This window comes from Phocoena sinus, chromosome 8, assembly GCF_008692025.1.
Source record: "Phocoena sinus isolate mPhoSin1 chromosome 8, mPhoSin1.pri, whole genome shotgun sequence".
Taxonomy (NCBI): domain Eukaryota; kingdom Metazoa; phylum Chordata; class Mammalia; order Artiodactyla; family Phocoenidae; genus Phocoena; species Phocoena sinus.
The window spans coordinates 56,986,915-57,127,312 of NC_045770.1; the positions used below are offsets into that span (position 1 = coordinate 56,986,915).

Here is a 140,398-nt window from a genome sequence, read left to right on the forward strand (position 1 = left end):
GTAGACACAGGAGAAAGGGAACGAGCATTTATTGATGCCCGCTTTGTACAGGGAGCGCTTTCATTCTCTGTTAACTCCCATATCCCTGCTGTGAGGCAGGCATTTTCATTCCCAATTTGCAGATCAAGAAACTGAGCCCTCAGAAAGCCCAGGAATGATAGAGCCTAGATTTGAAGCCAGGTTTCCCTGCTTGGGGTCCGGGGTTCTGTCCGCTGCAGCCAACTGGGGAGTCTCACACTAGCATCGCTGATGCCCAGGACTCAGAGTTGTCCAAATCTTGGGCACTGCCTACAAGTCTCTTCTTCATTAACCCTGCCCAGGCCCCAGTGTCAGGGCCACAAAGAAGGGGGATCTGGACAAGTGGTGGCCAGGTCTGACAGAGTCCCAGGATCTAAAGGGGGCGATCTCAAGGGACCCAGCCCTGGAAGACTGGCAGGAGTGGGGCTGAGTGTCAGAAAGGGTCTCAGCTGCAGATCTAGACAAGCCTGGTCCCAGGACCAAGACAGGAAGCCCAGTCATGGGAGCAAGACTGTGAGTCCCTGAGGCTAGGAGCCACCCAGCAGCTCAGTGCGGCTTGTACAGTGAGCGATGGGCCAGTGACAGGCCACAGGCGGGGGTAGCACAGCACAGAGAGGAGGCTGCCTTGATACCAAAGTCCTGACAGGGAGCCCTCTCCGCCTTCATCCACACCCACAGCACTGGCCCGTCCCCGTGTCCTGCTGGAGGTCTGTCCTGCCCCCTGGAGTGGGACTGGGTCTCCCACAGTGTCCTGGGGGAGGGGTGTGGGGGACAAGAAGGCTCTGCCACCACTGGGCATTTCCAGGGGGTTTTACCAAGGTCCTTCTCGAGACAGAAGGACTTGACAAAGGCATCATGCTGACATAGAATTCCAGACGCTGGCAGGCCACTCATTTTCACTCGAAACCAACTTTTCCTGAGCAACTGTTTTGAGCCAGGCCCTGTCCTGGGAACACAGAAACAAACCAGATCCGCCCCCTGTCCTTAAGCAACGGAGCTCACACAGGCTGCTCAAGGCTGTGACAGAGGGGAGAAGGCAGAGGGCTGCCAGAGCCCATGCAGGGATGGGAGCAGGGAAGACTTCCTGGAGGAGGCTGCCTGGGGTGGAGAAGGAGCTCACCTCAAGCAGAGAAGGCTTGGGGAGCGTCAGAAAAGGGAGGTGGCCTCCTCGGGTGCACAATCAATGGGAACACCAAAACGCACAGTAATGAAGATAAATAATATTTTCATGCAATATTTAAAAAAATGAAAATCCATGCTAAAAAAATAGATGATGAACAAAATATCAACGTTTTAAATAAAGACAGGATCAGGGCCAACTTCCTGGGCATGCAACCTGTGTAGTCCGACACGGTGCCACACTTGGTTGCATATTCTGTTGCCATCTTGAAATTTGGAATCATTTTTGAAGGAGGGGCCTCACACATCACATAGCCAGTCCTGGACAAGGACAATAAAATAGTACTGTGTCGAGCCATGTTGGAGCTGAGCCAAATGGGGAAAAAAAGGGTTTATTTAAAATTTTGATATTTTGTTCATCGTGGGGTTTTTTGGCATTAACTTTGATTTTTAAAAAATATTGCATGGAAAGCTTATTTCTTTTGATTCCTGAGGTTCGGGGTGCCCCTTGTAATTTGCACCCAGGGTGAATGTCCCACTCTCCTCACCCTAGCCCCAGCCCAGAGAGAAGGCGAGGTGTGGAAGGGCATCCCAGGCAGATGGACAGAAGGACTGTCCAGCAGCTGGAAGCCTGCAGGGCCTGGGGAAGGCTCGGGGGACAGGGCAGCCTCAGGCACTTCCCAGATCCCATGAGCCCTTGCCAGAGATGCACCTGGATATCTTCCCACTCTCAAGTCACTGAGTGCCTCAGTGCCCCATCTGCAAAGTGAGAACAATGGTTCCTTTCAACAGCCTGTCTTCCAGGTTGAGAGACAAAAGAAAAATAAAAGGTGCTGAGTTTGAAACCAGAGAAGCCTGTACGCTAGGAAGTCTGTGCACCAGTTCTGTGTTAGGTGGCACTGTAACTCCCACAGGCACGCAGAGATCGGCTCCTCCACCCTCCATGCCTCTCTCCTTCCGACCTCCAAGCTCCGAAGACCCCTTCTGCCTTCTCATAGCCTGGGAGGCTCCCCCAGCCAGCCACAGCTTCTCCCTTCCCTTGCCTTCAGTGCGCACAGGGGAGAGAGATCATACTACGCCCTTTTTTTTTTTTTTTTTTTTTTTTGCGGTACACGGGCCTCTCACTGTTGTGGCCCCCTCCCGTTGCGGAGCACAGGCTCCGGACGCGCAGGCTCGGCGGCCATGGCTCACGGGCCCAGCTGCTCTGAGGCATGTGGGATCTTCCCGGACCGGGGCACGAACCTGTGTCCCCTGCGTCGGCAAGCGGACTCTCAACCACTGCGCCACCAGGGAAGCCCTAAGCCCTTTATTTATTTTATTTATTCCTTCTTTCATGTAACCAACATTCATCAAGGACTCACTACGCACCAGGCGCTATTCTGGGTGCAAAGAGCACAGGAGGGAACAAACAGGTCCTTCGCTCTCAAGGAGCCTCACATGCGTCTGGAGGAGACAGGCTATACGCTAAGAAACAGATCTGATAATTCCAGGTAATGGTAAGCGCTACGAAGAAACAAAAGCCGGTGGCTGGAGGTGCGGGGATGAGTACTTTACAGGGGGTATAACCTGAGAACTGAATGATGAGAGGCTGTATTGTTTTCCTATTGCTGCTACAACAACTTACCATAAACTTAGTGGCTTAAAACAATAAAATTTATTCCTCTTATAGTTCTGGATGTCAGAAGACTAGAATGGGTCAGCAGGGCTGCGTTCCTTCTGGAAGCTCTGGGGCAAGTCTCTTTCCTCACCCTTTCCAGGTTCTAGGGGGCTGCCTGCACTCCTTGACTCATGACCCCTTCCTCCATCCTCAGTGCCAGTAGTGTAGCATCTTCATAGCTGCCCCTCTCTCTGACCTCTGCTTCTGTCATCACCTTTCTCTGACCCCCCTCCCCTCCTCCCTCATATAAGGAACCTTGTGGTTACATAGGGCCACCAGGTAATATCTCTATCTCAAGATCCATAATTTAATCACATCTGTAGGAGACTTCCCTGGTGGTCCAGTGGCTAAGACTCCGCACTCCCAATGCAGGGGGCCCAGGTTCGATCCCTCGTCAGGGCACTAGATCCCACATGCCCAGACTAAGAGTTCACATACCGCAACTAAAGATCCCTCATGCCGCAACTGAAAAAAAAAAAAAAAAAAAAAGATCCCGCACACCACAGGTAAAGATCCCGCACACGGCAGTGAAGATCCCGTGTGCTGTGACTAAGACCCGGCACAGCCAAATAAATAAATATTAAATCGCATCTGCAAAGTCCCCTTTACCATGTAAGTTAACATATGCAGGGATTAGCACCTGGATGCCTTTGGGAGCCACTCTTCTGCCTGCCAACGAAGCCACCCCCCTGAAAACTTTAGAGTGGAGGAGAGCAACCCAAACAGAGGGGACTATATATGCAAGGGCCCCAAGGCTAGAAAAAACTAGGCATGTTCTCAGAATAGCAAAAGGCCACCCTTCTAGAGAGCAGTGCTCCAGTTAATTTGATTGTAATTCACTTCATCCATGGGGCCAATCTCACCCCTGCAGACGAATGTGGTGTGTTCCAGGAACCCTGAGCAGCCAGGACAGCCCTTAGAGAGCATTCTCTTGGCACATAAGGTCATCTCCTCTCTCCCCCTGCTTCTAGCTGGCCAACCCTTCACATGCTTAGAATGAGAGCCCTGCATGTTTGAGGAAGGTGCCAGCCCGGGTGCCCACCTGGAGCTGGGGGCCAGACTGACTGTGGTCGAGGAGTAGGCCCCCAGCCCCTCGTACCTGCATATAATCCTGCTCTTTCTTCCCTGCTGAAGGCCAGGACTGTATGGCTGAGGGAGGATGGGAGCAGGAAAGGCTGGACCTCGAGCAGTGGCAGCAAACTTCAATGGCCATATTGTTAGCTCTGGGCTGCAGTGGGGAGGGCGCCAAGGTCTGGCTGAATGAGGCATCTGTGCTTGCTAGGTCAGGATGCCCAGGTCAGGGGCTCTCCTGGGAGATGCCTCCCACCCCCCACCTCTGCCCAGACCCTGCCATTTGGCTTCCTTGGCATCCTTTGTATTGATCCCTCAGGGGATCACAGATATCACTGGCTGACTAACTGTGCCATGAGCTGTTGGTTGGTGGCCTTTTCTGTTAGATTGTAAGCTCTCTGAGAAGGCCACCAAATCCCAGCATCCAGCCCAGGGCTTAGATCAGAGAAGTTGCTCCATAAATGTGTGTAATGAGTGGATGAATGAATGAATGAATGAATGAGACTGTTGCCATTCTTGCTTTGTCTGGTCACCCCTTCCCTGGACCACTGTACTGGCCACCTCTCTAGCTTCCCTGCCTCTGGTCTTTCCTCCTCCACACCGTTGCCTGGGGATCATTCTAACACACCATCAGTTAAAACCCTCCTGGGGCTCCCTGAGACCTTTAGGGTCCAATCAAGCCCCCACCAGCCTCGCCAGGTATTCACCCACCAATTCTCCCCCCTGCCTCTGTGCTAGCCCTTGGTAACACCTGACATTTCCCAGCCTGCATGCCCTTGTACTTGTGCAGAATGCCCTTCCACCTCTTCTCCCCACCTGGGTGACTCCTATTCATGGTTCAGGCCACAAGCTCCTGCAGGAAGCCTGCCTGACTAGCCCCAGCCTTCTCTGGGTTCCCACAGAATCCCCACCCAACTCTACTCTTTGCTTCCCAGCACCTCAGCACCAATTATAATTGCCAGTTAACACCTGTGTCTCCCTAACCAGACCCTGAGCTCCTCAAGAGCAGACACTGAGTCTGACCCATGTTTTCATCACAGCCAGGGTCCTGGACTTGGCCAGGCACAGAGCAATTGCTCAGCCTAGGTGTAAGCCCAGCCCCAAGACAGTGGGCTCCCCGTGAGGCCTGACTAGTGGGCGCCTCTGCCCTCTGGTGGTTATTTTGGGTCACTGCACATTTCTGGATCCTATTCATGGGCTTCACTATGGTAATGGACCCTTGAACCTTGGTTCTCAGAATGTGGCCCCAGGACCAAAAGCATCAGCATCACTTTGGAACTTGTTAGAAATGAAATTCTTGGACTCCACCCAGACCTATGAGTCAGAAACTCTGGGGATGGAGCCCAGCAATCTGTTTTAACAAGCCCTCCAGGTGATTCTGATGCAGGCTGAAGTTTGAGGGTTCTCTTCCTAGAAGCCCCAGGTAATGGAGGAGACACCAGGATGCACCTAGTAGAGTTGCCAGCTAACGTACAGGATTCCCAGTTAAAGCTGAATTTCGGATGAACAACGAATAATTTTTTAGTATAAATAAATCTGGTGCAATATTTGCAATTTTTATCTTGAAATTCTTAATAATTTCTGGACACGGAGCACAGTGGTTTTCACTTTGCACAGGTAGTTAGTCCTGGGAAGGACTCAGAGCTTAAAGGTGGGAGGGGTCAGGGCACAGCAGCTGAACTGTGCCTCTAAGTTTTCCAGCTCCCCCATCTTTCACATCCCCCATTGCTTCCTTCCCAGAAGGAGTCAAACCTTCATCCCTTCTCCCCAGATTCCATTACCTGTCTCCTCACTGTCTTACTGCTTCATTCTCACCCCTTCTGTCCCATCTTCTGCAGAGTGAAATGAAGTCCCCAAAACGTCTTCCCTTGTCACCCTCCACTCAAAACTTTCCTCTGGGTGTCTCCTTACCACTGCTTTTATGATAACAGCCATCTGCCATCTGGAGCACTGAGTTAGGCTCTTGATTTCATCAGCTCCTGTGTTCTGCGCAGTAATCCTGCCTCTGGCATATGCCCCAGGGTGGGGTGCTATGAGCAGGACCTGCCCGCAGCCTTGGATGGAGAGCTAAGTATCAGCTCCAGCTGATGACCAAAGAAGAGCTGCTGTCTGGGATGCAACAGAGGAGAAGGAGGAGGAGAGGCTCCAGAATGATTTATTAAGCACCTACTATGTGCCCGGCACTGTTCTGAGTGGTGGGAATACATGATGCAAGAAGCAGGTATAAACCCTGCCTTCAGTGGAATGACTTAGTGGGTCCTGCCCACGTTGATCTCAGGTTTATGCCCTAGACTAGCGCCCTAATCAAACAGGGGAGGATGCTGACTTTTTTTATTTTTAATTTTTCAAAGGCAAGCAGGAAGTTGTTTTATTCTCTCTCGCAGATTTGATTCAAAATTACATTAGAGGGAGTGGGCCGAGGACACAGGTTGAACAAGTTTGACCTGACCTGACTATTGTTGAAGCTGAAGGATGGGTGCCCAGGAGATCCATTGTACTAATCTCTCTAATTTCATATATGTTTGAAATCATCCACACATTTCTCTTTTAAAAATACAGTTCAAAGTAATATCAAATTTCCAAAATCTCTCCAGTCTAGAATGAGACCCTTCTTTCAGGCTGGGCTTACCTCAGAAACCAGAAACCTGGGGAGCATGCCGACAAGTTCCTTCTCACCCTCTATGACCATCTCTGGCTACTACTTGCGGCCGCTTCAGGGTGGAGTGCAGAGTGGGAGAAAGGGCAGAAAGAGCCCTCCTTGCCTGACACAGTTGTAATCTGGCTGGGGGACCCTCTGGACATGGTTGATGTCCAAAGTTGATCTTTAACTCAGGAGATCTCCTCACCTCCCCCAAAGGGGCCCTCAGGCAGCTGGACACAGCCTTAGGCAGGCAGGCAGGCCCTCATCTGGCCAACAGGCAAGTCTGGCATCCTTTGTGTGGTCTAGCCGGCAGCGAGCCCTTCCCGGGGTAGCCCTGGCCTCCCCCACCCCATTCCGCCTCCCCACACAAACCGTGCTGTTAGACTCTGCAGTGTGTGAGAGGAGTTCCGGTCCCCGTGTCCCCCAGATTCTAGGTGCACATGTCATGCTCTCCCAGCTGTTCTCTGGAAGTCCTCTTCACTTATAGGAGGGAGGGGAAGCAGAGCAGAGTGACAATTCTCTCTTTAAAAAACTGATTTAACAAGGATGGGTGATGGGTGGAGGCGGCAGGACAGATCTGGGAACACACCTCCTGCTGGTCCTACAGGATGGTCTGGTCCTACAGGAGGGTCTGACCCTCCATTTAGGATGGGGTGGGGGAGGGGTGCTGGGGCCCTCTCGTCAGAAGCTTCTGGAGCCTCTGCAGAGACGCCAGCCAGCAGCACGAGCCTGGTTCCCACCCCACCCTTATCACAGGACAAGAGAACCCTAGACACAGTGAGTCGCAAGAGGCTCCTTCATCGCCTGGATCTGCCTGGCAAAAATCTGCTCCTCTGCAAGCCTCCACTCATGCTCTGCCCCCTCCAGGAGGGGTTTCCTCAGTGCCCCACGGGCCCCGTTGAGACTCTCCTCCTCCCTGATGCTCCCACCACACCTTGTTCACTCCTCCATTAGAACAGTTATTTTCTTTTTGATAACTGTCTTGTGTCCTGTGTCCTTATCAGATTGTGATTTCCCTGGGGAGTCCCTGGATGTCTTTGGGCTTATCACTGGGGCCCTGGCAACCAGCACAAAGGAGTGGTAACGCAACAACAGTGATGATGACGAGCTCTATGGGTGTTACCCGTGTGCCAAGCCCTGTGTCAAGCTTCGTGGGGCATTATCTCATTAACCCCTGCCCCAGCCTAATGTGGTAAGTACTATTATCCCTGTTTTACAGATGAGAAAACCGAGGCTCAACAGGTGAAATCACTGGCCAAGTTCACTTGGGGAGAAGGTAGGAGAGCCAGAATTTGACAGGAGTCCTTCTGAGTGCAGAGCCCCTTGTGCTATTCTGAGTCAGGGCCCAGCCATGCTTGATGGGTGCCTGGGGGGAGACAGGAGTGGGTGGGCACCCTCCGGTCAGCCTGATTGCCTCAGACCACAGCAGGCTGGGACTCTGTGCTTTCTTGGTGGGAGGTGGGTGGGAGGGGCAGTGGTTTACAGGATATGCAGAGAGTCAGGGGATTAAAAAAAAGGTCAAGACAGGTATGGGGGCTGCTGACTTCTGAGACCAGTGCAAGGTGAAATCAAGATGGAATTTGGACTGTTACTTCCTGCCAGTACGGATGAGCCCCATCTCCTTAATCCCTTAACCAAGGGGTCCGCAACCCCCGGGCCATGGACCGGTAGGTACCGGTCCATGAGCAGAAGGTGAGCGGCAGGCAAGGGAGCGAAGCTTCATCTGTATTTACAGCCGCTCCCCATCGCTCGCATTACCGCCTGAGCCCCGCCTCCTGTCAGATCAGCAGCGGCGTTAGATTCTCATGGGAGCAGGAACCCGGCTGTGAGCTGCGCATGCGAGGGACCTAGGCTGCGCGCTCCTTATGAGAATCTAATGCCTGATCATCCTGAAACCTTCCCCTCTTCCTTGGAAAAAACTGTCTTCCCTGAAACCGGTCCCTGGTACCAAAAAGGTTGGCGACCGCTGCCTTAACCCCGGCCCCAGCCCCTCACCAGACCTCAGGGCCTCCCACCTAAGTCCCCAGCTCAGGAAGCTCCCAGGGCTCAGGGATGGGGAGGGAATAAATGCCTGGAAGTGGGTAGGTTGTAATGGCTCAGGGTCTGGGTATCCACAGGGCCAGCAATGGGTCCTGGCTGGACCAGAGCTCTAGGGTGACCACCTGTCCAGGTTTGCCCATGACCGAGGGATGTAGGACTCCTAGTGCTAAAAGAGGGACAGTCCAGGGCAAACCGGGGCAGTTGTCACCCTGCAACATCTCTGACCCCAAGACAGTTCCTCCTTCTCATTAGATGATTCTGGGACCTGGATAAAGAAGCCTGGGAAACCCAGAAGGCATTAGTGCACACAGGGAGGTCAGCCTGGGTGTGGCCCCAGGGGCTGGCGGAGAGAGCAGGGCCAGGAGTTGGAGTGCCCGGGGCTTGAGCCCACTTCAGCCTTGCACCGGCCACTTGCCGAAAATCCCTGAGCCCCCTTTCCTCTTCCCTAAAATGAGGCGGGTAACATCCACTCGACAGGGCCATTGTCAGGATGAACATGAGATAATGCAGTGAACAGGAGGTATCATTGCTGGATTAAGCTCAACTGCAAATAACAGAATCATTCTGGCTTCGACAAGAGAGTTTGTTTCTCTCTCACATAAAAGTCTGGAAATAGATGGTTCAAGGGTGGTATGGAGGCTCTGCTCTTTAAGTCCTCAGGTGTTCAGGCTCCTTCCAGCTCATGGCTCCTCCAACCCTAGGGCGTGACCTATGTCTTCAAATACCAAGATGGTGGCTAGAGCCCCAACCATCGCATCTATGGGAGCTCTAGGTACAGAGAAGGTACTTAAAGCCTTGCAGTTGGACGAGCCTGACAAGCAAATGGTTCTGCTGGAGAAGAGAAGCCCTAAGACTGAGCTCCAGGGCTCCCACAACAGGAGAAGAGAAGGAACAAGCAACAGCTCCTGAGTTTCTGGACTTCTCCCAGCCTCCAGACTTCTAAACCCAGCTGTATGCCTAACATCTCCACTTGGAGGTCTAAGAGACGCCTGAGAATTAGCATGTCCAGACTCGAATTCTGCTCCTGCTGCCACCTTCCTCAATGGCAGATCATGGCAGCACCATCCTTCTAAGTATTCAGGCCAAAAACTCGGGGCCATACTTGACTCCTTTCTTTCTCTCACAACATACGTTCAGTTCATCAGAAAATCCTGTGGTTCTACCTCCCAAGGACACCCCAGCATCTGATTACTTCACCACGCCTGCTGTTGCCCTGATCTGAGCCACCATCACCTCTCATCTGATGCCTCATTCTGCTCTCCCTGCTTCTACCCTCTCCCCCTTGGTCTGACTCATAAGGCAAATGACTTAGAAGTCTGCAATGCCTTTCTATTTCAATTGGAGTAAAAGTCATATTCCTCACCATGGGCTCTAGGCCCTTCGTGATCTGATCTCAGTGACCTTGTACACCATCCTTTACGTCCTTCCACCCAGTCACTCCCTCCACTCCAGCCATGTTGGCCTCCTGGCATGAACAGACCAGGCACATCCCACCTCAGGGCCTTTGCACCTGCCATCTGCTTCAGGTTTTTACTTAAATGTCACCTTCCCTGACTACTCTGTTTAAAATGGTAACCCCCTCACCGATATTCCCTACTTTCCTCTGTCTATGCTGTTCTTTCTTTTGTCCAAAGTGCGTGTCCCATCTAATATATACCATTCTCTCTCTCTTTTTTTTCTTATTGTCTACCTTCCTCTACCGGAAAGTAAGTTTCACAAAGGCAGAGATTTTTGCTGCTGTGTTAGAATGTTACAACCATGCTGAGCACAAAGTAAACACTCAATATAAATGTATTTAAACAGTGAAGAAAGGGATGGAGCAATGAATAAGTGAAGGAATTGCTCTCCCTGCCCAGGAGGGTTGGGCTGCCCAGAGAGGGCAGTAAAACAGGGGCGATGATGACTACCATTGTGTCGCGATGTACCCGGCCCTGTGCCAGCTGCCAGGTGTGGCCTGGTGGAAGCAGACACCTAAGCTGACATTCACAGAAGCGGCTGGTAAATGAGAGGACGGAGGGAAGCCCAGGGGCCTGTGGGAGCCCAGAGGCACTTCCATGAGGTGGTGACACCTGAGTCCTGTCTGAAGCCACACCTTGCCAATCAAAAAATTTTGATTTTTAATATTATATACTGAAATTTATCAATATTTGAAAGATCTGCATAACTCGGTGAACCACTTTTTCTCCCAAATGGCCAATGTATGCTTTTACAAAATCATCCATGGTAAAAGATACAAAGTGCAAAAGAGACCAATGGATTTTAATGTAACTGAGTAAGAAAATCTCATTGATATGGTTTGATTTTTTTTTTTATTTGGTTGCACTGGGTCTTATTTGCGGCAGGTGGACTCGTTAGTTGCAGCACGTGGGCTCCTTAGTTGTGGCAGGCAGGCTCCTTAGTTGTAGCTCCGGGGCTTCTTAGTTGTGGCATGCTAACTCTTAGTTGCGGCATGCCTGTGGGATCTAGTTTCCTGACGTGGGATCTAGTTTCCTGACCAGGGATGGAACCCGTGCCCCCTGCATTGGGAGCACAGAGTCTTATCCACTGCACCACCGGGGAAGTCCCATGGTTTCAGATTTTAATAGTAACTAAACTTCAAGAAATATTTCAAGATTAAGTTAGTATCAAATAATAGCCACAATTATTTGAAAAGGCCAATAAAATACTCCTCCCTTTTCTAACTCATATCAGTATAAGCCTGTATTTTCTTTGTAAACTTTAACCAAAACAATATATTGCATCTGACTGAATTCAGAAGCAGGTATGAGAATCCAGCTGACTGTTATTAGGCCAGCCATTAACATTTTTTGTAAACATATAAAAAAATGCCTCTAATTTTTTTTTTAATGCTTTATTTTTTTCTTAATTAATTAATTTTGGCTGCTTGGGTCTTCGTTGCTGCACGCGGGCTTTCTCTACTTGCAGTGAGCGGGGGCTACTCTTCGTTGTGGTGTGTGGGCTTCTCATTGCAGTGGCTTCTCTTGTTGCAGAGCATGGGCTCTAGGCTCAGAGGCTTCAGTAGTTATGGCACACAGGCTCAGTAGTTGTGGCTCGCGGGTTCCAGGGCGCAGGCTCAGTAGTTGTAGGCACGTGGGCTCAGTAGTTGTAGCGCACGGGCTTAGTTGCTCCGCGCCATGTGGGATCTTCCCGGACCAGGGCTCAAACCCGTGTCCCCTGCATTGGCAGGCAGATTCTTAACCACTGCGCCACCAGGGAAGCCCACCTCTAATTTTTTGTTTTGGAAAATGTAGGTGTTTTTCATTAAGATATGTTAACATTTACTAAGATTGTTATAACTATTTTAAATTAATTACTTAAATATTTTAAATGTCTCAGTTTAAATTTATAATACTGTAAATACCGATACAAGCCATATAAATAGAAGTTCTCTGGGGTCCTTAATAATTTTTAGGGTGTGAAAAACAATCCTGAGACCAAAAAGTTTGAGAACCAGTGCTCCAGCGTTAGCGATTAGGATTATTATTCTGCACCGATCAGGATCATACAGCAGGGGGCAGCAGAGGCATCCCCTTTGCCTTTCTTTAGGGAAAGGTACTGGGCGCCTGCCTGTTGGGTATCCCTCATACCCTGTACTGGAGACACAGTACCCTCTCGTGAGCATCAGGAGGTGCTGGTAAAGGTAAACTTGGCGTTACTGGGATCACGAAAATTCCCATCTGCTGGTGGCAAGGCCTGGTGGGAGGGAGGAAGCCCACAGACTTTGGGGTCCGAGAAGCCCTGAAGCTCCCCGCCCTTTCAAGACTGGAGCCTGAGCAGGGATCCAGGAGAATGGGAAGGGGCGCCCGGTATCATTGACAGGCATTCCCCGAAGCCAGCCGTCCCCAACCCCTCCACCAGGGGGAAGGAGCTGCCACAGATTCCCATCTCAGTCGGACTTTTCCCCTCCCCTCTCACTTTCCACAGCAAGCCTCCCAGCTTCAGGCCTCTGCCTCGGCGGCCCCACCTGGCCCTCCCCTGGCCTCCTGCTTCGCTGAGACCCCAGGTCTGATCTTCCTCACCTGCCCCACCCCCACTAGGGTCGCCCCCAGCCCCTGAAGTGGCGGTGCTGCCTCTCTAGCCTTACCCATTATCTCATCCTTGCTCACGGTTTTAAGTCCTCTCTAAAAGCCTCTACCTCTGCCTCCTCCTCCAGCTGCCACCCAAGCATGCACCCTTTGCAGCTACTCTGGGGAGGGCACCCACACCAGCTCCAAGTGCACCCCTCCTCCTGCCTCCACCTCCCCCGGGCCACCCTCCGTCCCAGCCACTGACCCCAGGATGCTTCCGTCCTGGCCCTGCTCACCTCTCCTTGCTGCTCACTCTTCGCTCAGTGTCTGATTCCCACCTCTCTCCGCCTTCTCTGACCAGTGCTTCTCTGGCTCTTTCTGGGCTCCTTCCCCTGCCCACCCCTCTCCCTGTGGATTTCCCACTCCCTCCCTGGGGCCGCTGACCCTCTCATCCCAAAGCCTGTCTCAGGCCGTGGCCTCGGGCCTGGTCCCTCTCCTGAGCTCCAGACCCAACTCACTATCTCTCCCCCTTACCCCACAGAGACACCATCAGCGGCCTGCCTCTCCCCCAACTCCGAAATGTTCCTGACCTCCCACCCCTGCCCCACGGCCAGGGCCCAGTTCAGACCCTCATCTCTCCTTGTCACCTGGACTCTTAAAACAGGTGCCAGCCAGCCTCCATGCCTCAATCTCTTCTCCAGGCAGTGATCAGGCTGAGCTCTGAAGGGCAAATCTGACCTTGTTACTGCCGCTTCGACCCTCCCAGGGGTCCCCTCTGCCCTCAGCAAAGAAGCCAAACTCAATGACAAAGACACGTGACACGCCCCCCTGCCACCTCTCCAGCCACGGATGCTCCTGGCCTTTCTGCCTCGGTGCCATGGAATTGAGTTTGGTGTCGGCACACACACCATGCTGCCTCAGGCCTGGTGACGGAGCACTGCCTCTCCTTCCGTCCCCACCACCTTCAAGGGGCCTCGCTTCTCATCTCCATTTTACTCACAGAGAAGCCGAGGCAGAGAGGGGAGGTGCCTGGGCCAGGATGCCCGTCTGGCTCCTGAGCCCTCTGCATCAGGCCCCAAGTGTCCGATATCCAACTTCACCTTCAGTCCTGGCAGATGACTTTCTCCCCCAACCCCCCATCCATTCCCCACTGAACACACACTTGGATCCAATCCCACCATCCTTTCAGCCCAGCCAGGGCCTGGATGCTAGGCCCCGCCCATGTACCTTGGTCCTCCTCAGGGCCCCTCCTTGACCTCCTTTGGCAATTAATCGGGCCATAAAATTTCCCTGGGTGTTCCGGGGTAGGGGTGGCCCCAGCCCCTACAGTCCCACTATACATCAATTGATACCACAGGGCTACCGGGGGCACCGGAAGGCCAGGGAAGGGGAGAGGTGGGCAGGGCTGGGGAGGCAGGAGGCCCTCTGGGTGTCCACGGGCTGGGAGGCGCAAGGCTGGATCTAAGCCAAGCCGCCTCCACCCCTTCACCCCTCCCCCTTTGTTAACGCTCTGGTACCCTCTGGATATAAAGGCCAAACTCAAAGCCCTACCTAACGTGGCCTGTGCAGTCCCCTCCAGCTCCATCCTGTTTATCAGACACTTGCAGTGAGGCTTATCATGTACCAACACTGCCCTAAGCTTTTATAGAAATTAAGTCACTTTATCCTTATAAATAGACTACAAAGTAGGTACTAGTATTATTCTCACTTTACAGATGGGGAGACCGAGACACAGAGCAAGGACAGAGTTAGTGATGGCAGAGCCGGGATTCAAGCCCAGGCCACGTGGGTCCAGAGTCTGCGCTCTAACTGCTCCCAGTGCGACCTCCATTTCCTCCTTCCTGTGTCATTTCCATTCCCCCAAACACACCGAACTTCTCACCCATCACCTGCCAGTTCCCACTTTCATGCCTTTGTGCTCAGCGTTCCCTCTGCCTCAAGTGCCACCTTCCCAGTGAAGCCGGCTGGACCCTGCCCCACCCTCCCCTGCCGAATCAGGCAGCCTCCTCTGTGTTCGCGGTGCATTCTGTGTACACCGCCACCGCAGAGAGCCCTGGGACCGGGGCTCCTTGATGTCAAGGGCAGCTCCTCCCTGATTGTCCCATCCCTGGATGCCCAATATTTGGTCTGGGACTTCATCCAGCCTAAGAATTCTTGGTAAATGTGGGATGAGAGGGGCAGGGTCGTGGGGTGGGGACAGAGAGAAACAAGACTGCATTCCTTGCTCTCTAGAAGCTCACACTCCAGTGGGAAAACCAACCCAGAAAGAGCCCAACATCTAAGCAGATCAGAGTCCTAAGAGAGGCACAAAGAGCCGCGTCAGCAGCTCCGTGGGACGATGCAGTGTTCCCCACTGGGGGAGTCAGGCAGGCTTCTCAGAGAGGTCAATTTGTGTACTGGGCCTTGAGGATGGAGAGAAGTCCAGTGGCCGAGTGGGGCGCATGCAGGCATGAGAGCTGGGGAAGGGAATCCAGGCCGGCAGAGGCAGAGGCAGGAAAGCAGGATGTATTGTGAGAGCCAACAAGTTGAGTTGAGCCTATCAGCCCCACACCAGTCAGTGAGCCGCAGGAGGGCCGCGTCTGCCTGCACCAAGCACAGAGCCTGCATGTGGCGGGTGCCCTGTAATGGTTCGTTGGAAGTGGACCTCACAGGGTGTGAAGCCTTACGCAGTTTGGTGGCCCCACTCAAGAAAAAGAAATGTGACATTTTTAATGTAAATGTAGGCATGAAAGTGAATGTTCATTTGTACTGAGATTGGGAAGGAACTTGCAACAGAGCTGAAGCTACAGAAGAAAGTAAGGTCAGAAGAATGTCAGGAGGGTGAAGGTTCTTGGAGCCCAGCACCAGGCTGACAAGGCTAGCATTTCCTGTCAGCCCCGAGGCCCAGGTTCAGAGCCGGCCTCTGAGCCCTCAATCACCCTCAGACAAGCTACCGTGACCGTGCCTCTGTCACACTTTGTAAGCCTCTCTGGCCACAAAAAGGCCTGATTCTCCAGCGTCAGGAGACTTTCTCCCCCGGAAGGGTAGTCAGAGGGCAAATGTGGGCGTCTGAGAACTGTGTGCTGGTCACCTCCTGGTGACTTTGGGCACCTCTCTCCAGGGCCTCAAGGGTCATGGAGGGTCTGTTCTGAAAGCCTCCTTTTCATGCAGGCATTCTGCTCATCTGACCCGCTTTGGGGGCTCTGTGAGAGCCTCATTCATCTCCCAGTGCTGAGGTCTCACAAGGGCGCCAGGCTCTCTGCTGGTGATGGGTGGGGGGGGGAGGGCGCATAGCCACGTTGGTGCTCCTGGCCCAGTGGGTCCAACTAAACACGAAATACCTGATTACAGAGACTTCAAGCCGAGAGATGCCCAGACAGAGCGCTGTCCATTCCCTGAGGTTCCCTCCTAAGCTAACTAACCCCTACTTCTGGCCCGAGTCTGCCCTGAGGGAAGACTCTCCTAATCCCCCCAGAAGAGGCCAGGGGTCCCCAGAGGTGTTCTTTCAGACTCCATGCTTTTGCACATGCTATTTCCTCTGCCAGGAAGACCCTTCCCTCCATCCTCTGAAGCCTGGTGCCTGCCCAGTTCTTGCCAAGTAGCAACATCTTTATTTCCCTTTTACAGACGAGGAACCAGAGGCTCAGAGGGGTTGAGTAATCTGTTCAAAGCCACATAGCTTTGCCCTAGAATGTTAGTGGTTGTTTTGTTGGCCACGCTGCGCGGCATGTAGAATCTTAGTTCCCCGACCAGGGATGGAACCTGCACCCCCTGCAGTGGAAGCACGGAGTCTTTTTAAATTAATTAATTATTTTGTTTTTGGCTGTGTTGGGTCTTCGTTGCTGTGTGTGGGCTTTCTCTAGTTGCGGGGAGCGGGGGCTACTCCTCGTTGTGGTGCGCTGGTTTCTCATGGCGGTGGCTTCTCTTGTTGTGGAGCACGGGCTCTAGGCGCGTGGGCTTCAGTAGTTGTGGCTCGCGGGCTCTAGAGTGCAGGCTCAGCTGTGGTGCACGGGCCTAGTTGCTCTGCGGCATGTGAGGTCTTCCCCGCTAGGGCTCGAACCTGTGTCCCCTGCATTGGCAGGCAGATTCTTAACCACTGCGCCACCAGGGAAGCCCCCGCAAGCATGGAGTCTTAAACATTGGACCGCCAGGGAAGTCCCCTGACCTATAGATAGTGATAGTGATGAGTAGATGGCATCCTCTGCCAGCTATATGGTCTTGGGAACATCATTTGGCCTCTCTGCTTTGGTGGTCTCATCAGTGACATGGAGTACCTACTGCATAAGGTTGGTGGTGGCCTCTCTGCTTTGGTGGTCTCATCAGTGACATGGAGTACCTACTGCATAAGGTTGGTGGTGAGGCTTACAGATAACCTGTCCCCTGCGGCCTCCATTCTTTCGCTCCCCAGACCAATTAGTGGCTTTCACTTGGCCCCTGCAGGACATTCAACACTCATTCATTCATACATCAAAACCCTCTGAGACCAGCTCTGTGCCCCGCCCTGTGCTAGGTGCTTGGGACTCAGAGATAAATCAGACACAGCTCCAGCCCCAAGGCTGGGGGGGGGGGGGGGCGGGGCGGGAGGGACAGAAGTTCAGGGCAGAACTCAGTACTCTTGAGGGTGTATGTGTGTGTGTGTGTGTGTGTGTGTGTGTGTGTGTGTGTGGTCCTCACACACCTCTGCTCTTAACTTCTTATTTTTTAAAACTGACAACGACGCACCTCCCAGCGGATGGGCGCTGGAAAAGGCAAAATGTTGAAGGAAGATCTGCTCTTTATCTTCAGAAACTTGTTTTTCACCGCTTCCTGAAACCTGAATATTTCACTGCATCCAAGCTCGCCTCCTCGCGCTGAGCCCATTAGCTGGGAAGGAGAAGGGTACTGTGAGGGTGTGTCCCATCAACCCGAGGGCTCCACTATCCCTGGGGACTCCACTACCCCGGATAACTCACCTAGCCTACATCCTAATCCTTTTCCCACCCCGACCCCTGTTCCTACCCCATGACTCCCCAACCCCAGGTCCCAGACAAACCAGCCCTCCCCACCTCTCCCTCCATCCGGGTCCCCAGGTTACCCTCTCCTCTCGCTCAGCTCTTTAAACCATCCTCCCCCTCCATCGTCCTCTCTCGGGCGGCACCTCTCCACTTCTGCCCCGCCCTCTCCGAGGTAGAGTCCACGTTCCGCAGACCTCCGCTCTTTTCCCACTCTCCGATTGGCTCCCGCTGCCCGACGGCGCGGGACCGTGGGGAGGGGATCTGGAGCTCGCCCCGCCCCTTGCCGGTGGCCGGGGTGGGGCGGGGCCTCAGGATGACCCCGCCCTCACTCGGGCGGGGCCGCGCTGGCAGGCGCTCCGGCGCTGAGCGGCGGTACCTAGGCTCTGCTCGGCTCCGGCTCGACTGCAGCTCCTGTGGTGGTGGGCGGCGGGGATGACAGCGGCGGGGGTGGCAGCGGCTGCGGCGCGGGACCGAGCGAGCGGCTAGGGAGCCGGGGAAAGAGGAGGAAGTATAGCCGCGGCCCGGAGCTCTGGAGTCAGCTGCCGCGCCGAGGACCGCCCCATTTTGCAGAGCGAGCCGAATCCGAACCTAAGAAGACTTCCCCGCCGGGCTCCGCGCCTCCTCGCCGGCGCCCTGCCCTGCCCCGCCTGTCCCAGACCCGGGTTCCGCCGGGACGCTCCCTGCCCTGCGGTCCGGGGCGTGTGGCCGGGGCGCCCCGAGCCCCAGACCCTAATCCAGTACACCGGCGAGGGACGCTCCTGGCCCACCGTACGGCTCTAGGGTTAAGGGCTCGTTCCCAGCCTTTCTATAGTGTGTGTTGGAGCCCCCAGCCCTCCGACTGCGGTTAAGGCGGGGTGCCCCCAGCCCCGTGACTGAGTGCAAAGCAGCCCGGACGCCTCCAGACTCTGGTTGCCCGAAACCCGAACCTTCAGCTGCCTCCGATCCGGTGCTTCGGACCTGGGACCGTGCGAACATCCAGGAAACCCCGGCCCGGGTTCAGCGCCCCGTGAGGGGTCCAAGGCGGGCTGGATAGTCGGACTGAACCAGACCGGGCTGGTGCTTCGAGTCGAAGCTGCCACCTTCCTGCCGCCCCAGGCGAGGAGCTGAGCGCTTGCCCCCAAGAGAGCACAAGAGAGAGCCGAGAAGTGCAGGTGAGAGAGCCCCGGATGCCAGGCGGCCTCCGACCCCATCCCGGCAGCGCTGGGGCCACCTGCGGGTGTGCACTGGGTACTAGCTGCGGCTGGAACTGGCTAGGAGGGGGCGCGGGAAAGGGAGGAGGAAAAGGGAGAAAACGGGCACTTATTGAGCGCCCATTGTGTGCCGTTCCGCGCCCCACCCTTGCGCAAATGGCTCACTACTCCGTGTGATAGAAGGTGTTGTGTGCTGTTAAGAGCGCTTACAGATGGGGAAACTGAGGTTCAACGGGGTTGATTGACCCTGCTCTTTTTACTCTGGTGCTGAGACTGGGGAGGAGTGTTATGCTGGAGAGGGAAAGGAGCAGAGAATGGAGAGAAAAAGAAAGGAAGTGCAGAGCCGCATGGCAGGAGGTGGGGCAGGGGGGGGTCGAGGTGGGGGCCACTGGGGCATCGGAGAGCTGATCCTGAGGCTGGGACGTGGCTTCTGGCCTCTTTCCCTCCCACTCCATTGTCATGTCACCTCCCAGGAAAGGTGACCCAGAGTTGAGGGCAGAAGTGGGAAGCTTCCCAGTTCCACAGCTTCCCTCTCTGACAGAGCAGCTGCCCCTGTACCCTGTGTGCCAGACTCCAGTATCTCTAAGACGCTCCGGAGGTCCTGACACGCTGCTTATCTGATGGGAGAACACACTGTAGAGGTCCCTAAGTCACAGCCCATCAGAACTGCAGGAGATACGGCCCCTCAGCACTCACCCAGCTCACATCCTTCACATTAGTAAGGGGGACACTGAGGCCTGAGGACAGGGGGTGCCAATTGCTGAGGTCCTAAAGCAAGTGAGTAGTTGAGCCAGAAGTACACTTGGAGAAAGCCTTCCCAAACATCCTTCAAGGTGTCCACTCCTCCTCCCAAGTTAGCATCTTCTGGGTGGCTGGCTGGGGTTTTCCCACCCCTGATGTGAGGTCTGGGTGACCCTGTATCAGGCTGTTGTGAGAATCTGTGTGCAAGGTGCTGGGGCCTGAGACAGACCAGCAGCCCCATAGCCTTTGGCCCCAACCTCAGGTCTGACCTCAGCCTCTCCTGGACAAGGGAACCTGCAAGACACCTCTGGTCCAGGCGGGGAGCGGGTTGCACAGGGTCTCAGAGCTGGGGCTGCTAGGGCTGGGGGCACAGTCTGAGGGTCTGGATTCCCAGGCAGGGGCTCCTTCTTCTGCCCCCCTGGGGCTGTGCAGGGAGAGGCGCGTTGTGAAAGAGTGCTTGGTATGGACCCTGTGGGCTCTTGTTCTGGTTGGGGAGGGGGAGGGGATGTGGCCTAGGTAGGAACCCTGGTGGCCTTGGCCGGGACTGGTTAACCCCTGCTGTGCCCAGCTTCCTGGAGTCAGGGGGAATCCACCTTGGAAAGCCCCTGGGAGGTGGGGGAGGGTGGAGAGATCAGCTGGAGGCTGGAAGCTCAGTCCCTGGGGGTGGAGTGTTTGGGGGAACTGGAAGGGAAAGTGACTGAGGGGCTTGGGATTCTCCAGCCTCACCCCCACCATCCGTGGGGATTCAGATTCTCATAATAATCCCTGCATCTAAACAAAGCTGCTCTTTGATGAGATAATTTCACACCTGTGATCTCATTTCACGGTGGGGTGGAAAGGAGCTGGAACTTGGAGTGAGGCAGACCGGGGCTGGGGAGCCACCTGGGACCTTTTGCATGCATCCAGGGCTCCAGGCCTCACCTGTAAAATGGGGTCAAGGCAGGCTGTTTGTTACCTGCTCAGATAATGGAGCCATCACATCCAGCACACTGTCAATTGCTGAAGAATTTTTGCTGTTTGCCAAGACTGGGCTTGTTCCTAATGGCTGCCTTGTGCGGGAAGCTGGGGGGCAGAGAGGTGAAACCTCCTGCGCAGGGCCTTGGAGTTTGCTTCGGGGACTGAGTGCTGACTGCGTACCAGGTGCCCTGGAAGCCACCCAGATGGAAAAGGCGTTGTGGTGACTAGCTCCCAATGGGGAGGGCTAAGCGGCACGGGCAGACGGCGGTGAGTCAGACAGACCAGGCGGCGTGAATCTGCTCTGATTCCTCCCACCGGCCATGTGGTGCTGGGCAAGTCACTTCACTCCTTTGAGCCCCAGCTGCTTCTCTGTAAATTAGAATTCCTCCTTTACAAGGTTGTTGTGAGCTTTAAATGAGATATAAATATACAGCACGTGGCCAGATAATTTATTTCCTTCCCTATAAGAAAAGGAAGCTTGGATTTTGACCAGGAAATCCAGAGAAATTCTCAGACTTGCCTTGGATTGGAATGGAGGCTACTGTTGCAGATTCACAGACATGGGTTTGCTCAGCTGTATGGGTCAGGCTACCCTATGCTACCTCCCTGGGCCCACAGCCCTCAGAAATCTGCTTGGGGACCCTGGCAAGGGGCTCTGGGTCCTGACCCCTCATCCCAGGGCTGCTGGCTTTCTTTGGGATTGTGGGGAGCGGGTGTTCATTCCCTCTGGCCTCCCTAGGCACAAAGGTGCGGTGAATAATTTATGGCTTCCCTCGCTGCGAGGCGGGCTTAGGGAAATTGTTTGCTGTGTGCTCAGCTGAGCTTCTGAACCCCACCAGAGGAGGCAGGTGGTTCCTGTCAGTGCTAGACAAAGTCTCAGATACGGGGGAAAGGGGCGACAGGAAGAAAGTGACCTAATATCAACCCCAGCTCTCTTACTGGGGGGCAAGGTGGACCCGCAGGAAACAGTGGAAACCAAGCTATAGATGAACCAGGCTCAAGCTGTGGGCCTCCGATTCCAAATGGGTCAGGAGAGGTGGCAGGGAGAGGCTCTTGGGGACTGGAGTAACTCAGAAGGCTTTATCAAGGAGAAAGGGGTCTGGGCTAAGGCTAGAGGCAACTTGCCTTAGAGAGTAGGGGTCCCGACATCAGTTCAAGGTTGAATTCTGGCTGTGCCACTCACTCACTGTGAGACTGTGAGCAAGACACCTGACCCAGCCAGGCCTCTGCTCGCTCCTCTGTAAAATGAGGGTAGTTACGGGTGACTGTGAGGTCATATATGTAAAGCAGATGGCACGAAAGGTACTTAATGAAAGGGTGTTTCACTGTGAACGAGAACCGTGAGGTGGGCTGGTGGTGGAGAAGGTGGGATGGTGTAATAAGCAGGGAGGTGGGGAGAACTCTGGGATGATGATGGTGGATCTGTGGGGTCAGAGAGGGGTGTGGAGAAGAGGGGTGGGTGAGTGCCCAGATGGTTGGAGGGCCTTGAATGCCAGACAGAATTCATATTGCAGAAAGCACCATGGGGCCCCCATTGAGAACCCTCTGTGACTCCTTCTTACCAGTAAGATGGAGACCAGACCTCTTTGTTGTGCATTCAAGGCCTTGCCCACTGCAGCCACTGCATGGACCCCTGGTCATTGCTCACCACTGTCTCCTAAACACATCATGTGTGGTCCCTTTGTTTATGGGGCTCCTCCGGTCATCCATACCATCCTCCGCTCTGCTCACTTCCACACTTCCACATCAGTCAAGGCCTAATTCAGGTCATAAATTCCCCCAGAAACATTCCTGGATTACCCAACCCTCTGGTCACACCCTCTCTGAATCTTTAACACTTCACAGTACTAGTAATAAACAATACCTACCATTGCATCACGTTTTACGGTTTGTAAAATGCATCTACATACTCATTTAATAATATTGTGATGATGATATGGACAATTGCTAATGTTCTTGAGAACTTATTCTGAGCCAGACACTGTGTTAAGTGTTTTACAGATCCTCTCATTCACAGCTCTGGGTGGTAGCTACTGTTACACCCTGGAAGACAGGGCTCAGAAAGGTACATTGTCTTGCCCAAGGTCACACAGCTAGACAGTGGGGAGTGTCTAGAGCATCTACGCAGGTAAAAAGCCTGGAAATGAGCCTTCTTCTCAGGGCTAGGGAAGGACAGTGCTGGGTTGAGCAGAGGGCCTTGGGCTCTGCACTGGCTGACTGTGTGACTTGGGGTGAATCAGACCCATGCTGTGGTCCTGTTTCCTCGGGTCTGTGGTGAGGGGGATGGTGTCTGAGCTTCCAGAGCTCCAGCCTTCTGCAGTGTCCTTCATGACCCTGGAAGGTAGGGGAGGAGACCACAGCCTCAGGGCCAGAGGATGTGGTGTGATGGGTGGCTGTGATTTTTGGCCTGGCCACTGTCTGGGCCAGCAGGCTCTGTAGTTAGCTGCTGCCTCCCCCGAAGGAGGTGGCGGCCAGGGCTGCTGGCAGCATGGTCATTAGCTGGGCAGAGAAGACCCTGTGATTGGGAGCCGCCTGGGCCAGGCCAGGTTGGCAGGGCTGGAGGCAGGCCGGCCCTGGCCACGGTGGGGTCATTGGCAGGGCAGCTGGCTGGGCAGCTGCTTCTCCTCCCTTTGCAGCCTCCAGGGCAGTACCCGCGGGGCACCAGAGCTTTGTAGGCCAAGGCTTGCCCTTCTTCCTGTGGCGGTCATGGGAGTGCAGCAGTGAGGAATCTAGCCAGGCCTGAAGATGCCTCCTTCCAGAAGCTTCCAGGACTCCTCCGCTACAGATCCACAGCCGTCACTCGCCTACTGTGGTCTGTGGGTTGGACTTGTGTAGATCTGCTTCCTTTGCCAGCCAGTCAGAAATAGATTCTCTGCCACCCCAGTTCTCCCCTCCGCCCCCCAGAGTGCCTAGCAGGGTGCCTGGCACAAAGTGGCTGCCCCCACCCCTACCCAGGAGAGGCAATGCGAGCTGCCCCTTGGGCAAGTCGCGCAACCTTTGTACCTCTGCCGCCTTCTCTGTAAAGTGGCACTGGCAACCACGGTGTTGTGAGGGTTAAATGAGACAACGGGCGGCAGGTGCCAGGCCTGACACACAGGTGGGTACTCTGTCAGCGTGAGTCCCCTTGCCCATCCCTTCAGTAGCTTCGTGATCAAGTGACTCAGTAAGAAGCTGATGGAAGAGCCCATCCAGTGAGGCCGGGAGGGAGGATGTGCCAGACAGCAAGGAGGGCTTCCCAGAGGAGGACACTTGGCCGCCTGGGGAGGACTCTGTCAGATGGGATTGGGAGAGCTGCCATTCCCACCGCCTTCCCAGTGAGCAGGCCCCAAGCTAAGTTCAAGGCAGGGAGCAGGACTGGGATGTCCAGGGACCTGGTTCTTCTCAGGCCTTAGCGGCAGGAGTGACGCAGTTGGGAGGAGCCATCTGGGGTCCAGGTAGCAGATGCTGCGATGTGCTTGAAGATTCCTTCAAGGGAAGCAGTGTTCATTTGGTCTCCCTCTCCCCCTGCATACACACATGATTACGTATTACAAAACGTAACATGATGGGAGGTTTTGGTCTGTGGGGGAAATAGACATTCAACAAGTAAACACAGATACAAAACTTCCAAATTGTGAAGAGTGAGCTCCCAAGGCGGGGGCCGGTCCCATCGACATCTGTAGATGGTGGTAGAGGGCAATGCTCAGATCACAGCCCGAGTGCACACTTACTAGCCGTGTGACTTGGGCAAGTGATTGAACCTCTCTGGGCCTCAGTTTCCCCATCTGTAAAATGGGGACAGTTTTAGTTGTGGTGAGGATTACATGCATTATACATGTAAAACACTCAGAAAAATACCCAGTGCATAATAAGCACTCTGCATATTAGCTGTTGTTGCCTGTATCTCCCAGCAGAGTCTGAAAGAACAGGTGTCAGGAAGTGCGTATGGAATGAATCCCAGGCACAGGGCAGCTGCTCTGTGTAATGAATGAATGAACGACCTCATCAGGAGGGGAGAACGCAGAAGCAGTGACGACACTGAATGTGACAGAATGTGGCAGAGAAGGCCAGGGGCTGGGTTTGTCCAGTGCTGGGCAGGGAGGGAGTCAGGAAGGGCTTCCTGGAGGTGGTGCTCCTGGCGCTAAGTTGGAAAGTATCATTTAACACGCATGTGCGCACACGCACCCGGGCACCGCTGTGAGGTCAGCACGAGGCATGAGGTCAGAGAGGAGTGGTTCCTGTCCAGGGTGGCTGGCTAGGAGGAGCGTTTGGGCAGACCCCACGTCTGCTGGACTCCACAGGCCTCCCTCTTCCCACCACCCCACGCTGTCTTGCCACCTGTGATATTCTGCTGGAGGGCACAAGGAAGGCAGGTGGGAGGAAGTGTGGGCCGAGGTCTGAGAGTCCCAGCTCTTCCCAGGCCTGGAACCAAATCTCCTACAGAAAAGAATAAACAGGCCTCACTCGGAGTTCTTTTATCTTCTTGCTCCCAAACACGCCCACCGGCGGAGGTGGTCTTCCAGCATTAATCCTACAGCTGTTTAGCTTTTGAATGAGTGAACTCTACTAAAGAGGAAAAAAAAGGCCATGAAGAATTCGCCTCACCCTCCCACCCAGGAGGCTCAAAGGGAAAGTTTTCTTCCACTGACAAGGGAGCCCGGACCCCCCAAGTATCTTAAAGGAGTTCACCTCTGAAGTCAGGGTACCCTCATGTTGCCTACACTCGGTGGCTGGTGGTGGGACCCCGAGGACACGACCTCGGCCCTTACGTTTTGCCTGTTTTTTGCCCCTCTTGTAAATGGGTCAGAGTAACAAAGCCCTTCTTTCCTTCAAGAGGTGTGGGGTGGGAGAGGTTGTAGTGGGCATCTGGGCTCACGGCTCTCAAATTTGCTGCACACATTAGAATCATCTAGGGAACTTTAAAAAATTCGGGCAAGCCCGCGTGCCTAGAGCCTGTGCTCCACAACAAGAGAAGCCACCACAATGAGAAACCCACGTGCAGCAAGGAAGACCCAATGCAGCCAAAAGTAAATAAATAAATTTATTAAAAGAAAAAATTTGGGCAAGACCCAGGTATCAATAGTTTTTAAAGCTTTGCAGGTGATGTCAAAGCACAGCCAAGATTCAGAACCACCTGGCCACCTCCTGCAGCATGCCTCCTACAGCATCCCCAGACTATACTTGCACATCCCCAGGACAGGGAGCTCATTGCTTCCAGGCTGCTCCGTCCTCTGCGGTATTGCTCTCCCTGGAGAAACAAGGAAGTGGAAAGACTTTGCAATCCGATAAACCTGGGTTCCAACACCCCTCTGCTCTCTGCTTGGGTGTCTTCTCTGAGCCTCAGTGTCCTTGTCTGAAAACAGGAATAACAATAATCTCTCGTAGAGACCAAATGAGGCCGTGCGCAGAAGGCACCGGTGGTGCAGTACCGGACACGTCGGCAGTGTGCAGTAGAAGGTCACAGACAGTGGCAGAGTCTGCTGGACTCAGACCCTGGACCCCCTTGCAGTGCTCTCTCTAGTGCCCCAACCACCTGAGGCTGGCGGGGGAAGGATCAACACCCAGTCTTGGGGCTCTTCCCATCCCCCTTCTCTCTAAGAGATAAGGCAGCAAGCATTTTGTCTTGCTTGGTTTTGTTTAAATGGCCAAAGAGTCAGGCTCTCCTTAACAATGAAGCCTTGTCTGGATCTGCTTGTTTGTCCAACTCGGACACCCAATTGCGCCACCCACTTGGGGCCCCCGTCCCACCTGGGAGAACTGAAGAACGCCAGAGGGTTTTTTTCATCTCGGGGGAGGGTACTAGGGAGACACTGGAGGCCTCTGTGTGGCCCTCACCAATAATTGACCCCATTTAAGTCAGCTGTCTCTGTTGAAAGCCAATCCAATAAAATGATTTCAAGGTAGCTACCAGGGTGGGTTTTGGAGGCAGAGAAAGTTGAATCTGAGTCCTGGCTTTGTCACTTACTGGAAATATGACCCTGGGAGAGTCATTTCAGCTTTCTGAGCGCCCGTTTCCTCTTCTGTAAAATGCACAAATAGGGCATACCTCCTTGGCCTCCTTGGGGGGGTTTTAAGAAGTGAATGAAGTGCTTGGTGTGTAGTGCACAGTGCCTACCATACAGTGAGCGCTCACACTGGCCGTGGCTGTCCTCACTGAACTCTGCCTCCTGCCCCTCCCTTCATGGCCTGCTGGGCCAGGCCGGCTGAGACAGTGGAGGCCTGCAGGCTTAGTATGGGGCACCCCTGCAAACCGCGATTGTGTAATCGTTTGTTCCATGCACATTTAGAGGAGGCTCTGAGGGCGAGAAGAAGACTGCAGAAAGGGGCCACTGGCGATAGTACCTGGTCTCCTCTGCTCTGGCCCCGCCAGAGAGGGTATATCAGCCCAGGGTGAGCTGCTCCAGACAGTGGGGTGGAGCAAACCAACAAAGGGAGTGCAGCACCTGGGGGCAGTTACCTCCCAGAGCTGCAGTTGCCCTGGAGGAAGGTGTCAGCTGTATGGACAGAGGCTGTGGCCAAGGGACCCTGTTAACCCAGGAGACCTGGCAGGGGAATAAAACCTCCACTCTCTTTCCTCCTTCCTCCAGTCTCCCTCTGGGGCTTCCCTCTGGGTGAACCTTCTGGAAGCCAACGACACATTAACCCAAGGCAGTCCGTTGAGATCAGCCTCTGGGGCCCCACGTAGCGGGGACTGGGCCCAGAGAGGCAAATGGAAGGCATTCCTCACTCTGTCAGTCAAAAGCCATGAGGCCCACTGGACTCACCCTCCTTGGGATGCAGTTTAAGGCTCATCTGTTGGTACTTGAGCTTATCCCTTGCAAAGGGGGTCTCAGCCCCCACCCCAGAGATGAACCAAAGCATCCCAACTGTCACATCCTCTCAGGGAGAGGAGTTCTGGGGGCACCCATCTTTCCAGAGGTGCCTTAGCACCCCTTTGAGATTGGTTCCCAGGCCCCTGGCCACCACGCCCACCACTTGGCCCAGCTCTGCCGCCACTGGTCCTCAGAGGACCTGGCTGTGAGTTTTTTCCAGGCTGTGTCTCTGTCCCTCTTTGTCTGGAAGCATGGAGTAGCAGTTAGAACGCAGGCTCTGAAACCAGACATTTTTCCTGAAATCCTGATTCTGCCGTAATATGGCTGGGGAACTAAACGATGTGGCCCTTAATCTCTCTGTGCCCGGGTTTCCTCATCTTTGGAATGGGAATAACAGAGAGCACCTCATAGGGCTGTTGTGGGGACTGATGAATGAATGAGCGGAAGTGCTTAGGACGGTGCCTGGCGAGCAGGAAGTGCCCGGTAAATGACAGCTTTTACCATGATCACAAATAATACAGTGGGAGCCCGGAACCCATGGTGTGGCCGGACCTTTAATGAGAGGATGGGGACCGTCACCGCCTTCAGTCTAGACTCTGCCCCAGTGATGAGGCTGTGACCGTTCCCCACAGCCTGGCCCCATTATGGACACTCACCTGTCAGCTATCCACCCCCTCCCCCCAGTCCTCTCCCGCAGACCGTGTCCTGTGAGAAGTGGCCTCTCATTCTGTCAAGCCTCAGTGTCCCCGTCTGTGAAAGAAAGCAGCTGGACAAGATGTCCCCAAGTTCTGCTGCCCAGTCTGTGCCGGGAGCTGGGAGGAAGAGGACACTGGTGTCGCTGCTCCGGAGGAGCCCTGAGGCCAGAGGGGCAGGGAGTGGTTGGGGCACAGGCCAGGTCTCTTCCTCACAGGGCAGGCCAGGCAGCTCCGAGCAGGAGACAAACGAAAACAGAGGGGGTCAGATGAGAATGAGAGAAAGCGGGGGGGGGCTTCATGGAGAAGGGGGCATTTGAAATGAGTCTTGAAGGTAGGCTAGGAACTCTGCTGGCTCAGATTGGATGGGAAAGGCATCCCAGGATGGGGCAAGGGTGAGTATAAAGCATGGAGGTGTGGCGCTAGGGGCCGTGGCAAGCGAGCAGCAGCTGCAGTCGAAGGCAGAGTGATGTGCTGGCGAAACACTTGGATTCTGGAATCAGGCCGATGTGGGTTTGAATCATGGCTCGGTTTCTAATTGACTTATTTCTTATTCTTTGACTGTGGGCAAGTGGCTTGGCTGCTCTGACCCTCCGTTTCCCCAGCAGTAGAACAGGACTAAGCCCTCCAGGGCTAGGACAGTGACTCACAAAGTGCTGAGCGTGGCTGGAGGAGCCAGGCCTCCCCTCCACCCTGTTGCTGCAGAGCAGGCAGGGACCCCAGGGGCCCTCCTTGGCCCATGCCTCCTCCCCCAAATCAGGTGCAGGTAGCTTCCAGGGTGGCCTTGCTGGAGATAGCCTTACCTCCAGAGTGGGGCAAAGGCTATGTACGGGGAGGTTGGTGTCAGGTGAGCTGAGGTGCACAGACAGAAGATGTCAGGCCACATCGCATGGAAAGCATCGGTGAGGCCCCTGGGGCGTGGCGTCTTGGGGGCAGCGGGGCAGGCCTGGGATGCAGAGCCCTTTCCTTTTAGCTGGCCACCACTGAGCACTCCCTCTTCTCCCTGGCGGGAATGCTCGTGGCATCTCTGACAGCTCAGCCCTGGGTGTCTGAGGAGGAGCGGTGAGATGCCCGTGGTGGGTGTGGTAGTGCCTTGATCTCGGAGGCCTTCCTGAGAAGGGAGGAGTGTGGGCTTCCGAGTCAGTCCTGGCTTTAAAGCCCAGCTCTACCTCTTTAGAGCAGAGCTTTGAAGACACTGCACAAGTCACTTAAACTTTCTGAGCCTCAGTTGCCCACCTAGAAAATAAGGACAGCCACACTTACCTTCCAGGTCTGTTTTGAAGCTAAAAGGACATAATGGATGAGATAGCATCTTGTATTCCACAAGCGACTCCATAACCACCTTCATCCTGCTCCCTTTCTCTGTGCACCGTTCATTTCTAATGCCGCCTAAGGAAGTTCTTCCTTGTGTCTAATTTAAATCCACCGTGCTGCAGTTGGACCCTCCTTCCTCTTGCTGAGGACTCTGCAGAAGCAGACTGAGCCCTTTCTCTATACAAATGTGCCCCGTCAGTACCTGCAGTGAGCGAGGCAGGCAACAGCAGAGCAACTGGGTGTTGGTTTTCACCTTGTGTCTTGGGGGCCCCGCTGTCAACGGCCAAGGCCTCCTGACCAGCATGCCGTGGGGGTGGGTGCCTCATCTTGACTGTTTTCATTGTTCTTCCTCTCTGAGTCTTACCCATGCTCCAAAACTGGGACCCTGGGGCAGTGGAGAGAACCCTGGGCTAGGCCTAGAAGGCCTGGGTCCCAGCACCCACTTGACTCCTGACTTGCTGTGTGGCCTGAAGCCAGTTAGCAACCTCTCTGGGCCACAGTAGGCCTGTGAGGATGTCTGTCCCCTGGGGCCCAGGTGTCTCCAGTAAAGATGAGTGCAGTTCATCTGAAGCCCCTTTTCCTCCCTCTCACGTACCTGGGCCCCAGCCACCCTGGGAAGCCAGCAGATTAGGGTCCTGCTGGTGCCGGAGGTGGTAGGAGCTGAGTCCACCTCTCGGGCCAGGGCTCCCAAGGGCAGGTGGCGAGTTAGATAGATGGGGGATTCCTGGTGGGTGGGGTAGCGCCTGCCTCCTCAGCCAGGGATTTTGAGAGCCTGGATTTCCTCCGGCTCACCCAGGTAAACTCATCCAACCAAAGGTCAGTCATGTTTGTTGAGTCCCTCCTTGGAGGAGAGTCTTTCCCATGTGAAGTCTCCTTTAATCCCCCACTCTGTGGGTGGGAAACCCAAGGCTCAGAGAGATTAGGCGACCAGCATGTCAGTAGGGCGAAGGAGCCTGGGGCTCTTGATTCTGCACAGCCCCCAGGGCCGCCCTGGGCCCAGCCATGCCCTCTGGGTCCTCAGCAGGGTGGAACACAAGGTGGTCGGGAGTGAGGCCGTTTCTGGTCTAGGAGGAGGCCCCGTGGGCTGTGGGGGGGTTAGCTGGGGCTCCTGGGACTGCCCTTTCCCTGGGAAGAAGTTGGCCAAGGAGGTGCAGGGATCAGGAACCCAGGAGTTCTGGGCTGCGGCCAGTTCTGAATGCCCCTGTGAACTTCAGTGTTTGCTTTTGTGGAGGATCAAGACTGATTTCTTGTTGGCTCTGGACACATGATAGTTTACCTTTTATAAAGCACTTTGATATTCATGATGTCACCGAATCCTCCCGGCAATCTGTGAGAGGCGGTGTGGGACTTGTTTGGGAGGGCCGGAGAGGGTGAGCTTTGGAGTCAGACCAACCTGGGTTTAAATTCCAGCTCCCACCGACTCTCTGCCTTCAGGCAGGCGAGTAACCAGCCGAGCCTCAGTGTGTTTATCCGTGAAAGGGACAATCGTAGTAGTTTTTGTGATTTTTTATTTTATCTTTTTTATCATCCACCCCACTTTATGGATGGGAATGTAGAAGCTCAGAGGAGGAAGGTGACTTGCCTGAGGTCACGTGGTGATTTAGCTTCATCCTCCAGACTTCCTGCCTGTGGCCTTTTTGCTCCAACACCTCCTTCTCTGTCCTCAAGTGACCCAACACCTCATTGATCTATCCAGGTCTTTAATGTGTGACACTGAAGAGGCCTTGTGTCCCCTCCCCCCAGTGCCTAACAGCACTTGCCTGGCACACAGTAGGCACTTTAAAAATGTTTATCCTGTACCTGAATATGTTGATGAGATGGTATAAAAATGTAAGAAGTATTTTTTCAGGCAGCTACGGCTTGTGTCCCTGAGGCTTCCTCTTGCTCCCTGTTCCCTTTAAAAACGACCCTTTAATAGTTTGGGTTGGAAACCTTTGTGAAAAGGAGTGATCGCTTCCTTTCCCTGCACGAGGCCCACGTGGTTAAAGTCCCGGGATGGGCCCTGTGAACACTGACTGAGCTGCTGGGAGAGCCGAGACCAGCTGGTCCCTGCACCCCGTGGCCCTGGGCTGCTCGCCTGTTCAGCAGCAGCTTCTGCCTTTGTAGGTTCCTGACTCTTCTCCCCCTGCACCTTCATTCTGCTGCCCACAGACCTGCCTCCAGCAGCCCAGCATCTCTTTTTCCTCCCCTCTTGCTCTTGTGTGTGTTTCCTAATTTGCTGCTTCTACCAGCTGGGGACTGAGAAATGGGACAATTGAGCTTATTAGAATTGGTTCATTGATTCATTCATTCATAACTATTCAACCAGCCATTGTTGACCCTGGGTCTTGCTAGGGATTCCATCTATCCATCCATCCATCCATCCATCCATCCATCCATCCATCCATCCTGATTGAGGACCTCTGCAGTGGCTTGTGATCAATCAAGACGTGACCACACCCACCTGGCAGCACATGCAGGAAAATCATAATGTACATAGCAAATGCCAGAACAGGACTTTACAGTTTATATCTGCCTCTGCCTGCAGTACCACACTGCATTTTCACAACAGCCCTGAGAACGTCATTATCCCTGTTTTGCAGACAGTGAAAGCAGAGCTCAGCAGGAGAAGGTCCCTTGCCTAGTGGCCAGCAGTGAACACAGAATTGCAATGGGAACTCAGGTCTCCAGGCTGGCCTGTTACCTCTTCCCTCCTCTGGGCTCCATTTGCAAGCCACGTGATGCCCGGTTCATTTACTGCTTCTGTCACAAAGGAGTGTTGTTAGTGGCTTGGGTGGGATCTTCTGCCTCTGGAATGGTCATCGTGGGGGAATATGGGCTTGCCTCAAACACCCTTTAGTGCACATACTTGTCCTGCGGTGGACATGGGCACACCATCTAGTCCACACTGCCCGGACTAGGGCTCTGGGGAGCCCTAGTTCCCTGGATGGTTAGGGGTCCCAGGACGCATACAGATTGGGGAAATGCGAGGTCACATAAGTCAGAATGGGACTTCTCCCTTTAATGTGTTGATATGAATGAGGGATCCCCGGCAGGTGGCACGGGTGCCACCAGCCTTTCCCAAGCTTGTCTGAACATGCAGCTCCTTTGTCACAGAGCAGGGTCTGGGGCGGATAGCCTAGAGAAGACACTGGGCAGAGCTGATCAGCGAACCCTCACTTTCCCATTTTGCACAGAAGCCTCCAGCTAGAGCTTGTTTCTTGCCCAGGGCAGCTCGCCTTTTGAGAGAGGATCCCAGGGAGCACCATTTTGCCCCAGGAAAGAATTGGTAATAATGGTGGAGTTTCAGGCAGCAAGGGGAAGTGGAAAGTGGAGATATTTTGATTCTTTCAGCCACCAAACGCGCATATCTCAGACATCTACTGTGTGCCAGGCACAGAGCCAGCGTTTGGAAATGCCAAGACGTGTCTGACTAAGAACCTTCCATTTCATTTCCCCGGGCACACTAAAGGTTTTTAAAGAAAGACAAATGCTAGCCTTAAAAGGAAGAAGTGATTTTTTTTCATTGTTCTGGGTCTTCGTGGCAGGTGAGTGGGTGACGCAGTTACGTGATTCAGTGGCTCTTTAGTCCCGGGTCCTGAGGGGTGTAAGGGAGGTTGTACCAGGAACAGTTACCCTGGGCAGGCAGTGCACATATTGTCAGGAGTGTGGGGAAGCTCAGAAGAGGGAGGGAGGGAAGCGGGGGGACGGAGAACTTCCGGCTCCATCAGCCTGAGCTGGGGGGTGAGGGAGCTGGGGTGAGGCTCTACACAGAAGAACAGAGGTTTACCTGGGGGCTGGAGGGGGTGGGCAGGCTCTGGCCAGCCGGGGAGGACACTCTTGGAAAAGGTACAAAGGTACAAAGGTGTCAACAGGTGGGTTACACCTTCAGGGCACTGTGAGGAACCCGGGGTGATGGGGGCAAGAGGGAGGAAAGGGGGGACATTGGAGATGGGGCTGGAGAAGCTGGCTGGGGCAGCTCACGAGGGTCCGAACACCAGCTGACTGGGTGCCTGCATGACTGGGAGCACCTTGAGGGCCAGGCCATTCATCCTAGTGTCCCCAGCACTGGCTGCTGCCTGGTAGGTTTATGGACTGACTGGACTCTTCCGCTCTGGGATCTTGGACAAGTCCTTCCCTGCTCCGGACCTTGAGTTCCTCATGCTCATAATCAGGCAAGGTCACCTAGCGTGTCCCTTCCAGCTCTGAAGGGCTCTCAGGAATTCTTGGCATGTACGCAGGGGAGGACCAGACTGTTTCTTCCCCAGCCTCGAGGTCTCCTGGGCTGCCCTAGCTGGGCAGGGGCAGAGGCTCCCTGGTTGTGGGGTCAGACGTTTGCTGGGGCGGAGGTCAGGCTAGCTCTGCTGGAGGAATTTGCTCCTCGTTCTCTCTTTCTTTCAGCAGTTAGCCTGCTGAGCTCAGGATGAGGTGCCCTGATGTCCTCACTGATGGCTCTTCTAAGGCCCCAGACTGGGGAGGGGAGGGGAGTTGAGCCAGGCTGGGGTTGAGGGTTGTGTGCATGAAGCAGCTTGGTGTAGAGTAGGAAGTTCTGCTGCTTCCTCCTGTGTGAAAATGGGTAAGTGACTTGAACTCTGAGCCTCAGTTTCCTCATCTGTAAAACGGGAACGATATTAACTCCCACACTGGGCTTTTGTGCCAATTCAATAAGATAAAATTTGTGAAGGCATATAGTAAACCAACCCCCCCCGCCCCCCCCCCCAACACAATCCTCTAGCCCTCTGGCCCACTCACTCCTTTCCCGGAAGTGCTCCCTGGTGGCCACTCACTAATCTCCACGTGGACTTCTGTTGGGTACACTTTATCCAGGCCAAAGAGATAGGAGCCCATGAATTATGTACATGTTGCACATGCAGGCCAGGCCTGCATGTTTGCACTCCTGTGTCTGTGTGCCTTCCAACTGGAGGAGAAATGGCGCTGCCCCTCTGGTCTCCTGAGCCCTGGGACCAGACACCACCCCTCCCCAGCTATACCCCGGAGGCCTGCGGAGTGTTGGGTCTGGCTTCTGGGGAAGGGTGAGGGGCATATGTCAGGAACTCTCCCTCCCCAACTTGTCTGTTCTGCTCACAGGCTGGGTCCAACAGGGCTTGTCTTATACAGGGGACTCTGACCTATGTCCCTGGGGGCAGAACAAGACTGTCACCCTCCATCCCTCCACTTCCCAGGAGGCATCAGTGGGAGCGACTCAGACCTCTGGTGTGGATGCTGCTTTATTTCAGCAGGGCCTAGGGTACCCACTCTGGGAGGCCCACAGCCTGTCACACAGAGTGTTTAGTCAAAGCCACCCTGCCCAGGATGGGGTGCAGGGCTGGGCTGTACCCAGCCTCCTTTCCCCAAGAGTTCTGAGGGTCCCTCTCAATGCCCTTGTCCCTAAGTGTCTCCCAGATGGTGTCTGGCCCCACCAGGGCTGGGGGTTGGAGGCAGACTGGGATCGGCTGGCCCCAGAGTTATCACGGATGCTCCCTTGGCTTCCGCTGGCATGGAGTTGGGGGCGGGGCGGGGGGCAGGCAAGGAGCAGGATACTAGTAGAGTAGCAGCATAAACTTAAACAGTTTATTGAAGAGCCCAGTGAACATAAACATCTGTCCCCCTCTCCGACCTTAAAAAGCCCTGACACGGGCTTCCCTGGTGGCGCAGTGGTTGAGAGTCCGCCTGCTGATGCAGGGGACGCGGGTTCGTGCCCCGGTCCGGGAAGATCCCACATGCCGCGGAGCGGCTGGGCCCGTGAGCCATGGCCGCTGAGCCTGTGCGTCCGGAGCCTGTGCTCCACAACAGGAGAGGCCACAACAGTGAGAGGCCCATGTACTGCAAAAAAAAAAAAAGCCCTGACACACCTGGATTCCTGTCCCAGCTCCACCCCGTGCCTGTGCAACCTTGGATTTGTGACATGACCAGTCTGAGATTCAGCCTAGGCTGAAGTTCACAAGGTTGGTGCGAGGTCAAATCAAACCACCCAGCGGGTAGGACACCTACTAGGGTGCTGGGCATGTAGTAGGCCACCTATTGGCAGAAAGGATTTAATTCCAGCCCAGAGCAAAGCAGTGGGTTTTTAGATACTTGACCTGTGATTTCTGTAAGCAGGAAAGAGGAAATTTCACTTAAGCCTCCATGAAATGGTCAGTGCAGCGTAGATACATTCTCACACTCATGAGCCCAGCACAGGAGGCTCTAGTTCGCCGGGACATTCAAGAACTCGTCTCTGGGACCAGGCAAACCAGCAGCCCTGGGTGTGAGTCCGGATTCTGCGTGCTGGCCAGTGGCCTAGGGTGGTCTCCTTGTTCCTGTAAAAGGACACCTAACCCTCAGGGTTGTGAGATTCGGATGAGAAATTACCTGTGAACTCTATTGGAAAACAAAAAGCACTACTGATACATAGTGGGTGCTTGGGGGAGGGTGGCCTGGGGTGCAGGCCAGTGGCTCAGGAAGCCGAGACTGTTTGTTCCCCGTTCTGGTGACCAGCAGGCTCTGCGACAGTCAGCTCAGTGGAGCCTCATTTGCTTTGCTTAATGGGACAGCTGGTTAATTAACCTCTGAGTATTCCTGACAAGTGCCCCTGTGAACTTCCCGACATGTGTCAGGGTCAGCCCTCTCCAGACCTTGTCACCCTTGTGCTCAGCTGGCCAGCCTTGGCCATGAGGCTGTGGCCCACCATCCCATCCCCTGATTCTCAGCTCATGCCTCAGATGACCCTGCAGAGCAGCTGCTGTGCTGGGGACCGAAGGAGCAGGAGACAGCTCTGCCCCAGGAGCCCGGATCTGGGTGGGCAGAAAGGGAGGATCCAGAGAAGGATCAGTGACAGGCACCTGGTCAGGGGATGGGGGACGGTCAGTGGGAACAATTCTGCCTGGCTTGCTACCAATTCCCTGTGACCTTGAGCACCTGACCTTTCTCTCTCTGGACCTCAGTTTTGCATCTAAAAGAGGATGTTGGGAGAGGTGATCCCAGGAAGCTGTGGGCTAACATGAAGCAGTGTGAGGTGAGGAATGATCTCTGAAGCCAGCCAGGCCTGGAGTTCTCACCCTCCATGTCCCAGCCTTGACCTTGGACAGGTCCCCCAGCCTCTCCAAGCCTGTCTGACGGGAGTATGCTGGCCCTGCTAGCACAGGGCAGACACTGATAGTGGACGCCCTGCCCAGCACTGTCTGGTGAGGTGGGCCTCAGGGCAGCTTCAGCCTGTCCCCTCCTCCTTTCCCAGTTTCTCCAGCAGCACCCAGAAATTCCCCAAGAACTCTTGCCCCCAGCAGATCTGGGCGGCCAGGGAGCATTGTTGACCTCAGTGCTGAGTCCACCAGGGATGTATGTGTCACTCGTGCCAGGCGCCCCAGGGTGAGGATGGAGCTGAGGATCGTCTGCCACTTAAACGGACGGGGACGTGCACACACCAGAGCCAGCCTCCAGTCTTCTTCGGTGTCTTGGAAACTTGATCCTTTAGAACTACAGAATCTTTCCCAAATCTTGGAAGCATTGGATTATGGAACCTCAGAATCTTGGCCCTTTGAAACCGAGACTTTGAGAGTCAGAAGTGACCTTAGGAGTCATCTGATCCAGATCTCCAACCAGCCTTATGTAGCCCCTCTGCAGACCCCTTGGAGACCCCAGGGTCGCGGGCTTACTCTGCAGCCCCCTCGTGCTGGCCTCGGGCTTCAGTCAGGTCACAAGGCCGCCCTCCGCCTCTTTGTGGTCATGATTGAGCCCCAGGCCCACACCCCCACGGCTGGTAGCTCTGACAGGCAGCTGGGAGGGAGCTAGGGCTCTGCTCAGCTAAGAATAGAAGGCTTTGTGCCATTTAAGTAGCAACCTGATCATATCAGGCCTCCCAGCCAGGCCTCAGGGAGCTTATGAAGCAGGATCTGGGGTCACCGTGGGTCCTCCTGGGTGGTGGAGGGAGAGGGTGGGTGAAGGGTGCTGGGACAGCCGCCGGGCTTCCCTAGGACTTGTCTCCCGTTTCCACATGACGATGATTTGACTTTTTCCATCAAGTAAAGCTCATTGCTCCTCCCTTCTCCTTCCTGGGGCTGGCTGGGAGCACCACTCAGCATTCCCCAGGAGTGCCAGGGAAAATCTCTTCTGGGAAGAATTCAAACAAACAAACCAGCCTCTGAGAGGAACAAACAGATCAATGAAAATGGCTTCGTCTTCAAAGAGAGAGCCAATGATGGTGGCCGTTTATTAAGCACCTACTGCATGCCAGACCTTGGGCTCAGAATTTTGTACCCTTGCCTCCTCTAACCCTCACAGGGGAGGTGTCCTTATCCCCACAATGCAGACGAAGACACTGAGGCCCAGCTTGTGCTTGGCACAGCTGGGATTGAAACCAAGGACTGTCCTACCTTGTTCTTTCTGGGGACAAAGGGTTCCTGAGTCAGGGGAGAGGTGAGAGTGGGATTCTTGGAGAGAGCCCTGGGCACGGAGGACGCTGTCCCTCAGTGCAGTTGTGTTGCTCCAGTACTGGATTGGGAGGTTAGATTGTGATCCTGTCACAAACATAGTAGGTACAGACCCCTGTTTGTAGAGTTGGAATGAAACCGAATCCCTTGGGTCTCAGATTCCCACTCTGAAGTGAACAGAGGCTGCCTGGGGTGGGATCATGAGGCCGCAGCTTCTGATTCCTGGGCTTTTGACCAGGAGTGTCCTGGTCCCCCTCTCGGCAGGTCACTGGTGCCTCCCACCTCCCCTCCCCCTCAGAGATTATTCCCAGTGTGCGAATTGGAAGGAATTCCAGGTCACCTTCTGATCGTACAAGCGGGAGGACTGAGGCCCCAGAAGGACAGGGTCATGAAGTAAGTGGGCCTGAGAGCACATACATAGTAGGTGTTCAAGAAATCTCTTCTTCAATCCAGGCCGATGCTTGCTTCCCTGTGGGGTGCTGCCTCTGTGTGGAGATCTGGGGGGCCTGGGGTTGGCCGGGGGATGGAGTCAGCTGGATCCTGGCAGGCAGGGAGGCAAGGGCCAAAGGCCCGAGCCTCTGTCTGTAGTGCCCCAGACTCATCTATGCTTGCGCTGACCCTGCCCGACTTAAATGTCCCCTATTCTGTGAAGCCTGCCCGGACTCTCCCCCACAAAACGTCTCCTAATCTCCCTCTCTACTCCAAGAGTGGGAATCTTTTTATAACTGTGGTGTGTTTTTTTTTAAAACCACATAAAATTTGTCACCTTAATCATTTTTAAGAGTCTAGTTGGTAGTCTTGATTATATTCACATTGTTGCACCACAGGTCTCAAGAACATTTTCATCTCAAACACCTGAAGCTCTGTGTCCGCTAAACAACAACTCCCCATCCTCCCACCAGACCTTGGCAACCGCCACTCCACTTTCTGTTTCTATGAATTTGACTCCTCTAAATGCTTCATATAAGTGGAATCGCGCGGTGTTTGTCTCTTTGTGATTGGCTTATTTCACTTGGCATCACGTCCTCGTGGTTCATCGTGTCGTGGCACCTGCTAAGATTCCCTTCCTTTTCAAGGCCGAATAACATTCCATCATATGTGTATACCACATTTTGTTTATCCATTTGTTCGTCAATAGATACTTAGGTTGCTTCTGTCTCTTGCTATTGTGGAAAGGACGGAAGTTTTGAAGTTTCATGGGCCTGGGTCAGATCCTGGCTTCCAGCATCACTTGAGTGGTAGGTCTGGGTCCTTCGTTACTTGCTGTTTTGCCTAATGAGGTTGCTGCAAGGATGCACGGAAAGATGCCCCGCACACGGCAAGCTCCCGGTGAGTGGTAGGGGGATTCATTCTTGTTATCCACTTTCCTCCTAGGGTCAGATCCCTTTTGGGGTTTATAGGACCCACATACTGAAGTTCACCTTGACCCTCATCCGCCAGGGCAGCTCAGCATCTGATGAGTCTTAGAACAGTGTCACTGGAGATCACCTGGGACCAGAGAGGGTCAGGGACTCACCCAAGTTCACACAGACAGCCCTCGGCCATGCTGGGATGAGACCAAGGTCTCCAGCCTCCCAGCCTGGGAACCTTCCCGCTGCAGGCTCCAGGATCCACAGGCCTTGTTCTTAGGAGGGACTGGCTCTCCAGGGGATAATTCTGCAGCATGCAGGGCTGAGGGAGGCAGAGAGCAGGGAGACGAGCATCTCAGGCTTATCTGTGAAAGGCAGAGGTGGGTGGCATCTGCCAGGCTCCTCTGATCACCGCCTTCTCCAGGTGACAAGGGGCTCGTGTCAGACTCATTTACATGGTTCGGGCTCATCTAAGGTCCTTGCCTTGCACCTGGGAGCTCACTCTGCTTTTTTTCACACTCATTCAGCTGTTCCTTTGTTTATCCCTTCCCTGGTCATTCAGCAACCACTCCCTGAGGCCTGCTGTGGTCCTGGAGACCAATCAGACCTTGGAGGCATTTAGTATGGCATGGCAGTGAATAGTGTGGACTCTGGGGCTAAACTGCCTTGGCTCAAATCCTGGTTCTGCTAGTTACCAGCTCTGTGACCTCGGGCAAGTTGCTTAACCTCTCTGTGCCTCAGATTCTTCTTTAAAGATGGGATAATGATGTTCCGGTTACTGCTGTTACATAACAAATCACCTGGAAACTTAGTGGCTTTATGCAAGAACAATCACTTTAACCCCACGGTTTCTATAGGTCAGGATTTAAGATGGGCTCAGCTGAGCAGCTCTGGCTCATGGTTACTCATGTGGTCTCAGGGCTTTGTTTCTCTCTGCGAGCTCATCTGAGCTTCCCCACAGTATACATCACATTTGATGACCTGGCCTTGGAAGTCTCGTAGTGTCACTTTAGCCATTAGTCCCAAGCCCTCCCAGATTCAAGTGGGGGGGGGGTGGTGATAACACAGACCCCACCTCTCCATGGCAAGAGGGACAGAGTTATAAGGAGAGCGTGTGGGATGGGAGATATTGCTGCAGATGTCTTTGGAAATACAATCTGCTGGAGTTGTAAGAGTTAGATGAATCAAAACACAGGAAATATCTAGAACAATGCCTAGGCATTGTAAATAAATGATAGCTATATATAGTCAAGGGTGATTTTGACCATATGCAATTTACTTGTGTTGTGCTGGCTTTAGGACCTGATTCCTACTATAGAAGTCAGTTCATTAACCAGCAGCATTTCCCATTTGGGTACTGAGGGATCTGTAGGGGGTCAACATTCCACACAGAGGGAACCAACTGTGTAAAGGTTTGGAGCTGGAGAGTGGAGTCCCTGGGGCAGGGACTTAGCTCCCCTGTGTGGGAGGCCAGGAAGGTGAATTGAGGCCTAGTTAGGAAAAGCTTTGTATATGGGGTATGTTTGCTCCTATAGGTCCCAGGGAGCCCTTGGCTGAAGTATGAGGGGCTGGAGTGCTCTACTGGAGGAGCCACTTCTGAGGTGGAATCAGCAGGACTGGGGCAGGGGTGTAGGGAGAGAGGACAGGAATGATGGGGCTCATACCAGGTGTTCGTCTGGGGCGTTTGCCTCAGCTTTGCATGTGCTGTGCGCATCCCCCTGGCTTGCTTTCCCACCCCTTCCAGTATATGGGATACTTTGCCATTTTTTCACTGCTTTGATTAGCTCTCCTGCAGAGGGAGGTAGAAGGTTACCACCCTCTGGGGGGGTGACTGCCTTGGCAGCCAACCCTGGGGCAGCCAGCAGGGCCAGAGAACACCCAGTGGCCACCTCCTCTGTCCCCACCCCATTGTGGAGAACAGCCCCTGCACCCCTCGTGGGCTCCCCTTCCAACAGCCCTCCTCCTCTGCAACCTTGCAAGGTCCAGATGGAACTGACGCCAAGGGTTGTGGTATCCAGCCCCCTCTCACATCACAGGTGGGGAAACTGAGGCCCAGTGACTCGCTTCGCATCCCGCGGCAAGTTAATTAAGGAGCCCACCTCGGGGCCCTTCTTGTGGCTGCAGCCACGTGTGGTGGCGCTCAGGACTCCCCGCCAGGCCCTCCGCCCACCGCTCCCAGCCCCCCTCTAAGGCCACTGCTCCCTCCCGAGAGAGGTCATGACTGGGAATATGGTTTCAAGGAAAGAAAAGATAGTCTTAGCAGTTGTGTAGCCCTGGGCAAGTCACCTCGTCTCTCCAAGCCACAGTTTTCTCGTCTGTAGAAGGAGCGTGAGAACACCGACCCCAGCAGGGCTGTCCTGAGGATCAGATGAACCCACGAGTGCTGAGTTGTTAGCTCTCTGATGCTGGTGCCGCACCTGGAAAGGGAATTGCCAAGGGTTACTCGGAACGGACATTTGAGCCGTGATTTGGAGGCAGGGCAGGACTAGGGCTGGGAGAAGAGGGGATCTTGATCCTAAAAGCTCTGAGCTGTGACTCGGCTGGTGCAGCCCTTCCCTTGTATAATATATGAGAAGGGGTCCAAGGGAAAGATTGGGGTGGGATCCAGGGAGCATCCCCCACGCGGGCAGCCTCCTCCCCTAGCGCTGAGAGGAAGGGCATGATGAGGGAGGGCTTCCTAGAGGAAGAGTTTGTGGAAACAGAGGGAAGGAGGGGCTGAGGCAGATAGAGGTCCTCCAGGGTCCGGCATTCCCCAGACCCTTGCACTGCATCCATGAGATCCAGCCCCGGCCAAGCCGACCTTGACTCCTGGAGCCCATGATGCCCAGGGAGGCTGGTGCCCCGAAGGAGGCATGCTACTTCCAGGAAGCTGTGTCTGTGCGGGCCTGTCTGCACATCTGCACGTATTCCATGAGCTTGTGTGCTTGCACCGAGTAAGCATGAGTGTTTGCCTGGGTCTGTCTGGGAGTGTGCGCTTGGTGTATTTTTGTATGTCTGCGTATACACATTTACAGGCCCTGTGCGACATCTTGTAAAGGCAGACAGGTTAGAGTGCCTCTAAAAGGGGAGTAAGTGGTCATGTGTTTTAGCAGAACAAAGAGGGCCTGTGGGCTGTGGGGAGATCCAGACCTCACTGATGGGGCAAGTTCAGCAGAAAGACAATTCCCAGATTTGGGAAACCTCTCCTGGGGCCCCTCTGCGCTGAGCTCCGCCTGGGTGCCGGGACCCAGAGTCAGACCAGGCCCTGGCCATGCACTTCTGGAGCCAGCCTTTGGCCATCACGTGTGCAGCCAGACACCAGCGTGGCTGCTGAACTAGGGCTGTACAGGGCACACGGAAACAGAAGAAGGCCAGCTTGAGTCTGCCAGGAGAGTCAAGGAGGGCTTCCTGCAAGAGGAGCCTAAGCAGAGGGACGTGAGGGACGTTTGGTGGGAGATGAGGGGACGGGGTGGGGGAGAGCAGAGCAGGGCTTGTGTCGGGTAGGATTTGGAAGTGTGTGGAGAGGGGAGGTAGGGAGGGTAAGTCTGGTCTTCCAGGACTGGAAGACTGCGAGGATGGAGGCGCCTTGAGTTGGGAGAAAGGGGGAGGAGCAGGTTCAGGGGAATGTGACGAGTTCCCATCTGGCCACTGTGGGTGTGTGGTCCCTGTTGGGGGGATGATCAGAGGGTCATTGGATACTTGGGCCTTGCGCTTGGTCCGGGCAGGGACGGGGTGTCTGAAGCCACGGGAGTGGTGGTATTGCCCTAGAAGAATGTGCAGGGCAGGGCAGGAGGGAGCGGCTGGGCCGGGCAGAGAGGGAAGCCAGCTAAGGCACAGGGGGGCAGCCGGAGGGGGAGGAGAGAAACTGGAGCAACTGGTGTCCTGGAAGCCAGGGAAGGAGGACGTTTCCAGGAGGGCGAGGGCCAATGTGTCAGGGAGGAGTGAACCGTGCAGGCAGCTTCCTCACGTGGGGGGCATCGTTGAACTTGGTGGGAGCAGAGGGCGGCAGATTTAGAAACAGGTGGGAGGGAGGAAGTGGGGACGTGGGTGTCGATAAGTCTTTCAGAAATTTGGATGAGAAGGAAGGGGCGAAGGGAGTGCTAGCTGGAAAGGGGTGGGGGGGGAATGAACTGGGAGATGTGCACCTATAAACACCTGCTATGGCCCTCTGCACCCCGGAGGGTTGGCTGCAGAGAGCAGGGGCAGGGGAGGTGCCACCCTGAGTTCTGCCAGCTGCAGGGCCTCCATCCACACTGGGTGTGGGTGTGAGGATCGGGGGCCCCCACTTTTGACCTCCCAGGAGGCAGAAACCCCACAAACTCAGAGCACCCTCATAAACCAGGTTCCAGGTCAGTGGTTGAAGCTCGGGGCTGGCGGAGTTGGCCTCCTGTGGTTTTGTCTTCAGCGCTCACCAAGGGGACTTCATAGATGCTTCAGACCAGTAAGGCCTGGGAAGGTCAGGACGTCAATTCACCTGCTCCCAAAGAGGCCATGACCATGCCTGGGCCAGCTCCCAGTTACTGGGAAGTTCTTCCTCTGGGTCTAGCCTAAGTCTTTCCTGCTGTGTGTTCCCTTCTGGTGAACTTGTTCAGCCCTGCTCCGTGGAGCCAAGCTCATCAGCAGGCCGCTTTGAGTGGCGGCCAGTGTTTTTACAACTTGTTTTCGTGAAGTTGGTTTGAAGTCTCCCTGCATTCCCAGAATGTCAGACCCACCCTGATTCACAAGGATTGACCAAAACAGGATCTGAGCCAACGAGAGGAATCTAAGGACTTAGTCATCCCCCTTGGATCATCTACAGAGTCTCCTGCTTTCCTTCCAATTAAAAAAAAAAAAAAGAAAGAAAGAAAAAGAAAGATTAGCTCAGATGGCCAGGAGGGGATGGCATTTGAGATGTAAACAGGCTCTGATGATACTGGCGGTGGACAAGAGGGGTCAGTGCTCAGGCTTTGTATGGGGCTGACCTCAATTCAAGTCCGTGTTCTGATGCCTGCCGCCTGGGGGTCTTTGACGACTTTGAGTCTCTGAGCCTCAATTTCCTCATCTCTGAAATGGGAAAACTAATGGCACTTAACCTCATAATTGTCTGAGGTTGGGGGATCTAGAAGCAGACACTGAAATAAGGATTCGTGTGAGGGTGACTTACTAAGAAGTTTTCCAGGGGGAAGAAAACTGCTAAGGGGGTAGGGAAAGTAGAACCAGAAAGAGAAGGAGAAGCAAGAGTGTGACTTCAAGCCAAGCCCCTCGGAGGGGGTACTTGGCTTAGTCCCCAGAGCTGGCTGCCAGGGGCAAGGGTGCTGCAGCAATTAGACCTTGCCCAGGGGGTCCCTGGCAAAGGGGCCCTGGGCAACAGCCATGCCCACAGGCGAAGGGATTCAGGCAGCCTGACGGCAGCTCACCCACACGCCCCTGCAGTTCTCGGCTTTTGGAAGGGACAGTGCAACCTGGAATGACTCAGAACGGAGAGGGGGTCCCAGGGGATGTGGGTGGAGACAACAGAGGCAGAGTTCTCCAGGCGGAACCTGGCTCAGAGGAAGCACCGATTAAGTGTCAGCTCTGCCCACCTGTTAGAAAGGGGGTGCAGAATGGGTGCCCCAGGATCGTGTATGTAGTCAGCAGCAGACAGGACCTTCTGAGAGCTGCCCTGAGCCCCCATTGTTCCCCCAGCCCCAGGCTCTGTCACTGTCTCTCAGCTCCCAGAGGCAGAATCCCTCAGAGCTCCCCAGCCAGTGGACCTGGCCCCAGCCCCCAGGGTTCTTCCTGACTACTTGACGTCAGGCAGTCGATCCAGCCGTGCCAGAGCTGGTCTGATGCCCTGACATAGCCCCTTCCAGAGAAGTCTGCCTCTGTGCCACCCCACCTCCAGCCCTGCCTGCACCGCCTAGTGGGGATTAGTGACGGTCAGGAGGTGACACAGGCCCATGGTAGCACCGAGCGCCACGGAGGAAACTGAGGCCCAGGGACCTATCCCCCACCTGAATTTATTTATTTTCGGCTGCGTTGGGTCTTCGTTGCTGCGTGTGGGCTTTCTCTAGTTGCGGCGAGCGGGGGCTGCTCTTCGTTGCGGTACGCAGGCTCATTGCGGTGGCTTCTCTTGTTGCGGAGCACGGGCTCTAGGCGCGCGGGCTTCAGTAGTTGTGGAGCGCGGGCTCAGCTCTACGGAACTTCTTCCATAGAAAGTGCTCAGGGAGCTCGTGCTGGTCAGCGTGTCCCAGGAGCAAATAAACAGAAGTTGTGCTTCCACGACTCTGACTATGATGACTTTAACTGGTGATGTCAGCCTGGGTTGGCCCTGATGGAACTTGTCCCAACCCTCTCCTGCACCTGTGTTATCACAAGGGATGTCACCCTAATCTGGCCTCTCCACCCTGACCTCTGGGAGTCTAGCCCCGCAGAGCATGACAGGCCTGGGTTCTAGTCCAGACTCTGTCACCTGTTGTGTAACCTTGGTCAAGTCACCTGGCCTCTCTGAGCCTCCGCGACCTGTGTTTCTGACCGAAGTTTTATGTGCGCCCACCTAAAATCAGATGATTTCAATGTGGTGTTAATCCCAGCTTGACTCGTACCCAGAGAGGTAGAGTGATCTGCTTCTGTTCACATAGTGAAAGGGTGGAGGTGAGAGGGCCAGGACCCATTACCCCCAACCCCCTGTGACTGCTTATCTGAGCGCCTTACTTTTTACCAGCTCTGCTCTGGTCCCCACCAGCCTCAGTCTGATTCAGAGCCTGAGCTAACCTCCCTGCAGTCAGGTTGAGCTGAGCTGGGTACCAGAGTGGTCAGTCACTGCCGTTTAGTCATTAGCTCCTCTGATCACCTACTGGGTAAGGGGTTGCATGCTCAGATGGGCAGGATCCTTCTTTCACTAGTCTTAATGTCTAGTCTGTTGCAAGGCTGCACCCTGTCCTGAAGCCTGGGGAATCTGCAGACCCTAGGGGTGAAGGTGGACATGAGCTAGGGGCCCCACAGGAGGAGGTGGTCTGAAATGTCTAGGGCCCCGCTCCACCCAGGAGCAGGCGTGAGGGGCTGGCCAGGTGGTAGGTGCAGGGGAAGCAAGTTTGCTCACTCCTGGGTATCTGTTGCTACCTGGGCTAGGCTGAGAGGTGGCTTTGATCTACCACCAAGGCCCTCCTGCACCCTTCCCCAGGCAGGATGCCTCCTTTGTTCACATGCCCTCTCTGCGTGTCTGTCTGTACCGTAGACTGTGGGCTCCTCCAGCAGGTCTGTCCACCCAGCCTCAGGCCTCCCCTGGCACACCGGAGAGCTCAGGAAATGTGTGTTGGTGATTGGATTTATGTTGTCTAGCCTGGCTTGGGAGTCAGACAAAGTATGAATCCTGGCTCTGCCACTTGCTTAGATGTGCCCTTGAGCATGGGACTCAAACTCCCTTGAGCCTCCGCTTTGGCATCTGTAGAATGTACTGTAGTGGGAGGCTAAGAGGGGTAAGTGAGAAGACAGACAGGGAATGTCAGCCTCGTACAAGGCTGTGGCCAGCCCTCCTTAAATGGTGGACAGTGTCTTAGTAGATGGACTCCACATGGGCCAGGCCGAGTAGGAAACACAAGAGATGAGGTGAGCCTCCATCACATGGTTCAGTACTTTACAGTTTCCAAAGCCCCATCAGGTCCTGCTCACTGGGTTATCCTGTTCATCCCATGAGGCATTCTGGGCTGGTTGCAGTATCCCCGTCTGACAAGTAAAGACCCTGAGCCTAGAGATGACACCGACCTGCCTTTCAGTGGCCAGGCCACACCCAGAACCCAGGTCTCCTGGCTCTCAGTCTCCAACACCACTACCCTGCCCCTTTCCAGAACCCAGGTTCTGGAAGCTCTTTGTGAAAGAGGCTGGGAAGGTGGCAAGCAGGGAATGTGGAGGGTTTTTTTTAATATATAAATTTATTTGTTTATTATTGGCTGCTTTGGGTCTTCGTTGCTGTGCGCGGGCTTCCTCTAGTTGCGGTGAGCAGGGTCTACTCTTCGTTGTGTGTGGGCTTCAGTAGTTGCAGCGCATGGACTCAACAGTTACAGCGTGTGGGCTCAGCAATTGTGGCTCGTGGGCTCTAGAGCGCAGGCTCTGTAGTAGTGGCTCATGGGCTTAGTTGCTCCGTGGCACGTGGGATCTTCCCGGACCAGGGCTTGAACCCGTGTCCCCTGCACTGGCAGGCAGATTCTTAACCACTGTGCCACCAGGGAAGTCCAGAATGTGGAGATTTGTCAGCCCAGATGTCATGGGGCTGAGGGTGCATTCTGGTGGCTTTAGCCCAAAGGGGGTCACTGTGACCGGTAGGCCCAGAGTAAGGGGGCAGGAGGGGGTCATGGGTAGAGGTGGACAGAGCGAGGGTACAGAGGAGGAGAAAACCAGCTGTGGGGACCATGGACCATTCGCTCAGTCTGAGCCAATGGGGGCTACCAGCCCGGTGGACCAGAGGCTGCTGGGCCCTCCCATCCGGGTCCCTTTGCTGATGATGCTGGAATGTAAGGGACTTCAAGGAACACCAGGTCTGTGGGAGAATCTGGCAGTCAAGTCATGGCCACTGCCCTTGAAGGGTATTCGAATCAGCTCTGGAAATAAGTCCCTCATCTAAGCATGAGGACTTTTTACGTGAGGAGCACTTTCTAAAAGGCAGACTCAGGAGGACAGGGCTGGCTTGACACCCAGCTGATCCTCAGAGAGGAGAGGCGACCAGCGTGGGTGGCCTGGGCCCCACCAAAGGGAGCTGGTGGGCGGGGAGTTGGCAGACAGGCATGGCCCAAAATTTGCAGGGCCCAGGACAAAAATACAAACAGAAGCATGCAGTATATGTTTGTTAGATATTGGAAGGTTACAAAACAAACCAAGGAACTAGTAAATAAGATAGTTTCATTTTCCCACCTTGTAAAGCTATGGTTTTATGTAACTGAAAGGGACAAAATATCAAGGAAGACAATTTAATTATTATTATACATCTGGGTGTTTTGTTGGTGGGCTGGTGGCATTTGGATGAGTAATAAGACATATTTCATAAAATATATTTTATTGTCTTCATTTTAGCAAGATGACTAATTGTTATAATCAAGATTTTTCACATCATTTGGAAATTGTGTATGGATGGTAATAATCTAAAGGATCAAAAATAAAATGCAGTTGTATTTAGAGTGTATAGAATTTGAATATATTTCCATCAAAAATGTAAATTGAATGTAAAGAAAGGAAAATTTATATTTTCAAAAGTTGTTTTTATTCCTTGAAATTATCTAGGAAATTAAAACTATAGACATCATAATTAATGAATATCCAATTTTAAAATACAATTATTTAAATAGACATGATATAGTAATTCAAATTTTTAAAGATTTTATAAAAATTAAACTATTCATAGTTGTGATTAATGTCCATCTAGTTGCCAGTGTAAAGAATTAGTACCACATTTCATGGGACTTCCCTGGTGGTGCAGTGGTTAAGAATCCGCCTGCCAATGCAGGGGACATGGGTTTGAGCCCTGGTCTGGGAAGATCCCACATGCCACAGAGCAACTAAGCCTGTGCACTGCAACTACTGAGCCTGTGCTCTAGAGCCCACGAGCCACAACTACTGAGCCAGTGTGCCACAACTGCTGAAGCCCGCACGCCTAGAGCCCGTGCTCCACAACAAGAGAAGCCACCGCAATGAGAAGCCCAGGCACTGCAACAAAGAGTAGACCCGGTCGCCACAACTAGAGAAAGCCCACGCACAGCAACTAAGACCCAATGTAGCCAAAAAATAAATAAAATTTTTTAAAAAAAGGGCTTCCCTGGTGGCGCAGTGGTTGAGAGTCCGCCTGCCGATGCAGGGGACACAGATTCGTGCCCCGGTCTGGGAAGATCCCACATGCCACGGAGCGGCTGGGCCCGTGAGCCATGGCCGCTGAGCCTGTGCGTCCGGAGCCTGTGCTCTGCAATGGGAGAGGCCACAACAATGAGAGGCCTGCATACCGCAAAAAGAAAAAAAAAGAATTAGTATCTCATTTCATGTTACATTAATCCAAGTAATATGAATTGTTAAATACTGTAAGATGTTCTTCAGCTGCCATGTGCATTTATTGTGAATACCACACTAATTCATGAGTACTTTTAGAACCACAAATTGGAACAGGGAGAAAAGCCAAAAAAAAAAAAAAAAGATGCTCAACATTACTGGGAAGCGGATACTTTGTTATGTAAGAAGTTGTTGCTCTCTGAAAGGATTTGACAAGTTTAATTTGTCTGCCCCGCAAAACATTCTTGCCACTTAGTGCCCTTCCTCCATCCCTCCCGTCCCCCCCCAGTAGCATATCCTGTTTCCCTCCCTTTCCCACCCTTGCCCCTGTCAGCCACTGTGCAACCCTCAGACCTTCATCTGGGCACAATCACCTTTTGTTCTTCAAACCCAAGAAATGAAGAGTTTCTTAGAGGCCTGAGCAGTGTTAGGGGAGCGGATTAGGCTTGTGGGTCCCATGGGTATTGTGTGACAGAAGCTCCTGTATGTTCTGTAATGTATTTATTTGTGAGTGTGTGTTTGTGATGTGTGGGGCTCAGGGCAGTAGCCCTTCTTCCCTGCACCTAAGGGTGTTTCAGGGGATGTCTTCTTGCCCATGAGATAGATGTCTATCCTGCAGCTAGTGAGAGATACATGACGGTGCTTACGCTAGAGCTGGAGCTTAAATCTAGGTATCGGCATACACTCATTCATCTCTTTCACATATGCTTTTGTTCATTTATTTCAAACCTATATTCACGTCCTCCAATCCTTTATTTCATCGTGGAAGGCCAGGCTATAGCAGTCTTGTAGTGCAGCCCCGTGATCCTACAGACGAGGGAACTGAGGCTCAGAGAGGGGCACTGATGTACATAAGATCATACAGCAGAGAAGCCCTCCGGCCGGGTTTCACAATGCAGACGATGGGTGGTGGCTTTTGAGTTTCAGGTAAAATCTGAATATGTGTCGCTAGGTCCCAATCAGCTTCCCTTCCTTCACCAGACTCTGTCACCGAGGCACCTGCCCCGGGGAGCTCCTGGGGGTGGGGGTCAGGGGTTCTGCCTGAAGAGCCACTTCCTGTTTGGGGCCAAGCACTTCCTTCAAGTAACTCATAAGCTCCCACTGGCCCCATCCTGGGAAGCCAAGGTGGGGATAGAGATGGGCCCCGGCCGCATCCCGCCCTGCCTGGTACCCAGGCTGGGTGATCCTGAGACGGAGCAGTGCCACAGACTGGATGTAAGAGCTGGGCCATGGAAGGAGGATGCTAGACTGTTCTCGCCCAGCCTGGCAGGCAGGGCTCTGAGAGTGCAGGGGAATTGGGGCCACGGCGGGCATGAGGGCAGCGTCCGCATCCAGCCACTCCCACACACATCTGGTTTCCAGGGTAGCTGCTGCCCAGGTGGGGGCCGATAGCAGAGCTGGGTCCCCCTCAGGGGGAACTTGTGATGCTTTTTCTTCCTTGCAGGGCAGTGAGGTGTGATGGAAAGAGCAGTAGGCTGGGGGTCATGGACTTGAATTTCCGACACCAACTTTCTGGTGACCTTGTCAGTTCCCAGCCGCTCTCCGGGCTTCAGTATCCATGTCTGTCTAATGGCGGAGGGCTTGCTGGCTGTGACATGTGGCAAGTTGTTATTACAGGGTTTCCATTAAGAGATTTGTGTTTGAATTCTGGCTCTGCCACCTTGCTGAACGTGTCCATCTCTCAGAGACTCCATTAAAAAATTTGAAATAATCATCATTTTAAGCATTTTACATAATTTAATTCTCACATCAACCCTATGGGGTAGGTTTTATTATTATGATTATTGTTTTATACATAAGGAGATTGGGGCACAGAGAGGTTAAGTAACTTGCCCAAGGTCACACAGTAAGAGCCAAGATCCTAACTTAGGCAGTCTGACCCCAGTGTCCATGCCATTAACAACTATGTTCTTGCTACTCAAACTGTGGTCCCTGGACCTGCAGCAAGGTATCACCCAGGAGCTTGTAAAAAAATGTAGAATCTCAGACCCCAGCCTAGACCTACTGAGTTGGACTGCCTTTTAACAAGATCTCTAGGTGATTTGTTTGAGAAGCCCTGCTCTATTTATTTATTTTTTACATCTTTATTGGAGTATAATTGCTTTACAATGGTGTGTTAGTTTCTGCTTTACAACAAAGTGAATCAGTCATACATATACATATGTTCCTATATCTCTTCCCTCTTGCATCTCCCTCCCTCCCACCCTCCCTATCCCACCCCTCCAGGGGGTCACAAAGCACCGAGCTGATCTCCCTGTGCTATGCAGCTGCTTCCCACTAGCTATCTACCTTACGTTTGGTAGTGTATATATGTCCATGCCTCTCTCTCGCTTTGTCACAGCTTACCCTCCCCCCACCCTGTATCCTCAAGTGCATTCTCTATTAGGTCTGTGTCTTTATTCCTGTCTTACCCCTAGGTTCTTCATCACTTTTTTTCCCCTTAAATTCCATATATGTGTTAGCATACGGTATTTGTCTCTCTCTTTCTGACTTACTTCACTCTGTAGGACAGACTCTAGGTCTATCCACTCATTACAAACAGCTCAATTTCGTTTCTTTTTATGGCTGAGTAATATTGCATTGTATACATGTGCCACATCTTCTTTATCCATTCATCCGATGATGGACACTTAGCCCTGCTCTATTTCTATTCCCTCTGTCACTTAGGCCTTAGGATCTTTGTGGGAGATGAAGAAAATAAGTGTTTTATAAACTGTAAAGTACAGTGCATTCAGGGCTCTGTGAGAAACCTGGGGACTGGAAGTGGAGGGAGGCAGGGCTGGGGGTGCCCCAGGAGTCCATCTCTCAGTAGCTGGATGTCATTTCCAAGCTTCTGTGAGTCCACCTCTATCCCCCTCCCATCCAAGGCTGAGTCTTGTTTGTATTTCTTGCTGGTATGAGGCTCCAGGGCCCGATCAGATTGGAGAAAGTTCTTATGTCGGAATGGGATTGGGCTGGACACCAGGCCTGAGCCACCCCTGCCCTGGGTCCCACCCTGGCTCTGACTCTGACTCTCTGGGTGACATAGGCCCTGCCAGCCTCAGTGTCCCCTAGTGGGCAATGTGGCGACACCCTCTGCAGCCTGCAGTGCTGACCCAGCACCCCCTCCTCTCTCCCCCTCTCCCCCTCTCCCCTTCTCCCCAAGGCCTGTCAGGACCATCTCTCCTCCCAGTTCCTGGGCAGGAGGGCTGCCCTGCCAGCTGTAGGAGCTGGTGATGGGGGAGGCGGGGCATGAGTCAGAAGTCAGCCACATAATTGCGGTGCCCCAGGTCCCTCCTCCAGCCCACCCAGCCCTCCCTCAGCGGCTGCTTTAGAACAGCTGGTCTGGCGTCTGCCTCCAAAGAAGCAGGTCCCTGGGCAGCAGGAACGGGCCTCTGCCTCCCAGGAGCCAGGCATAGCCCCAGGTTTCACCCCAGGGTGGCTGGACCTTGGATCATGTTTCTGTGGGCCCTGGTGGGGCAGGAGTGGTTCACACAGCGGGTTGTACTGGGTTTGGGTTTGGGGCTGGTTTGGGGGCAGCATATGTGGAGGTGCTTGTGTGGGGTCTCATAGCACACGACTGGATCACGTACGTCTCCTTGGCTCTCCCACCGGCCTGGCGGCTTCCCCAGGGCAGGGACTAGATGTGACCCATCCCTGGTCCCCATACCAAGCGTGGGGTGGGCACAGGGCGGGGGCTCACTAAGGGCCGGGTGGGAGGGGAGAAGGCAGGATGGACTGATGTGTAATCTGACTGGGTTTGTCCCCTCAGCTCTCCCACTGAAGTGACATCACCACCTCTGTGGACAGGACCCCCCAGGAGCCCAGCTCACAGCCACTGGTGCCTTCTTCCAGGTAAAGGAAAAAGCAAGGAAGGAGGTGGGGGGAAAGGAGTTAGAGGGAAGCTGCAGAGAGCAGCCCACTGGGTTCTAGAAAGATGTTCGCTCTCTCACGGGAGCTGTACTCTACAGTTCATGGGAAAAGGCAGAGGAAACAAGGATTATTTTTCCATTTTACAAGCAAGAAACTCTGAGTAGAGTTGTCTCTTGCTTTCTCCAGTGGACTAGGTACTTATCTAAAGCACCTCACACATATTAGATCATTCAATCCTCACAACAGCCCATGAGGTTGGTGCTATTGTTATCCCCACTTTATAGATAAGGAGACTGAGATCTAGAGGCATTAAGGAACCTGCTCAGTTAGTAAGTGGTAGAACTGGGTTCCAAACTTGGCAGGCTGGCTCTGGGTTCACATTCCTAACCCCTATGATTTACTGCCCCTCTAGAGCCAGGCGTTAAGCTAAGTTTCCTTGAACTTCAGTTTGGAGGTTTAATGGGCTCCCATTTCCAGGGGAGATTTGTATTTTAAGAGAGAATCCCAGAGTGAGTGATGCTTCAGCCAAAGGAATGAATGGTAAATGGTGGAATTAGAGGCCTTGAATCATGGACTGAGCATGAACCTTCAAGGTTTACTGGACCAGCCAACCCCTGGGACTTTCTTCCTCAGCATTCAGGCAAGGTCGGTTTTTAGAAAGGAAACCTGGAAATCTGAAAGAGGGGAAGAGAAGCTTAGGCCCCAGGTTCTCAGACTTGCCTGAGTGGCAGGGCTGCTGCTTGTCACAGAGCACTGTGATGAAGAGAGATGCAAGTGGCAGTGAGAAAGTCAGTATTCTCTGCTAAATCTGAGGTCATCTTGTACTAGACCTGGAACAGATAGCAGAGGTTTCAAAAATTGTGGGAGAAAATACTTGAGAGCTTTTTTAGTAATTTAATTTTTCCTGTAAATAAGGAAAAGGCTAATAATTATTCAGAGGCAGAATTGGGAACAGGCTCCGAAGTGGCCCTGCAATTGGGTGGTTTAAGAGGCTCTGATGGGTTCTTTCTTTCCTTCCTTTGCACATTTAACCAGCTTTTCTGACTGACATATAAATGCGTGCCTCCTTGGTGCTGGCCCAGTGCAGGAACACAGGTCCCCCGTCCAGTGATTCCTCTAGCAGGGATGGGGCCTGGGGTATCGCGTGTCCCTATCACCCGCAGGGTCGCAGATACTGTGGCTCTTCAGAAAAGCTGGGCCAAATGGATCAGAAGTCTCCGCCTGGGGAAGCGCTCAGCCTGGTGGGCAAGGCAGCCACAGAAGCAGATAATCGCTGTGCTCAGAGGCCTATGATCATGTCTCAAGAGCTCTGCCTGGTGATTCGAGAACAAAGGGAAGAAGCAGTGGGCTTCTGCGGGGGGATCAGACCAAGCTTTGTCCAGGGTGCATTTATTAAGATGGTTGGGATTTGGATTGGGGGGGTAGGGTGAGGGCTCTCGTGGCAGAGGGCCCAGCATGAGCAAAGGTACGGGGGAGGGGGGAGGCTGGGAGGTGCCGTGTGCTCGGAGCACAGCCGCGTGAGGAGGGCCAGGGGCAGGTGAGGCTAGACAGGTGGGTGTGAGGGGAAGGAAGCAGAAGGAGATTCCTAAAACGGCAAGACCTGCTTCTCCTCCCATCCCCAGGGCCTGCCTGGGAAGCCTGTTTGTCTAATAACTCTGCTGTTTTACATAAATAAATAACGTAAATCATTGCTCTCCGTTCCCTCAGGGGCTAAAAACTGGGCAGAGAGGAGTCTGCTCAGTGCACGTCTCTGCCGCACTCAGCTTCCTCCTCTCCTCCTCCTCTTCAGGGCCCCCTCCTTCCAGAGACCCAGGGAGAGGCAGCGGAAAAAGCCAGCCTGGTTCCTGTGCCTGGGAGGGGCTGGGGCGTCCACCAGGGGTGAGAGGATGGTGAAAGTCTCTCCCCTGACCAGGCCCCTCGCCTGTCCCTTTGCTCACTGCAGGGAGAGCCTGTCAGTGCTGGTGGGCAGAGGGGGGGCTGGGGGCAGGCCCCTCCTCTTAGGAGGGCCTTCCTTCTGTCCCCATTTAAAGAGGGAACCACTCGGTCCTCCAGGGAGGGAGGGGCCACTGTGCCGGGGACCCACCACTAGAGGCTGTGCAGAGGATTTCTGCAGGGAGGGGAGGCTGGATGGAATAGCTCCAGGTCTTTCCTGGTGCTGACACTTGATGACTTTCATATTCTGGAATCCAGGGTTAGTTCTAAGATCCCTGTCGGATTGTGCCAGGATTCCATGATTATAAGAGCCCTGGGGGAGGTGATTCTAAGACTCTGGTTTAGAGAGTGTGAAGGTTGCTCCTGGTGAATGCTGAGCCCAAGCTTATAGCCCTGACCTGGGGAAAGAGAGGTCCTCTCTGTGCCAAGAGAACCCAAGGGCCCTGGGCAGGGTCCTCAGCCTGATCCCCGTTCAGCCTGTGGCCCCAAACATGCAGGTCTGTCCCCCAAGGGCCTTAACCAAGGGTGCAGCTCAGCAAACGTGTCCTGCCCTCCACCAGCCTCAACCTCCTCGTCCATAAAATGGGGATCCGGTACTTACCCGTGGAGTTGGGGCCATGCTTCAGTGAGACGATGTGTGTGGAGGCTCCTTGTACACTGCAGAGCGCTGTGAGTGTGGTTGTAATTGTAGCTGCTGTTGCTGCGATGAGACTGTCTCCTTGAAAGGAAGGGCCACATCGGATTCTCGGTGAATCTCTCTCAGGTCCCAGCAGTGCCTGGCACACAGCAGAGGCTTCTTAAACATACACTGAATGAGTAAATTGGGTACGGAACAGATAATACCAGAGGCCACGGTTCCGAGGAAGCCAGCCCTTCCCGAAGGAGAAGCAGGAAGTGCCCCCTACAGGAGGGCAGCCCGGAGGGACAGAAGGGGACCCATGACTGGGGTGAAGCAAGCCTGCTGGGAGTTTCCCCAGAGGAAGAGCAATGAGAAGTCTTCTGGGACAGAAGTGTTGGGTAAGCAGGAGGCCCTGGCACCACGGTGGAAAGAGATTAACAATGACCCTAATTATGGCATGATTGATTCTTTGACAGCTCCTGTTGAGCCCCAGCCTAAGCCACTGAGTAGCTTTTCCCCCAAAGAATGAGCGGCCATGACGGGGCCACTGGCCCACCAGGCCTCCTTCCCGGCACCTCCTCCCCCAGCTTCTCCCCACTGGCAGCTGCCTCAGTGACAGACTTCCTTCCTCCCTACATCTGCCTGTCTTCTCTGCTGATTTCATTAGAATCTAGGGCTTTCTCTGAGGCCCAGAGAAGTGGAGTGACTCGCTCAGGGCCACACAGTGAGATGTAGCAGCCTGCATCTCTCAGTTTAAGCCATCTGATGAGCGGGAAATGTAGTGACTCTTTGAGCGTTCCTCAAAAGCTAAGCATAGGAGGCTGTGCTGGAGAGCAGTAGGGTGGGACGTGGGATCGGATGGTCTGGGAGTGGGAGGTCCCAGAATCAGCTCTGTCCCCGCATCTCCAGCCCCAGCTCTGGGGCCAGGGATTTGTTTTGTGGATTTGGGTTTGGTCGATTGTTTGGAGAAACAGCCCAGCTGGCAAGCTGCCCCGGGGGTGCCCTGCTGCCCCTGGGTCCCCAGAGGGCTGGGAGGCTACTGTTGGAGTAGACACCCCCATCACAACCAGATGGAACCCACACGGGGCTTAACTTGCTGCTGGAGCCCTCAGCCCTGGGAGAGGCCCTGCTCACCCTCCCTTTCCCTGTGCTGTCCCCTTACCTAGAGCCCCCTTCTTTTCCCCCTTGTGTTACAAATCCTCCCTTATTTCTGAGTTCTGTTGACATCCACCCTCTCCAGGAAGCCTCCCTGCAGTGTGGCTAGAGGAAGCACAGGAGTTTTGGGTCCAGAAGAGACCCTGACCCAGGCAGGGCTGAGTTCCTGGAGGAGGAGCTGCTGCGCTGAGATGAGCAGGAGTTTTCCAGGCCTCAAGGCGGTCAGAGGATGGCAGAGCTAAGATGGTTTCACAGGCACACCTGCATTGGGAACAGGGGATGGGCATGCAGTGAGGAAGGACCACAGGGAGGCCCTGGTCTGGCTCGAAGGCCATGTTCCCTGAGCACTGTGGGAAGGAGTCCCCACAGCCCTGTGCCTTTTACTCCTTGGGTTTCCCTCTAAGTCAAGTTTGGGGCCATTGTGAGTTATCCAGGCCGTGACTACCTATACCTTGGTCCCTGTCAAAGATGGTAGAGATACCTGGACAGGGGCAGAGCCCTGGCCTGGGGTTCAGGATGACCTGGCCTCTAACCTCGTCGCAGGCCTTCCTGCAGCTTTCAACCTCATCTTGACTGCTCCAGTTGACGGCGGGCCCCTGACTTCCAGCCATTGGTCCTGGGAATGGAGGGGGCTCTTCCCCGCCAGACCAGGCAAAGACTGTGGGATTTGTCCTTCCATCCTCCTTGAGCAACCCCACCTCTAAAGGGTTTTTAGAAGCTGAGCGCCGAAGAGGCCCTTGGAGATCATCCGACGTTGTTCACACCATCCCATGATACAGACGGGAAAGCTGAGACCAGCGGCTTGTGGAGGTCACCCAGCCTGCTGGTGGCTGAGCTCAGCCTCAGCCCACCAGCCCCGAGTCTGGGCTAGGGTAGAGGCCCAGTGAGGGCGGCCATGGCCAAGGAGACGGGCCTGGGGTGGGGGAAGGGGGGGGAAGGGGGAGGGCGTGGTTCCACCTCCACATGTGCGCCCTGCCCTGTTCCCTGGGCCCCGGGAAGGCTGCTGGAGGAGGTCAGGTCTCCGTCTCCCCCAGCCCTGCACCCACTGTATGTGGGGGGGTCCGTTTTCCTGCCCAGAGTTCTTGGTCGCAGTCCATGCCCCTGCTGCCAACCAAAATATTGAACTTGGCCCTTTGAGGTGCAGTTTTCAGTGACACATGCTACAGCTGTCATGGACACGGAAGGCGGTAGAAACGTGGGCAGAAGACAGACCCTCCATCTAGGGCTGGTGCCATGGAAAGACTAGGCTTTAGAGGCAGCCCTGGTTTCAAATCCTCTCTTCTCCATGCTTAGCTGTCTGGCCTCGGGTGAATCGGGTAATCTCTCAGGCCTAGATCTATTGATCCAGCTGTCTATTGATCAATTGATATAGATATTTAAATTAAATACATATGTATTTAATTAATAGATGATTTTTTTGGTGACAGTTTTAGAAAAATTGATCGGAAAATACAGAGTTCCTACATACTCTCCTTCCCCTACCCCATGGTTTTGCCTATTATTAACGTCTTATCTTAGGGGGGTACGCTTGCTATAATTGATGAGCCAGTGTTGCTACAATATTATTAACTGAAGTCCGTAGTCTACATTAGGGTTCACTCTTTGTGTTATATATTCTTTGGGGCTTGACAAATGTATAATGACATGTATCCGTCATTACAGTATCATACAGAATAGTTTCACTGCCCGAAAAATCCCCTGTGCTCCCCACCTCCAACCCCTGGCCACCACTGATCTTTTTTTTTTTTTTTTTTTTTTTTTTGCGGTACGCGGGCCTCTCACTGTTGGGGCCTCTCCCGTTGAGGAGCACAGGCTCCGGATGCGCAGGCTCAGCGGCCATGGCTCACGGGCCTAGCCACTCCACAGCACGTGGGATCTTCCCGGACCGGGGCACGAACCCGTGTCCCCTGCATCAGCAGGCGGATTCTCAACCACTGCGCCACCAGGGAAGCCCACCACTGATCTTTTTACCACCTCTTGGTTTTCCCTTTTCCAGAATGTCATATGGTGAAATCGTACAGTATGCAGCCTTTTCCCATTGGCTTCTGTCACTTGGCAATATGCTTTTGAGGTCCCTTCATGTATTTTTATGGCTTGATAGCTCATTTCTTTTTCCTGCTGAGTAATATTCCATTGTCTGGATGGACCCCAGTTTGTTCCTCCATCCACCTGGGGCCCATATTTCTAACCTGTAAAAGGAGACTGTCAAACTCTACTTTGGACAGCTCTCATCGGGAGCTGACACAGGTGCGGTGCTCAGCGCGCTGCCCCACAAGCTCCCACACCACCTTCTGTAACTAGCTTCCTTCACTTAGCATAATGTTTTCAAGAGTCATTCACGTTGTAGCACGTGTCAGTATTTTTATTCCTTTTGATTGCAGCCTTGGGTCCTTTTTGTGTCGTTCCATCTAGTGCCCATTCCTCAGAGGTGAAATAAGTCTCCAAGGTCACACACGCAAGTCAGTTGAAGGAGACCAGGCTGCAGTCCAGGCACTGACACCTGGCCTGAGACTCTTTCCACTCTCAGGAAAGAGAGCAGGCCTGGGGCCTGAGGCAGCGGGGTCTGGGGGCAGTGAGGGCCGGGCACCCTGCCAGTCAGGGGAGGGACGAGGAGACGGGAAGTGGGTGAGGTGCGTTCCCAGGGTGTAAGGGTGGGCGAGTCCCCTGGAGGTGTATGCCCACCCCCTGCATCCTTCACCCACTCCATAGCGGACCCTCGCTCCGTCTCCCTTCTGACTCCCTCCTGAAGCCCCTTCCCTGTGCAAACAGGAGGCTGTGGAGGTTCGGGGCAGGGACCAGGAATTCAGACAGAAAATGAGACTTTGGGCTGAGGAGGGCCCTCAAACATCGGGCTAAGAGGTGAGGGCTTTCTCTTGTCCCAGAGCCGGCAGGGGCTCCAGGCTGAGGATTTCTTTGGAACCTGGCTGATATCAGCAGCTCTGGGAGGTGGCTTGGAGAACTTAACTGATGCAAGTGATGCCATTAGCCCTGGCAGGAGGGGGGCGGCTGGGGAGAATCTGGTCTCTGGGGGCTTGTCCTGACCGCTCAGGGTCTGGGCAGCAGGAACTTCCGAGCCTTCTCGGAATTGTGGTCCAGGGCGCCCCCAGGGCTGCCTCCCCTGGCCACTGGGGAAGTGGGAATAACTCAGGCTATCCCCTGGGGGAGCAGGCATGTCAGTGGTGCTCCCACAGGCTGCCCAGGAAGAAGGAGGGATGCCGGGAGCCCTCTAACCAAGCCTGGGGCTCAGGGGAGGCTCCCCGGAGGAGGCAACATCTGAGCGGAGACTCAAAGGGTCAGGAGGTGTTAGCCAGATGAAGGGACAGCAGGTTCTGGAGTGCTGAGGCTAGAGGAGCCAGATCCTGGTCATTTGTCTGCTAAAAACTCACTCTGACTGCAGGTGAGACCTTGGATTGGCAGGGCAAGGCCCACCGCAGGGATTCCCCATCCAGGGGTGAGGTGAGACTGGGCCACTGCCCTGGCAGTGGCCAAGGGTGTGCTGAGAAAAGGGTCTTGAGGGATGTTAGAGGCAGGCTGGGGGTGATGAGGCGGTCACTGTGCCCATGATGGGTCTGGGTGACCCCCCTGGAGACAGCAAGGAGCCGCTGGCTATCTTGATGGCCCCAGGAGAACATGCAGAGGAAAGAAAAGAGGTTTGCCTCTCAAAGATGCCCCTGCAGTTCTGAATAGTGTGAAAATTCATGGTGGGGATGTGAGGGGAGGGAAATAGTTCCAAGAGCCACAGTCAGCTGAGTCCCCGGCTGGAGGCCTGGTGCAGGCAGCTCTACTTCCCTCTTTTCCAGATTTGAGATGGAAATTCCATTCCTGGGTGGGTTGTAATGCTCATTCATGGGGGGTGGGGGAGCAGAGGACACATGGGAATCAGTCCCAGAGTCGGGGTGGGAGTGGGGGTCCTGGGAAAGGAATGGGAGGGCAGGGCCCCTGCCTGCAGAATGCCTACCTGCCGTGCCTCAGTCACTGCAGCCATGTGCCCTCCTGGCACCGCTGCCCCTCCCCCAACCCCCAGTCATCTGACCTTTTTTGGAAGTCAAGACAAAAGCTGAAACCAAGGCTCAGGGAAGAGCCCTGAGTGGCTCTGGCTACAGGGCAAGTCATTGGCCAAGGCAGGGTGAATCGAGGGCCCTTTCTACACATTAGCTGCTTCCTCCCTTCCGGGGGAAGTAGGGGCAGGTGTTGTGGCCCACCTGACAGCAGAAACCCTCATCTAGGGGTTCACAGGGTGAGACGTGGTCCCTGGTTGTGGACTCTAGCCTTCTACCTCCTCTGGAAGGCTGTGAGTGTGGGAGTACATATGTGAGCACACACTCCTTCCATTTTTTTTTTTTTTGGCCACAATGTTCAGCTTGTGGGATCTTAGTTCCCAGCTTAGCGATCGAACCCAGGCCCTTGGCCGTGAAAGCGCCGAGTCCTAACCACCGGACCACCAGGGAATTCCCCACACACTCCTCCTAGAGAGGAGTAAAGCCGAGAGGATCCCCTACCTGCTGACCCCACTCCTGCCCTCCCCAACCCCATGGGTGCTAAGCTGACTGCAGCAGCATCGCCATCCTATACCGTCCCCCAAGCCCTGGGCTCCACACGGCTCCGAGAGCCCCCAGCAGCTGCACCATGTCCACATGCCTCCGCAGGGAGCCACGGGCACAGAGGCTGCACCAGACGATTCCCAGCAATTAGGAGGCTCCGGGTCGGTCAGTGTGCCCAGCAAGCTCCTAACACGCCTCCGCACTCAGACAGGAGGCTGTAATCCCTGTGCTGAGGTTAGCACCTGGAGAGTGGGGGGAGATAGGGGGTGTTAGGCAGAGGCCCTGAGCAAGGCCCAGACGTGGAAGTAGTTGGTGGGCCTGAAGCCCGGTGCCCCTATGGTGTGGCCTCTGGGGCGTTAGAGACGGGAGCTCATCCTACAGGCCTCCCTGTACCTGTTAAGTGCCCACAGCACCCTTTCCCTTCTCAACCATATGCTGCACTTACAATACCGGTTCAGGGGCCATGGTGGCCCCGTGGTTGCAGGGTCAATAGACTTTCCCTATAAAGGGCTGGGCAGTAAGTATTTTAGGCTTTCTGAGCCATATGGTCTCTGTCATAACTCTGCAGTTATACTTAAAGCAGCCATAGACAATACATAAATGAGTGAGTGGGCCTGCGTCCAATAAACCTTTATTTACAGACTCTGAAATTTGACTCTCGTATAATTTTCACGGATCAAAACATATTTTTGTTTTGGTTTTTCCCCCCAACTACTTCAAAAATGTAAAAACCATTCTTATCTTGTGGGCTGTATAAAAACACGTGGCTGGAGTTCTCAGAGCTCCTGGTACAAGCTTCTTCCCTTGGGTGGATTCTTGGCTTTTCTCCCAGCATGGCCCCCAAACACAAGTCTTCACTTCCACCCCAAGCAAAGAAACCGAAGAAACCGAGACTGACTCCTGCCTCCAGGCCAGAGGAAACGCCTGCTTCTCCGAACTTGCCGAAGGAAGAAAAAGAACAGCGAGAAGCAATTGAATATATTGATGAAGCGCAAAATCAAACAGACAGACTTAACGAACAAGCCAGGGAGGAGATTTTGAAAGTAGAACAGAAATATAACAAACTCCGCCAACCATTTTTTCAGTAGAGGTCGGAACTGATTGCCAAAATCCCAGATTTTGGGGTAACAGCATTTGTTAACCATCCACAAGTGTCTGTACTCCTTGGGGAGTACTGCATTATTTGCAGAGGTGCTGCATTATTTGACAAGAGTCGAAGTGACAGAATTTGAAGATATTAAATCAGGTTACAGAACAGATTTTTATTTTGATGAAAACACTTCGAAAATAAAGTTCTCTCCAAAGAATTTCATCTGAATGAGAGTGGTGATCCATCTTCAAAGTCCACTGAAATCAAAAGGAAATCCGGAAAGGATTTGACAAAATGTTCAATTCAAACGTAGAATAAAGCCAGCAGGAAGAGACAGCATGAGGAACCAGAAAGCTTCTTCACCTGGTTTACTGATCATTCTGATGCTGGTGCAGATGAGTTAGGAGAGGTCATCAAAGATGATATTTGGGGCTTCCCTGGTGGCGCAGTGGTTGAGAGTCCGCCTGCTGATGCAGGGGACACGGGTTCGTGCCCCGGTCCGGGAAGATCCCACATGCCGCGGAGCGGCTGGGCCCGTGAGCCATGGCCGCTGAGCCTGCGCGTCCGGAGCCTGTGTTCCCGCAACGGGAGAGGCCACAACAGTGAGAGGCCCGCGTACCGCAAAAAAAAAAAAAAAGATGGTATTTTGGCCAAATCCATTATAGTACTACTTGATTCCGGACACGGATGATGAGGAAGGGGAAGGAGAAGAAGATGATGGTGATGATGAAGAGGAAGAAGGATTAGAAGATATTGATGAAGAAGGGGATGAGGATGAAGGTGATGAAGATGATGATGGGGAGGGAGGAGAGGAAGATGAAGGGGAAGATGACTAATGGAACACTGATGGATTCCAACCTTCCTTTTTAAATTTTCTCCAGTCCCTGGGAGCAAGTTGCAGTCTTTTTTTTTTTCTTTTTCCTCCTCCTCTTGTGCTCAGTCGCCCTGTTTTTGAGGTCTCTTTTCTCCTTTATACCGTGGCTCACAACTTATTTTGGGGAGAAATACCTTGAGCAGAATTCAGTGGGAAAAGAATCTCTACCCCTTTCTGTTCCAAATTCATTTTTATCCCTTCCTGTCTCAAAAAACCTTTATGGAATCAACACCACCAGGCTCTGTGGGGAAAAAAAAAAAACCTTCTGCTCCCTTAGCTCTGCTGGAAGCTGGAGGGTGCTAGGCCCCTGTGTATTAGTGCATAGAATTCTAGCTTTTTTCCTCCTTTCTCTGTATATTGGGCTCAGAGATTACACTGTGTCTCTATGTGAATATGGACAGTTAGCATTTACCAACATGTATCTGTCTACTTTCTCTTGTTTAAAAAAAGAAAAAAAAACTTAAAAAAATGAGGTTATAGAAGGTCAGCAAAGGGTGGGTTTGAGATGTTTGGGTGGGTTAAGTAGGCATTTTGACAACATGGCTTCTCCTTTGGCATGTTTAATTGTGATGTTTAACGGACATCCTTGCAGTTTAAGATGACACTTTTAAAATAAAATTCTCTCCTAATGATGACTTGAGCCCTGCCACTCGACGGGAGAAGCAGCAGAACCTGTAGGATCTTATTTGCAGTTGACATTCTCTATTGTAATTTTGTTCCTGTTTATTTTTAAATTTTTGTTTCACTGGAAAGGGAAGATGATGCTCAGTTTTAAACCTTAAAATTATACAGGTTGCTTTGTCACGATAAAACTAAATGTGTACACACACACACACACACACACACACACACAAAATATGTGGCTGGTTGGATTTGGCTATGAGTTATAGTTTGCCAACCCCTGGGTTAGAACAAGGAGCCAGACTGCCAGGCTCTGCTGTGTGACCTTTGACAAATGGCTAAACATTTCTGTGCTTCAGAATTCTCATCTGTAAAATGGGGGTGATAATGATAACAGTTGGAGAAAGTAAAATTGTACAACAGCTTTGGAAAACAGCTTTTGGCAGTTCTTCAAAAAGTTAAACATAGAGTTACCGTATGACCCAGCAATCCCATCCCAAAGTATTACTCAAGAGAAATGAAAATATACATTCACACAAAAACTTGTTCATAGCAGAGTTATTCATAACAACCAAAAAGTGGTAACAACCCAAGTGTCTACCAACTGGTGAGTGGATAAAATGGTATATCTATACAATCAAATAATTTTCAGTCATAATAAGAAATGCAGTACTGATTTATGCTATAACATGGATGAACCTTGAAAACATTAAGTGAAAAAAGCAAGACGCACAAGACCATATATCATATGATTCCATTTATGTGAAATGTCCAGAATGGGCAAATCCGTGGAGACAGAAAGTAGATTAGGTTGCTTGGGGCTGGGGGGTGGGAGTGGGGGAGTGACTGCTAGTAGGTATGGGGATTTTTGTTGGATGATTAGGTCATGGGTGGGTGGCAGGGGACTGTCCTAGGGGACTTGCAAGGATGGGCCTCTGACTCCGAGAGAGACAAGGACCCACGGCAGGGCTCTGAGCAGAGGCTGACCCTCCCTGACCTAGACTACAGTGACACCTGCTGCGCTGGGGCCAGGTCCCCACCCCTCCCCTGCCTCACAGTACTTTGTTTGCTCCCCCAGGACCAGCCGGGGGCCTCCATGGGCGCCTGACGGCAGGGCGCCAGGGCCGCGGGCGCGAGCATGGTGAGACACCAGCCCCTGCAGTACTATGAGCCGCAGCTCTGCCTCTCCTGCCTCACCGGCATCTACGGCTGCCGCTGGAAGCGCTACCAGCGCTCTCACGATGACACCACACCGGTGAGCTGTGCTGGGATGGGGCCAAAGGACCCAGGGAGCCCCAGGGCCTGGGGTAGGGGTCTCAGCTTTGACACCCTGCTGTGTGGCTCTGGACAGGCCAATGCCCTTTCTGGGTTTCAGTTTCTCCTTCTGTAAAATGGGCCTATGGAAATTCCCGAATCTACCTGACTAGGTGGGCAAGGAACGTGGGTGTAGCCAGTTGTTGACTCCCCTCTGACGGTGTGGGGTGTGGGCTGCTCTTGAGGTCTGGGCAGGGAGGGCTGCTCCAAGAGGGTGGGGTCCCCCAAGGTGAGCAGAAGTTCTCAGCTTCCTGGCAGATCCTGATGGGCAGGTAAGCAGACGGGTGGCTCTTCAAGGGGAGGGTGAAGAGCTGGGCCAGGCCATCCTGGAGCCTGGGAGCTGGCAGGGCCATGGCCTGGCACCAGGGCCCAGTCACCTGAGCCACAAGCCTGCCAGGGCTGGCAGCAGGTGCTCAGCTGGATAAAGAAAGCCTCCCTTAGTGTCCGGCTCCCCAAGCCAAACCCCACGCCACACTTCCGTCCCTGGGGCACCATCAGCCATTGGATCTAGTTTCTTCTCTGAAGGAACCCAATTCCTTCAGGAGGGAACAGAGAGAGAGATAAATGGTGTTTATCTAAAAGCTTTGCTGCCTGGAAAACAACTTTCTCCTCCCTCCTGCTTGTCTGAACAAAGAGGCCAGCCTCCAAATTCAGCCAGCCCCAAAACGGGCTGGAGTGGCCAGGGGCGGAGGTCAGAGGCCAAGCATCACCAGACTATATCTGGATGTGGAGGTTGGGGAAGCTTGTCCACCTCCCTGCCCTCCCTCTCTGCCTGTGCTGGTAGGGACAGAGGGACAGAGCACTCGACTGAGTCGGGAGCCTGTTCTCATGACCCCCAATGGTAAGAAGCAGGTACCACCTGTGGGCACCTGGCCTGATTCATTGCTGTGTACCCACTCTAGCACACAGGAGGCAACATGCCCAACTGAGGCAAGGGAGAGGAGGGACCTGCCCAGGGCAGCCTGTCCGTCCTATGTGCTGTGCTCCGAGCTCCATTCTCCCCTGAGGCAGCAGAAGGAAGTCAGCAGGGCCTCCACGTGTCAGGAGGGCAGGAGCTCGCAGTCCGCTGACACCCAGGTGTCTGTCTGTGTGCCGGGCGCTGAGCTGAGCACTGACACGCGGCCACCCCTGTTTCTCCCAAGCCCGTGAGCTAGATGTCATCGCCACCGCTTCACATGCGGAAACAGAAGCCAAGGACGTCCGTGACCAGGACAAGGTCACGCAGCTAGAGAGGGGCAGAGCTCGGATCTGGCCCTGCACGGGGTCCAGCGCTCTTGGTGGGGGTGGGATGGGAAGACTGCTGAGGCTGAGGAAGGGAGGAGAAGGATGGCTGAGCTCCCAAGCAGGAAGCCCTTGGCCGTCGGAAGAGACACTTGAGGAAGGCGGCTCTCTCCCAGGGCACCTCACACCTCTTGGTGGGCCCAGGGCCAGCCAGTTCCAGGCTGTGGAGTCAGGAAGTGATGGGCCTTGGCTGTGGCCCGCCCAGGGCCCAGGCTGGAGGAAGTGGTGGGTTGAGGCCAGTTTTGAGTTGACTGGGGGCCCAAGTGGCGTAGGCTCTGCAAATGCCAAGGCCTGAGGTGCCAGGTATGGGGCAGTGGCCGGAGGCTGCAGGCCACAGCCTGGGAGAGGCTGGGAGAGGGGAGAGGGTTTTGCAGCAACTCTGGGTGGCAGGGCCTCTGCAGAAAGGGCTGAGCTCACCTCAGGCAACCCGCACCTCGGAGCTGAGGATGAGTGGGCGGCCCACCCCGGCCCTTAACTCAGCTCCACTCCTGCTTCCTCTCCCACTTCCTGGGTTCCAGCCTCCGCGGGTTCACCCTTCTCTCCCTGGCTCTCCTCTCTTCTCTTTTCTCTCCCCGGTCCCTCCCCAGACAGCTGGGCCAGAACCATGACGGGGGCTGGGCTCCTGGCCTGACACAGTGAAAGCAACAGCAATCTGGTGTCTCAAAGTCAGGGCTGGTGCAGAGAAGCTGCTCTGTAAATTTTGCTGAACAAATAGAGGCCCAGAGTGAGCTCTGGGAGCGCAGGTTGGGGAGTGAAAGGAGAGCCCCTCGGGCCTGGAGAGGCCTCGGCCAGGGGGAGTGGGCCCAGCTTTGGGCCTGTGCCTTTCCTCATCCCCACCTTCCCCTCCTCCTTTGGGCATCCCCTTACCCCTCCACCCTCCATGCCCCCACCAGGCACTGCCTCTGCTCAGGACCCCTTGGGGGAGCCTCTTGTGTCTCCCAAGTCAGGGAAGCCTAGGGTCAAGTTCTTCAGTGAAGCTGAACCTCTCTGGGCCTCTTCTGTGCAGTGAGGTGACACATAGGTGGCGAGTCACAGAAGCACTCATCCTCAGGCTGGGAACGAAGTGTGAGAGTAACAGTTAATGTTTCTTGAGCACCTATTGTATGCAGGGAGCTTATGGCTTACAGGCATTGCCCTGTTGATTGTTCTAACACGCTGTTGGGGCATATTTAATTGTTATGCCCTGTTTATGGATGGGGAAATCAAGGCTTGAAGCCCCATCTGTGATAGATTTGCAGCAAGAGCGTCAGGAAGTTGGAGGCTGCCAGGAAGACAGGTGGGTTTTAAGTCTGGGTGTGTTTATTTATTTATTTATTTTAAATTAATTAATTTTGGGGGTGGAATTGGGTCTTCGTTGCTGCGCGCGGGCTTTCTCTCGTTGCGGCGAGCCGGGGCTACTCTTCGTTGTGATGCACGGGCTTCTCGTTGCGGTGGCTTCTCTTATTGCGGAACATGGGCTCTAGGTGTGCGGGCTTCGGTAGTTGTGCCACGTGGGCTCAGTAGTTGTGGCGCACGGGCTTAGTTGCTCCGCGGCATGTGAGGTCTTCCCGGACCAGGTATCGAACCCGTGTCCCCATCATTGGCAGGCAGATTCTTAACCATTGAGCCACCAGGGAAGCCCCAAGTCTGCGTGTGTTTAAAGAAGAAAGGCAGGACGGGGAGGAGGACTTGGGAAGTTGCCTGACAGAGAGAAGAGCAGGGACCGGGAGCATTTGGGACAAGTTGGGGAATGGCTTGAATGCCAGGCTAGGCACCCTCAGTGCTTCCCTGGTTAAGAGCTGGCCCTGCAGTACTGGATGGGGATCCTGGGGAGGGAAGAGGGGTGCAGGGAGCCTGGGAAGGAGCCCCCGCCCCGCTGCTCTCCATGCAGGTTGGCCTCCTTCCTTCCTGCCCCTCCCCGCTCCTCACATTCCCATCTCCTCCAACCCTCTGCTCACACTGTCCCCTCCCCCCAGGACACACACTTGACAAATAAGGAAACAGGAAACTGAGGACCAGAGAGATGAAATGACGTCCTCTCCTGCCCCCCAACACCGAGGAAGTGGAGGAGCCTGGCAGCAGAAGGCTGGCTCACTCGACAGCTAGGAAGCGGAAGCAAAAGCTTTTTATAACTGGGGATAATTAATTGGTTGTTGTCTGTGACTCATTACTCTAATATTGCCAATTAAGGATGGGGTAGGACAGAAGGCAGCTCTCAGGCCATCCCCACAGGGGCCCCTGAAGACTCTGCATCTGTGGGAGGGAGCACAGTGTCAAAACCAGCTTCTTTGTAGCAAGAGGGATATAAGTCAGATGCCTGGAGGGACTTCCAGCCCGAGACATTGAAGGAGACAGTCAACTCTCTCGCACTTCTATAGTATGGTTGCCTTTTTTTTTTTTTATGCGTTACGCGGGCCTCTCACTGTTGTGGCCTCTCCCGTTGCGGAGGACAGGCTCCGGACGCGCAGGCTCAGCGGCCATGGCTCACGGGCCCAGCCGCTCCGCGGCATGTGGGATCCTCCCAGACCGGGGCACGAACCCGCGTCCCCTGCATCGGCAGGCGGACTCTCAACCACTGCGCCACCAGGGAAGCCCTGGTTGCCTTTTGAAGGGTGTTTTAAGCTTCTTTTGACCCCCTCTGTCTTATGGATGGGTCTCCAGGAAGAGGAAGTGATTTATTCAAGCCGAGGAGTTGAAGGCACGGCTTGCACTGCGCCTGCTTGCACCCCCAGTCCTGTGCCCTCTCCCCCGTTCCAAACCAAACAGTCTTGCCTGGGATGCGTTGGTTACTTACTCAATCAACAAACCTGTCCTGATACCTGCCCTGAGTCCAGGGGTCAAAGGTATATCAAACCTGGTTTCTCCCTCCCTTGAAGGGCTCCTAAGTGGGTGGGGAGCAGATCAGAACAGACCTCCAGACCACCCAGGGTGATCACTGCCGGGGCCCAGGGACACCGCAGGCAGGAAAGCTTGCCTGAGCTGGTGTCAGAGAGAGTTAGCACATCATGTCATGCTAGAGTGGGGAAGGCAGGGGAGCTGCATGTTACAAGAGTGTCTTGTGTTTGGGAACTGAAAGCGATTTGGCCCAGTGCAGCTCTGGTGTTAGGAGGGAGAGCGTGTGGCCAAGGGGACCTGAGCCAGAGGCTGTGCTGGGGAGCCTGCACTCCATCCTGGGAGGTGGGAGCCCAGTCGGACTCGGTCTGTGCAAGGACCACTCTGGTTCAATCACGGAGAATGCGCTGAGGGGCCTTGAGTGGAGGCGGGGATGGCAGGGAGCTAGACAAGAAGGGCTGAGGCCTCAACTAGGTGGAGGGGTCTGCAAAGAAGTAGCAAAGGGAGGGATTCTAGAGACACCTAGACGGTGCATTCAGCAGACTGGCTGCGGAAGAGAATTTTGATGATGCCTCCTGTCATCCCATGATTTCCACCTGGCTGGATGAGGCCATTCCTGGAGTCGGGAAACCATGCTGTGCCCAGGGGGTGTGTGAGAGGCCGTGCGGTCTCAGGAGTGTCGAGGAATAGCGCAGTGGGGGCGGGTGGAACACAGACAAAATACCACCCCCCCACCCCACCGTTGCCTACCTCTTTCGATGGGAACACCTCCCACCATGGCAGGAAGACACCTGCCGCTGGGAAATCCATCAGCACTCCGTCACCCTTCACCCTCCACACAGCCATCCCGGGATAACCTACCTCACCCGTTCACAGCACTGCCCTTCGCTCCGCTGTCCCCTCTGCCTGGAATGCCTTCTCTCTGGTCTCTGCCTCTCAAGGCTCATCGCAGATCTCTATGCCTCTAAGAAGTGTCCCCTTCAAACAAAAGAGTCAGGCCTCCTTCCCTGCCTCTCCCCTTCCCCTGGGCTCCTGCAGCATCTCGGGCCTGGGCTGCCCATGTGGGTCCTGACTTCCTGTTTCTCCCGCTGGACCGTGAGTGTGCTGAAGCCAGGGCCTGGCTCAGAGGAGGACCTCAGGCAAGGAGTGGGAGGAAGACTGAGTGGGTGACTTGAAGAGCAAGTGAGGAAGCCAGTGAGGGTGGGGAGGCTGGACCTGCGATGAGCTCCCGGGTGAGCACCCCAAGGAGCATTGGGTGGTCTGGAGAGTAGGGGTGCATGCTGCATTCCAGTGCCCCTGGCTGTGGCTGACAGGGAGGGGTGCTGACTCAGCCGAGGTACCTCTCAGGCCACCCTTGGAGGTGGGGTCAGGCTCTGCCAGTGGGAGGAGGAGGGGGTGATTTTCCCAGCTGGCTCCCCATGTTCTTGTCCTATCAACACCACGTGGGCCTGTGGCAGGGCTATGGGGCAGGGAAGAGTGGATCTCACTCAGGAACCAAGGTGGGCTCCCTGGAGGAAGCAGCCTTTGGAATGGCCTCCAGGGTGTGATTGGAGTCAGCCAGACGCACCTGGCCATTCCTGGCTAGGGGAGCTGCGGCCTGAACTCTACCCTGCCTCCTCCAGTGACTTAGTGTGTGGCCTTAGACAAGGCCAGACCCTTTCTGGGCCTCAGCTTGCTGTGGGTGAGGTGGAGGTACAAACCCACGCCCCAAGGGTCCAGTTAGATAACAGATACCAACGTGTCTCACGTCCTGAACAGGACAGACCACTGTTCCAACTTGGGGAAAACGTGTCCTCCCTACACACTTTCAAAGGGATGGCTGTTCCCTTCTCTGGTGCTTTGGGGGAGAGGGACCCAGCCGGTCAGAGAGGAGCCCTCTGAGCTTCAATTCTGCCACTTCTAAACTGGCGATGATAAGAGCCATTTTATCCTATAAACCTTGCAGGTTTGCCATGAGGATAAGAAAATGGGAGATGATATTACTGCATCCATGAGGGAGAGGAGAGGCTGGCAGAAGTTGTTGCAGCACAGGGAGCTAAGGATTTATTGCTGTAATAAAGCCAAGCCGTCGCTGGCTTTCGGGAACCCCCGCACCCCACCTCCTCCTCTCTGAATGGCACTGAGGGGGCCGGGCGTGGTCAGGCCACGCTCCCGGGAAGACGAGTAAGCTCTTGTTCATGACCTCTGTGACCACCTTGCGTGTCTGCTTAGGGAGCATGTATGGGGCAGGAGGAGAGGCTGTGGCCACTCACCGCCCTGTGGCCTTGGCCGGCCCCCCTGCAGGGCGCTGGGATAATCCCTCCTCCGGGCCCCCAGCTCTTCTGCTCACGTCTCCCCAAGGGCTGACGCAAGGCACAGGATGCGCGGGGAAGGACGGGGTGCTCCAGGCTGAGCCTGGCTTCATTCTCCTGCCTAATGAGCCACTCCGAGTGCACCCTGGCAGAAGCAGGGGCAGACAGAGGCCTAATTGCCCAGCTCCCTGTAGCCCAGAAAAATAAATCCAGCCTCTTAGGCTGTCAGGAGCTGGCTGGGGGCTGGGGATTTTAATCCTTTTCCCTACTCGGCCCTAATGCTGAGATCCATCTCAAACCTCCCTAGGCTGCCCCCTCCCCCAAATCTCCTGGGTCAGAGCCAGAGTAATCCTGCCAGGGCTGCCCAGCTCTCTCTTCTGGGAGCTCCACACACCGTTCCCAGCTGACATTCACCAGTCTCCCCGTTAGGAACTTGGCGAGGATGAAACAGGAGGGTGATTAGAGGAGCCGGTGTGCCCAAGGTGCAGCCTGCAGGTGGACAGACTAGGCGGGGAGGCACCCCTCAATCGCTCTCCAGTCTCTGCAAGGCTGTGTGGTGCTGAGGGCACAGCTGGACTCTGGGGCCTCAAAGCAGAGCCGGGACCCCAGGAGTGGCACAGGGAGCTGAGCTCAGCCACGTGGAAGGAGCTGTGCCAGGCGGAGCCAGCACGCAGGGAAGGGCTGCCTTGGGACAGACTAGAAAACCTAGAAACAACCCACACACATCTGAGAGCGTGCTGTGTGGTAGACAATCACGGAAATCATTGCAAATATCACAGACCGTACAGGGACAGCTGAAGTATCCATCTGGTGCAAGTAAAATTAGATCCCTGTCTCTTACCTCAAATCAAAAGAAATTCCAGATGGATGAAATGTATTTTTTTCTTTTTTTAAGGTCCTTTTTTTTCTGTTTAGGAAGCACACATTTGTTGAGAAAATTCAAATAACTCGGAAAGATGTAAAGTAAAAGAAATTCTAATCTTCATGCTTTAGAGGAAAGGCTTTGAAACCTCTCTCCATACACGTATACACACATATGGAGCTATAGATAGGTAGGTGGATTACAGATTCGAGTGTAAACAAAGAGAAATTATCAATGTAAATATGAATTAAATCTATAATCGTGGGCCACCTGCCCTAAACATGATACCAAAGGCAAAGACCCATAAAGGAAAAAGGGGTAGATCTGACTGCGTAAAAATGTAAATGTTTTAAACAAAAAGCATGAAAAACAAAATTAAAGTCAACTGATAAAATAAGAAAAAGTAGACAATCTATATGAAAGTTACTATCTTACATAGAGAAAGCTTTTATAAACCCCTAAGAAGCCAGTTGGCCCAAACGAAAGCTGCCAGGCTCTGTGCCTTTGCACCTTCCACTCCCTCCCTCTGCCCTTACCTTGTCAGGTAAGCCCATTCCAGCAAGCCCATTCCTTTCAGCTTTGCTGCAAGCATCTCCTCCTCCAGAGAGCCCTCCAGACCATCCCTTCCCCGATAACTGGCAGTGTGCTCCTTGGCAGCCCTTGCTTGCCCCATTCGCCACACTCGTTTCTACGATTGGCGTTGCCTGCTGGCTGGTCAGTCTTCTGTGCAGGTTGCTCAGAGGAGAGTCCAAGCCTGATCTGTCTCCCAGTGTCCAGGGCTCAGCACGTGTGTAGAATGACTGGAAGAGAGTGGTGACGCGGGCGTGGAGGGGAGATGCTGGAATTGAGTTTGGGGTATGAAGTAGGGGTCTAATTATATATTTTTTTACCAAATGGATGTCCAGATGTCCCAGTACCATCTGTTGAATTCTCCATCCTTTCTGTACTAATTTACCTGGTATTAATCCTGTGTCCATCCTTCCAGGCCATTCCCTGTCTTTGGGTCTCAGTTTCTCCAGTTCTTAATTGGACCTTTAGAGGATGAGGCAAGATGGTCTCTGAAATCTTTTGTAACTCTGAAATTCCAAGGTTCCCGCCCTGGCTCTGCCTGTGACTTGCTGTGTGACCTTGGGCAAGGCCTTGCCTCTCTGAGCCAGTTTCCTCCTTGGTCAGACGAGGATAATTACATGTCTTGCTTTTTGTTGCTTTGGGATAGTTGAAGCTGGAGGCACCCAGAGCTGGGTGTGAATTCTGGTTCCATCATTACGTTTGCCCTTTGTGACCTTGGGCAGCTCACTTCCCCTCTCTGAGCCCTGGTTTCCTCCAACTATTCCGTCTGCTTTGCAGAGCTGTGGAGAGGGCGAGATGCGAAGCAGCAGGTAGAGGGCTCTTAGGACTGCCCCACCCCCAACTCTGCGAAGTGCTCATATAGGGCTTTGTCCTCCGTGGCCAGTGATGTGGGATCTTCTTCCTTAAGCCGTGCTGGCTCCTAGGACTGCAGCCTGCAGAGCTGGGCCTGACCTCTGCATCCCCCTGACCATGGCACCAACCCTGGGCTGGGAGGGGGTGATCCGCTTGGCTGTCTTCCTCAGCTGGGGAAATGTGATGTAGAGCAGGGGGCGGGGAAGACTTGATCACTGCCTTCACATAATTAAAGGACTGTCAGACACGAAATGAAATGATAATTATAGGAACGATCATGGATTTGGCAACGTACAGCTTACATCTGTAATCCCATTTGATCCTGGCAGTCCTCCTGTGAGGTAGAGGTGATGTCATCCTCAGGAACAGAGGAGGAAGCTGAGGCTTGAGGTCCCGAGTGATTGGCCCGCAGCCACGCGGCTAGTGGTAGAGGGCGGGGAATGAAAATCCAGCTCTTGATTGTATTCCCCCACGCCCTGGTCATTTGACCCGTGTTCTTGCCCTTTTGCCGGACTTGTTCTCTGTGGTGTCAGAGAACCAGCTGCAGGGTGGCAGCCAAGGAGGCAGAAATCAGCTGCACCTCAGGCAGGGATGGAGGCAAGGACAACACCTTCTGACACCCTGCCGTTGCCAGATACTTCTGTCCAGCACTGCTGTCCCCATTTTACAGAGCAGGAAGCCGGCGCTCAGGGAGGATAAAGCAATGTCTTCTCCAAGGTCACCCATTTAGTAGGTGGCCAGTCACACCCAGCATTCCTGGACTCCCAAACACAGCCTGCCTCTATCCGGCTGCTGTCTCAGAGGGAAGAATTTTCAGCCCAGAGGAGGGCCCCGGCAGCACCCACAGGGAGAGTGCCCATCTCTGGAGCTGTGGGAGCAGAAGCAGGGCAAGCTCCTATCCTGGAGGACGCAGAGGCGATCTCTGCCCCGGAGGACAGGCAGGGAACAGGAGTCCAGCGAGACAGCTCTGCCTCCGCCAGTGAACCTGAGGTCATGGTGGCGCCAAGGGCAGGGGGGCGGCTCGTGCTCGGGGGCCGTCCTGACGCAGATTTCAGTCTCCAGGGTCAATTCGGGGGACCCAGGGGAGGTGCTCCAGGCCCCGGGGGGACCCCAGCAGTGTCTGTGTGTGTTCTGGCCCAGGGCCACGGTCTGGGGTGGGCAGGGGCCCACAGCAGGCAGCACACGTCCTGTGTGGGGCTGGGCTTTGTGGCTGCAGCGCTCTGTGACCCCGTGAGCCCCAGCTGCTAATAGGCTCTCTCTCCACACACACATTCTCCTCTAAAGGCAGAAGGCTGGGGGTGGGACAGAGACAAGAGGGGTGAGGAGAAGACGTGACAGCCAACAGGAGACAGTGAGCAGGAGAAACTGGCATACGGTTGCCCGTGCGGGGTGGAGGGTCTCGTCTTCCTGGAGGATGGGGGCAAGAGTGGGAGGAGACGGGATGGGGCCGGGCCTCTGGGATTCTCCGCCGCGGTCACCCCTGTAACAGGGATGGAGCCCCCTGCCTCACCCGCAGCCAGGGCCCATCCCCTTCCCCAGCTGCTCTCAGCCCTTCTTCCTTGCGCCTTGACTGTCGTCCTGCTCCCAGGCAGCTGCAAGACTGGAAGGAAGGGGCTGTGGTGTCACAATGGGAGCTCCTTCCCTTGGTTCCCTGGGGACCCCAGGCTTCGCCTGAGGATAAATCGGGTTGGATGATGTCCTTGTCCACTGGTGGCCCTGAGACCTCCCTGCATCCCCACCATGTCCACACCTTCTTCTGTTCCTCACACCATGTCTGAGCACCTCCTTGTGATCCGCGGGATGCGGGCCCAGGGTGCACAGAGATACCTCAGCCATCCCTGCCCCGAAGGAGTCCGTAGCCCAGTGAACTGTCCCTTAGTGTGCGCCTACTGTGTGCCGCTTGATGTATGTCACCTCATTGAACATCAACCCTCCACAGTAGGGGGTGTTATTCCCATTTTATAGGTGAGGAAACTGAGGCTCAGAGGGATTAAGTAACTCACCCAAGTGGCAGAGCCAGGTCTGTCTCCCTCTTGAGCCTGGGCTCGTTCCACCTCCACAATTCAGAATGTGATCGACAGTCAAGTTGATGGGTACCAAGAGTCTGTGCAGAAGCAGTTAAGAGAGGGAGGTCCTGGGACTTCCCTGGTGGTCCAGTGGTTAAGACTTCTACTTCCCCGCCATACTTCCACTGCAGCGGGAATGGGTTCGATCCCTGGTAGGGGAACTAAGATCCCACATGCCACATGGCATGGCCAAAAAAAAAAAAAAGAAAGAAAGAAAAGAAAAAAGAAAAGGAGGTCTTGGGAGCTGGAGGGATGGGAGAGCTTCCTGAAGGAGAAGAAGGCTTGGCCTAGGGTGTGGACTCCAGCAAGAGAGGATAAAGGACTCTCAGGAGGCTGAACTGGGTCTGGGATTAACATGCCTGGGTCCCAGAGAGCAAGGGCGGGTTTTGCGAGAGCTGTGCGGGGCTGGTTCCCAAGGGGGCAGCAGACGATCGCCTCCTGCCGGGGCACCTGTGGTCAACGCCCCCCTCCACTTCTCCCCGACTTGGTCACCTTGTATACGTTGCTCAATCTCTGACTCACCTCCACTCATCCATATTGAGCCTCTGTGCAAATTAGCAAAGAGTGCCCCTTCCCCAGGGATCTTGACTGTTATCTGCTCGAAAACTGTCATGACAAATAAGGACATCAATGGTGACCATGGTGTGAGTGGCCCTTCTCAGTGTTGGCACTTCTTGCTCAGCCATATGTGGTGGCCCTTCTCTGAGTCTTGGTGTCTTTGTTTGCTCCTAGTTGGGGATAAATGCCCAGGCATTGTACAGACTGTGGGAGGCGATGGAGGGCCAGTGGCTCCCCCATCCCTGCCAGCATGGCCGTGGCCTCACAGCCTGCATCTCTGGAGCAGGGCCAGGCTGGCTTGTTGGGGGGCGCCTGGCTTGTTGGCTCAGGCCCCTCTCCTGTAACACGCCCTGACAAGGACCATTAGTGCCATTTGGAGCCTCTTTGTCAGTGGAGCTGCTCCCCAGGCCACTTCCTCCCCCAGTTCCTGGCCTTCCCTCCCCTTTCTTCCAGCCCCTGCCATTCAGTTTTTTCCTCTGATTGTTCGTAGAGGGACCTGCCCCCTCCATCCCTACTGTGGATGGGGCCTCTTCATCCCCATGTACAGGCTCCCTGTGGCCGTGGGACCTCTGGCTTTCAGCTCCCAGGACTTTCATCCCTGGGTGGCCCCCAGCCCCGGCTCATGCCTGGCTCCAATAATGGGGTCCCTAGTTCTTTGTTGCGGTTCCCAGGGGTAGGGAGGGGCGGCAGCCCCTCATTCTCGCCCTGTCCTCCCTGCCCCACTCTCAGGATCCAGCCAAGGGAGGACCGTGGCCCTTAGTGCACAGGACCCCTGTGTGCTGTGGGCCCCCCTGACACCTGCGGTCTTTCTGGCCACCTGTCAGAATTGCCCCTGAGTCCTGCATCACACATCACCATAGGACATTCCCCACCCCCCGGCACCTGTGGCGGGTTCTCTACCTGCCACTGTCCCTGCAGCTATTTCCCTGGTCCCACGGGACTCCATGCTGCTGGCCTGGGACAGGACCCATCATAGGCAGAGGCTTACCCCTCACCCGGGCCCTTCTCAGAACCTTGTCCTCTGGCCAGAAGCCTTGCACCTGCTGAGGCAGAGTGATCTCTGTGGACAGATGGCCACTCACCGCTGCTGGCTCGGGGTTCACAAAAGACCGAGGGCTCCTCTGTGGAGGTAGGGTGGTAAGCCCCCGGTGAAATCTCTCCTGGGTGGGCATACTCATGCCAGAGTAGGAGAGAGGACCTTTGCTCACCCGCCATCTCACTATCGAATCTTTCCTAAGTTGCCACCTACCCTGGGAATATGAAGACCACCCAGATCTTCAAGGTGCTTACTGTGTGGCAGGGGGGACCGACATATAGAAGGACAGTTCTAGAACCGCAGGGTCTGTGCCTTAACCGACATGGCTGCAACAGTTATGGAAGCTCTGAGGAGATGGGATTCACCCTGCTGGGACAGGGCAGGCCTCAGGGAGGAGGAGGGTTGCCCTATGGACCAGAGTGGGGTTGCTTTCTAGATGGAGCCATCAAGAGGTTAAACTGGGATTAGAACCGTAGCTCCAAGCTGGCTGTCCGGTGCAGGAAGGATCAAAGAAGCCCGGAAAGCTGCGGGGAGCCCGGCAAGGGGCCCGGGAAGTGGCTGGGTGAGAGATGCTGAGCTGCTCCAAGCCCTCTAGCCCTCCAGCCCCTCAAGGTGGAGGGTGCTCTTGGTCGTCTCCTGCACTGACTTCCCCTCAAGGTCTGTTGTTTGTTCTGATGATCTCAGCAGTTTCCCAGAGAGCAGGATGTCCCAAGCTTGTTGTGCTTCTGAGATAAGGGGACGGATGAAAGCAGGGATGAGCCCAAGGGCCCAGCGGAAGTGCCTGCAGGCCTCTCCGGTAGCAGCAGAGGTGGCGTCAGTAGCCCCCCGCCCCCCGCCCCCCGCCAGGAGAGAGAGGCCACCCCTGCTGGGGGTTGTAGAACACCGCATTCCTTCAACTCTAGAGGCTGGGGCACTGCTCTTTAATCCTCTTCTAACTTGCTGTGTGACTTGGGCAAGTCACTTCACCTCTCTGGGCCTCAGTGTAGCAGGGGACAGAGGTGAGGAAGAACACCTACTTTGCAGGCGTGTGTGAGGAGGGAAGGAGGTGAGGAATGTGACCCTCAGACTGCGGATCACCCTCCCAGTGTGAAGGCTTAGGCAGATATGGCCTTTGCTCCTGGAGACTGGTGCACACTGGAAGGGCCTCAGGCTGCAGCACAAGGGGCCCAGCTCTGGCTCCCCACTGTTTTGTGACTTGGGGCTCAGTGATGTTGGATAGGTCACTTCCCTCTCTGAGCCTCAGGTCCCCACCCGTGTGAAGAGGGCAGTGATCCCTGCCTGGCAGCGGGGCTACAAAGGGGGAGGGGTGGGACCATGCTGGGTGGAGGTGGCCTGGGGCCATCCCTGCCCCACTTGACCCCTTTCCTCGTTTGGCCCCTCCAGTGGGAGCGCCTCTGGTTTCTGCTTCTCACCTTGACCTTCGGCCTCATGCTCACCTGGCTGTACTTCTGGTGGGAAGTCCACAACGACTACGATGAATTCAACTGGTGAGTGGGTATCAGGGGGCGGGGGCCTGGGGCCTGGTCATCCGGCGGCTGAGACGGGGACGGGGCTTGGGTTTGATTCTCTCTCCTGGGCTGGTCCTCAGGGCTCTGCCACCACTGGTCACCAAATCTCTGTATAGCCTTGGGGGACACGGTCCTCTGGAGAGAACAGAGGCTTAGCGAGGAGCTGAGACCTCCTCCCTCACGCTGCTGTCATGAAAATAGGAATGTAAGATGGGGGCAGGGCTCAGCTGGGGGCTGGGACCTCTGACCCCTTTGTAGACAAGGACTCCAAGGCCCAAAGAGACCAAGGCCTCAGCAGAGAAGGTGGCCCCAGACCCCAGGCCTCCTAACTCCCTGAGCAGGGCCTTGGGCAGGGCTGGTAGGTGGTTCTAGGAAAGCTCAGGGTCCTTTGTGGACAGCAGCCTCGGGTCCAAGGGCAGAGCTGAGGCTGGTACCTGGGTGCACGAGGGCACCTGTTTCTTCCTCACGCCCCCCCAACTGTCTGCCTTTGTTAAACAGTGAAAGGCACAAAGGAGGGGACGTTCCCTCGGTTCTAGTGGGAACTCCCCCATTGACAGGTGTGGAAACTGAGGCCCAAGTTCACACAACCAGTTGGGGGCAGAGTTGGGGCTTGGCAGCCAGTGCTCCCTGTCCATCCAGTGCTGCCTTTTCCTTTTGGTTAGAAGTTCAGGGACTTCTCTGGTGGCGCAGTGGTTGAGAGTCCGCCTGCCAATGCAGGGGACACGGGTTCGAGCCCTGGTCCAGGAAGATCCCCCATGCCGCGGAGCAACTAAGCCCGTGTGCCACCACTACTGAGCCTGCGCTCTCGAACCTGCGAGCCATGACTACTGAGCCCGCGTCCCACAACTACTGAAGCCCGCACGCCTACAGCCCGTGCTCCGCAACGAGAGAAGCCACCACAGTGAGAAGCCCGCGCACCACAATGAAGCACAGCCCCCACTTGCTACAACTAGAGAAAGCCCGCGTGCAGCAACGAAGAACCAACGCAGCCGAAAATAAATAAATTTAAAATAAATAAATCAAAAAGAAAGAAGTTCAGCTCAGTGTGACCATGGGCACATAAGTGTGAGTCCTCAGTAACTGACCTCATCAGGTCTTCCTGAGGGTGAAATAAGATGATGGACCTGAGAGGGCTCCAAGCTCACCTAAACCTGAGGGCTGCTTCCTGGGAGGCCGAATCTCCAGCTGGTGGCCATTATGTTAGAATTTAGGATTTCTGGACTCTGGGCTTCTGAAGGGCTGTGGCTCTAGGATTTTGTGATGATCCTGAGATTCGGTGCACGGAGCCTGGGCATCCACTCCCCTCTGCATGGCAGTGCTGTGCTTCTGTTATTAATGAGCTCAATAAAGGACCGGCTGCCGTCCCGCCGCAGCCCAGCAAGATGAGCCGGAGCCCCAGCCGAGTCCCAGAGGTGGCCCCTGGCCTTTATTAAATGCCATAAATCAATTATTCATCCTTCAGGTATCCAAAGCACAGGCACTGCTGTGGGCAAATGGGAACATTCTCTGCTGGCCCTCGACTGTAGACCCTGGACACTTCTGCTGAACTGCAGGTCTGCTGCCCAGGTGATGGTCTACCCCCAACATGTACAGAAGGAGAAGCTAAGGCCCAGAGAGGGGTAGGACTCACCCAGGGCCACACAACCATCTGGTGCCAAATACACATGCTGGGGACAGTCGAGGAGACTGAGGCTCAGAGAGGTTAAATAGCCTTTCCAAAGTCACACAGCAAGATGCAGTCAGATCTGGGACAGGGACTTGAACCTTCCTGACTGTATCATGCTGTCCACGGAGCTACCCCACTCTGCAGAGAGTGAGCTCCCTGTCACTGGGCAGCTCAAGCAGAGGACGGATGCCTGCCCTGTCGAAGAGGCTGCAGAGGGAAGGGCTGCCTGGGGCTTAGGGATGGCCTGAGGACCTGCAGCTCCCTCACCCTGTCACCTCAGTTTCTTGGAGTCGGTGCTGAGATTCAGGAGCCCCTGGCCTGGTCCTCAGGGTCTAGAGAGTCTCCGGGGATAGCTCATGAAGCAAGAGAAGGTGAGTGAGACCGAGGTGGTCAGGGTTAGACAGGGAAAGCCAGGAAGGGACCATCTGGGCTGTTGCCTTCCAGTGGGGGCTCCCTGCCAAAAGGGAGAGACAAGTGGAGCCAGAACACTTTGCAGGAGTAGTCGCCAGGGTCGGGGCCTGCCCTTCTTTGGGCCTCAGTTTCCCCAACAGATTTTCCACTGGGATCTGAGGGTGAGGGCCAGGAGAGGGCAGATGCCCCATAGTGTCCTCCTGGTGTCCCCTCCCAGCCCCCTGCCCAGGCCCAAGATGGCAGCAGGCCTGAAGCTGCCTGGCGCCGGCTCAGTTTCTCTGACGACGTGTGCAAGTTGCTGCCTTCTCTGAGCCTCAGCTTCCCCAATTGTACAGGGAGGATATGGGTGGTTCAGTCTCCTGGAGAGCAGCTAAGCAGCATCTATCAGGAACCTTAAAAAGTTCATTCCCTTTGGCCCTGTAATCCTATTTGTAGGAGTCTATCCTGAGGAAATAATTAATAATACAGAAAGGTATGTGCAAAAAAAAAAATTGTGTTAATTTATGATAGTGAATAATTGGAAACTATTAATTGTCGTTAGTAGGAAGTTGGCTTCATATGGTACATTAATTCAATAGAAGGCCACATGACTATTAAAAAACTCACATTTCCTCAGGATTTTAGTGACTTCAGTAAATGCTTGTGTTAATTAGAAGCAGAGAACTGAGTACTTACCATGTTCCTCACCTCACTTCATCCTCAGGAAACACTATGAAGGGCACTTTGTTATCCCCATCCTGTAGGTAAGGAAACTAAGGCTCAGGGAAGTCAGGTATTACATTTTATCAATCCTAAGACCTCATCTTTTCACATGTTAACATTGAAATTGAGATGAATGTCACAATCAATGGCATCTTAGATTCAGGGGAGCCTGTCACCTCCACAGAGTCTTGCAAGCCAGGGGATTTGAATCTGCGTGTGCCTCCCTCCAACGCCTGAACTCTGACTGCTGTGCTGTACGCAGCGGGGTCCCGGCTTTGCTGTTTACACAAATATATAAGCGGGGTTGGTGGCGCAGTGGTGAAGAATCTGCCTGCCAATGCAGGGGACACGCGTTCGAGCCCTGGTCCGGGAAGATCCCACATGCCGTGGAGCAACTAAGCCCGTGCGCTACAACTACTGAGCCTGCGCTCTAGAGCACGCGAGCCACAACTACTGAGCCTGCGTGCCACAGCTACTGAAGCCCGTGTGCCTAGATCCTGTGCTCCGCAACAAGAGAAGCCACCGCAATGAGAAGCTGCGCACCACAATGAAGAGTAGCCCCTGCTCACCACAACTAGAGAAAGCCCACGTGCAGCAACGAAGACCTAATGCAGCCATAAATAAATAAACAAACAATAAATTTATAAAATACCAGCCTTCTTAAACTATATATATATATAAGCAGAGGGGGGAACCCACTGGAAGGAGTCAGCAGTTTTGGTGATGGTTATTTCTGTGCAGTAGAATTAAGGGGAATTGTCTTCTTGTTTATGCTTCTTGGCATGCCCAGGTGTCCCCCATGAGCCATCCAGAGGCTGACCTATGACCAGGGAGACAATGACCTTCTCACTGAGTGGGCAGGGCCGGGTCACTGAGCGGGCCACGTGAGAGCTGAGAGCTGGCCGGCCCGAGGGAGCGTCCTGGCTCCCTGGTGGAGGTGTGACCCTTGCCCCTTCTCCTCCTGGCAGGTACCTCTACAACCGCACGGGCTACTGGAGCGACTGGTCCGTGCCCATCCTCATGACCACAGCAGCCGCCTTCACTTACGTCGCAGGCCTCCAGGTACGTGGGGCTGTCTCAGAGGGCAGGTGGCCCTGTGCCCAGGGGAAGGGAGACCTGGCCTGTGCTGGGCTGACGGAGGGGCCCACCCTGGTCTGAGGAGGGCAGCTGGCTTTTCTCCTGGCTGCTGGGGCTTGGTTCCTTCAAGGAGGGAGGTCCTCTTGCTTTGCCCCATCCTGGCATGTTCTCCCCCGCCCCCGTGGAGCATCCCGCTGTTAGGCCCCACTGCAGACTTCCTCTTCCAGAAACTTCTGCTGTGGTTGCTGCTCCCAATACGCTACTCCCTCAGACTCAGGTTAGTCCCCAGGCTGGACTGGGGCATCCTGGGGGACAAGGCTGAAGTCTGCTTCAGAATCCTGGAGCCTGGAACTCCCAAAACATTAATTAGGCAGTCCAAGTGAAGCAGGGCCCAGTGACCTCTTGAGGGAAAAATCCTAGAGGAGAAGGAGCCTGGAGGCCTGGAATAATCTGGGAGGAGGCCAGGCTTGGGCTGGGCTGGGCAGGGCTGGGCATTCCCATCGCCTTCAGGGAGGTTTGCTGACTGGCTGAGCCGGGCCCAGAGAGCAGTGGGGAGCAGGGTGTCTGGGGAACTGGCAGAAACCTCCAGGTCACACCTGGTGCCTGACTCTAGCCCTGTGGGCCCCCGTTCAGGTCCTGGCACTGTGTCACATTGCCGTGGGGCAGCAGATGAACCTCCACTGGCTGCACAAGGTAAGGGCTGCCTCCGTGGGGGCCCAGGGAGGAGCGGGGAGGCCGGAGGCCGCAGCAGCAGAGGAAGAACCCGGACACATCTTCCCTCTCCTGCATCGTGATTATAATTGTTCTAGTAGCTAACACTGAGAACTCACTGTGTGCCCAGCACTGTTCTCGCGGTCTAGACTGTATTAGCTCATTTAACCCTCACAGCAGCCCTGCGACGTTAGGTACTGTTATGATCCCATTTTGCAGTTGGGAAAACTGAGGTACAAAGAGGTTAAGTAACTCACCCAAGGTCTCCCACTTAATAGGTGGAGGGTCCAGGATCTTAGCTCTGCAGCCGTGCACTCAACCAGCACAGGCCACAGCTCTGGCCCTCTGGCTGGCTCTGCCTTCGGTCTCACCCTCTCCTCTTCAGTGAGCTCATTTTAAAACTCTGATCCAGTGATATTTCTCCCAATTTAAAGCCCTTCCCACCATTTCCATTGCTCCCAGGGTGATCCAAACTCCCCCACCCGGCATTAAGGCTCTGCGTGACTTGGCCCCAGCTGAGGTCTCCCAGCTGCTCTCATGCGACTGTCACCCTCAGCTTCTGCCACATGAGACATCTCAGGCCCTCCCGGCATGTCTGCCTCTTCTCTGCTTTACCCCTTCACTCCTCCCTTTCTGTCTCTTTTGGACCCTTCCTTGGTTCTCCTCCCCACCTACACAAGACTTCTCAGGCTCCCCCAGCACCCTCAGGCTCCCCTGCCACAGTCCTGACATCTCATTGTCCATTTCCATCTGGCTTCCTGACCCCAGCCCTGCCTGGTCTGGGAGCTCCGTGCAGGCCAGAACTGACTTTCCATCTCCATGTCCCTGGTGCCCCACGCAGGACTGGGCCCAAAGCAAAGAGGCTTCATATGTTGCAGAGCCTTGGCTCTCTTGCTTACTGTTGGTGGCATGCATGGTGCTGAATACATGTGGCTGATGCCTGCTCTTTCTGAGGGCCTAGCGGGTGCAGGGGTGGCACAGATCTGACCAAGAGAGAGCCTCTCCCTCCCAGGAACACCTGGGCCTTGGAGGAAAGGACGGGCCACCTCTTTGCCTAGAGCCTGACTCAGAGTGAGCATGCCATTTAGGAAGGGGCAGAAATGTCCAGAAATAACCACGAGCCCATGAGATGGGTCCAGAGTGACTCTGAGGGGAGGTGCTCACTTCCAGCTAGAAAGATACGAAGCAGGAGCCGGAAGAAGGATGTGGTGAGCTCCAGTTAGGCTTCGTGGAGCAGGAGGTGCCTGTGGGCCTCCAGGGGGGCCTCTGAGATCTGGAACTGAGGAGTTAGATCCGGGGAACTGAAATCTTGGAGGGATGAAGAGCAGTGAGCCACGGGACTTCCCTGGTAGCACAGCGGGTAAGAATCCGCCTGCCAATGCAGGATACACAGGTTCAATCCCTGGTCCGGGAAGATCCCACACGCCACGGAGCAACTAAGCCTGTGCACCACAACCACTGAGCCTGCACTCTAGAGCCCGCGAGCCACAACTACTGAGCCCGCGAGCCACAACTACTGAAGCCCACGTGCCTAGAGCCCACGCACCGCAACGAAGAGTAGCCCCCACTCGCCAGAGAAAGCCCGCACACAGCAACAAAGACCCAACGCAGCCAAAAAAAAAAGCAGTGAGCTGCCTCTGGTCCCCTCCCACCTTCCTCCTGCTTGTCACTCTTTCCTAAGATCTCCTCTGGGCTTCTGAAGTCCCCTCTGTGAGGGACTTTCTTCTCCCAGCTACAAAGCTGACACTTTGAAAGAACTGCACCGGCTGGCACCCCAGGTCGGGCTGGCGCACACCACAGCCACTTCCTCCAGGGCACGCCTGGCTCTCGGCAGACCAGGGCGCACCTGCTTGATCCCAGTGGAGAGGCGTCCGGAGGCCCGAGCTAGCCAGGGCAGCAGATCAGTGCATGGAGTCTTCTCCTGGGGGAAGGGGGCTCAGGTCGCTTCATCTGCACTGGTGCCAGCTCCCAGGGTGCCAGTCCTGTCTCCCTCTCCCCTCTGATCCCTCCCAAGAGATGTCAGCACGAGGAAGGTCCTTCCTGGCGGAGATGATCCATAGCTGGACCCACTGCACCTGGAGGGAAGAACAAGTTCCCTGGGGCTCAGTATTCAAACAGGGGCTGGAACTTCTACCCTTCTGTTTCCAAGATTCTATCATTTGATTCTAAGATTTTTTTTTTTTTTTTTTTTGCGGTACGCGGGCCTCTCACTGTTGTGGCCTCTCCCGCCGCGGAGCACAGGCTCCGGATGTGCAGGCTCAGCGGCCATGGCTCACGCGCCCAGCCGCTCCGCAGCACATGGGATTTTCCCAGACCGGGGCACGAACCCGCGTCCCCTGCATCGGCAGGCGGACTCCCAACCACTGTGCCACCAGGGAAACCCGATTCTAAGATTTTAAGAAATTCTTATTCTTTTTGGTTTTGTTTTAACCGACTTTTGACCATTAATACATTGACATGGTTCAAAATTACAAAGGTACAAAGAAGTACAAAATGTAAACCTCCCTATTATCTTTCCAGAAATATTTTAAGTACATACAAATGTGTGTGTGTGTGTGTGTGTATATATATATATATATATATATATATATACGCACACATTTCCTTTTTCTTTAAACACAAGTAGTAGCCTATTATACCCTCTATTTTGTACCTTAAGAAAAAAAATTGGGGGTAGTATTTTTTTTTATTGAAGTATAGTTGAGGTACAATATTATAGAAGTTACAGGTATACAATATAGTGATTCACAATTTTTAAAAATTTATTTATTTTATTTTTATATTTATTTTTGGCTGCATTGGGTCTTCGTTGCTGTGTGCAGGCTTTCTCTAGTTGCCGGGAGCGGGGGCTACTCTTCGTTGCGGTGCACGGGCTTCTCACACAGTGTCTTCTCTTGTTGCGAAGCACGGGCTGTAGAGTGCAGGCTCAGTAGTTGTGGTGCACGGGCTTAGTTGCTCTGCGGCATGTGGGATCTTCCCGGACCAGGGATCGAACCCGTGTCTCCTGCACCGGCAGGCGGATTCCTAACCATTGCGCCACCAGGGAAGTCCCAAACATTCATTCATCCATTCATCTGGCTGCACCGGGTCTTAGTTGCAGCATGTGGGATCTAGTCCCCTGACCAGGGATCAAATCTGGGCCCCCTGCATTGGGAGTGCAGAGTCTTAACCACTGGAGCACCAGGGAAGTCCCTCCATACTGTGTAGTGTTTTTTTTGTTTTTTGTTTTTTTTGCGGTACGCGGACCTCTCACTGCTGTGGCCGCTCCCGTTGTGGAGCACAGGCTCCGGATGCGCAGGCTCAGTGGCCATGGCTCACGGGTCCAGCCGCTCCGCGGCACGTGGGATCCTCCTGGACCCGGGCATGAACCCACATCCCCTGCATCGGCAGGCAGACTCTCAACCACTGCGCCACCAGGGAAGCCCATACTGTGTAGTTTTAATTTGCATTTCCCTTATGATGAGTTAGGTTCAGCATCTTTCATCTGCTTAAGTCATTGACATTTCCTTTTCTATAAACTGTCTCCTCATATCATTTGCCCTTTTTGCTGTGAGGTTTGCTTTTTGCTTATTAACTTGCAGGAGCTCTTTATAGATTTGGAAAATGAGGCCTTTGGCTGATGAACTGCAAATCATCCTTCCTAGTTGTCATTCATCTTTTGACTTTGCTTGTTGTATTTTTGCCACAGGAATTTTTTTATCCTTAAGGATTTTTTATGCTTAGGGATTCTGTCATCTCTTATGGCTCCTGGGTTTCGTGTCAGAAAAGTCTTTCCCACTCCAAGATTATAAAAAATTTCTCTGTGGTATCATTTGGTAATTATGTTTCTACTTTTTTTAACATTTAACTTTGTTGTCCTTTTGGAAGTTATTTTAGGGTACAACGTGATCTTACTTTGTGCTTTTTAGGTGGCTTCTCAGTCCCAGCTCTCTGTTGAGTAACCCATCCTTTCCACTCTAATTTGAGATGCCAATTTTATCATATACTAAATATTTTTATGTATTTAGATCTGTTTCTAAGCTTTTTATTTACTTTCATTTATCTCTCTGGTCCTATACCAGTACCATACTTAATGCTATATAGTTTTTTGGTTTTTGTTTTTGTTTTTTTTTGCGGTACGGGGGCCTCTCACTGTTGTGGCCTCTCCCGTTGCAGCGCACAGGGTCTGGACGCACAGGCTCAGCGGCCATGGCTCGTGGGCCCAGCTGCTCCGTGGCATGTAGGATCCTCCCGGACCGGGGCACGAACCCATGTCCCCTGCATCGGCCACCAGGGAAGCCCCAATGCTATATAGTTTTATGCTATGTTTTCATCACAATCTTTATTCTGAGAGTCTCCAGTTCCCCCCGAATCCTGAGGAGGGGAGGGCTAGAGGACAGAGGGCCTCTGGGCAGTGCGGGGAGGGAGCTGTTTGCGGCAGGCTGGGTACTGTGAGTGGATCTGGATGTCCACTTGGGGCCCTTCCCCCTCCTCCCTGGTCCTCCCAAAGCTCCTATTTCCCAGAAATCCCTGCCAGGTGAGCCTCCAGGAAAAGTCCAGGGGTCCAGGACGTGAAGAAGAAGGTGGAAGGGTACTTGGGGGCTTTGAAGTAAATAGGAGGTGGTCTCCCTGAGATACCCCCCCTCCTACCCCACCTACCACCCCAGCATCAGTTCAGGTGCCACCGCTGTTGAGGGGCTTTGATCACAGCTCCCACCTCCCTAGGCCGTCCCCATCAGCACCCCCAGTGAATCCAGACTTCCTTCCAAACAGCCAGCCCAGGCTCCACAGTTCTTCCTGGTGTCTAGCCTCTATCCCTCTAGTTGCGGTTTAGGAAGGCACATTCATCCTGCGTGTCAGGTACGGTGCCACAACCATCATTTATTGGGTTACATGTGAGGGGCTTTCCACACTGTATTTCATTTACTGCTTGAAATAATCCTGTTTATTTGATATTTAATAACTTTTAAAAGTTATTCCACTAACATTTAGTAAGCACTCATTATTTTGGTGCCAGCCATGGTGCTGAGCATTTCTCTTGCATTTTCTCATTTATCTTTCCAAACCCCTTTCAGGTAGGCGCTCAGTCTCCCAAGTTCACAGCTCAGGAAACATGCTTTGAGAAGTTAACCACCCCCATTAGGCACAGTCACCGAGGGATGTGACCTAAGTGGGTCCCTGAACCCTGGGCCAATCTGCCACTTAGACCACAGAACCCAGATTCCAGCCACCCCCGCCAACCTGTTGGCAGAGCTGGTTTCCAACTCCTCCGGGTCCCAGCACCCGGGCAAGGCTCACTGAATGAACGGACGTAGCTCCTATATCCTCCACCCCTCCCGCTGTCGTCACAAACCACAGTGCCTCCAGCACAGAAAACCAGAGACCGCTTTCTCAGAGGCTTCCCCTGGGCCTTCTGGGTGGGATGTATCCTTTGCAGTAAGACTTGAGGAAGGGTGGTAGAGTTGTTGGGAGTCAGTGCTGTTATCGTGGCTTAAGGACACGGCGTGTGTAGGGGGAAATCCCACAGAACTTGACCACTGCAGTAATGCTGTGGGGCATAAGGTTGCCACTACAGCCACTGCAGAATTCAGAGGGGATAAAATTTTCCATTGCATTAGGATCCTTGGAAATCAGTTTTATTACAAGTATTTCCACTAGCAGTTAAATTCTCTAATAAAATGCTCAGAGGTGACCCTTCAAAGATGCTTGCTATGGCCTGGAGGGCAGCAGGGGGCAGGGAGCCTGCGTGTTGGGGTGGGGGGGTTGGGAGGATGCTCAGGGATGGTTAGGACACTTGTGGGCTCCCTCCACTGCAGCGTGACATCCCAGAAAGAGCACAACCTCCGAGACGGGCAGAATGGGGTTTGTTCCTGAATCTGCCCCCCTTCAAAGCTACGTGACCAAGCAAACCCTTAGGCTCTCTGAGCCCCATTTTCCTATGTGTAAAATGAAGATGGTAACATCTCAGCTGAGATTTTACGAGGATAAACGTGAGCAAGCGGAGTGCCTCCCGCAGAGCCAGGCACACTCGGGCCCTCCATGCACCTTCATGTCTCTCATTCCCGTGTCCTCTGGACCGGCATGTCACAATCCGTGAGAGCTCCTATCCATCTCAGCCTTATTACTGCTTCTTATTGGAACATTTGTTTCCAGGCTGATGGGCTGGAACGACAAACCTCCAAAGGCAAACTTAATCCCAGACGGGGATGAATCTTCCCTGCGTGGCAGGGAACGAAGATGGATCAGCCTCTGTCTCTGCCCTGACGAGCTAGAAACTCAATTTAGAGCTTGTTTGGTCGTTAGAGGGCTCTCACAATGCTGCTGCCTCCAGGAGAGACACTGTCAGAAGAAAAAGAAGGCGAGAGCCCTGATGGCAAAGAGAGCAGCTGGGAGCAGGCAGTAGGAAGTCAGGAGGGCCGGATGTGGCGGTCTTGGCAGGCGCCTATGGAGAGAGGGGCTGCGGAAGGCTTCGGGGTAGAGGTGTGAGCTGAGTTTTACGAGGCAGGCCTGGCGGTGTGGAGAGGTTGGGCAGAGTGAGATCCAGGGCCCAAGGCAGGGACCCTGGGGGGCTGAGTAACCAGAAACCAGGCATTAGTTAGTTTGGGGGAACGTCTTATGTTACATGACACACTTCAGATCCCATCTGTCCCCAGAGCTTTCCGTCCCATGAAGGTTCCATCTGGTGTTCCGTCAGAGCTGTACTCCTCACTTCCTCTGGGAGAGCAGCTCCCATAACACATTAGAGGCTGAAAGCTAGGAGGCTGAGGCTGAGAGCAGGCCTTGGCAACGGGGCGTGTGGGGCAGACCCCTGCCTCACCTCTGCTCGCTGTAGCCTGAAGGCCAGGCTGGGTGTCAGCCTCCTGCGGGGGGGCCTGGCTCCTCAGCCTGCTGCCCTGCAACCTGGGCAGGTTCCCCTGTGCCCCATCTCCTGGGGAGCCTTGGTCTCCTCACCTGTCACGCTGGATGAAAGGTGGCTGGGCAAGGCCTGGGACGGGACCTGCTGGGCTCAGGGAGGCCCCCCATTTGCCGAGTATATTCCCTCCTCACACCCTGAGCCCTGGGGCCATGCCCCACCTTAGCCCAGCTCCAGCCCACCTGTCTTCTCTCCACCCTCCCTTCTATTTCTCCCACGGTCCCTTCTTCACTGGGTCCACCTGCCTTCTCCTGCCTCTGCTCCTCTCACTGTCCTCTGCACGGCTGCCTCTGGCTTTCTTCCAGTGCCTGCCTCTGCCCTGCTTTGTCCGTCTCTCTTGTACTCTCTACTCTCCCCTTTCCGCCTCTCAGCCTCTCGCTCCGTCTCTCTACCTTTGCGCTCCCTCTCAGACACACTGGGGACCCTTGGGCCCATGGGGCTTTGACACTGCCCTGACCCTCTGGTGGCTCTTCCCCTTCCAGATGGGGCTGGTGGCCATCCTGGTGGCTACGGTGGTGGCCATGTCAGCTGTGGCCCAGCTGTGGGAGGACGAGTGGGAGGTGCTGCTTATCTCCCTGCAGGTGAGTGGGGGTGGGGACGGGGTGGCTGCTTCCCCAGGACCCTCAAAACAAGACAGTGCCTTTATGGTCACTCCCGTTTCTCTAGATCAAGGTCCAGAGGAAGTAGGGAGGGGTCCACATCACATAGCAACTCAGAGGCGGGGAGGGTGCTACAATCCGGGGTACCTGGACTCCCAGTTTCCTCCACTGAAAAATGGAGACACTTTCCTGCCCCGTGGATAGAGACAGGCCGTAAGGACGTTGGTAACCAGAGGGTCTGGGCACAGCTGGGAGCCAGCAGTCTCTCTTGTCCCTTCCTGCACACAAGGGCACAGCGCCGTTCCTGCACATGGGGGCCCTGGTCGCCATCACTGCGCTCTCCTGGATCGTGGCAGGACAGTTTGCCCGCGCAGAGCGATCCTGTAAGTATGACTGGGCAGGACCTACCCTCCGTGTGCTCCAAGTACCAAGGCCAGCTTGTCCTGCCCCCGCCTGGACGTTACCTAGGTAGCCTGGGGATATGGCGCGGCCCTTGCTCTCAGTGTGGGGAGTCCCGGTTCACAGTCCCGGCCTGCAGGTTCCACAGAGGTTGCAGCCTCGGCCTTGTGTGTTTCTTCCTCTGTGTCTCTACATGTGTGTGTGACTTAGAGGCCAGGTTCACCTTCCTAGCAAGAATGGGGGATCCTCTTGGTGCAGGGTCCCCTCAAAGCATCTGGGTCCTGACAAGTAGAGGGAGGAGGGATCCAGCACACCCTGCCAAGCTGCCCGGGGCTCATGGTTGGGCCCATGTCTGCAGCCTCCCAGATGGCCATTCTTGGTACCTTCTTCACCGTGGTGTTTGCCCTCTACCTGGCCCCTCTCACCATCTCCTCTCCCTGCATCATGGAGAAAAAGGACCTGGGCCCCAAACCTGCCCTCATCGGCCACCGCGGGGCCCCCATGGTGAGTGCCACTTGTGGGCCCTAAAGACTGGGGTGAGGGGTGGGTGGAGCTGCCATTGCTGAGGGGAGACAGGCAAAAAACCGAAAACCTAACTCCTTGTAGGAAGGAGCTTGCAGGGAAATGTATATAATACACGTAATGTAATAATAGCCACAAGTTTTAGCCCTTTTTGGTGGTGGTGGTGTTGGGGGGTGGGCGTGGGAGGGGTTTAATGGAAAGGGTTGGTGAAAAGGCTGGAGAGTTTCAATGGCATCAAGTCCTGAAGAGCCCGAAGGCATCTGGTTTGAAAGATTTCATTTTCATCCTGAGGGCCCTGGAGAGATGCAGGAGGGTTTTAGGCCAGGCCCAGATACTGCCAGGTTGTAGGTTAGGAAGGCCCAGGAGAGAGAGAGATGCTGGGTGTGAGGAGGGGAGCAGGGCCCAGGGGCTGGGACAAAGCAGCAGAAAAACCCTCCAGGCTGTGCAGGCAAGAGAGCTGGGTGCAGCTCCAAGCCCACTGCTAAAGGAAAACATTTGCACCGGGTGGGACGGAGAGTGGAAGGAGTCAGAGTCAGCACCTGCTCCTTCTCTGCCACCCCTGTGACCCTGCAGTAGGCCCTCCCCTCGAGGGAGTATGCACCAGAGCCAGGCTTCCAGGCCCCGTGGCAGCTGTGGGAGTCAGGGCCTATTCTATCTCCTCTGTGCCTAGTTTGCTCATCTTGTCCCCTGGGATGATGGGAGTGTCTGCACCCTATGGCCACAGGAAGCAAGAGTTAGCCTGTGTGATGTGCCCAGATATGAGTCTGGCTCACAGAAAGTAAGAGTTATGCTTTCCTGTTACCTCGGGCAAGCCCTCCTGCTTCCCTAGACTGGGTTTCCTGACCTACTAAAGCCTTGAACTTTGGTTGTCAACAGATGCAGTACCACTCATCACCACCAGGGGGCACTTGAGGGCTCTATGAGAGCTTTTTCTTGGTTGTGGCAGTAGTTGGGAGTTCCATGGTATCGCTGAATTTCAGGGTAGTCTAGGGGGCCTCACGAAGTAAGCATTTAAAGGAGGCGTCACGTCGGACAGGGCTGCAAATCACCATTATTGTACACATTTCCTAGATAAGGCTCAGAGACCTGCGACCCTGAGCTGGACCCTGGTGCTCTCCCATCACACCCCATGCTGCTCCTGGCACCTCCTGGAGGCAACCAGCTAGAAAGGCCATGGTTTTGGAGTCAGAGGATCTGGATTTGGGGTCCAGTTTTGCCACATGCTGCCCGTGTGTCTGGCGGGTTGCTGGTCCCCTCCAGGCCTCCCTGCTGCTGGCTTTTGTAAGGATAAATTAGGAGGACAGCCTTCCAGGAGGCAGGACCCCATATTATAGCTGCTTTTCTTTCCATGACCCGTATTACCCACCGAACCTGCTCTGGAGGCCACAGGACAAGAGGGTGGGGTGTGCTGAGGCAGGAAGCGGGGGCAAAGGGAAGGAGTGGGGTGGCCCCATGTGGATTGTTGTTTTAGCAGAAAGATTTCAAACATTCACAGAAGGGGAATGAATAGTATAATGAATCCAACACCACCTTCACCATTTATCAACATTTTGCCATTCTTGTTTCATCTATCGCCCTGCTTTGTCTTTTTTGAAAGCAAATCCCAGGTATTGTATCATTTTATCCATGCTTACTTCAGGACGTATCTCTAATGCATAAAGACCTAAAAAACAGAACTACGCCACACTGCCACTATTACACCTAACCAAATTACTAATCATTCCTTAGTACTATCTAATACTGAATCAGTGTTCAGCTTTACTTTGTCTCAAAAATATCTCTTTATAATTGAGTTGTGAAAAATCAGAATCCAAACAGAGTCCGTGTGGTACAGCTGGCTGGGATGTCTTCTAAGTATCTTTTAGTCTATAATAATCTCCCTCCCTTTTTTTCCCCATATGCTGTTTATTTGTTGAAGAAACTGAGTCATTTGTCCTGTAGAATTTCTCCCATTGTGCATCTGGCTGAATGCATCCTGGTGGTGGCCCTTGAGGGGCTGGTGTGGGTGTCGGACACAAGTCCTCCCTGTGTCACTGTGGATGCATGAGTACCAGTGTCTACACCTGTATGTCTGCCTGTGGGAGGCTTTGACTCTGGGTCCACACATCTGTGTGTGGTAAGCCCAGGTGCTCATCCCTGTCTTGGAGATGGTATGTGTGTGCCCTGGACGGGGATGTCCTTCCTATGTGGGTGGCCTGTGTGCATACTTTAATATTTGGTCAGACTGACTCCAAAGTTGGGCCTCTTAACCACAGTGGTCCACCACCATGAGTCTGTGACGACTACACCCACACACGCACACTTCTGACAATACAGCCCTATCTGCCTTTAGGCCTGAGGCAGTAGCAACCCTCTTTCTTAAGGAGGCCAGCACCTAACGCAGGGAGATCTGAGTTTAAAAAGCCTCCAGAAAAGAGATTTTGCCCCTCCCAAACACTTCTTCCTTCTCCCAAGGGTCTTCATGGCCCCTGCTACGCTCTTTGTGTCTACCCCCAGTCTACCGTCTGCCACGTGGGAGGGGCGTGTTGGTACCTCTCTGGTGGTCACTTGTGGGATGCCTGGCCACAGGGCATTTAGAGGTGACTGAGCAGGAACCCCACCGAGTCCACACCTGGACGCCTCTGTGGGGGTCTCACCCAGCCCACTTGACCGGGAGACAAGGCAGCATATCCCCCAAGGCCACTCTGCCCTGCAGAAAGGGGAAGAAAGGAACTCCCATTTCAGAGACTGCTGACGTCTATTACCTCAGCTATGAGCTTGGTAATATTAGTCCATTTTATAGCTAAAGGAACTGAGGTCCAGAGGGTGAGGTGTGATGGGCCCAGGTTGGTGACTGGGAAGGGGAATTGCTCCTTCTCAGCTTCAAAGCCCTTGCCATGCCAGGCCGCTTCCCAGGCGAGGGGAGTGTGTTACATGCTGGGGAACAGCATAGCCGGAGGAAGAGAAGATGGGAACGAGCATGTCTTGGTGAGAATGGGATGAGCCATGGGAGCCCTTTCCACCCATCCCTCACTGCCAGAAGTCTTCCCTGTCTTGCATCCCGCACTGCACGTGGTCCTAGCCCAATCCTTGGTATGGTGCTGACCCCTAGTGGCAGCAAGGGGTATGACAGGATCACCAGACCAAAACAACTAGGGAGACTCGGAACCCCAACTCCCCCAACTGGAAGGACACTCAGAGAACAGTGTACATATACCGCCAAAGACCAGATGGGGAAACTGAGGCCCATAGGATAAAGAGATGCACCAAAGGTCACAAACCTAGTTAATGGCAGAGTCAGGCCTAGAACTAGGAGTTTCTGATGTATATGCTATAGGGTAACAGTTGTCATTTGTTAAGCACTTACTCTGTATCAGGCAACGTGCTAGGAGCTTTTAATCCTTATAACAGTCTAGGAGATGGTCGTGTCATGTCTGTATAGATGAAGAAACCAGTCACCCCACTGAAACTCTGCCATGCTGTCTACCCTGTCCTCTCCCTTGGGGATCTCCACCTGGACTCAAGGTATAACCAGGAGGAAACTTGGCATTCAGCCCAGCCCAAGACTGCATAGAGGCAGAAGACTGTAAAAAAGCCCTCCACCCCCGACATTTATATACATCAACACTAACCATCCCTGCTTCTCTCTCCCGACCACCAAAAAAATCTATGAGGTAGGCATGATTTAACAGATGAGGAAACTGAGCTTCAGAGAAGCTGTGTGGATGCCCAGGGCTCCACAGGTACTGCTTAGAGGAGTGGAATTAGAACCGGGTCTACCCCAGCCTCCCAACGTGGAAGTTTCTGTGGGTCGGGGAGCGGTGCTTGAACTAAAGCTTGGCTCTCCCTCACCACCACCTTCCTCCCCAGCTGGCCCCAGAGCACACGCTGATGTCCTTCAGGAAGGCCCTAGAGCAGAAGCTGTACGGACTCCAGGCTGACGTCACCATCAGGTAAGCGTGGGGCTTGGGAGGACAGCACCTCTTTTCCTCCTCGATGCAACCACACCCGGGTTTCTGCTGGAGACACGTCTGGTCCCAGAGTCTTAGAGATGGGAGAGCGGAGGCTTGGATTATCCACTGCAGGGCAGGCACCATGTTTATGCAAATAGATTTTGTGCCATACTCCAGGATATAAAATAGAGGAAAAAACAGACACCTGATTCAAGCAGGGTGGAGGTAGGGACCTGGAGTCCTGCCACAGATCCACTTAATGGAAAGACTAGCTCTGTATGGCTCAGCAAAATGGAGCACAAACACTCTGATGAGTGGAGTCAGCAAGGTGCAGAGTGATACGTTCACAGTGATGTCAGTTATAAAGACCACATAAAAGTGATCTATACAATTTCTACATGTAGATTTTAAGTATGTGTTTGTAAAAAGGGCAAGAAGTGTCCATACTGATCTGATAACATCATGTCTGAGAAGGGGAGGGGGGCAGGGTACTGAACAGGGGTACCACGGTGTGAGGATACCATTCCCATTGTAGACATTATAGAATTGTGTGTTTATCAAAACTTTCTAGCAGGTGGTAGAAAAATGCCTTGAGGAGGGGGAGCACAGGTGCCTTTTACTGTTTCACGCTAAGGCACCTTATGGGGCTACTGGCAGCCCCAGCAGAGTGGGGTAGACCGGGATGATACCAGGGTGGAACTTGTCAAAGGGGCCTGCATTTGCACTCTTCTCATTATGGCAGCACGTGGACTGGGTTCTAAGCCAGGTTCCACCACTTACTGGCTGGTAGGCCTTGAGTTTGATACTTCTGTCTCCAGCCTCAGTTTCCCTATTATCAAATGAGATAGCCTCTACCTCCCAGGGCTGCTGAGAGAATACGCTCAGCCCTCCCTCCTCAGCAGTGCCCACCCCCATCTGACCCTCAGAGAGAGCCGAGGGATTCACCTACTGCCCACTGACTTCCCTGTGCAGACGGGGAACCTGAGGCCCAAAGAGGGGCAGAGCAGGCCTGGGTCCCTAGGTGGGCTGGTGTAAGTGGGTGGGGAGGAGCGGGCGAGGGACCTGGGTGGGCAGTGACTCCGCAGCCCCACCCTCCCACAGCCTGGACGGCGTGCCCTTCCTCATGCATGACGCCACCCTGCGCCGCACCACCAACGTGGAGGAGGAATTCCCGGAGCTCGCCCGCAGGCCCGCCTCCATGCTCAACTGGACCCTGCTGCAGAGGCTCAACGCTGGCCAGTGGTTCCTGAAGGTCTGGCAGCACCTGTCCTAGGCATGGAAAGCATGGTCAGGGACTCCATGGAGAGGGCCAGGGGCAGTCCTCAGCTCAGGTGACCTTCACATGCCGAGCTTCCTTGACTCACAGCCAGGCTGGTTGGCGGCCTCCTTGGGCTCCTGCCACTGCAGCCCAGCTATCATGGTTGTCACTACTTGTTCTGGTTCTGCCTCCCCTACCAGAAAAAGTTGATTTTGATTATAATAGTTAATAGCTAAAATTGTTAACACTGTAAAACTCTAGAGGAAGTTGGTTCTCTGGTCTGAAGTGCTACTGAGAGAAAAACGGACTGGGGTCTGGGATATGTTCCAAGCAAATCATTCTTTTGGCGAGCAGACCGGGATAGAGAGGTTATGGTTGGGTTCTCCTAGAGGTCCCAAAGGGCCCCAGCCTTCAATGTGCCTGACTTGCACACATCAGCTGACACTGGCAGCTCAGTCGCCTCCAAGTTCCATAGCCAGGAAGGCATGTGGAGGCCCCATAGGACTGGTGAGACAAACGTGTGTCCCTGTCTCTGCCAGACGGACCCCTTCTGGACGGCCAGTTCCCTGTCACCGTCCGACCACAGGGAGGCCCAAAACCAGTCCATCTGCAGCCTAATGGAACTCTTGGAGCTGGCCAAGGGCAATACCACGTTGCTGCTCAACCTGCGTGACCCGCCGCGGGAGCACCCCTACCGCGGCAGCTTCCTCAACGTCACGCTGGAGGCCCTGCTGCACTCGGGCTTCCCCCAGCACCAGGTGAGGCCCTGCAGCCCAGCCCCACCCAGCTCTGTCCCCAAGGAGCTGAGCTCCGCCCAGCCCTGCCCCACCCGGAGGGAGACCAGGCCTGCCTGGAGTCCCACTCAATCAGTAAACTCACCGTGTCCACCCCTCTCCAGACCTCAGCGTTCCACATTTGTGAAATGAGGGTAGCATACCCCACGCCTCCCTGACAGGGTCATCATGGGGCCAAGAGGGAAATAAGAAAGGCATTTAAAATGTACAAAGGAAAAAAAGTAAAACGTACAAAGGGCAGGAGCAGGGCCAGATTCTTCGGAACATGGTACTTCCATGAAGTGTTACCTACATGATACCTGGGGACCAGAAAAATACGATTCCAACTATGACAACACACAAGACGCTGGTGGCCACATGCACAGTAGTTGACACTTGGGGCGTTATCGGTCTTGTCCTGACTAGGGTCTGGAGGGGGATCTTCCTGAGGTGTTGCCAAAGCAATTCCCAGCCATGGCTGGGACCAAGTCATCCCCCGGAGGTGGTTACTACCTGAAAGCTTTCACTGCGTGCCAGGTCCCGCCTCTTTTAACCCCTCCAGGTGCTCCACGAGGGACAGACACCCTAACCCCACTGTATAGAAGGGAAATCAGAGGCTGCTCCTCTCCTGCCTGCAGGTCCTGTGGCTGCCTAACAGGCAGAGGCCCTTCGTGCAGAAGGTGGCTCCTGGCTTCCAGCAGACATCGGGCTCCAAGGAGGCAGCTGCCAGCCTGCGGAGAGGCCACATCCAGCGGCTGAACCTGCGCTACACTCAGGTGTCCCGCCAGGAGCTCAGGTGCCCACCCCATCCTGCCCAGGCTCACCCAGAGGACTGGACACACAGGCTCAGGGTTCAAAGAGGAGAGGTTGAGAATATCAGGCACACCTGGGTTTGTATGTGAGCTTGGCCCTCTGAGAGCGGAGTTTCCTTCCTCCAGGGACAGTTTTGAGGACGGCGTGAGGTTGTGAAGGGCCATGCTTTACAGGCTTCTCACACTGGCCAAAGGGCCGACCAGCCTCTGTCCCTGCCCCACAGGGACTATGCATCCTGGAACCTGAGCGTGAACCTCTACACAGTCAATGCCCCGTGGCTCTTCTCCCTGCTGTGGTGCGCGGGGGTCCCGTCTGTCACCTCTGACAACTCCCACACCTTATCCCAGGTGCCCTCCCCCCTCTGGATCATGGTGAGTTGGGGATTGTTGGGGGTCCAGGGAGCTGCCTATGGCTTCCAGGGCTGGGGGGCAGGCTCCACACCCAGGCTCCCTCTGGTGAGGTCTCAGGGGTGGGGGGAGCACCTGAGGGGACAGGCTTGAGGCATGAAGAAGATTCTCCTGACCTCTGGGCCTGCACCAAGGTCTGGGGGGTAGGAGGAACCTTGGCCTGAGCCACATGGGGAAAAACACCAAAAGCTCTAGACTAATAAACAACTACTTGGATTTTGGGGGGGGTTGGAGATTATTATATTTTGTTTTAAAGGAAGGGAAGTCATTGGGAAAAGAGGGCAACGAGGCAAAAATAGGGAACATTAAAATCTTCCCAGAGATTACAGCCAATAAAACCAGCTTTCAGTTGGCTGACCGACTGAGCACCTGAAGACAGGCCTGTGTTCCAGTCCCAGCTCTGCCAACCAGGGGGCTTGGGGAGCCCTTGCCCTCCCTCCTGTGCTCCCACTGCCACTTCCCTGAGGTCATGAAAGGCAGATGGAGGGTCTCATTATGGCTAAGATGATGCCGTGTCAGTGAATCAGATCTAGGTTTGGGGTGGTTAGTCCATCCCCCCACCCATGGTCTTTTAAAACCTCTGAAGGCTCAGCTCGGACTGAGGTGAAATAACCGTGGCAGCAGTAGCGATGAGCACACTCTGATTTTCAGGCCACAGGAACTGACCAACAGCAAAAAGTGCCCTAGCCCACCTCCACAGTTTACCTGAGGTCAAGGGGGTGTGAGGCCTGGCTGCTCTGCAGGCTTCACCCTGCTGGGCCCCTCTCTATGGCCCCCTGGAGGGGAAGCTCCCACACTCCACACCCTACAATGACATGTACTCTCACACGCACATGGATGCCACATACCTCTTCACATACCCACCCGCGCACCTGCTTGTCACGTCACACCCTCTCATTCATCTATCTGTCTTTCATATTTTGGTTCTTGCATTAAGCCCCTTTAAGCACATAAATCCTCTAGGTTTAAAACACACCACCTCTACAGTGAACACTGCACAGATCTCTTTTATCCTACACACGCACCCCACCCCCAAACCCCAGGCCCACTCCTACAAAATATAATCTCAAGCCCCTAAGCCCCCTCCAGGTCCTCCTCTGCCCCTCCCTGATGGTGACGTGCGATTCTCCTGCCCATGGGCCCTTGGTCTGGAGCCCTGGTCTGGACCAGCCGTGACTGGAAGCTGGTCGTGGGCCATCTGTCCACAGCCCCCGGACGAGTACTGTCTCATGTGGGTCACCGCCGACCTGATCTCCTTCATCCTGATCGTTGGCATCTTCGTGCTCCAGAAGTGAGTAGGCCCTGACCACCTTCCGCGGCCCTCCCTGCCTGAAACGGGCCAGCTCCCGCCCCCAGCCAGGTGAACGCCCTCCTGAGCCCTGGGCCGGGAGATGTCCTGGCCAGACCACCCTGTTCAGGGGAGAAGGAGGCCTCCCTGTGGCCCCCAGCCCGTCCCCTTCAGCCAGAGCCCAGTGGCTTCTGGAATGAGCACCCAGCCGGGAGCCCAGAGCCAAGCTGGGCCAGGATTTGCTGTGTAGACTCTTTGGTGAGTTTCAGCTCCAGGGGGGGCTCCTCTCTAGGCTTGTCTCCCCGCTTGTCACCCAGGGCACAGGTTTCCACAGCACTCGTGCCGGGCTCAGACCTCCCCACCCACCCTCCAGGACGACAGCTGGGGGTGGTGGTCACTGGGAGTGGGTGGGTCCTGGGGAGGTTTTAGGGCCAGGCGGGGCCCCAACCCAGCCATGAAGTAGCAGGCTGGGTTTTACTCTTGACTGACGTTCTCTCTCTGTCCCATACTGCTCTGATCCGGCGCATGTCCCTCCTCTCTCCCCCTCCCCACTCTGCTGCACTCTGGCATCTCACAGCTATCACTTGATCAGGTAATTCTGGTGTGGTCCTCCTCCTGTTCCTCTTTCTCCCTCCTTCTCGCCGCCCCCTCTCTCCACCTCCCTCTGAAAGGCTGCCTCCTGAGAAGCCCTAGGCACAGGTCACCCTCCCAGACACCTCCTCTGCCTGAAGCCGCCTTCCCGTCCTTGCTCTCATCCTCTCCCCTGCAGTCCTCCCTTCTCTCTCCCCACCTTGCCGTGTGTGTCCCTCTGCTCTCTCTCCCTCCCACAGACAGGGAACCAGCATTTCCTTGCAGGTTGCTGACCTGGCCTCTCTCAGCACCAGAGCATCTCCCTCTGGGGAGGGGCTCTGCTTGGGCCACCCCCCACAGCCTGGCACTTTGGGCAAGGCCTTCCCCAGTGCCCGGTGCACAGCCTACCAAGTTCTGTTTCTCCCTGCCACCTGTGGCCCTCCCACTCCCAGTTTGCCTTTCCCCTCCCTCACTGTTTATCTTTCTCTCCACCTCTCTTCTTTCTTTCACTTTCTGTCTCTGACTCCCACCCCACTGCTCTCCCCCCATGAGCACAGCCTCCCGTACTTTCCCCTGGGAAATACCCCCAGTGGTTGAGCTTCCTGTCCTAGATGTACCTCACTGCAGAGACACGGGCCTGACACTTTCCTCCTGGGTTTAACGTTAATTTCCAAGATGAGACCTTGGTCTTGCGGGTGCAAGTTCCCTTTGGTCAGGTGCCTTGGGCCCTCCTAGGTCAGTCATCTTCACTGACCAGCTTCTAGGAGGAGGAACTCTGTGCTCACTGACTGTGGGACTGAGCCCAGCAAAGGGCCATTTGCCTGGTCCCTCCACCATCCTCTCAGTCGGCAGATGTCCACATGTGCTGGCTGGTGCTGTGCTAGGCCTTCTTCCCCAGGGTGCTCCACCGACACGCTGGGCCACTCAAGATACATCCAGGATGGCATCATCGTCTTCCTGGGGGGTCAGGCAAGGCCTGATGGAGGAGAGGACCCTGGGGGAGAAGTTCATTCCCCTGTGGTCCTCATTCTTCCATTCATTCACTCAATGATACTTAGAGCACCCACCACACAGCAGGCATTGGGCTTGGTGCCAGGCACGCAGCGATAAATAAGAGACCCTATTGCTGTTCTCAGGGATGCGTAGGGCGGCCAGCCCAGCCAGAGGATGCCTTCCCCTCTGCCTCCTGCTTTCCCCTTGTCTGTCTGCTCTGTTCATCCACCTGTCTGCCTGTCCATCTGTCTGTCCATTTCTGCTGTGCTGATCCCATCTGGAAACAACTGATTTCCCCTGGAGTCTGGGCTCCCTCCACCCACTCCAGCAGGGCGCCGGGCCCTGGGGGGTTGGGTTGTTGTTTCCAAGCTGATCCCCACTTCCCTGAGTGGGGTTGGGGGTCCGGTGAGTCCTTCTGTCTAGGTTGCAGGAAGAATCTAAGTTCAGAGGCCAGGGATTTGGGGCTAGTTCAGAGGAACTGTAACAGCAAGAACTGTGCCCTGGGCCAGACGAAGGAACCCAAGTCCTCCCGGCTCTGCCTGGTCCCTGCATGCCCTATGCAGCCCCACCTCTCAGCCCATTCAGTTTTGCTCCCACCTTGCCCCAGCCATTAAAGGGGTAATGCTCCGGCCTGTCCCTCTCCACTAGGGAATATGCACCCCACTCTTCCAGGGCTGTCGGAACAGAGCAGCAGCAGGCCCCTCCCCAAGTCACTCCAGCACCCTTGCCTTGTGACGCCACGAAGACAAGCTCCCCGCTGTCTCCCCTCCCCTCCCTGCTTTCCTTCACTTCCTCTCTGGGGTTCCTCACTGGCTTCACTCAGCCTGGTCCTGATGATGGAGCTGTAGGCGACATCAGCTGGGACTCCCCAAGACTGGTTTGCACTCCAGGGTGGGTCATCAGTCATGCCTGCTAAGCCCCCACCCCCAAATTTGTCCAGGCGTATAACTGGGGGCACCTGACACATAACTAACCAACCCCTAACCATCCTCCTGGGCAAGGGGAGCGGATCTAGGGGTCTGGAGGTAAGAGGGCTGGAGAGCCCTGGCTGACAGTCAGCAGACTGATTCAGGCCCCAGCTCTGCCCTACTCTGGGCCTCAGTTTCCCCATCTGTACAGTCGGACAAGAGTCCTGCTGGTCTCTCAGGCCAAATCCAGAGAGTCTGTGGAAGTGGGAAGGATCCCTTCTCCAAGGAAAGGTGGGGAAGGACCTGATGCCCACGGGGCCATCTCTGCAGGTGGCGCCTGGGTGGCATACGGAGCTACAACCCCGAGCAGATCATGCTGAGTGCCGCGGTGCACCGGACCAGCCGGGACGTCAGCATCATGAAGGAGAAGCTCATCTTTTCAGGTGTGCAGCTCCGCAGACAGGTTGAGTCAGGCTCTGGGCTCTGTCCTCTGCACCCGACATGTGCAGACAGGTGTGTGTGCACACATTTCACACACAGCACATACAGGTAGGGACACGGCACAGACATAAATATACCCACCTAGCTTCACACTCACACTGGTACAGGGGCACACATACACACACACAGAAATGCATACCCGTCCACATGCAGCCATCAACTCCAGGTCCTGTGGCTCAGTGTCAGCCCCATGGGTAGTGGGCAAGGGTGACATGCAGGGGTGGGGGGAGGGCTGGAGGCCCATCCTGCCATGCTGGTTCATACACAGACCCCACAAACGTTGATTTCACCCCTGCTTGCTGCCTGTTGACATTCCCAGATTGATGGAGGAGGCAGCTGTATAAACAAATACATGGAAAGTTAGGTGTCAATGAGCCCTAATAGATGGGGGTGCTGAGCCAGAGTGGGGTACAAGGAGGAGAGAGGGGTTCAGAGTTCCCTGGGGCAGTGAGGAAGGTTTTGGGGCCCACTCTGTGAGGAGGTGATGTAGTTGAAATGGGAAGGAAGGGTAGGAGGGGGATAGGTTTGAGGTGAGGGCTGGGCGAGCAGAGAGAAGGAAGGGCATTCGAAGCAGGAACAGCATGTGTTCAGAGGTAGTGAGGGAGCACTCCTTGCCATGGCTCGAAGGCAGGGCCTCTGGCTGACTCACCCCAAGATGGCGCTGGGGAGGCACTTCGGCCTCAAGTGTGTGGTCAGGAGCTTGGGCTTTGTTCTGAAAGAAGAGGAAGGTAACAGACAGATTTGTCTTTGTTACAGTGGGGCTGTAACAAAGTACCACAAACTGGGTGGCTTAAAAACAGATGTATTGTCTCACAGTTCTGAAAGCTAAGAGTCCATCATCGAGGTGTCAGCAGGGCTGTGAGGGAAAGATCTGGTCCTGGCCTCTCCCATTGCCTTGTAGATGCATCTCTGTGTCCGAAGTTCCCCTCTTTACAAGGACACCAGTCATTCTGGATTAGGGCCCACTCTAATGACCTCATATTAACTAATTACATCTGCAATGACCTTATTTCCAAAGAGGGTCACATTCTGAAGTGCTGGGGTTTAGGACTTCACTATACGAATTTGGAGGGAACACAATTCAATCTCTCTCTTTTTTTCTTTTTTTGTCGGCGCCACAGGGCTTGTGGGATCTTAGTTCCCTGACCGGGGATCGAACCCGTGCCCCCCTGCAGTGGAAGTGCAGAGTCCTAAACACTGAACTGCTAGGGAATTCCCCACAAGTCAGTCTCTAACGAGTGTGGAGGGTGGGTTAGAAGGGGAAGCTGGAGGCAAGAAAACCAATAATTCAGATGGGGATTGTGGGAATGGAAACAGGAGAGGAGAGATTTGAGAGATATTTAGAAGCCAGATGGACCTGGATTCAAATCCCAGCTTATCCCCCGAGCTGTGTGAACAAGAGCATATTACCTAACCTCCCTCACCATCAGACTCCTCCTCTGTAAAATGGGCTAGCTCCCCCTCACAGAGTACCTGTGAGGGTTAGTGCCACGCCTGGCCCAGACGGGTGCTTGGTAAATGCTGCCCGAGTGAACCAGAGCCCAGTGGGGGGTGCTTGTGGGTTTAGTGGGGCTGGCTCCAGCGACTGTGTGAACATCCACTCATTTCTTCACTCTTTTATTTATTCCCTCCTTCAACAGACGCATGCCAGGCCCTGTTTTAGGTGCTGAGGATACACAGATTCTTGCCTTTGGGGTACTTAATTCCTCCTACCCTCGCTCAAAAACCCTCCTTCTCCTGGGAGCCTTCCCTGAGCACCAAAGCGGGGTTGGAGGGCTTCCCCCCGCCTCCCACAGCTCTCTGGCGACACTGGGGAGCTCCTGGAAGGAGGAGTCCCCAGGCTTCTGTACTGTGCCTGGCCCAGGGAAGTCAGGAGGGGCGGGTAGCATGAATGGCAGGCAGGAGGCCAGCACTTTGGCCTGTCAGGTTCTGCACCTCCCCGACCCCTGCCTCTCTGTAGTGCCAAAGGCCATTCATTCACCTAGCACCTTCTCATCACTGGCCCTGAAGAGTCGCCGCAGGCCTCACCCGCTGCCCACTCCTGGTTGAGAGGTCTTCTCCAGGAACCCTCAGCCCCACCAAGGTGCTCTGAGTGCCCTTGGGGTGTGCTTAGCTCCCCTCAGCAGACCTTTTCTAAGCCTCTGCTGTGTGTCCAGGACTGTACCAGCCACTGGGGACACTGATGCCCAGACCTCATCCCTGTCCTTGAAGTACTCCAGCCGATGGGGGCCATAGATGGTGACAATACAGGTGGGGCAGGGGGGAACAGGGTGGTCATGAGGAGGCCCCATCCCAGCCTGGGGGCAAAAAGAGAAATAAGAAGAATTTAGCCAGATTTTAAGAAAAGGAAGTGTTATCGGGAGGTCATGCCCAGGAGACAGGCCAATATGTGCAAAGCCCTGAGGAGAGTAAACACATGCGTGCCAAGCTTAAGAGGGTGCAGATAGTTTTCTGTGGCTGGAAGGTGGAGTTCCAGGGAGAGGAGACTGAAGTGCGACCAGAGTGTTTGCAGAGACTGAGAAGGGCCTTGAATGCCAAGCTCAATAGCATACCTGAAACCCGAGGTTTCATTCCTCCTAGTGGCTGACCAGGAGTGGCTCCAGGCCACCCTTTCCCACGGCATCTGCCAGCCATCTATCCACTCCTCTCCTTCCTGCACTCATATTCTGCCTCCTTCTGGCCCAACAGAGATCAGCGATGGCATGGAGGTCTCCGATGAGCTCTCTGTATGTTCAGACAACAGTTATGACACATATGCCAACAGCACCACCTCCCCTATGGGCCCCCAAGGGAGCGGCAGCCGCGCCACGACCCTCACAGACCGGAGTGGGCGTTAGCTGAAGACCCGTCTGTCCAGCCTGTACCTCATGTGGAGACAGGGGAAGCCCACAGAGCTGGAAGAAGCACGCTCTGGGAGCTGGCTCCACAGTCTCCTTGTTGGCTCCAGCCCCTCGTCAGCCATGGCCTCTCTTGGAGGGGGCTCCCCTCGCCAGCCTCTCAGATGCCCCTGCGGGCCCGGGGCTCCTTTTTCTGGGAAGTTTGGGGCTCGGGGCCTGGTCCACTCCCTGAGGCCCTCCCTTGCATCCTGACCGGGAAGCTTTGAAGGGTCACTGGGCCATGCCATGCCCCCTGCGGCAGTGGAGGACGTGGAGCCTGCGTGTGCCCACGTGTGTCTGTCCTCCTGTCTGTGCTGTGAGGAAACCACCTTCTCTGTGTTTCTCCTGCCTCAAGGGCCTGTGCTAGGCCTCTCTGCCCCAGCACCTCTGCTCTTCCATCAGTCTCAAAGCACAAGGAAGCTTAGCCCAGGAGCAACGCCTGCTACAGTGGTGGAGACACTCCTCCCCTGCCAGCCTCCTGCTGCCGCTGGCCCTGCCCCAGGAGAGGGTCTGAGCCATATCCCCTAGGAGCGCTGGAGGTGGCAAGAGCAGGCCCGGGGCTGCTGGATCCACACCCGGGAGATCCACAGACTGACGTGACCTCAGGTTCCCACGTCAGTGGCCAAGGGCAGGGGCCACCTGCGAAAAGTGTTATGGCATGGTCAGGGGTGGGTATATGGCCAAGGAGGCCTTCAGCACAGGGAACCTGAGGGGCCTCGGCCAAGATGATTAAAGCTGCCATCTTGACACGTGTCATCTCTGAATTGTCAGTGGGAGGGTGGGGACAGAGCTTGCTGGGTTTGGGATTCGGGTCCCATTGACTGAGGAAGAACCATTCTCAGAAATGAATGGGAGAGTGGCAGGGTGGTGGAGCCCCTCCCCTGCATCACATGGCACTGGGGCTTCCTTAACAGCACTGGGCTTAGGGGCAAGTGTCCCCATATTGTGGTGGAGACAGTCTTGCAGAGGTAAAGTGACCATCCGGAGCCACACAGCTTAGAACTGGTAGAGCCAGAATCCCACTCAGGCTCTGTGTGCCTTTCGTAACCAGCTGGGAATGGTAAGGCAGATGGGGAGGGCTCCCTGGTCCGATGTAGGACTGGGCAGTGGGACGAGCAGGTCCCTTCGTGGCCATATGGAGGCTTTCTGAGATCCCTGGCCTATGGAGGGACAGGCCCTCAGCCAGGAGATGCCTCTCCCCCATGGCGGAGGTTCAGCTTTGAAGAGGCCCATTCCCATTCCTGGCACAGTGGGGCACCTGGGCTGAAAGCCAAAATACAGCCCCTGGGACCACAGATGCCCCTGTCTTTCAGTCCTTGGACCTCTGCCCTCTGCCCTCCATGAGAAGGGGTCTGTAAATCCCATTTTTGTCATAAAAGTCTGCATGGTCTTGGGTGTGTCCTAGGGGAAGGGAGGGGGCTGAACCCCAGTTTCATCCTACATTAAATAAACATGGTGCTTCCTGGGAGCCAAGGGATGTGTCTCTTCTCCAAACAGGGGCCTTCTGGATAGAATTATTGGGGTCTGGCGCCTTCAGGGAGGAAAGGAAAAGAAACCCCTCCTAATGCTGGAACCCAGACTGGGCCCCCCACATTAACCTCTAGAACTGCCCCTCTGGGAACTATCGGGGGACTCACCCTCCTTTCCCCCTTTCAAACATTTGCCAAGTGCTCCCTTCCTGGGGCAGAGGTCAGCTCCCAGCTCTCCCTGGGCATGAAGAAATGTACGTGAAACCTGGACTGTCCGGGCCAGCAGTGGGGCACACTGCCCTACCCAAATGCCCCAGTAACTTCCTCTCCAGTGTCTGGCAGGCCTGCCCAGGAAAACAGAACCAATCTTTCATGCTAGCCCCTCCCTGTCCAGTCAGTGCCCCTGGGTCCACTGGCTAGCATGTCCCAGGCTCCTGGCTGGCCACACTTGGGCAACTTGAGTCATCCTAGGGTCTTTCAGAAGCAGGGAGAAGGGGCTGGGAGTTCTGAGTGGAACAGCCTGTCGGCATCCCACTCTCACCAGGGCCCTACACTGTACCCCTCCACTCCCCAGTGCAGAGGCAGTCCAGCAGTCTCCCCTCACCCCAAACAATGGAAGGAGGATGGAGGCCATCCCCCAGCTAGGCCGATAGCTGAGCCCTTCACCCTCAGCTGAGCCCACAGCCTGTGGTCAACCCTGGCTCGTGTCCCTTGACCTGAGGGGTTACTGAGAAGGCCACCTTCCCAATGCCCTCCTCGTGACCTCTCCCTGTCTACTGAGGACAGCCTGACTGCCCTTAACAGGGAAACCAGAGACAGGGCCTCTCCCTTACTGCCATCTCCACAGACCCACTCCTTGCTTCCTCCCTTGGACCTTAGGGGGTGAGGCCTCTCCAGGCCGAGCCCAGCCTCCACCTTCGCCAGGGCCCTCCCTGAACCCACAGCCCCTCTGTTCTAGGTATTTAGGTGCCCAAATCTCTCACATCCTTTCACATACAGCAATATATACAATCCCTTTTTAGGGGGAAGCAGGATACACCATTCCCTGGAACACAGTCCCCAGAGCAGACCCTCCCCCAGGCCTCAGGACACATGCTTGGCCGTCATCACAGTGACCCCTCCCATCACTTCTAAGCCTTGCCGGGGGCGGGGACGGGGCGGTTCCTGCAGGATCCCAGCCTCACCGAGTCCACCTGGCAGATGGCTTTCACTTACAAACCCCTCTTGAGTTCACAGCACCTCAGTAAGACAGGCAGAGCAGGAACTATGACTAGACTATTGCTCCTGCCAAGATGAAGAGCTGGGGCTAAGGGGGGCTTAGTGATCTGCCTGGAGCGGCACAGAGAATCCCGGCAGTACCAGTACCACCTCCCAGGTGCCCTGTGCCCATCCGGGCACTCATCAAGGCACCCTCCTCCCAAACTGCTGCCCTCTTCCGTGAAAGCAAATTTCCTCACCTGCCCCACAGACACCAGGCCCTACGGCCCTTCGTAGAGGCAGCAAGTGAACAGACACCAGCCTATGGAGCTGCCTCCCTCTGGCTCCAGGCCAGCCCAGAGCTGCCTCGTTCTCTCCCCACGCCCACCAGGCTGGCCCAGCACCACCATGCCCACTTCACTGTGCTCCCTCCACGGTGGGTACATTGTCGAGGGAAAAACACCTCAGCCATACCATACCACAGACCCAGGACCACACGCTGTCCACACACACAGTCCACACGACACAGCCCCCCCGTGTACGCAGACAGACCCGTCACACACACAAATGATCATAGAGAGATGCTGACACAAAGACAGGGACACACAATGCATATAACCAGATACACAAAGTCGCACAACGACACGTCTGCTGTCAAGCAGGAACACAGAGCAGAGTCACAGAGGCAGGAGGGATACCTAGACCTCTAAGCTGTGCAGTTACATTCTTAGGCACACCTACAGCTACTCAATCACACCCACCCCGATGCCACAGTCACCACGTCCCCATGCACTCCCACACGCACGTACAGGTACCCTGGAATGCCTGCATGCGCACACACACACCCTCACATCCATGTATCACTCAGGGGCACAACCAGCACCAGGTCACCCCCAATCCAGACACATGGATCCCAGTTGCACACACAGTCAATCCCACGCCTACTCCTGGGTCCTCCCTTCTCCCCCTCCCAGGGCTGATCCAAGAGTAGAACAAAAGCCCTGTGTCCCCTCCTCCCCTTCCCCCTTAACTCTCCTCTCCCCCTCCCCCCCCCACCCCCCCACCCCCATCAGCGTCCATCCCCTTTGTCCTCTTGCAGTTGAGCCTGAGCGGGAGTCCAGGCAGAGCGGCAGGGACATTGCGCCCAGGCTGTCAGGGGTGCAGGGCGGCAGGACAAACAGGAGTGGTCAGTGCACGAGCAGCAGCTGCAGAGAGCCTGGGAGAGGTCATGGCCAGGTAAGTGCCAGGTACATCTGGGGACTTAGGATGCAGGACTCCCCTGGCTGTGTCATGTCTACAAGTCTGAGTGTGTGTTTGTGGGTGTATGTGTGACTGTGAAAAAGAAACAGGGTGGCATGTCAACTTCTAGGGGCTGGGTACCTCAGTCTGTGTCAGCACCCTTGGCCTGAGGTGCCTAGACTCTTAGCTGGGATAAGAGAAAACTAGATCAAGCCCTGCCTGGAAATCCCTACCTTTCATGTTCCAATGGGTTGTCCTTCGGCCCCCAGACTGGAAATCCCTAGGGTGGAAACTGGGTCTGATGTCCCAGTGTGTCCACAGTGCCCAGTGCAGGAGACAGCAGGAGAATGAATGAAAAAGTACTGGCGCACTCCCCAGGAGGGGACTCCCTCCCTCTCCCCTGGCAGCCCCCTGTTCCGGGACATCTCTGCAGAGAGAAGTCCCACCTGACGCTGATGAGACCTGCCCTCTTGGATGTCAGCTTAGAGTGGGCTGCCTTCTCAGCCAGTGGAAAATAGAATGAAGGCAGCATGCTCCCATGACCCCATCAACTCCTTCCGGCGGTCCTGCGCTGCTCCTTGGGATACAACCCAACCTTGGCAAGGGTGGCTGAGCCGCTAGGCATGCAGAGTCTACAGCCAGGCGGGTTCAGGGCCCAGCCCCTCTACTTGGGCAAAGTAGTTAACTTCCTGGGACCCTGCCCATCAGGAAGCTCATTTCCTCTGATGCTAAGACAGGGGATTCACCACACTGGATGGCCCAGGCATAAACAGTGAAAGCCAGACTGACTCCTGGGCAAGATCTGATCTCCAGGGCAAAGCAGTCTCAGGGGAGGCAGAGCAGCTGGGATCAGGAGGATGGAGAAGCAAGGAGCAGAGAGCAGAGGTCTGCTCCTCTAGAGTAAGTTGCTACATAAAGGTGTGTACTCCTTGTCCCTGGAAGTATGCAAGCAGAAGCTGTATGTTCATAATGGCCAAATCATAACCAATCCGTTACAGCCCTTCAGGCTACAGAATGCTTTCACAAACACCCCTCCTTTGATCCTCACAGCAACCTCTGAAGGGCAGGTTCCATCTATGTGATTGTTTCCTCATGACAAACTTAAAAAAGAAGAGGGGAAGAAGTCTAAAGAAACTCTTCAGGTTTGTGAGGGTCAAATGAAATTACATAAAAGCAACTAACACATGTGGTGTGCTCCCTTCCTCTTGGGTAAAAACATGTAAGGAAACATTTGTTGAGTTTGTACTGTGTACCTAGCACTTTTCATACATTCCATTTCACAGTCACCAAGTCACAACAACCATGTGAGAGAGGCATTATGACGGCATTTTAGATAAGGAACCTGAAGGGGAGTAACTTGAGCAGGTCACACGGCGAGTCAGGGGCAGAGGCAGGATTAGCACCCGGATCAGTCCTTAGAGCCAGCTCTTTCCACTCCCCCACAGGGCTTCCTTGAGAACAGAAAATTTACGAAAAAGGTCAACTTCCCTCTCAGCCTGAGCTCTAACCTCATGTCCTCTTTCCCTCAGGGCCTCTGCACAGACTGTTCTCTCAGCTGGAGACTTCCTCCCTCCACTCCCTTCCCTTCACCTGGCTAATGCTACTTATCATTCTCAGTCTCCTAATGCTCTGTACTTCCCCATGGGACCCTGCCACACTGTGAGCTCCAGGAAGGCAGGGACTATGTCTTGTTCACTGACCGGCACAGAAAAGGCTCTCAATAAATACTAACTTAATGTATTCATTCGACCTACTATGGGCCAGATCCTGTACTCTTGGGGAGGGGCAGACATTAAATAGAATAATCAGGGTGTGGTCAACAGGGAGCACCTGCCGGAGATCCCAAGGAGAGTGGACGGGGTGAGGAGATGGGGGTAGTTATACCCCCCGCACAGACTGGATCTCTGTGGGGTCGATTGAATTCCTTGACCAAAGGCTACAGCTCCTGTCAGAGGGCCCTCCTTATACAGATATTTTGTGCAGGTTCCAATAATCTCCCAGCCCTCCGCCTTTAGACCTTGGGGAGGTAAAGTCTCCCTGCTATTGGTAGCCATGTGGCACTGCTCTATCCCTGGTGGGAGTCCCAAAACACTGTCTATGCTTTTGTAAATCCTTCCTTTATTAGAATCTCCTTAAAGTTACCCCATCTGAGAGCATGCCATCTGTCTCCTGCCAATACTGATAGGAAAAAGCTCAGTACGTCTGAAGAACAGAAAGAGCAGTATGGCTGATTGGGTAAGTGGAGGAGGAGGTGGTACAGCTAAGACAGGGTCTAGACCTTCAGGTAGGCTGTGACTAGCTCATTGAGGCCATTAGGAATCTCGACGGGTGGACGGAAGAGTGGTTGCATGAATGAAAGCACACCAGTTAAGATAATGCGCGCCTGCCTGAGTAAACCAGTGAACCAACGGAAGGAATGGTGGGTGAGAGGCCTCCTGCCCTCTAACCGGGCCCCAGCCAGGTGGATTTGCCGACGACGCGGTCTGTGTTCTCTGCCCGGCAGGACGCTGGAGGGCCCAGTGCTGGAGGAGCCGGAGCTGGATTGGGGCTCCGAGGCGCCGTGCGCGGGGTCCTGCCACGCACAGCGCATCCTGCACACCCTGAATGCATATCGGCGGAGCGGCACCCTCACCGACGTGGTGCTACGTGCCGGCGGCCGCGACTTCCCATGCCACCGCGCAGCGCTTAGCGCGGGCAGCACCTACTTCCGCAGCCTGTTCGCGGCTGGGCAGCCAGAGCGTGGCCTGGCTATGGTGCCCGTGGTACCCGAGGCGCCGGGCCTCGCCGGGACAGCGGTGGCGACGGCGCTGGCCGTGGTGCTCGACTACCTGTACGGAGCGGGCGTGCGGCTGCGCGCGGAGGACGAAGCGGCTGCGGTGCTGGCACTGGCCGAGCGACTGGGCGTGGCAGGCCTGCGCGAGGCCTGCGCGCGCTTCCTCGAAGGTCGCCTGCGCGCCGCTAACAGCCTGGCGCTGCGTCGCGTGGCCGCTGCCTTCTCCCTCGCCTCTCTGGCCGAGCGTTGCGGCCGCGTGCTGCGCCAGGCCTTCGCCGAGGTGGCGCGCCACGCCGACTTCTTGGAGCTGACGCCCGACGAGGTGGCAGCGCTTCTGGCCGACCCAGCGCTGGGCGTGGCGCAAGAGGAGGCCGTGTTCGAAGCGGCCATGCGCTGGGTGCGTCACGACCCGCCAGCCCGCCGCGGACAGCTGCGGCGCTTGCTGGAGCACGTGCGCCTGCCCTTGCTGGCGCCCGCCTATTTCCTGGAGAAGGTAGAGGCTGACGAGTTGTTGCAGGCCTGCGGTGAGTGCCGCCCGCTGCTGCTAGAGGCCCGTGCCTGCTTCATCCTGGGCCGCGAGACCGGCACACTGCGGGCCCGGCCGCGCAGGTACGCCCTGCCCCCTCCCTCCCAGCTGCCCCTTGCCTCCTGCCCTGCGTTATTTCCTGTTATTCCCTTGTTCAACTGCTCTCTCAATCCGCCATCCTTTAATCCTATCACTTGATCATGCCTCTTGAATGAGACTGTCATACATACAACAGACATTTCATAGGCTTGGTGCTGGGTCCTTAAAGAGTTCACAGTCCAATGGGGGAAATGCAGGGATCTCACATCTCGTGCACACTCTGCCTCAGTGCAGACTCAGGAGTGATTTGGAAACACCCTTTCCCCTCAGGGAGCACAGTCTAGTAAGGCGTATAAATAGGCAGGGCTTGGGGGGAAAAAAGAAAGGCTTATATACCACCCCTGGAACACCAGACCAGAAGACTTCGGGTGGAGTAGTCAAGATGGTCTGTCACCCTCACAGGAATAAGGGACAGACTCTGTCTTACTCATCACTGTATCTCCAACAGTAAGCTCAGGGCCTGGTGCAAGATGTTCAATATTTGTCAAAGGAATTAGGTAGGAATTGGCTAAAGGGTTTGGAAATTCTGGTGGGGTCAGTGGGAGGGAGAATGATTTGCTGAAAGGGCGTGTAGCTTGGTTCAATGGATTTAGTGATTAGGGGATAAGTTTAGGAGATGGTTATAGGAGGAGGGACACAGCAAAATTAGTCCACGATGGAGGTCAGAAAAGGGTGAAGAGAATGAGTTAGTGGCACACCAACTTGGGCTTGAATTCCACCTCTGTCTCCTACAGCTACATGACTTTTGCAAGCCAAAGTCAGCATTAAACAAGGTGATTTTTCTAGGTAAGGGTAAGGACTCTGTAAAGATTCTTTTCTTGTAACTTAGAGGTCAGTAGAACGGGGTAAGGAGTAGTGCCCCTCTTCCCCTCAATAGCCAGAGGGGAGGCTGAAAGTGGCAGAGTCCCGCATGCGGAGGGTGGGGAGCAGAAGCGCACAGAAGGGCAGCAGGACCATATAGTGCAGTCCATGAGCGGGTGAAATAGGGCTGAAACACGTGTGTGGATTAACCGGCATTGGGCTTGTCCCCACGCCAGATTCATGGACCTAGCTGAAGTGATCGTGGTCATCGGCGGTTGCGATCGCAAGGGGCTCCTTAAGCTGCCGTTCGCCGACGCCTACCATCCCGACAGCCGGCGCTGGACCCCACTGCCCAGCGTGCCCGGCTTCGCGCGCTCAGAGTTCGCGACCTGCACTCTCCGCAATGACATCTATGTCTCTGGTGAGGGCGGAGCCATAGCCGGAGTCCCACAGGATTGGCTCATCACTTCCCGTGCGCCGCCCTCTGTTCTTCCCTCCAACCAGGCTATAGGAGCAGATCGGTCCTGATAACCTAGTTACTGGCTGAGGTGGTACTGCAGAGCCAATCACTGGTGTGACTCCACCCTTGCAATGTTGACTTCAACTCAGATTAGTACTCATCACTTCTCTTTAGCCTAGCATGTGCTGTGCATTATGCTAAGCAGCTTACATTAGTTATTTAATTCCCATTACAACCCAATTTTATAGGGAAATTAAGAATTTCCCCTGTTGTCTTGACAGTGGCAAAGATCGGTTTGATACCAATGGATGGTGCCCTCCCTGAGATTCGAGCCCTAGAGACTCAGAGAATAAAACACAGTCCCTGCTCCCCTGGGGATAGCAAGAGGGCCTGGGAACAACAGCTGCTTCTCTCTCCCTAGGAGGCCACATCAACAGCCGTGATGTGTGGATGTTTAGCTCCCATCTGCACACTTGGATCAAGGTGGCCTCGCTGCACAAGGGCAGGTGGAGGCACAAGATGGCGGTCGTGCAGGGGCAGGTAGGGACACCCGGCAGCTGCTGCCTTGGGCTCCAGGTAGAGATCTATGGACTAGCTGGGGGAAGTCCCTTTACAATCCGCTCTCTGTAAGAAGGGCTGAGGCCCCCAAAAGAAAAAAGGACTTGCCCCAAGTTGCATAATGATGCTAATGCTAATAATGATAGTAATTACTGTAATAGCACAGCCTAGTAGCAGGTGGTCAAGGATGTGCGCTCTGGGGCCGACGAGCCTCGGTTTGAATCTTGACTCTGCCACTTAAGACCAAAAAGAAAAAGGAAAAAAAAATCTGCCAATTATCTTTGCAAGCTACATCCCTAATTCAGAAATGCAAATAAAAGTGCTTCTTAGGATCACTTAAGTAAGGTGGTAAACCTTTAAGAAATTAGTAGGTATTTTTATTAAGCATCAACTTGGTGCCAGTTATTTTACAGATCTAATCTGTATTCAACACCCATCCTACAAACCAGTATCATCTGGTTAGTACAGGAAAATCTGCTAAGGGAGGTTCAATAATGGGGAGTCAGGACACGGAGCCAGGAGCTGGGATGTGTAGTTTCTCCACACACAGCCACAGGCTGTGGGGCCGAGACGCAGACACCCTGACTCTTGGCGACCCCCTCATCCACAGCTGTTTGTGGTGGGCGGCTTCGACGGCCTGCGGCGCCTGTGCAGCGTAGAGCGCTATGACCCCTTCTCCAACACCTGGGCTGCTGCGGCCCCGCTCCTAGAGGCAGTGAGCTCAGCTGCCGTGGCACCCTGCGCCGGCCGGCTCTACGTGATGGGGGGCGCCAGGCGGGACGGCGTCAACACCAACAAGGTGAGCTGAGAGAGGGTGGTGGAGGCCTGCTGTGTGCCTGGCGCAGAGCTGGGTCTTTCATGTCCTCGTCCACGCACTGAGGAGTCATCCCCATGTTTCAGGCAAGGAAATGAATTCAGAGAGATGACCCAAAGGTCACACATTAGGTCTGGACCCGAATGTTTGGGCTGGTGACATATGGGTTTCACAGATCTAAAAAATTAAGTGAGGGCAAGGGTGGGACTAGTTAAAATGCTTTTCCTCCATTCCAAAATACAATACACTTGGGACTTCCCTGGCAGTCCAGTGGTTAAAACTCTGCACTTCCACTGCAGGGGGCATGGATTCGATCCCTGGTCAGGGAACTAAGATCCCACATGCCATGTGGTGTGGCCAAAAAAACCAAAAAACCATTATTGAAAATTTAGAAAACAGAGAAATAGAAAAAAGAATCATCCATAATCTCACCACCTAAGGATAACTACTACCATTAATATTTGGTGCAATGCCTTCTAAGCTTCCTCTGAGTTGACTTTTGCTTTTGTTTTAGTAAAATTTTGTATTGTTTTTTCTTGTTCCAAGTATAAGCACTTTCTACATGCTTAGAAACTCTTCACAGCCATCATTTCAATGTCTGTGTAACAGTCAATGGAGTGGATGAGTCACAGTCTACCAAATTTTCTATTGTACATTTAGGCTTTCTGTGAATAAAAACTGATCTTCGTTGTGGCAGCTCCCTCCCCACCCTGATGGCCTCACAGGCATGTGATCCTGAGATCTGACTCTTTCCCAAACTAGGATCTCTCACCCTCCTCATTCCCCCTCCACTCCCAGCACACCTTCCTGGGCTGGCTGGGGGAATGCCCTTTAGCACCTTCTTGTGCAGCACTGACATGAACAGGCCATTCTGGGGGTTTCCAAGGACACAACTGAGGAAGTAGGGAGTAAGGTGAGCAGGCAACTACAGGTATGAACCCTCAGAAACTGTAGGCGTCATAAACACCTGTGAGCCTAGGAGGCCTGTGGACAGCTATAGACATGGGGGCTGCGAGACATCCCAGCTGGAATCTGGTCATGACCTCAGCACACCAGGGAGGAAGAGGGTTGACAGTACATGCAGCCAGGAATGCATCTCCATGGGGGACCTGCTCTGAGAACCCATGCAGATGGTATCTCCACCTCCTGGGATACAGACCTCTTCCTGGACCTTGAAAGATGAGGAGGCTTTTGACGAGAGTCCAGGGGGAGGAGCTGGAATATAGAACTAGACTGAGCACACGTGAGGGGAGACACACATGCTCAGGCCTGATGGACATAGGCATATGTGTTGAATGAGTCCCCTTGACCGAGAGAGATAGGAGGTGTGGGCAGCAGGGCAGTTGAGGGGCAAGGCTTCACCTCTGCCACTCCTTCCTCTCAGGTGCAGTGCTTTGACCCCAAGGAGGACCAGTGGAGCCTGCGGTCACCAGCGCCCTTCTCGCAGCGGTGTCTCGAGGCTGTCGCCCTGGAGGATACCATTTATGTGGTTGGGGGCCTCATGAGCAAAATCTTCACCTACAACCCTGGCATGGATGTCTGGGGGGAGGCAGCTGTCCTCCCCAGCCCTGTGGTAAGTGGAGGGGCCTGGACACAGCCCTGGCACTGGTTCCATTTAGGAGTAAAAACCCACTTCTAAGGATCTGGTTCTCAGAGGTAGTGAGTCCTGTGTCTGACTCCATGCTAGGCGGCTTTACTAGGCGGTAGTTCTCTAGCTTTGTCCCACAGTGATAATCAGCCTTGGGCTTCAAAGATAAGGAGACTGGCCTTAGAGAGGTTGAGGCCACCAGTTAAAGCCATGTAAGGCAGAACCTAGAACCCCAGTCCCAAGTGCTATAGCTTTGGATGGGGGGCTTGGTTTCAATGACCCTGCAGTCTCTCCTGATCTGTAGGCCACCAGGTGGTAGCTTACTGTTGGAGGAGGGGGGAGAATGGAGAGGGGACTTGGTAAGTTTCCCTTGCCTCAGTGATACCAGAGAAGGGAGGTCTAGGCCCTGGACGCTCCACCCCTGCATTTCTTGCCTCCCGGCACTGTTCTGTTCCCTCTCCAAAGAGACTATATAGGGGTATGGATGGATTGGTGATCCCTGCCAGTTCTGACCTCCAGTGATTCTAAGAGCCTGAGATTTCTGGCTTCTCTGAGTCTGCTGGTAATTATTATTGGAGTGCTTACTATATTTCAGGCACTATGTAAAATGCTTTACATGCTTAATCTCATTAACTGTTAAGGGAACCTTATGAAGAAGGTACTATTATTATTCTTACTTTGCAGATGAGGAAACTGAGGCCCAGAAAGGTGAAGTGACTTGTCTAAGGCCATTCATTTAGTAAGGGTCAAGCCAGAGCTTGAAGTCAGGTCCACCCAATTCTTAGCTCTCTACCTTCCAGACTGCCTACTCATATTCTGTGGGTCAAGGTTTTGTCGTCTGGCCTGGCCAGCTAGGGACAGAGGGAGCTCCAGGCTGGATCCTATAGCTAATTGTCTTTCTGTCTGTCCACCCAGGAGAGCTGTGGCGTGACTGTGTGTGATGGGAAAGTCCACATCCTTGGCGGGCGGGATGATCATGGGGAAAGCACCGACAGGATCTTCACCTTTGACCCCAGCAGTGGGCAGGTGGAGGCCCAGCCATCCCTGCAGCGCTGCACCAGCTCCCATGGCTGCGTCACCATCGTCCAGAGCCTGGGCAGGTGACTCATACTTGAACCAGGAGGTGGGGAGGGGAGGGAGAACTCAGGTTCACCACTGCTCCCCTCATGGCACCTCGGTGTAAACAGCCTCTTAGCTTACTGCCCCTTTTCTTGTAGAAATAAAACCTCCTTCAAAGGTTGGGTCTGTGTTCCAGCTCAAGCCTCCTTTGCCTGGAGAAGTAATGCCCAGTATCTGCTCCCTGCTTTGACTCTTTACAAAACACCTTCATATGTTATTACCTCGTTTACCTTCATAATAGCGTGGACATTTTAAAAAATTATGAAATATTTCATGCATAAAAAGAAATATATTTTGTACAGTTTAAGAATTATAATAAAATAAATATGTATTCCCACGACCTAGCTTAAGACATAGATCACTAGCTTAAGAAATGCCTTTGTAGGCCCCTCTATTTCCAAACCCATTCCTCTGCACATTCCTCCCAAGAATTGTCACTATTCTTAAATTTCAGATTATCAGCACTTAAAAAAAAAAACTTTTAGTGAGCTAGTTACTAATATCTGTATTTTACAGAGAAGCAACTGATTTTAAAAGATAAGGAGACTCACCCAAGGCCACATACTTAGTAAGAGGCAGAATCTATGACTCATAAATTCCATGAAGCTTTAGAATCTATGAGACACTTCTGGCCAGGATGGTTCTCCCTTTCTAAACCACCCTCTCCAATTCAAACACCTATAGCAATGATAGATAAAATTAAAAGCCAGACAACTGAGGCATAGGCTTGTAAGTAAGCAAACATGTCTGAGGACCAGAAACAGAATTGTAAAACATAAGGCCAAGCTTCTAAATTCAGATTCTGGGATAAAGGCTTTAAAACCAGGATGACAAACCAGGATCACTGCTAGAAGCCTGGGCCAAGGTGGGGCCCCCCCACTCATGAAAGAAGCTGAAACAAAACAGAACAGTTGTAGAACCCCGAGCAGCCTCGGGGGTCAAGACTCGCAGTAAACTGGAGGCCCCCGGTAGTGGGCACCAGAGCCACAGGCCTCTAAGACACCAATGAGCCCAGCTTTGCGCCTGGATGTGTGAGATCCCCAACATCAACGTGGGGTACAAGCTCCTGATGCCATTATAAGCGCCTGGGTTGGTCTGGGGCTGAAGGGCAGCAACATAAAACTGCTGGGTCGGGAGGGGTGAACTCAGTAGAAAGAGAGGGAACAAAGGACTGATGCCACAGACTCTGTGAATCAAGGCCCAGCGGTTCAGATTCTGTGCCTGTATTTCTGAGGCCCAGAGGAGCTAGCCAGGCCCCACCTGGGGCTCCCCTTATTTGCACTCAGATTGCCTTCTGAAGAGCTGTCATCTGCTCCTCCATCTCCTCCAGCACAGGGCCAGCACTAAGCCCCTAGCCATCTTCCAAAGCCCCAGGGCCCTGTCTGCGGGATCTCTCCAGCTGGGGCTGACCCATCACAGAGCAGCATAAAGGCCCGGGTCCCAGCTGAGCTCCTACCCTCCGATTATCCCAGATTAGGGAGCCTGTGACCATCTGGACACAGCTGATAATGGCAGAGGGGGAGGGGAGTGGGGTAGAGGCCCAGCCTCAGAGCCTTCCTGCTCCCACCCCATGCATAACACCCAGGACAAAGCAACGGTGCTGTACTGCTTGCTTACCCAGGCGAAAGCCGGACTGGAAAGGGTAGGGGCAAATCCAGGGCAAGCTCTCCCCAGAGACATGGGCATCTTACCCAGGCTCAGCACTTCTGTGTAGCCAGATTGCCCAGTTTCCCCCATGATGGCCATTTGTGCCCCAGTGCTTGCTCATGCAAGTGCCCATGCCCTTTCCTGCTCTGTCTGCCTGGTCAGACCTGACACCGTCCACCCAAGAGCTGACCACTCCCTCCTTGTACCCCTTCCTTATCAGCCCTTCTTCCATCACCTGACATTTATCAGCCCTTCTTCCATCACCTGACATATATATGGCCAGGCCTTCGTGTGACATCTCTGGTTTCTCCTGACACACCCATAGGATGCATCTTGAGGCAGGAAAGGTGTCACCTTCATCTCTGGGTCCTCCAGTGACTGGAACAAACCCTTCCACTGAATACCTTAAATCAAGGTTTCCTGGATTTCTATCTCATAATACCTGTGAGGTAGTTACTACTGCTCCCCTCCCCCCCCCACCTCCAATTACAAATGAGTAAACAGACTCAAGAGTTGTGAAGTGACCTGCTAACTAAGGTCACAGGGCTGGTGAGTGGTGGCAGAGCCAGGATTCCAACTCGGGTCCAGCTATCTCCAAAGTCTGCTTCCTCCATGCAGCCTCTGCTAATCTGAGAAAATGGTGTGGGGCACAACAAAGCAGTTGTTTAGAAGTAGGAGATACATCATTTCCACGTGGGAAATTCCAGCCTGATAGGATACTGTCCCTGACCTTCTGGGCTTCCGACTTGATGAGACATGGTGCTTGTCCCTGGTGAGTGAGGCTCACAGGAACACAAGCAAAAGGTGACAGCCACGTGTCCTAATTACAAGGACTACTGGTTAGACCGAGACCATATACAAAGGATCCCCCTGGTTCCTAGTCCACTGCTCTCTGGCACCCCAGGCTGCCGGCTGAATGTGAACTGTTACCATTCAGTTCAGAGGGAAGCCAGACAAGTCCATGACCCCTTAGCCACACATGGGTTTGCCATCTTCTCACCGGCTGAGAACAGAGACAACTCTTGGTATGCAATCAGAAAACGATGAACCCAAATTTAACTTTTGAGTTTCTTTTTTGAGTAGATCTATTTGTAAAGATTGATATTTTATGACTGTAATTCTTTCTTAGCGAGCTTTCAAAGAACAAGGAGAACTTTACTTCTTACGTAATAGAATAAAACTTTCTATTTTGTAATCACTATATGGACTTGTTGAATTCTTTTATAAATCTGAAACATATCCATGCTGTATATGCTACCCACCCATTAGTACAGGAAAAAACATAGTATATGCAGAGTTCCCTACTATCTGCGGTTTTAGGTAACCCCTGAGGTCTTGGAACATATCTGCTGCAAATAAGGGGGGACTACTGTATTAAGTTGTTCAAGAGGAAAGATTTCATCACACAATTCTTTGTGACAAAAACCTGGACTATGCCATTTTGCTCAAACACAATGTGACAGTATGTATCTTTTATGATGACTATGCCCCCAAATTTACTTGGTAGTTTGTTACAGTTCATAGAGACAAGCTGAAGGCAGCTGTACATAAAGATGAGTGGAGAAAAACAGATGCTGTAGAAATTTTAAAAATTCATTGGTCATCTGAATTGACCTTTATAAATCTAAAAGTGAAAATGTTTTAAAATTATGAAGCAAAGAAAATGGCTAGCCTCTCTTCAACAAAGTTATAAGCAACCAATTTTTTTTTTTTTTTTTTTTTGCGGTATGCGGGCCTCTCCCTGTTGTGGCCTCTCCCGTTGCGGAGCACAGGCTCCAGCCGCGCAGGCTCAGCGGCCATGGCTCACTGGCCCAGCCGCTCCGCGGCATGTGGGATCTCCCCGGACCGGGGCACGAACCTGTGTCCCCCGCATCGGCAGGCGGGCTCTCAAGAGCACTGCGCCACCAGGGAAGCCCCAACCAAAATTTTTTAAGGCACTGCGTGTTGACAATCCAAGTGTAATACAAAACAAAACCAAAAAAGCCCCAGAAGCTAGAGCTTATTAGAGATGTATTTGAAATCTGGAATCCGGAGCTACAAGATGAATACCTTCACTTCATGGCAGCTGATAAACATTTCACTGCCTTCATGTAACATTGCTCATTTGGGGCATATATCCTTCTAGACAATGAAAATGTGAAGTTGTTTGCTGTTATAACTCATATATGTATATGTATGCATACACATACAAATATATGTATATATGACAGCTCTACTGAGATACAATTCACATACCATAAAATTCACCCATTTGAAGTTTACAATCCAGTGTTTTTAGTATATTGTTATGCTGTTAATACTTGCTAAATTTTAAATATTTTGGATACTTGTTAAAATTTATAATAAAATTGACTTTCACTATTCCTTTATTCTTATAGTGACTTAAAATATAAAAGGGGGGTGTTTATGGGCTCAGGTGGTAAATAGTGATGGCTATTTTTTCTGGTATATTAAGGGTAAATCAGTGAGTAAAAGATCTATTTCCTCTGGTCCCCCTCCTGATGGGAAAGCAGCCCCCCTACAGTACCTATGCTCTCCCTTCCCCTCCCTCTGTAAAGCAAATACATTATTAAAGGTTATGGGAGCCCTACCCTCTCTAGGCAATTTTGGATTTTAATGGCTCCAGCTTCTCTGGTTCACCACACAAAAGACTGTCGGGTGCAAGCTCGTCATCGGGGCAGTCAATGGCTTGCCAGTGAGGGCAGGATGAACCCATCATAGCTGTCCTCACCAGAGGACAAAGGCCCAGCTGCACCTGGCCGGCTGAACTATTAGTGCAATACAGGACTGAGCAGCAGAAGTGTGGTTTCATTTGAATTTCAGAGCTACAGGTCTCCATCTTTTTTTTTGTTGTAGAAACAAGAGTTTGGGATCAGATAAGTTGTTGCCAATCTAGGCTCTCATGTTACTTGTTCTCAAATGAGAAGTGGTAATCTCTCTGAGACAGTCTAAGTACAGCTGACCCATGAACAATATGGGTTTCAACTATACCGGTCCACTTACATGCGGATTTTTCTCAATAGTAAGTACTACAGTACTAAACTACCCGGTGTTAGTTGAATCCACAGATGCTGAACAGCAGATATGGAGGAACCGCATATACAGAGTTGACTGTTAAGTTAGGGTCTGCACCCCTGATGCCCCCATTGTTAAGGGTCAAACTGTATTTTCCAAAGCCTAAGATGTATTGCATGGGTTAATCAACACTGCTATAAAATGCAGTTAGTAATGGAATCTGCCCATACCAGGGATGTTGGGAAGATTAAATGATACACCCACAGCAGGCTCAGGGCATATAATAATCTATAACAATAATCTCCTCACCATGGTCATGCTGTGTATCAAGTTATATGTGTAGCTTTGATTAGTAACAAATAGGGAAATGGCTTAATAGCCATTCCATAAAATAATGTCAAGATCTCATGTCTCTTAGGGAGAAAATAGTAAGAAAAACTATCTTTTGAGACAGAAAATGTTGACTATCAACAATACCTAAATGTTTTCTTGGTCTGATGTTGACAGGCCTTACTGACATACAACAGCTTCATTTATACGTAGCCACACTGGAGCTCAGAAACAATCACTAAATGAAACACGGCACAGAAAAAGGCCATGTAAACTGGGGCTAGTGACACCTGCCCAGCTATGCCCACTTCCCTGTAGAAGCAGAAAGCATGGCCCCTGTGGTCAGGGCCCTTACAGTTAGGATGGGGAGAATCCATTACCATGAAGTTAGCTATTAATGATTTCCAAGAGGACAGATATGCTAAGTAGGTAGTAGTAACAGCTAGCATTTACTGAGCACTTGCTATGAGCCAGGCACTGCTAAAAACATGCAGATGAACAGAGGCACAGGTAATGTAACTGATGTGCCCATGCTTGTACTGCTAAAAGTTGTGGATTTAATTTTGAATCCAGACAGACTGACCTGAAGGCCTGGGCTTGTAACTTGTCTCCAGATGATATAAATGACACATAGTAGGGAAACATACTGATATTTAGGGAAACATACTGATATTTAGATCTCCTTTAACTCCCATAACAGCCCTGTGAGGTAACTGAGGATCAGAAAAGTCCAAAGGCATCCTCTCAGTGAATGAGTGCTGGTGCCAGCATTTACACCCAGATCTCTGATTGCAAAGCCCAGTTTCTCCCCACAACCCATTGAGTCTCCTTTGTAAAGTGCTCTGCAAGGGAAAGGTATCCTCCACTCTCACTCTGCTGACACCCTCACAGCCTTTGCCTCATTTCCCAACTAGGAGTGGAGATTAGCTGACCTGGGGTGGGGAGATGGGAGGGTGTGCCAGCCCCAAGCCTACACTCTGCTGTGGGTTATAGCTACATTACATTGTGGGTCAGCGCTACATTACATCTTCCGTGATTTTCTTAAGTAACTTAACACTTAATTTAACCCCTCCTCCACCTCTGAGTAATGGGTAGACAGAGGTGTTCACACTGATAATTCAAGCTGCATACTTGCACACTAATAATTTGCATACTTTTCTGCACATGTGTTACACTTCATGAGTTTACTTCTCCCTCCCCAAGCTACTTTGGTACACCTTTCCTGTTACAGCACCACCTGGTGGTATGTTAACAGCACTACTGAATGACAGACGACCTCCAGTTTTAAGTTTGCTGCAGAAAACTCACTAGGAAAATAAATTTAAAAGATCACCTGATCAAATATGCAAAGAACTGACTGGCAATGCCAGTACTAGACACTAAGATTCTAGATGACCAGGACTGTCTTAACCTGTTTCCAGCACCACTACTCCACAGGCACAGGCTCAAATTAGTTGAAATGGTTTCACTACCAAGTCTCCTCATAAATGAACTACATCATAAGCCCAGAAATAAATACAGGAATAAATCAGCTTAGCTCAGTTCTCACACTAATATTTTTCAGTAACCACCTCTCTCAGCCCTTTCCATAAAACTTTCTTTCGCTTGAGAAAGGGCTCATTCCTGGAAATGTGCCACTCCAGGGTGAGGGAAAGCACAGGGAAATGAAAAATGTTTTTGTATTCAGGCTCTAGTTCCTAGCCACAAGATAAAACATTTACATGAACCCACTCCCTGGAACACAGTAAATGGTCATTAACACATGAGCTATTTCAGTGGTTGGAGAATTGTAAAGTATTTCTACTACTGAGACATGGTCTCAACTCCATTAACACTGACAAAAACAATGAGATGTTACTCTCTAGACGGTAGAAACATCCAAGGCTCTGTTAAAAGGGGACACACACACAGATAATGTCGGCGTGCTCTCAACATAATTCACTACCTCTAATTAATCTTGTAGGATTTTTATGCCAGCCTGTCCCTCACTAGTTTCACCTGAATAAATGAAAAGCACCCAATTTCTAATAAATACATATCAGCAAACACCTTCAAAATATCACAGATAAAACTGTAGATAATTTAAATGTTCTTTATACTTTTCTAGAGTGTAATGGTTAAGAGAACAGGACATAGAAATGTGGATTCTAATCGCAGCTCTATAATGCTTAGGCAAACTTACTTCTGAGCATCAGGCTCTTTCTTCATCAGCAGCACAAATTCCCTTTTATAGAGATGTTGAGGATTAAATGAGAATGTATATACCTAGAAATGAACACCACCTAGAGCACAGCATAACCCAAAATGTAATGGTCATTACATTTTCTATGTGTAATAGAGAAAATGATCCTAAATACGTCCTTCTAAACCGCTAACCCTGAACTCCAGGTTGAGTCAATCAAGGTGCCGCCCTGTTAACAATCAGCCATCACCGTCACCAGATTTACTCCCCCACAAGGTATTTCCTTGGTTACTTCTGCTTGGGTCCTCCTGTTCCGGACCTCTCCTCACAAGTACAATGGAAACCAACAGGACTTTTAGGGAAAGCACACGAACACTGTGAACCAGACAACCCTAAGAATCTATCAAGCAATGGTCTCACGGAGTGACATGACCATCAGTCTGAATACTGGATGTAGAGTCTAGTCAGGCCACAGGTCTTTTAAAAAGATTTTATTAAAGGTCTTTATAGAGCAACATCCAGACTCCAGATCCAGCGGCCAAGGAGACCCTGAAACCAAATAAAACAAATAAAGTACAATAAGAACAGAAAATACACCTGAATATCCGGTTTGCATGAAAATTAATACACAAAGAATGTCTAGAAACAACACAACAGGCGCTGGGCACAGGAGAGGCTTGTTGTTACTGTTTTAAGGGGGTTGCTTCAGAACAGCTAATTACTAGCCAAGAGTGCCTTGAAAATTTTAAGGGAGGATAATAAAGAAAAACTCATATTTACAACAGTGGTAAACGTAGGAATGTCTTAGAGAGACCAAAGGCACACACTCCTCCCAATAGCATACCATGTTAAATGAGTCCCTGGCTCCAACCTGTGTTCTCTCATGTAAAGCAAGTGTAATCCAATTTTTATTCACTAGGTGCTCTCACAGCGCGGGACACAAGTGTTAACAAGGACAATGGGATAGGGTCCTATTCTGCCCCAAGAGGGCCTTACAGACATACCTATTATGCTGTGGGTACCGGCTGAGGCATGGCAGGTGGCTCTGGCTTCCCACCCTTCTGTTCGGAGATGGGAGTGGTGGGCAGTATTTCATCTTTGGGTTCCACAATGCTCACGTGATCAGGCAGGGGCTTCTTAGGGCCAATCTTACCAGTTGGGTCCCAAGGCAGCATGATCTTTACCTTGATGCCCAGCACACCTAGAAGATGCCATAGTTAAGACCGAGCTATGGTTCCATCGCCCCCCACTACACAACGGGATGGGGCAGAAGGAAAACAGGAGGCTACTCAAGAAGCCCTGGGTCTGGTCCCTTCTCAGACAAATGCCTCTAATCAATCAATGAAGAGGACACTTTTGCAAAAGGAACCCATGCACAGCACCACAGAACGTGGCCCTGACAAGGACCAAGAGCAGGATGTGCCCTTTCTGACTCGTCATCGTGTCATCACTGAAGGGCACAAATTCCCCAAACACTGAGGCGTGTATATAAAGCCACGTCTACCCGTCTACAGAGCCCCTGGCCCCAAGCATTCCTGGCTGCTCACCCTGCCTGAGCAGCACGTGGCGCACGGCAGTATCGACGTAGTAGTTAACAGGGTCCCCACTGTGGATCATCAGGCCGTCCACAAACTTCATGGATTTAGCCCTCTGTCCTCGGAGCTTCCCCGACACCACGACCTCGCAGCCTTTGGCCCCACTCTCCATGATGAACCGCAGCACACCATAGCAGGCCCTTTGGGAGCGCGAGACAAATGGCCATTTGTGTTATCACCAGACAGGATTGCTCAACCCCACCATGCTAAAGAAAAAACACTCATTAGCCTGCACTGACTACTTTCAATGTTCCTTTAATGGAGAAGAAGTCTGACCAGAGCCTGACCCAAGAGCTAGAAACTTTCTTCCATTCCCATCACACCTGATCTTAGGGAATTCCTTAGGGAAACACACGAAGTTCCTTCTAACCAAGTGCTTTCCAACCTTGGCTGCACACTAGGAACGCCTCAAGGTTAAAATGAACCACTCTTAAACTCTGCTGTGTGCGAAATTCACCTAGAGGGATTATGACGACAGACAGCTGGGCTGCACCCCATTTCCCAATTCAGTGAGCCCGGATTGGAGACTGAGAATTTTTACTTCTAACCAGTCCTCGGGTGATGGCAGTGATGCTGGCCCACGGACCAAACTTTTGAGAATCACTGTTCTAAGCGGCAGAGTTGGCATTCAAACCAGGTGGACAGTCTTCTGCACATCCTTGCCTACAGCACTGCCACCATGTCAACCTGTCTACAGCACAGCTCTAGCATCCCTCCTCCGCTGAAAAACCTCCCAGGGCTCTGCGTTAAGTATTAACAAATTCCGGACACCCAGGCAAGGCATTTCCATTTACTCCACAGAGTGGAACTACCCGAAGAACTGCCAGCTGCAATCTTACGAGCAGGCCCAGCGCTAGGGCCAATCTAACCACCTCATGTCCTTCACTCCTCATGTTACTATCTACATACACAGAAAGCTGACTAGATTTTAAGCTCTCTCATCAGGGATGAGTCTTGGCTCTTTACAGTCCCCAGAGAATTAACAACACATAATGGATCTGAATGACTTCAAAAGGAACCCTAACCACTCCCCGGCACCACCCCATTCTATTTCGTTTTACTCCCAAAGCACACCCAGAATAGTTCTCCACCAAAGCACCCACCACTCTTTAAAAACTTGATTCTTTACAAGTCTTTCTTATTAGGCTGCCAGTTCAGTGACGACATGGATTAGCAACGTCTTATTGTTAAAACCCTCAGAGACTAGCCGAGCCTGTCACATAAAAAGAGTTCATTTACTAAATGAACAAAATGCTGATATTCTGACCCACAAAAGGACACAACCATTAAAAATCTCAGGACACTTACCTCCGCACAGCAAGGCCTCCTAGGAGTTTGTAACGCAGAGACTCTGCCTGGGCAATGGCACACAGACCTCTCGTGGCCACCTTTTCAGCATAAAGCTTTAAGAAGGAAACAAGGCACATCCTTAAACTTGTTACCTTTGCCACTGTTTTCAAATAAAAACCAGTACATCCATTATACAAGCATACACCATTTTATGTATCATTGTACTACCCAAGTACTAAAGCACTTCTAATGCCCACACCTAACACACACCCAGTGACATAGGCTGAACCATTCCTCATTGCCCTCCCACCCCTAGCTCTTTCTATGGCCACACCAAGGAGACCGATGGGGCATCCATTCCTTCATATGTATCATTACTATACCCAAGGTGAATGTAAAATCCTGCTAACTGCTTATGAGAAGAACTTCAACAAAATACCAATCCATTTGTATTACTCATTGATCACAAATAGCTTTTCAGGGTGATAATATGGGTTTTCAGAAGTACCATCCTAAAGAGCCATTTCCAGGTCCACAGTAACCTCTGGCATAAACCAGGACCACTCACCTCTACACTGCCCTCAGGGAAGCCAAATCTCTTCTGAACCACAGCAGTCAATTCCCGGATCCGCCGGCCCTTCTCACCAAGAACATTCTGTGTCCTGGGGAAAATAAAGAATGACAATTCACAGCTCTCATAAAATTCCAGATGTGATTTTAAATCTTGCGCACGTGTGGTAGTAAAATCTCATTCATCTGACACAAGCCAAGTATAAATTTTGGATGACAAGAACTAGAGTTAATTTTTTTTTCTAAATGCAGCTTTAAAAAAATTACATTCAGTAAGACTAAATTCATTGGTTGTCCCCCTAAGTTTACAGAATAGACCACCTTAGTACAGACGACAATTATAGGCGATGGCCAGAAAAACGAATTTTTACCTGGTAGCCAAGATAATGATTTCTGTCCTGGTTGGTGTCACTCGGACCTCAACTCCAGAGTACCCATCTTCAGCCAGCTCCCGAGTGAGAAACTCATTCAGTTCAGCTTTGAATATGCCGTCAGCAACAAACTAACCAAAAAGTAAATTCAAAATTAGGATGTGAGCGCAGGCTCACTTTTTCTAGCCTAGCCTTTCAGCCAATGCAACCCTCATCAAAACTCAACGCCTCCAACAAATGACCCATCATCGATTATTTTACCTTTGTTCCAGAGGAAACATGGCAACCCTTCTCAGACAAATGCCTCTAGGTCATCTTTTGGAAGTTACTTTGACCCAGGGCCCTTAAAACTGTGCCACAGAACGCAGCACAGAGTAGGGGCCACATGGACAAAGAGAACACCTCCAGTCAGACTCGTCATCTTCTCGTCACTGAAGGGTTTTAAAACTGTCATTTATATGTACACATGCTAAACAAAAAACTGCTCTTAAATGGCACATTTAGAACTAATTCAGCACAGCAGGAACACTATGTTTGCAACCAGCAAAAAGAGCAGATAGTGACTTTAGTTAAGCAGTCTCACCTGTCGACACAACTGGGCCCATGAGAATCCCAGCCACCTTAATTATTGCCTTAATTATTCCCAGGTGTTTCACAAAGTCGGCAAATCCTAACTCACAAAAGCGTGTGGATTTCACCTTAACACAGATGTTATGCGTACACAAAATGGCAAATTGTCTAAAACCTAATGCACTTTACACACTTCTCTCCCACGGAAAAGCAAAAAATTAAACTCAAGGAAGCGTTTTCCCCAGGTCCCCCCTCCATTTCCCCAGAACTTTTCCTTGGCCCCAGCTGGAACAAGAAATTGTCAGTAACCTTCCCGACTGAGGTCTTTGGGGTCAGAAGGCTGCACCCCGACAGGACTAGTAAGAAGACGAGAAGAATACACTGCTACAGCCCTTTCCCAAAGCCACAGTTAAGATGAGGGAAATGACTCATGCCCTCAAAACACGACACGTTCACTAATTTTATTGATTGACCAAGAAATGCTCACAAGCGCCTTCTCCGGGGGAGGAGGGGTCCCCGGTGCTCATCTCTGCTCTCCGCCCGGAACCGGCAGAAATCTCTCTCTCATCCCCACCATACTGCGCTCGCCCGGCTCGGGCCTGCGCTCAATCAACCGCCATCCGCGGCCCACGGGAATGCCACGCGGCTCAGCCACTGGCCGAGGCATGGCAGGGAGCCGCGGGGCTCGCGACGGCACCCAGAGAAACTCCTGACCCGCGCGGCTCCAAAGTTCCCTGCAACCGGGCCCCGGTGCGTCTCACCTTTCTCTTCTTGGATATCTGCACCGCCATCTTGCCCCCAGCACCGCCGAAAGGAAAAGGAGGGGTTAGTGGGAGGAAGTGCGGATAAAGGGCGCTGTATTACGACAAAGAACTGCGCGACGTCGACGCCTGTAGGCGCTCATGGGAAATGTAGTTTTTACTTTAGGAAGGCGGTAAAAGGAAAGAGAAGAGTAATGGAGACACCTATGGGAAGAAACAGGATCAGATCAATCGGAACTTAAAAACTACAAGGGAGTTTAGAGTCCAATTCTCATCGGTTTAAAAACGAGCAACGTCCGGCGCAGAGATGGAAATTACAGGTATAAGCTCACACAACAAACGCATGGAACCCTGGTCCCTACACTTTACGCTGTAATGAAAATTGGCTGAAAGCCCTCAATGAAATTCATTGAGGCGCCTATCTCTTCCAATCTGTGTCCATTTCCTCTGTTCCAAATGATAATAGTATCTAATATGTATTAAATATTCTAAGGACTGTTTTTTTTTTCTCCCCTAAGGACTGTTTAATTCCCTTTATATTATTAGCCCATTTACCTCTACCTCACTTTCATAGTCTGTTACAACTTGCAACAGAAGTCACAATAGTGGCTCACAATTCTTTTTCAATTAAAAAAATTTCCCCTCACATTTTATTACGAAAAATTTCAAGTGTACAGAAAAGTTGGAAGGACTGTACAGTGCACACCCATATATTCATCACCTAGGTGCTGCAATTAACATTTTTGCTATATTTGCTTTATCATATATTTATTCATCCCTCTATCCATACAACGATGCATCTTTTGATGCATTTCAAAGCTACTTGCAGACATCAGCACACTTCACTCCTTAACACTTCACCAACAGTTTTTTTTCCAGCTTTATTGAGAAATAATTGACATACATCAATGTATAAGTTTAAGGCATACAACATAATGGCTTGATTTACATACATCATGAAATGGCTTGTGGTAATCAAGAAATGATTACCACAAAAGGTTCAGCTAACATCCATCATCTCATATAGATACAAAAAAAAAGAAAGAAAAAATTTTTCCTTGTGATGAACAGTTTTATTTTAAACCTGAATAGTTTGCCTCCATTTAAAAATCAGATTTCTCTATAAAACTAATTCTAGGTTTTCTTAAAAATATAGAAAAGTCTAGCAAAATACTGGGCCCACATTTCCTCATAGCAGCACTCTCCTTCCCTGTTATATGGAAAAGCGTTTTTCAATGTGCCAAGGTCTCTGGCAGCTTCACTCACTTATTGTCTGGTCCTAGAAGCCATTTGAGCTTTTCCCCAGCGCTGAAACAACTCTGATGCTGAGCTCTGTCCTATAATCATGGAATTAACAGAGTTCTGGGGGGAGCTGTACAGAGGGACCAGGGAAGATGGAAAGAATTGGATGAACCAAAAAGACATTCTGTGGACCTGATGTACCTTGGTGATGGATTGAGGTTGAGGGGGAAATTGAGAATGACACCAGGGTTGGATGCTTAGTGACAACTCTCACTGTGGTAAGGAAATCAGGAACAAGCTTTTTTCTCCATGTGTCATCTCCCTCTGTCACTTCCTCTAGGATTGGGCCTCTCCTAGTTACTCCCATAACTATAACACTCACCTCACTGGGTTGGAATGGCCTGTCGATATATTTCTCCCACTAGACTGTAAGCTCCATAAGAGCTGAGACCAAGCCTGTTTTGTTCATTACATCCAGAGTCTAGGATATGGCCTGGCTCAGGCCCAGTGTCAATCAAAGTTTGATTATCAAGCAAATCAGTGCATGAATTCTAGATCAGTTTTTGGTTGTGTGGTTCATATGAATTTGCTTACAAGTGCCATAACTTACTGCGTTGCCCACAAAACCAAGTTGCAGAGACTCAAAGCTAAGGATCAGACCATGACAAGTTCTTTCAGGTAAACGTCACTTCTGGAGTCTCCACAGTAGCTCATCTGCTGCCCTTCCCCAATGACACAAGAGTATGCCTGCCTGGGTATTGTCCTCTGGTCCCAGGAGAAAGCCCATGAAGGAAACCTTTACCTTTATCATAATGCCTTTCACTTTTTCTATTATTAAGAAGACATTATATTACTCAAAATAATGCTGTAAAAATAATAGTAGTCACAATACACTGAATTCTTTTTTTTTAATTTTTTTTGGCTGCGTTGGGTCTTTGTTTCGCGAGGGCTTTCTCTAGTTGAGGTGAGCAGAGTCTACTCTTCATTGTGGTGTGTGGGCTTCTCATTGCGGTGGCTTCTCTTATTGTGGAGCACAGGCTCTAGGCACGTGGGCTCAGTGGTTGTGGCACATGGGCTCAGTAGTTGTGGCTCATGGGCTTAGTTCCTCCGCAGCATGTGGGATCTTCCCAGACCAGGGCTTGAACCCGTGTCCCCTGCATTGGCAGGCGGATTCTTTTTTTTTTTTTAAACATCTTTATTGGGGTATAATTGCTTTACAATGGTGTGCTAGTTTCTGCTTTATAACAAAGTGAATCAGCTATACGTATACATACATCCCCATATATCCTCCCTCTTGCATCTCCCTCCCACGCTCCCTACCCCACCCCTCTGGCAGGCGGATTCTTAACCACTGTGCCACTAGGGAAGTCCTGAATTCTTTTTTTAAAAAGAATATTTATTTATTTGGCTGCACTGGGTCTTCATTGCGGCATACTGGATCTTCGTTGCCGTGTGCAGGATCTTTGTTGCAGCACGCAGGGTCTTTAGTTGAGGCATGCGAACTCTTAGTTGCGGCATGTGGGATCTAGTTCCCTGGCCAGGGATTGAACCCAGGCCCCCTGCTTTGGGAACTCAGAGTCTTAGCCACTGGACCACCAGGTAAGTCCCTATACTGAATTCTAATTAAAAGTTGGGACCGTGAGGGAATTCCCTGGTGGTCCAGTGGTTAGGACTCTGTGCTTTCTGTCAAGGGCCCAGGGTTCAATCCCTGGTCAGCTGTTCGGCGTGGCGGGGTGGCGGGAGGTGGGGTGGAAGATATCTGACTTTGGGACTTCCCTGGTGGTCCACTGGTTAAGACTCCTCGCTTCCACTGCAGGGGGCGCAGGTTCAATCCCTGGTGGGGGAACTAAGATCCCGCAAGCTTTGCTGTGTGTGGCCAAAAAAAAACAGTTGGGACTGCGAGAATGACTTAATCCCTTCCTGGATATCCAAAATGTAAACAAGGTTTACTCAGTTTGGCCCTTCATGCCACAGGAGCGTACCTGGAACTATGAAGAGAGGGCGACGTGTCTGTAAGTACCACACAGGTCCTGTCCTGAAATTCCTAAAAATCAAAGGTGAGACTTGCCTGGTTGAATGAACATAGCCACAGTTTTGGAGTACAGTTTAGTCACTTGAAGACCAGCACAGTGGAATCTCATAGAAAGCATTTAACACATGCGGATCCAACTAGAGGAGCTTGGCAAAAAAAGAGGAGAGAATTTAACTTGAGTGAGTTAAGGGACTTCCCTGGTGGTGCAGTGGCTAAGAATCCGCCTGCCAACGCAGGGGACATAGGTTCGAGCCCTGGTCCGGGAGGATCCCACATGCTGCAGAGTGACTAAGCCCGTGGGCCACAACTACTGAGCCTGCACTCTAGAGCCCGCCAGCCACAACTACTGAGCCCGCCAGCCACAACTATTGAGCCCGCGTGCCACAACTACTGAAGCCTGTGTGCCTAGAGCCCGTGCTCCACAGCAAAGAGAAGCCACCGCAATGAGAAGCCTGCGCACCACAACGAAGAGTAGCCCCCTCTCGCCGCAACTAGAGACAGCCCGCGCTCGCAGTAATGAAGACCCAGTGCAGCCAAAAATAGATAAATAAATAAATTTAAAAATAAATAAATAAATAAATTGAGTGAGTGAAGGTGGGTGTGTCTGCCTCCCTGCTCAGTGAGGTGGGAGGACAGAGGAGCCCTTCTGCTTAACCAGGCTCTGTAGGTCTTGCTTCCCGAGGACCTCTCATGGGGTGAGCATCTAGCTGGGCTGAGGGTTCAATGGTTTATGTTTTTTTCCTACAAGACCTCTGAATAAGCCAACAACTTTTTCCAGTGTTCAACCGAAGAACCAGGGATCTGTGCCAGTCCTAGAGGGAAAACTGGATTGACAGAGAGAGGGTAGGTACATCAGTCTCCACTAGACGAAGTGGTCCCCAACCTTTTTGGCACCAGGGACCAGTTTTATGGAAGACAATTTTTCCACGGACAGGATGCGGGGGGGAATGGTTCAGGCAGTAGTGCGAGCGGTGGGGAGTGACAGATGAAGCTTCGCTCATCCGCTGCCCAACTCCTGCTGTGCGGCCCAGTTCAACAGGCTGCACACTGATACTGGTCCAGGGGTTGGGGACCCCTGCACTAGAGCACCTCTTAAGAGATTATTGTTTTAGGATAATATCGACTACATTTGGTCATCACTTCCTTTAGATAATAACGCCTCCAAGCAAGATACGATGATGCCATCACATTCTCAATGATTTGATTAAAATTCATCAGTGACTCACTCTGGGCGTTGAACTGAGTCTGTGGATATCAAGAGAACAATACTATAGAATAAATTTTTAAAGAACTTTAATTAATTAATTAATTTATTGGCCTCGCTACATGGCTTGTGGGATCTTAGTTCCCCAACCAGGGATCGAACCTGGGCCCATGGCAGTGGAAGCACTGAGTCCTAACCACTGGATTGCCAGGAAATTCCCCAAGAATTTAAAAAGTTTATTGTCTTGTATCATTGCTAAAAGACTCACACTTCTGTTACCCCTACTTCCAATAAAAATAAGATCCAGTGTACAGAAGGGTGTGAGAAAGAGAGCATCCTCGCCCTGTAGGTGGGGTGTAAACTGGGCTTCCTTTGGGAAGGCAGCTTAATGGTACCTACTCTAACTTAAGACAATTCCCTTTGGCCCAGCAAATATGTTTGTTTTTATCTACTCCAGAAAAACACACAAATGTAAATGAAAGTGGTGCAAGAATGTTTATTATGGTACTATTAGTAACAATGAAAACATAAATTAAAAACAACCTGAAAGCCCTGCAGTAGGGAAATGGTTATGGAATATTATGTAGTGATTAAAAGAGCACCAAGAAAAGAGCACCAAGAAATATCACTGTGACCAAACTTATTTTCAGAACAATATGGACTGTTTAATATTTATGTACAATAAACTAAAATGGATATGCGTATAAACACATAGGAGGATTTATACCCAACCAATAAATAACTAAGCTTACTTGGGGAATTGCAGTAGTATTGGGGGAGCTTTAAGGGCAATTTACTTTATTGCTTGACTTTTCTTATAATAAAATATTTTCATGTATCACTTGTGAAATTTATTTTTTTATTTTTTGGCCATGCCACACGTCATGCAGTACCTTCCACGACCAGGGATCGAACCCGTACCCCCTGCATTGGGAGCGTGGAGTCTTAACCACTGGACCACCAGGGAAGTCCCACTTGTGAAATTTAAAATGAATAAAAATGGAAAAATATTCAAGGGCCGCATACAGATAGGATTTCTGATCACGTGGCCACTTGTGAAACAATGTGAATGTCCCAGCCTCCAACACCGGATCCCATAATCCTTTCTTCTGGAAGCTCAGGATAAAGAAGAGTTTATTCTCTTAATCAGACTGTAAATCTGTACTGTCCCATGCGGCAGCCACTGGCCTCGCAGGGCTGCTGAACACTTGAAATGTGGCTGGCCTGAGTGGAAAAGGGCCATAAGTGTAAAATACACTCCAGATTTCAAAGTATAAAAAAAAAAAAACTCAACAATTTTCATATTGGTTACATGGTGAAACAATAACAGTTTAGATATGTTGAGTTAAATAAAATATGCTATTATAGTTAAGCTCACCTGTTTCTTCTGCTTTTTCTTTTTATGTGGCTACTAGAAAATTTAGTTACGTATATGGCTTCCACTAATGGCTCTTATATTTCCCTTTAATAGTGCTACTATAATCCTTTCAACCACAGAAATCAATGATGTCTTGCTTCTCTGTTTCCATGAGGTTAGGCACAGTGATTGGCAGAGAGTAGGCACTTAGTAACTGTTCACAGACTTAATGAACAGAAGATTACAGTGGAGTGTTACATACCAATCTTGTTTACCTGTTTGCCTGGGGCGCTGGGAAACTCAGAACTGTTTCATGCTTGGTGGATCCCTGGGATCCCACCCTGGCTCAGATCAGCTCTAGACTGGAGCTAGGGTGGACGAGGCCCCTCAGGCAGAATTCAGTATTGTTCCTGGAGCCAGGAAAGTGAGACTGTCACAGCCCCCCTCTTCCATATACACAAGCCCTTTTTCTTCTATAAACTGAGGTCCAACAAAGTCCAACAAATGAATAGAGCCAAACTCAGTGAGAACCACCATTTAACCTTGTTCAGGTTCTTCTGAGCAAACTTCCTGTGTGTCACTGGATCCACACAGCGGCCTGGGGTATGGATTTAAATCCCTGCCTTTGGGACCAGCCAAAACATCCTTCAGTTTGAATGATATTTTAGAGAAGCTCTGGGTTTTTCATTCAGCAAAAGTTTTCTAAGCATCTATTCAGTGTGGCATAGTGTTTAAGTTCACAGACTTGAGCCAGATGGCCTGGGCTCACATCCCTGGTCTGACTGTTTGCGAGCTATGTGACCTTGGTCAAGTGATCTCTGCATAATTTTCCTCATCTGTGAAATGGGATGGAAATAATAATTAACCCACCCCATAGAGTGGTGGCAAGATTAAATTAATTAATACAGGGAAAGTGCTTAACACATAGTAAAGCACCTGGAACATAGTAATGTTACCGAAAGTGGAGGCCCAGCTGCTTGCACTGCTCAAAAGCCAATAAGGAGGCAAAGTTGGTGGAAATGAAAGTTTGCTTTATTTTGGAGGCTGGCAATCTTAGGAGGGGGCGGGGGCGGACTCCCATCCAAAGGCCGACTCCCCACCACTGACCATCAGTGGGCAAGAGCTTTTATAGACAGAGGGAGGGGGCTACATTCAGAAACAGCACAGTCAGCTCTGACAGTCATCTTGAAATTAGTCATGCAGTGATCTGAGCAGTGTCATCTTGATTGTTTTAGGTACAGTTAGTCTTTAGTTCCAGGGTTGGTTTGTTCCCATTTCTTTGAGGCCAAGTCTCAGAATTGTGGCAGTTTATGTCATGGATATAGTCTGGTCGTCATGTAGTTAACTTCTTCCACCTGGTGGGGCTTTCAGTATCTCTAAGACAGCTCACAGGATATGGCTAAGAATGCTAACTATAGCCCTTGAAGAGGAACTAAAGGACTGTGCTTAATGACTGAACTATTATTATTTAGTCTTGTTGGACTGCTTTCCTTTGTTTCTGCATTTCCTCACTTCTCTGATTAAACTTATTCTTTGGCTAAAGTTTTTCCACAGACAAAAGGCAGGCTGAGGACATGGGGGGCCAGGACCATAGGCTGCCGCTCCGTTTCAGTAAGTGTTCAATTAGCATTAGTTACTACTACTTGGAACCACTGCCTATGTCAGGTCCTGGGGACATTGATGAATCTGACACTGCTCCTGCCCTCCAGGAACACAGAGCTGGGGCTGGGGGCTGGGGATACAGACAAATAAGTGTGATAAGCATCATAAGTATCAAAATAGGGACAATAGGGCACTGAGGAGGGCAGGGTGTTGGAAAAGATGTCACAGAGCTCCAATCCTTGAACTGAGGCTCACGGGATGCTCAAGTGGTTGCCAAACAGACAGACACATCAGGCAGAATGAATGGGAGCAGAAGAAGGACTCCCCCTGCCCCCACCATTATGAAAATAGTTTTCCTATTCAAAAAATAAAATACATTCATAAAAAGCATTGAAAAGATAGAGAAGCAAATAAAAACAACACTCTTCTTGTTAAGCAGTGTAAACATTTCGGGATACATGTTTCCAGATGTCTTTCCAGGCAGTGAGATGCACTGTGATGAATGGTGTGCACCTGCAGTGTCACACAGATGGGGTCATCGCGATGCACGGGTGCCATGAAGGATTCTGGTGTCCTACCAGGAGGGTGCCGAGGGAGTAGACAGCTTGTCAGAGGTGGGGCAGTGGGGAAATAAAGAAGCCAGCTCAATCTGTTTCATATCCCAGTGCTATATCACTTACACGCTTTGTGATCTCAAGCAAGTCACTTAACGTTTCTGAGTCTCAGATTCTTCATCTGGAAAGTGGAGAAGTGATCATTAACCTCATAGGATTTCTATGATTGAATTAAATGGTGTCTTTATATTTTTATTTTATTTTTTATTATTTATTTATTTATTTATTTATTGGCTGCATTGGGTCTTCGTTGCTGTGCTCGGGCTTTCTCTAGCTGCGGTGAGTGGGGGCTACTCTTCGTTGCAGTTCACGGGCTTCTCATTGCAGTGCCTTCTCTTTGTTGCGGAGCACAGGCTCTAGGCACGTGAGCTACAGTAGTTGTGGCACACGGCCTCAGTAGTTGTGGCTCACGGGCTCTAGAGCACAGGCTCAGTAGTTGTGGTGCACGGGCTTAGTTGCTCTGCGGCATGTGGGATCTTCCCGGACCAGGGCTCAAACCCGTGTCCCCTGCATTGGCAGGCGGATTCTGAACCACTGCGCCACCAGGGAAGTCTCTAAATGGTGTCTTTAAAGCATTCATCATAGTGCCTAGCATGTGGAAAGTGTTCATTAAGTGGGACAGATTATCACTGCTTTTAAGGCAAATAAACAACTTGGCATTTAGGTTTATGCTAATCTTCAATGTTTTTGGTTAAGGTGTCATCTTGCCAACACTAACACATGGGCCCACACCTCTGCTCTTTGCAGAAGGCTGTAACACACCAGTACCTTTCACACATAGCAGGCGCTACTTGCTACGTAGGGCAGATAAATCTTTCTTTAAAGAAAGATGTGGGGGAAATTGGGTCAGAGGTCAGGTTGCAGAAGCAGAAAGACGTGGCCAAGGGAGATAAAAAGGCCAAGGAGGTCCCAGCTCATCAGGCTTCTTGCAGGGGTTTGAGATCAGCCCCTGTTCTGGGGAGATGCGGCCTGACCGACAGCTGTAACAGGGACCTGCCCAGGGCCAGTAAGGGCTAGGAGGGAGAGGGCAGGGGGTAGGCAGGCAGGTAAAAAAGACCAGCTGGACCTTTCCTGAGTGGGTGTTACCAAGCCCAGCTCAAGGACGGGGAACACAGATGCAGTACCCAGAAAGAGTAAGTTTGTCCAGTTTGATTTTAGAACATGAATTTCCCCCTTTCCTAAACCGGCTCTTCCAAAGCTCTGCATATGTCGCCCTCTGGCGTTCACAACTGGCAACTACAGTGCCTTGTTCAACCTCTTTCCCAGAAAGGGGCGGGACTGCGGCTCTCCCCGAAGACGCTCCCCGCCCCTTCAGCTGGTCCACTGGCCAAG

At 53.0% G+C, this 140,398-nt stretch overlaps 3 protein-coding genes, 2 non-coding genes and 1 pseudogene across 11 annotated transcripts; 3 read left to right on the forward strand and 3 right to left on the reverse strand.

Moving 5' to 3' along the window:
* The first annotated feature begins 17,879 nt into the window (after positions 1-17,879).
* GDPD5 (glycerophosphodiester phosphodiesterase domain containing 5) lies at positions 17,880-106,788 on the forward strand. 7 transcript variants are annotated; one of them, XM_032640599.1, is made up of 17 exons: positions 17,880-18,677; positions 52,662-52,744; positions 64,673-64,849; positions 78,619-78,722; positions 82,491-82,584; positions 83,233-83,292; positions 90,685-90,783; positions 91,091-91,184; positions 91,559-91,704; positions 95,572-95,654; positions 96,756-96,906; positions 97,452-97,670; positions 98,324-98,481; positions 98,722-98,869; positions 100,114-100,196; positions 102,995-103,107; positions 105,854-106,788. In XM_032640599.1, exons 3-17 carry the CDS (start codon positions 64,733-64,735, stop codon positions 106,000-106,002), a joined length of 1,818 nt encoding a protein of 605 aa, XP_032496490.1. In that variant the 5' UTR covers positions 17,880-18,677; positions 52,662-52,744; positions 64,673-64,732; the 3' UTR covers positions 106,003-106,788. The 7 variants fall into 7 exon arrangements, with proteins under 7 accessions (XP_032496490.1, XP_032496495.1, XP_032496494.1 ...); XM_032640600.1 differs by lacking the exon at positions 17,880-18,677 and adding an exon at positions 32,630-32,738; XM_032640602.1 differs by lacking the exon at positions 17,880-18,677 and adding an exon at positions 52,286-52,327.
* LOC116758016 lies at positions 61,843-63,608 on the forward strand (annotated as a pseudogene).
* Positions 106,789-112,321: 5,533 nt separating the features above from the next.
* On the forward strand, positions 112,322-118,897 carry KLHL35 (kelch like family member 35). Its single transcript, XM_032641144.1, has 7 exons — positions 112,322-112,365; positions 112,450-113,328; positions 114,382-114,566; positions 115,027-115,145; positions 115,774-115,962; positions 117,362-117,550; positions 118,481-118,897. Exons 1-7 carry the CDS (start codon positions 112,322-112,324, stop codon positions 118,667-118,669), a joined length of 1,794 nt encoding a protein of 597 aa, XP_032497035.1. The 3' UTR covers positions 118,670-118,897.
* A 7,435-nt stretch (positions 118,898-126,332) lies between these two features.
* Positions 126,333-131,095, reverse strand: RPS3 (ribosomal protein S3). Its single transcript, XM_032641568.1, has 7 exons — positions 131,016-131,095; positions 129,685-129,815; positions 129,312-129,405; positions 128,762-128,856; positions 127,406-127,593; positions 126,863-127,059; positions 126,333-126,407 (listed from the first exon to the last, which is right to left on the reverse strand). Exons 1-6 carry the CDS (start codon positions 131,043-131,045, stop codon positions 126,866-126,868), a joined length of 732 nt encoding a protein of 243 aa, XP_032497459.1. The 5' UTR covers positions 131,046-131,095; the 3' UTR covers positions 126,333-126,407; positions 126,863-126,865.
* On the reverse strand, positions 127,170-127,314 carry LOC116758932. The gene has a single exon (XR_004351311.1). It is a non-coding gene; the product is annotated as a small nucleolar RNA SNORD15 (small nucleolar RNA).
* Positions 129,972-130,121, reverse strand: LOC116758933. Its single transcript, XR_004351312.1, has one exon. It is a non-coding gene; the product is annotated as a small nucleolar RNA SNORD15 (small nucleolar RNA).
* Positions 131,096-140,398: the final 9,303 nt, after the last annotated feature.

Bases quoted from the DNA above. Each gene is read 5' to 3' on its own strand.
- GDPD5 (XM_032640598.1), top strand. From the start codon at position 90,253: ATGAAAGGTGGCTGGGCAAGGCCTGGGACGGGACCTGCTGGGCTCAGG. The intron at 91,705-95,571 runs GTGAGTGCCACT...CTTCCTCCCCAG, and splicing joins GCCACCGCGGGGCCCCCATG to CTGGCCCCAGAGCACACGCT. The intron at 103,108-105,853 runs GTGTGCAGCTCC...CTGGCCCAACAG, and splicing joins GGAGAAGCTCATCTTTTCAG to AGATCAGCGATGGCATGGAG.
- KLHL35 (XM_032641144.1), top strand. From the start codon at position 112,322: ATGCGCGCCTGCCTGAGTAAACCAGTGAACCAACGGAAGGAATG. The intron at 113,329-114,381 runs GTACGCCCTGCC...TCCCCACGCCAG, and splicing joins CTGCGGGCCCGGCCGCGCAG to ATTCATGGACCTAGCTGAAG. The intron at 114,567-115,026 runs GTGAGGGCGGAG...CTCTCTCCCTAG, and splicing joins CAATGACATCTATGTCTCTG to GAGGCCACATCAACAGCCGT.
- RPS3 (XM_032641568.1), bottom strand. From the start codon at position 131,045: ATGGCGGTGCAGATATCCAAGAAGAGAAAG. The intron at 127,594-128,761 runs GTAAGTGTCCTG...GCGCTCCCAAAG, and splicing joins GGAGGCCTTGCTGTGCGGAG to GGCCTGCTATGGTGTGCTGC. The intron at 127,060-127,405 runs GTGAGCAGCCAG...GGCATCTTCTAG, and splicing joins CCACGTGCTGCTCAGGCAGG to GTGTGCTGGGCATCAAGGTA.